Genomic DNA, 142,930 nt, shown 5'->3' on the forward strand with positions numbered 1-142,930 from the left:
CCAGAAGTTGATTGGAATGTCCCAGCTGAGGTTAAGCTTGCAAAGGTCCTACCACCAGAGGCAAGAAAGAGTTCCGATAGACCAGTAAAGAGAAGGTATGAAATAGTAGAAGACAAGATCAGATCTTCTCAAGGATCAAAAAAGAACAAAAAGCACAAGTGTAGCCGCTGTGGTACCGAAGGACACAAGAGAGGAACATGTGATTTACCTATTTAGTATGTTCTGTGTGTTCTATGTTGTCTTTATTTGCTTATTACTCTATTGGTATTCTTGAGACAAATCGAACTTGGTATTCGACAGTTTGGTTTTTTCAAAACTTTTTGGATTTTTTTTAAACGCTTTGTAACTTCTTCATGACATAAAACTGAAGCAAAAGTGAACGTGAAAACAGTAGAAGATGGTAGGTACCAAGAGGACCACAAACTCCATACTAAAAAACAACATCAAACGCAAGAAAAAAACACTGAAAGCAATCACCAAGAAAGAACAAGAAACATATTCTTACACTTATTTGAGAAACCAAAAACAACAGATTGAGTTACACAATGGCCATCATGCATAGGTAAGGTACATGAAGACCATCACCAAACAAAACACAAACACAGCTATTATGAACCTTAATTCCCTAATGCATTCGATGGTCTTCTCTTCACAACGTCCAATCACATCTTCCATTTCTTCAATTCTACTCTCCTGGCGTTTTAGCATGGTCTCACAAGCTGTCAATGAATTCTGAAACTGGGAATTGTCAATGAGTAGCACGTCAACCAGTTCCTGGAAGTCTTCAATTTCCTCAACAACTGACCGATCAGTCCATTTGAACATGTGGGTTTTTTCCTTCATCATTATCATCAAACAAACGGTTAGAGTGAAACAAAGGAAAGGTTATATGATTACACGACTAACGTTCTCAGATCCCATCAGACAAGAATGAAATAATCTTCCCGGATTTTTAACTGTTTTTGAAGTGAAAAGAGCCGCTGCCTCACCGCAATAACATCTTGTGGGAATTCCGCGTTGTTTGGTGATTCCATCTCTTGATCCGGACGAAGAATTGACCGAAGAAATGATTGATTTGGTCGCCAAGTTTTCTCCCCTGGGTTTCTCTCCGTCGTGAAAGAATGAGGAACAAAGGAGAGTAGGTCAAAACATAAACAAAAACGACGTTGTTTCAATAATTAGATTACATGTATTTTACATAAAGTAGATCGATAAAATGTGCCAAATAAGTAGGGATGTTCAATCCGGATATCGGTTCGGTTTCGGTTCGGTTTTTTTGGTTTTTCGGTATTTCGATTAGTAAAATATAACTACTATTCTAAATCCATATTTACTTCGGTTCGGTTCGGTTTATATACCGTCGGTTTTCGGTTTATTCGGTTTTATACCAAAAAACATAATTCTTTATTTTGGGATCATATTATATGAATTTTAGAGTCTTGTTGTCAACACATTCATTTATTATAAAATATTATAAGTTTAAATAAAAGAACAAAAATAAAAAATGTTTCTATCATCTAATAAAATAATCAAATCTATAATTAAAATCAAAGCTCAAAATTTTGATAATAAAAATAAAAAACAAAAAATAAAACAGAAGCACGAAGCACAAAAAATAAGTTATTATATTCTTTCATATTTAGCGTTCATCAAAGTCATGTTTCTTCTATTAAACACGAAACTCTATTCGTTTATAGATAAAAAAAATTGTGAAGAATTTCCACTAATTGTTATCATCAAATTTATATTCTTTATTTCAATTCAGTCAATGCTAAATTAAAGCAAAAAGATCAAAACAAGACTAAGAAAATAAGAAGCATGTTTGCGATGAATTGTTATATAATTATAGTTCAAGTGTTTTACAAATCAGGACTATTTTATTATTGTAAAAAATACGGTAATAGTTATTAGCAAAAAAATTAACTTATGATTTTCATACGTTGTTATAAAATATATACATATTTACATGTTTCTATTTTTTGATCAGTTTTATTCAGTTTATTCGGTTTTATAGGTTATATACCGAACCATATCCAAATCCTACGGTTTTTTAAAAATCATATCCATTCGGTTTGTATGGTATATACCAAATCTAAACCATATTATCTATTTCGGTTTGGTTCGGTTCGGTACGGTTTGGTTTGGTTTTGCCATATTGAACAGCCCTACAAATAAGCCACGGAAACCTACTACTAAACGTTGGTGCTTATCACCCCTAATCTTCTAAATTACTGTAAATACATAGATCAAAAAAAGAATAAAACTGTACTAATTGGTGAATCTCAATACATTGTCATCACCAATGATAAGAGTTTAGAGTATAAGGATCTTTTATGATGGCTTTCGTCAGGGTTCGTTTATGGTTTAGTGAGGTTTCGTTTAGGATTTAGTGAGGTTTCGTTTAGGGTTTAGTTAGGGTTCGTTTAGGGTTTAGTGAGGTTTCGTTTAGGGTTTAGGTAGGGTTGGTGTAAGGTTTAGTGAGGGTTCGTTATTTCTCAATTTGATTAAAGCAACTTTTTCATGCAAAAGAAAACCACAAATTGATAAAAAAATAACCAAGTGTTTTGTCACATAATTCCTAGAAAACCAATCAAGAGTTTTGTCACACAAATCCTAGTAAAACAAAGACAAACACACATAATCAGTATTCTTCAATGTCAAAGACATCAAAAGTCCCATACTCTGAAGGCACATGTTCTGCCATAAGCTGAATTAACATGGGATCTTGTGCAGCCTCCCATATATCCAGAGCAATCTTCTGGCGGCAACCCTGCATGATCTCATCATCTACTAAAGTGAGGCTGAGACCAAGCAGCAGACATTCCAAGTGTTTCAGTGCGTATACCCCACAATCGGCACAAGTCTTGTTCAATCTGGACTTCATAGGTACATCTACGATAGAATATGGTGAGAGGAGTAGTTGCTTCTTGCTTTCAGGTGGCGCAACGGCCTTCACTATCCTAGGAATCATAGCAGCAAACTTCTCTACGTATTGCCTATTCCTTCCCCGTTGGCAATCAAAGGCTTCCACTTTCTTTTCAATGATGTTGACACAGACAGAAATCCAATGATTACCTACGTGTGACATTACTAACTTTGTAAATAGAGATACATAACTGTGGAGATGTGTATAAGAAGTAAGGATTCTTACCATTTACAAACAGAGGAAAGTAGAGACGATCAATATCAACACCCCAGACTTTAACAGTTCGGCCATGAGACGGAAGCTCTCTTCTCCCGTAAGCAAGAAAAAGATCCGGCAAAAGATAAGAACCAAAATATACTTTCACTTCTACAATCTACGTACTTTAAAACACATGTTCCACCTATATCTAACTTTTCACAGAACAACAACCATTACATACAGACATCAACGAATCTAATTGTGTAACATTATAATCGAACGACAACTAGTATAATATTCCGAGACACAAAAATTTCCCCTTTCCAAAAACCTAAATCAATACTCTTTACAAATCAAAAACAGTAACATGCATGGCAAATCGGTTTTAAGATGATTAATCAACCCATAAAACTGAGGGAACTAACTTAGTTTAAGAAAGATGACAAATCGGTCTTACTCGAATCTAAGGTTTAGAGAAGGGATCTATTAAGAGAATAAATAAAAGAAATCACATACTTAGTGTGAAGAAACGTGAGATTTTGATGAAATTGACGGAAGAACACTTCGATTTTGCAAAGAACCGTCGGACAAAACTCATTGAGGAAGAAGACTTCGATTTTGTTGGATGTAGTGTTTGAGAACGAAGAGGAAATTGACGAAAACGAGGTTAGAGAGGAAAGGATTCACGGAACCATGATGAAGAACTCTTAACCCTAAATCGCCATGGAAGGAGTGAAGAGAAACGACGGAGAAGACGAGATAAAAAAAAGGGTTATTAGATTTACCCTAAACTCTTTAACCGTATTTCTTTTTTCCTTGTTTTTACTTGTTTTTTTTTACCTTTTTAATTAATATTAAATCAATTACGAAAATTATAATTTATATTTAAAATTAATATTATTTGGTTAATTGCCAAATATGACTCACAACTTGATTTCAAATGCAAAAGTAAACCCAAACTTGAATCAAATGGAAAAGTAACCTAAAAGTCTATTGAAATTACAACCAGCCCCTTGTGAACAAACCAAAAAACTGAATTTTTTTTACGTTTCTAACCCCCGTAAGTCGTCTGGACTAGTTCTACGTAGAAATAATTTAAAATTTTTGTAAAAATTTTTTTGATAAGTGAAAAATTGAAATCATGTAATTAACATATATTTTAAGAGATATAAATTAAGATATAACAAAAATTAATTGTTTTCAACATAGATGAGTGAAAGTAGTGAGTCATGATATTCTTTGGTTTAGGTTTTGCCAACATAAGTTGTAGTATTGTATGTGTTCTTAGGGTTAGATTTTGGAATGCATAAATATTTTTTTGAAAAATTTAAAATTTACCTAAGTGTATTTATTTATGTGTATAGTAAACACTACTTAGTATAACTACGGCTGTATAACGTGGTTAGTTAGTTAATTTAGTCAATTTAGTTTAGGGGTTAAATTTAGGGTCTGGGATGACTTATTAGTAAGTCGTCTGATGTATTGTATTCAACAGACGACTTACTAGTAAGTCGTCCAAACCGGACCGAACCTTTAATTTTTCAATCTACTTTTAAACCTAACCGGATTATTTACAGGACATATATAAGGTATTTTTTTTTTATTCACTGTTTTGCGAAATTCAGAAAACCTTTACGCTGTTTCTCTCAAAGGCGATTTCGAAGGCGATTTCCGTCGATTCTCTCTAATTCATCGTTCTCACCGCCGGTTATCTCTCCGCCGTTATCACCGTCGTTCTCAGCACCGTTCTCACAGCCGCTTCCTCTATTTAAGATCTGAGAGGAAACCCTAGCGCGCATTCTCTCAGAGGCGTCTCGTTGAACTCCGCCGCCGGTAAGTTATATCTCTTACGGTCGAGTGATTGATTGAGGAAAAGATGAACATATAACGTTGTCTCTATCAATTTATACACTTGTTCTTTTTTTCACGTCTATTTTTGCAGATATATAACCGCTATGTCGAAGGCGACTATATCTTCTCCTAATTTTCAGGTCGGCTTTAAAATGTTTTACTGTAAGTCTTGGAAGACTTATAATTAAGTCGTCTAGAAAGTCTTCCAGCTGGAAGCTTTCCAGACGACTTAATTATAAAGTCTTTGATTGTTTTGAGATGGTTGACTTAATTATAAGTCTTTGATTGTTTTGAGATGGTTGTCTTTGATTGTTTTGCAGGCAAAAAAATAGATATACCAGAACTCCCTCGTAGGATACATACATTAGGGGAAGAGCCCCCCGCAGTGCATAGCATTTCGTATCATACTTGTTGGACGTTGCATACTGCTTTAAAGAAAGCTCTTCATGATGACGAATATGAAGAGCTGAAGGAGTCGAAGTTGGGAGTCTTCATCAAGTTCCAAGAGCTGGGATTTGATTGGGCTTCAAGGCTGGTTCACTACATGCTCGGTTTCCAGCTGGACATAAAGTAGAAGTATGAGCTGTGGAGTCTCGTTGGTCCAGAACCTGTGAGGTTTTCACTGTTAGAGTTTGAAAACCTCACTGGTTTAAACTGCGAGTACATCGAGGACCTTGATAGACCTCACTGTGTTGTTACAAAGGAGTTGACTTCTTTCTGGGAGATGTTGGGAGTTCATGTCGAAGCTGGGCCATCTACTCAGGAGATAATAGCAGCATTTGAGAGATGCGAAGGGTGGTCTCGGGATGATCACAAGCGGCTCGCGTACCTTGCCATCTTCACTGGATACATTGAAGGGAGAAAGTATTCATCCCCTACACGGGTTAGTCTGGCAAGGCTAGTGATGGAGCTAGAAAGGTTAGAGAATTATCCATGGTGGAGAGTCGCGTTTAAGGTGCTTATGGACTTTGTGAAGGGCAGAGATATTTCGGGTTGTTACACTATTAATGGGTTTGCGCAAGCTCTCCAGGTCTGGGTGTACACAGCTCTGCCGGAATTGGGTGCTAATTATGGCAATCCTCTCCCAAACAATCCATCTCCACCGATACTGGCTTACAAGGGTCGCAAAGGACGCAGACAGTTTAAAGAAACTATCCTCAGTCATGTATTTACTTCAATCTGGATTGACTAGACAAAGTCTTAAGAATAAGAACTGAAAAGTTGCATTTGCTTTGTTTCTTGTATGTCAGAACATGTGTGCTTTGTTTATAGTGTATGAAATGGATCTTTGGACAAAGTCATTGGTTATTATTGTTTGAAATGGATCTTTGGTTATTATTGTATAAACTCATCTTGTATATTGCAGAATGAAAGTGTTAATGGGACGAACGCGGGAAGGAAGAGCTTGCCGGAGGATAAAGGTCCAGATGTGCCCGCAGATGCTAGTTCCTCGAAAGATAAAGCTCCAGGATCGAGCCTTGTTTTATTGGAAAAAAATCAATCCATTGTTTCGAATTTACAGAAGGAGGATGCTAGATATCTTGAAAAGAGGGATGCTGCTTTGGCACTTTGCCGTGCAAAGAGTGATCGAACAAGGAAACTTGCTGCCTCACAACAATCTCCTTATACATCAAATAGCACGGCCAAAGTGATCATTCCAAACAAAAAGCTTTATCCAGGCTATAATCCTTTTGCACCAATTGACAAGAAGAAGTTGAAGGAGCTCGCTGATTGGTTGAAAACTTGTCCGTAAGTGTTTGCTTTTCCCATAAGAGCTTGCTTTAGTCTACAAAAACTGATTGCTTTTCAACATTTTGTGTTTACAGTCATTATAGAACACCTCTCGATAAAAAAGCACGTACAAGTAGAACTTGGTGGTATCAAATCCTCCGGACCTCCTTAGAGTGGCTGGAGAACTGTGTAAGTCTTCTGCTATGACTTAGATCACTTACTGATAAGTCTTCTTTGTAGACGACTTACCAATAAGTCGTCTGGTAAGTCGTCTGATATCTTCTGACTTGTACCCTATTTTATATGCAGCATATTGATGCTAAGATTAATGTGCTGAGGAAGAGGTAGGACGCTAACCCACAACATTTCAGAAGCGAGAGAATGTGCTTCCTTGATCATCTCTTTGCTCAGCAATGGAGATTCAACTTCAAGGATTTTAAGGACTCGGAGCCCGATCAAAACGGTTTAGGAAGAAGACTCCCTGGTGGGGCGAGGAATTATTATGCAGGCACTATACCATTATTTTGCAAATCGAACAAGGCTTGGGGGAGGGATATTGATGATATCTATGCGTCAGTGAACTACACCGACACTCTTTGAATTGCTATGTGGATATCAATCCCTAAGAGGCAGATAGTCGTCTTTGACAGCATTTGTTCCAGTATCTCCCCAGAAGAACTCGATGTGGTAATGGAGCCTTTTCTCTACATGGTCCCTTATCTGCTTGTTGAGTGCGCTTCCTCAGACGAACAACATGCCCAATACAGCCTGGAGCCATTCACATATGAGAGACCGACCAATATACCTCCGGCCCGAGCTGGTGATTGTGGCATGTACGCTCTAAAGTACATTGAATGTCATGCTCTTGGGATAGAGTTTAGTAAAAAAGACTTTGCTAAGCCCAACGGGAAGACTATGAGGGATAAGATGGCGGTGGATATATTTCAAGAGCTTCCTGACGCGCATGAGTTCGAAAACAAGGACAATGATACCAACCTGGGTGCGTATGAGGGTTATAAACAGGCTATGTTAGATTATTTTGTATGATAGATTAGGCTGATGTGTGTATTTGAACTTGATCCCTATTTTGTAACCTATCTTATGCGCAGAAGACTTACAGTTAAGTCGTCTGGAATGTTGGACGACTTAACTATAAGTAGTCTGGAAAGTCTTCTGTGCAGTGACTTTTGTAACCTTTCGGATAATATAAAGGGCAAGACCTTCTTAAATTTGTTTGGTAGTCAAATTTGACAAAGAAGTTGACACATATAAGTTCATAACACAAATTTTTAATACATAGACAAAACACTGGACGACTAACTGGACGACCTTCTGGACGACTTACTTGAAGGTCTTCTGGAAGACTAAACACTGGACGACTAACTTGAAGGTCTTCTGGAAAAATAAACCCTGGACGACTAACTGGACGACTTAATTGAAGGTCTTCTGGAAGACTAAACACTGGACGGCTAACTTGAAGGTCATCTGGAAGAAAAAACCCTGGACGACTAACTTTAAGGTCTTCTGGACGACTTACTTGAAGGTCTTCTGGAAGACTAAACACTGGCCGACTAACTTGAAATTCTTCTGGGAGAAAAAACCCTGTACGACTAACTAGATGACAATCTAGACGACTTACTTGAAGGTCGTCCACGTCATTTCTTACATTGTGGTTTCATATGGCCAGTTTCCTTGCATTTTGAGCATCTATAAACCCTGTGTTGCTTACGGGGTTCTCACTTAGGTGAGTCCCATCCACCACAATGACCATTCTCTGATACTTAAAACCTTTGATAGAAGTTCCAAAAGAGAGAAATAAATACTTAAATCTACTGATAGAATCAATTTCTATAGCCGTGATAGAATCGAGATTTGCTAAGGAGATTTGCTTGAGATATGATGGCAGACGCGAATACCCATCTTCTGCTGATCCTCTCACCAATGTTTGTGTATATAAAAGTGCTATGTATGAAGTGGTGTAATCAAGCGTCATGCCAAACATGTTCTTCATTGCACCAGTGATATGTTGCGGATTCAACCCATCAATGATTCCAACACGATCAATGAAAAGCCTACCAACATACTTCGAAGTATAGTGTCTCTGCTGAGCGAGACGGTTTCCCACTGAGCATGTATGTTTTTTCACATACTTTGTTACCCAAAACGTGTTTGTCCCATGTTTCACACTCGCTCTGATCTTCCATTGACAACCACTAACCGGACATGTTGTCACAAGCAGAGTTTTCGTTGACTTGTATATTCTGAAGGAGAACCTAAACCTCACTGCTGTCAACCGCAGCTCTGAAAGCAGTGCATCCTTGCTAACAAAACTCTGGTTGACATAGATACACGTTACCATTCGATCTTCCTACTTCAATCTTTTTGAAATTTTCAAAACACATATCATCATCTTCTTCATCCTCATCTTCAACCTTTCCATAAACACTGTAATCTCACCATTCTCGTCCGCTTCAGCAATAATAGAGATATCAGCATCCTCCTCCCCATCATGATTTTCATCTTCAACCAAATCATCATCATCATCTTCAAAACATTCATCAGCTTCATCAGCTTCATCATCTTTTTCCCTGACTCTGAAACCGTTTCCACCTTGCTACGGCTTGATACACAAAGCCGTACTCCATGCGTTTTGGTTATCTCGAGCAAGTTTCGAACTTGTCTATCACTTGTAACATGAATAGGAGGGGTGTCTGGAGCCAGCATCATTTCTGCTGGTAATGAGTAGGTTATCTCCACAGATTATGTGCTCATGTCCAGGTTATAATCTTCTTGAGCCATTGCAAGAAGTTCAGCATGTGTCGAACCTTCCCCCAAAAAAATGATTCTCGCTCCTTTGACATTATCAACCACAAAATCCCAACGGCAATCTTTCAACAACCATTCTTCATACACTGCATGTAACTGACGCATCATCTACAAAAATTCAAAATAAAACACATTAGTAAACATAGTGAAAATGAAAGTTTACTAAACATTGACGCAGACGACATACCAGTAAGTCGTCTGGAAGACTTACCAGTAAGTCGTCTCTGGATAAATAAAATTTTTAATATTTTATTAAACTTAGACGACTTATTTGTAAGTCTTCTCAGGTTAGTTTGCATTTCGAAAAAGAAACTTAAATATTTAACTTTACCTAGACGACTTACTTTAGACGACTTACGAGAAAGTCGTCTGAGATAAGCAAGATTTGACCAGAATTTAGGAAATAAATCTAGACGACTTTCAAGTAAGTCGTCTTACTTGACGACTTCCGCGTAAGTCGTCTGAGAAAAGTTAAATATTTAAGTTTTATTTTCCAATTGCAAAAGTAATCTGATATGACTTACAGATAAGTCGTCTAGCTTCAATAAAATATTGAATTTTTTTTTCCCGGAGACGACTTACTGATAAGTCGTCCAGGAAAAGTTAAATATCTGACACAATTCAGTCAAATGCAAAACTAAGTCGTCTAGCGTATTCTCTAGATTTTTTTTAACAAACAAAGATAACGACTTACAAGTAAGTCATCCGTTTGACCAGAAGACTTACCCGTAAATCTTCTACAGTCAGACTACTTACGGGTAAGTCTTCTACGCGAACAGATCTGGAAAAAAATTCAATTTCATACCTTAAACTAGTGAGATGACTTCTTTAGCACACAGAGTCTTCTCCAACCACCCAGAACCTCAAACGAAAGTAACCCACCAAGAATAGTATGCTTGAATGGCTCTATCAACCATAAAAAAAATTGAATCAAAAGCTTGAGTTCTTTGGATGAATATGGAGGCAAAGTGAAAGAGATGTTGTTTTTAGTTCATAACAAGTAAGAAAGAGAGAGTGTAAATCGATTTGAGGTGCATTAAGAGCTTTAAATTGGTTGTTCATGGTGGTTGGTGTATTGATTGTAATGGCAATCATGTAAATACTTGAAGATGATGAGGTTGAGAGAGTAAAAATGTCATTTTCGAAAAAAAAGAAAAAAAAAACTAATAGCATTTTCGTGAATAATATGAACTTGTGGGGTGAATAGGACAAAAGAAAAAAAAAAGCATGGACTAATTTTATGTTTGACTTTGAGTTTTGAGTCAATTTTGCAAATAGCCCTAAAAAACATGTATTTTTTTGTTACAGTTTTGCATACAGTTAGTTATTAAGAAGTCCATTAAATATATATATACATACGTGGAATATATTTTTATTTGAAGCTGATTTCCAAATTTGTGATTTGCATGTAGACATGTTATAAATCAATTGATAGATGTCCACAACCGGCCCAGTCCATAACCGGCACATACGCTTAGAGAGAAAGACGGCCCAACCCTAGAGAGAGAGAGAGGAGGCCGCGAGACTTAGAGAGAGAGAGAGGCGGCTACATGGTTTAGGAGAAAAGAAAACTCAATTTTTTTTTCTTTGTATGATTAGGATTTCCCTTTTTCTTGATGTTTATGATTTGTAATCTTTCCTTTTATCTATCTCGTAATCCCCTATATAAAGGGAACACTTTATGATTAATGAAATAACATAAATAAAATAAAAACTTACAGCTCTAAATCCTAAGTTTCACAACACGTTATCAGCACAAAGCTCTAACACCCTGAGCCTAAAACCTAATCGATAAAACCCTAAACCTAAACGGCGATCGCATCTAACCCTATCCCCGATCGCGTCTCTTGTTCCTGCAAGGTGTTCCAGCTCGTGTCCACCTGATCAGCTCCAGCCCCAAGGCATTCCTGATCCTAGACGACCTCAGCTTCCCATTCACATTTGAGCCGCTCGCGATCCCGACTGTAACAGCTCGCGTTCCCCGATCAGCCGCTCGCAACCTCAGCACCGTTTGCGACCCGATAGGAAGCAGCCAGCTCGCGTCCGTTCCAGCTCGCTGTCCAGCTCGAGGTTCTCTCTTGGTGGTCCGGTTTCTACAATCTACTAACCTAAGGTAATTCGAGTTCTAAGAACATGAATCGAATCTGGTTGATTGTAAAGAATGAAACCCTAAAATATAATATCTAAGATAAAGCCCCTAGATGAGTAAATCGAAGCTCTAAAAGTTCGATAAGTAAATCGAAGCTCTATAAGTTCGATCCCCAAACCCTAAAAACGACATTGATCCATTGATCAATTAAAATCAGAACCTTAAAGGTTTTGAATCTCAAATCAAATCCCTTTGATCAAAGATCAAATTTTCGAAAATCCCTAAACCATAATTCGAAAAATATTGATTGATTAAAACTTATTGATTGATTGAAATTGAATTGATCATCCTGAATTTGAAATTGCTTTTTAATCAAATCGAAACCCTAAAACCCTAATTCTAAAAATCGATTTTGATTGTTTGAATTGAACATTGATTGGTTGATTTGATCACCTAGAACTATTGTTAGGAATGTTTAAACTCGAATCTAATTGTTTGGCTTGTTTAAACTAAAACCCTAATGATCTAGTCTAAGATTATTTTAAATCGAAATCTAAAACTACATATTAGGTTAAACTGTTCTAGACTTGATCATACTCGTGGCCGTGTGGCCTTGTTGCATTCATACCATAATAATCTGATCATATTGATTGATTGCAATTGCACTTAGAACTTATTCTAGGAATGGTATTGAACCAAACCAAATAGCTGTGTGGCTTGTTCTGTTTCTTGGCCGAGAGGTTTCTTGTTTTGTTTGCATCTCGTATGAACTGATAGAAACCATGTTAGGATTGCAATAACATGTTAAACTAAATGCATAAGAGTTAAACCGATTGCATCCATAGCCGTGAGGCTTGACTTGGCCGTGAGGCATAGATCTTGGCCATGAGGCATTGATTAATTGTTTAAACTTAAAACCCTATTCGTTTAAACCCTATTCCTAAAAGATCTAAAGATATTAATATATGATTTCAGATGTCGAAAATCAATAACCTGAATTTTGCTGCCCTAAATCTCTCTGGAGATAATTACCTTCAGTGGGTGCTTGATGCTAAGATCATCCTGAAATCCAAGGGTCTCGGTGAATGTATCACCGAGAACAATAATGCCAATGAAAAGGATCATTACAGAGCCATCTTGATCATTCGTCATCATCTAGCTGAGAGTCTCAAGGATCAATATCTAACCATTAAGAATCCACTAGATCTTTGGACTGAATTGAAATCGAGATATGATCACCAGAGAACGGTGATCTTACCAAAAGCTCGGTTTGATTGGACGAATCTCAGGATCCAAGACTATAAGTCTGTGGACGAGTAAAACTCTGCACTGTTTAAGACCGTTTCTAAAATGAAACTGTGTGGTGAAAGTATTGCGGATCAGGATATGCTTGAGAAAACCTTTTCCACTTTCCACACAAGCAATGTATTGTTACAACAACAGTACCGTGAGAAAGGTTTCAAAACCTATCCTGATCTTATTTCTTGTCTCTTGCTCACTGAGCAGAACAATGAATTACTAATGAGAAACAGTCAGATGAGACCTCTTGGATCGGCTCCACTACCTGAAGCACACACGACAGAGGACAATAAAGAATCCCATCACGTCCAAGGAAATGGCCATAATGGCCTTGGTCGAGGAAAATGGAACGGACGTGGACGTGGCCAAAACTCCTTTGGCCGTGGGCGAGGGAATCAACATGGTAGAGACCATGGGCGTGACCGTGGCTCATTTGGAAGAGGTCATGGTCGCGGCCGTGGATCTTCATTCAAACCTCAACACTCGACCAACTCAAGAAAATCAGTGTGTCATAGGTGTGGAATGGGAAATCATTGGGCTAAGACTTGTAGGACTCCCAAGCATCTAGTTGACCTCTATCAAGAGAGTTTGAAAGGGAAGAATCCTGAAGCCCATATGACTTATCAAGATGCTGAACATGACTTCGATCATGAAAAGGACGATCTTATGGATTATGAAATTTCAGATTGTCTTAAAGACTGAAAATTGATTTCGACATTTGTAATCTAAAAATTATATGTTTTGGTGTTTCTATGTTGTCATTTCTTTGAACTTGAAAACTTAATAAGAAATGAAATGATTTTATATATGAAGTCTCTAAGTAGCATCCTTTTGAATCTTGTTTTAGAAATGAACGAGAACAAGGATGTACTCGTTGTGGACAGTGGATCATGCCACACGAGTTTAAAAGACAAGAGATACGTCATAAACCTAACTCTGAAAAACGCCAACATCTCCACCATTGCGGGAATAGCTAGTCTCATAGAGGGTCACGGCCAGGCTAACATCCTGTTGCCTATGGGTATACATCTTGAGATATCAGATGCCTTGTACACACCCAAATCTAAGAGAAATCTATTAAGATTTAAAGACATTCGAATGAATGGCTTTCATATTGAAACCACAGGCGAAGGAAACAAAGAATCTCTTCAGATCATTGAAATCGTCCATGGCAATAAGAAAGTTTTAGAATCCATTCCCGCACTATCTACTGGTCTTTACCATGCTACTGCCAGTATGATCGAGGCCAATGCCATTTTTAATAAAGAGGCAATTGACAATTTCACCCTATGGCATGACCGGCTTGGTCATCCCGGTTCGACCATGATGCGTAAACTGATCCTGAACTCAAACGGCCATTCCCTTGAGAAACAAATTATCCCTAAGCACCTATCGTGTGTTGCTTGTTCCTAAGGGAAACTCATTTCTAGGCCATTACCAGTTAAAGTCACTTAAGAGACTATAAACTTTCTGGAAAGAATTCAAGGAGACATTTGTGGACCCATTCACCCACCTTGTGGGACATTTCGATATTTCATGGTCCTCATTGATGCGTCCACTAGATGGTCGCATGTTTGTCTCCTATCGACCAGAAACTTGGCATTTGCCAGGTTACTTGCTCAGATAATTAGATTACGAACTCATTTTCCAGATTTTTCTTTAGAGACTATACGCCTAGATAATGCTGGTGAGTTCACTTCCCAAGCGTTTAATGATTATTGTATGTCCATGGGGGTAAGTGTGGAACACTCTGTGGCATATGTACATACACAGAACGGCCTGGCCGAATCATTTATAAAACACATACAGCTCATAGCTCGACCATTACTCATGATGTCGAGACTTCCGGTCTCAGCGTGGGGACATGCCGTCCTACACACGGCCGAGCTCATACGCATCAGGCCATCTAGTGAACACAAATATTTCCCATCACAATTACTCACGGGTCACGTGCCAGACATTTCCCATCTTAAGACTTTTGGCTGTGCCGTTTATGTTCCAATAGCTCCACCACAGAGAACAAAGATGGGACCTCAAAGGAGGATTGGGATATATGTTGGATTTGATTCCCCCATGATTTTAAAGTATCTTGAGCCAACTACGGTGATTTGTTTAAGGCCAGATACGCGGATTGTCATTTCAATGAATCCGAACTTCGAACATTAGGGGGAGATAGTAGTAAAATGGTAAAAGAAATCTAATGGAATCAAACATCCATATCTTGGCAAGATCCTCGAACTCAAGAATGCAATCTAGAAGTTCAAAAGATCATTCATTTACAAAAGCTAGCTAGTCAATTGCCAGATTCCTTTGCTGACCCGAAAAGTGTGACTATGTCATACATACCAACTGCTAATGCACCAATAAGAATTGATGTTCAAGAGGGACACAATCAAGTTGTTACAGAGTCTAGAAAATGTGTGAAACGTGGTAGACCAATAGGTTCCAAAGATAAAAACCCTCGGAAAACAAAGAAAGATGCAGAAAATGAAACCGAGGTTCATAAGACACCAGACATGGCCGCGGCCGATCCAGCCCATGATGTGGCACCATCCAACCCTACGGCTTTAGACATGGCCGGACCTGATGCCACAGATGTGGCCGGCCCTGATGTGCCAAACAATGATTCTTGGGACGCCAAGATTCATGGTACTGATGGTGCAGATAATAATGAGATCTCAATAAACTATGTCTTGTCTGGAAAACAATGGAACAGAAAACATGTCGACATGGACGATATATTTGCTTATGAAGTATCACTTGAACTTATGGATAATGCATGCAACGACCAGATTGGCTTAAATGGAAAGAATCCATAAACGTGGAGTTAGAATCATTGAGAAAAAGAGGTGCATTTGGTCAAATAATCCGGACACCTCATGATCTCAAACCAGTTGGATACAAATGGGTCTTTGTGAGGAAAAGAAATGAGAATGGTAAAGTCGTGAGGTATAAAGCCCGACTTGTTGCACAAGGATTCTCACAGAGATCAGGAATAGACTATGAGGAGACATACTCCCCTGTTGTGGATGCTACGACCTTCAAATTTTTAATAAGTCTGGCCGTGAGAGAAGGTCTAGATTTACGGTTAATGGATGTTGTAACCTCATACCTATATGGTCCGCTGGATAATGAAATTTACATGAAAGTCCCATAAGGTATCGAATTGAAAAACAAAGAGAGTTCTCGAGAACAACATTGTATTAAGTTGAATAAATCTCTTTATGGACTGAAACAATCTTGACTGATGTGGTACAATAGACTAAGTGAGTACCTAGCGAAAGAGGGATATAGAAATGACCCTATCAATCCATGTATTTTCATTAAGAAATTCGAAAATAAAGGATTCGTGATCATAGCAGTGTACGTTGATGATCTGAATATCCTAGGAACCTCTGGAGAGATTTCCCAAACGGTTGAATACCTTAAGAAAGAATTCGAGATGAAAGATCTCAGGAAAACAAAATTCTGTTTGGGATTACAACTTGAGTACAGAAATGATGGTATCCTTGTGCATCAAATGGCTTATACAGAAAAGGCACTCAAGAGGTTTAATATGGCCGATTACCATCCACTGACCAGTCCCATGGTCGTGAGATCTCTCGGTCTGGACACTGATCCATTTCGTCCCAAAATGGATGATGAAGATGTCCTAGGTCCCGAAATGCCATATCTCAGTGCCATAGGAGCTTTAATGTACTTGGCAACTCACACACGGCCTGATATAGCCTTTGCTGTGAACCTACTATCTAGGTTTAGCTCATGTCTGACCCAAAGGCACTGGAACGAGATAAAACATGTTCTTCGTTACCTGCAAGGAACGAAAGACTTGGGTCTATATTATACTAACCATAACAAAAATGGTTTAGTTGGCTTTGCTGATGCAGGATATCTATCAGATCCACATCATGCTCGATCACAGACATGATATGTCTTTACACAAGGAGGTACGGCCATTTCATGGCGTTCCATGAAACAAACCATCGCGGCCACATCATCTAATCACTCGGAAATCTTGGCCATTCATGAGGCCAGCCGCGAGTGTGTTTGGTTGAGGTCGATGACCCAACATGTCCGAGCTGATTGCGGGATGTCCGAGGACAAAGAGCCAACCGTGATGTATGAGGACAATGTTGCATGCATTGCTCAGCTCAAAGACGGCTACATCAAAGGAGACATGACGAAGCACATATTACCTACGTTCTTTTTCACGCACGAGCTTCAGAAAGCCGGCGAAGTCCTGGTCATCCAAGTCTACACGACTCCAGCTCAACATCTTGACTCCACATGGTCTTCACCACTCAACATATGTCTGCTTCAGCAACTATGTCATCGACTACTTCAGGACGGACATCTTACATCAACAATCTCCCCCTTTTAGCTTTGTGTGCCAATCAAGCACAACATTCTTCTGGTTCAACAACCACGTTCCCCATCTGGAAACTTTCACGCTAATTGTGCTTTTCTCCGCCAAGAGATGTGCACCACACCATGCTCTTCTCCCCCATGAGATAAGCACCATCTACTTCAGGACGTCTATCACCATGCTCTTCTCCCCCATGAGATATGCACCCCTTGGACCAGAACGTCACCACTTCTCTCCCTGCTTGATTGCATACTAAGCTCAAACAAATGCTTAGATGTCAAGCCTTACAGACCCAGCCATTTGCTTCTTCATGTATAATCATGACACATCCCTTGCTGCAGCGGAATAACAAGTATTGCATCACGACCTGACGCACCTGTCGAACTACCCTTCGACCAGCTTCTGTTGAGGACCTGGCTTCTGTCATGTGTCGTCTTCTTGACCATGAGCCCTTCCCCATCCACACCGAGTACCCTCTGCACTCGTTGCTATTGTCTTGGAGTGATTTCACTATCACCCTCCTGAAGATCATCTCGAATCACTTCCTGGCGCACTTCGATCTCTTTCCCCTTTGTGCCACAAACAACTTCGTGTCCTGGCTCCAGACTTGATGCTTCTTGATCAACCTCAAGATCACTCCTAACAGATCTGCATCCATCTTCTGATGTCTCATCCTTGATCTCATTAAGTAAGCCACTCTTGGCTAAGGACACCTCTTCAACCCTCTTGGGTTTAGTGAACGTCTCGTTCACCTTCTTGACCATGTTTCTGCTCTTTTCACGAGCAAAACACTCCACCTTCTTGTGTCCAACCTTCCCACAGAACCAACAGCACATCCTATGTTGCTTCTTGGTTGGCCTGACACAGTTACTGATGCACCGATCAGTCTCCTTCCTTGTACCTGCTGCACAACCATGTTTCAGAACCTCCTGTCTGACCTTCTTGTTATTGCACTTATGTTCTACTTTCGGCTTGTTACTCACAGCTACACGCTGTAGAACTTCCTGCCTTACTCCCTGTCGTACGTCCCGACGCACTTCCTGAAAAGTTCCTTTGGCTCAACTTTTTGATGTGCTCCCATGCACGAAATGTGATAGCCCCTTCTGTTGTACTTCCTTAGTACTCTTAGCACCTCGATATCCCAGTCCCCAATTCGCCTTGGCTGGTTGTCCCATCGAGAGTATCTTATCCAAATTTTTGGATCCACTGTTGAGCATCCTGATCTGTTTGCGATTCTCAGCCAAATCACGTTCCAACATCATTGTTCTCTCACGCTCATCAATAGCAACCCCCCTCAGTTTGCTAACCTCCTTCTCCAAAGACTCATTCTTCTCATTTACAGCAGCAAGTTCTTCAGCAAGATCTTCATACTGCTCACGGCCCTGCACCAATTCGTGTTGCAACCTCATATTCTCATTCTTGAGATTCAACCACTTGTTGAGCATCACGTGATAATCCTCAGAGTCTGTACTGACATCTGAATCCGAGGATTCACTAGTTTTCTCCTTGTGTGCACCAAATGCAACCATATTCTTCATCACCTTTCCATCTTCTTCAGACTCTGAATCATCAGACGACTGCAATGGGACTCTTTTTCCCTTCTTTGAGTTTGGACATTCACGCCGTGTGTGTCCAACACCTCTGCACTCAGAACACTTAAGTTCTCTTTGTTGTGCTACAGGACAGTCAGCCCTTATATGACCAACGCCTCCACACTCATAACACCTGAGACTTTCTCTTCTTCTGCTATTGCCACGATCACCTCCCTGGCAACCATACTGTTTCCTCCCACCAGAAGAATTCCTCATCTTACCCAGATTTCTAGCCAACATCCCCATGGCATCTTCAACATTCGGAGATCTATCTCCATCTTTATCAGCAGCAAGAGCTATACTCCTTGATGCACCACCTTTCGTAGAGACTGAACTATTGTCTGTCTCCATCTCTTTTGCCTTCAGCATACCCATAAGCTTGTCAAACTTGAGCTCATCCGTGTTTGTGGTCATATTCAAGACCGCTTTGTGAGCTCCAAACTTCACTGGAAGCACTACAAGAAAAATGAGTTTTAATAGCGGACGAATAACGTTATTTAACTATACTATATCGGTTTTTGAAGCGCTGTATCATCGCCCGTCCTAATAGGTAAAAGACATTACATAGCGGTTTTATGCTCTACTTTCTTTTCTTCCGATACGATAGCGCTTTTTTGTATGCAATTAAATATTCTTTAATAGCGTGTTTTTATTGTTATTATTACATTATTGAAAAATTAAAAAAAAATAGAAAAAAATATTTTAAATATTTTAAATTGAATTATTCATAAACTAAAAACGGTTTACATATAAAAAAATAAACCAAAACTAAACCAAGCTTAGACCTAAACCAAGCTTAGACCTAAACATATTTGCTAACTAAACCTAATAACAAAACCACGCCGCTTTCAAGCTTCTTAGCTCCGCCGCCGTCAACCACCATTTGCTGTGACAACCAAGCCCTCGCGTCTCTCTCTTCTTTCCTTCGACGTTGGAGATGACGACGGAATCACCATGGCTCTTCCCACTCACTGTCGTCGAGCTCGTCTTCGGCTCACCACTGCCAAGCTCATCCCATACACCACCGTCAAGTTCGTCTCCGGCTTATCTATCCTCTCCGCGCACCTTTGTCTCAAGCTTCAAGATTTTCTATTCACTGACCATACTCCACCAACTATAGACAGCAAGCTCTCCAACTAATAAAGAAAAAATAAAACGATTTAATCAGTTCTAAACCCTAGAAATCGATTTCAGATCTATATTGATTTCTACCTGTTTCTGGATCGATGAAGCAGAAGCAATGGAGAAGCAACGTATTGAAGTTTCTGTGTGGATTGAAGACCTTCGCGACACTTCTTGAGCAAGCTCTCCTACACTTGGATTTCCAGATCTCGACCATGTTGTCTTCTCATCCTTCCTTCTTCGGAGTCCACCGCCATTCGAACAGGAGGAATAAGAAGAGACGGTGGTGGTGGTGGTTTAGAGAATAAGAAAGAAATATGTGCAGAGATACAGAAAAGAAGAAGAGATATGTTGAAGGCGTAGGGAAAGAACAAAATAGAAAGAAAAAAAAAAATCTTAGGCAGAAATAAATTAGAAAAATTGATTAATTAACTGTGGCCGTTGGATAAACATTTATCAAAGACTGAAAGTAGCGATCTTTGTCACCCCACACTGACCAATCAGAAAACGGTTAGTGGATCCCTAACTTTAGATCCAAAAGAAGATCGTGTGGTTCGTATATAACCATTAGTCCAAGTCCAAAATTTTTAAACTGTAATATGAAATTTGTTTAAAGGTTTAAAGTAAAAGGTTTAAAGTAAAAAAGTAAAAGTAAATGAAATTAGTTTAAAGGTTTAAATGTTTGAGTATAGGGTTTGAAAAGTTTGTCTTTAGATTTTAGATTTAAAGTTTGAGTTTGGAATAAAAGTTTGAGTATAGGGTTTGAGGATTAAAGGTTTAGAGTATTGATTTAATATTAATTTTTGAAAAAGAAATAATTTTTGAATTTTTATTTAGTGTTGATATTTTTTTTAATTACTTTATATTTAAAATTTTGAGTTTAGAATAACACTACAAAAAATATGTACATTGTTAGCGCTGAAAATATGTTATATTAGATGTTTAGCGAATTCATAAATACTATATATACGGCAGCCATCATAGGTACCCCTTCTACGATAGCATTTTTTTGGAATGCTATGAAATATGCACATATCATAGGAGTATATCATAGCAATACTCCTATGATGTTATTACCTTTTACCATAACATATATAGTTTGCTATTATAGAATGAAGATTATAATAGCATTTATCTATGAATCTTGATAATACATTTTCACCATTGAATTATATGTATATTTATATATATATAAATTATCCGGAATGTATGTTTAATTTCTTTTTAAAACATAAATTAAAACTAATTTATAATTAAATCGGTTAAGTTGACTAAAAATAATAAATTGGTATTTTTATAAATTGAATTTTGGTTTACAATTACATTGGTTTACAATTACATTGGTTTACAGTTACAAATTGGTTTAGTAATTAACCCTAACTAAACCTAATACACCCACCAAACTACAATCAGACGATCTTCTTCAGTCCCCGCCGCATCTCCACCGCACGACCACCACCCCACCACCGGCTTGCACCACTGCTGCATCACGCTTGACCGGAGTCGCCGCTATGTCACACCACTGATTTTACTTCCCTGCTCCTTAACAAATCTGTAAACAAAATAAAAATCAATCACAAATTTATAAGAATATAAGAGGAAGGTGAAGTGAGTTTACCTGTGGTGGTGGTGAGGAGGTGAAGCCAACGCAGATCTTGACCAGAGACATACCAGTCCTTGGTACCACCGTATTGTCTCCTCTGCTCACGACCACCAGCTCTGCCCACAAAGAAAAACATAATCAAAACAGAGAGAGAGAGACAGAGAGAGAGAAAGAGGTGACCATGGTGGTGGTGGTGAAGACTACGACAGAATCGAACGGAGTGCGACGGAATCGAGCCCCTTCCCATGTCTTCTCCGACACAACTCTACCATCTCGAACTCCATCTCTCTCTATCTCTTTGGCTTCTGTAACTCTCTCTCTCTTCTCAAACACGAGATCTCAGATCGCAAAAATAATTAAAAACAAATGTAAAAGTACAATTAATCTTGAGCGTTGATTCAATATTATCCAAGGGTGGAAAAGGTGATCCATGCCAAACCAATTGAGAAAAGGATGAGAATAGCTGAGAGAATGATTTTGGACTTTTGATCTAAATCAATCAATGGCTCAAAAAAAAATACATATTATCTTTTTATTTATTTATAGTTATTATTAAATTAGCTAAACTTTAATTGATTTGATATTATAATTTAAAATTTGAAATCTATATTTTTGTATTTGAGTTTTGATGTTGTGTGATTTACTAAATTTGAAAAGATTAAATTTATGACTTTGTATGTAGAGTTTAATTTTGGGGTTTAGAGATTAGATTTAGGGTGTAGATTTATGATTTAGTGTATAAAGTTTAGAATTTAAATTATATATTGTATTTTAAAATAATTAAATTTTGAATTTAAATTTAAGATTATAGCTATATTATGAAAAAATGAAGTTTTAAAGTTTATGTTTAGGGATTAGGGTTTAAACCCTAAAAACTAAAACTTAAACACAGTCCTCAAAACTTAAATATTTTCTTATTTTAATCTTAGATTTTAAGTTTCATTCAAAATTTATATTTTTATAAATTTAATTTCAAATATTAATTTTAAACCTCAAACCATAAACTATACTTATATATATCATATCCCAAATTTATCATATACCATAAACTATAACTAAAAATTTTAAAACTCTTTTTTCATTAGTTAATTTCAAATTTTAAATTTAATCTAAAAGTTTGGTCTTACGTCTTAAATCTAACTAAACCCCGAGACACTATACTCCAAACCCTATAATTATATGAAAATCTTTAATTTATTTAAATAGGAACTTTATAAATATAAAATATAATTTAATTTTTAAACATAAATATCACTCCTTTGTTAATCCTCCTTTTAATTGGTAAAAAATATATTCCATAATTTGTAAACTACAAATTGATTTATAAAAACATAGCAGTCTTAAAACAATGTTACAGGTAAGGATCAACAACGAATCAAAAACAATAGACAAAACTTTGCATTTTGATCATCTGATTTGCAAGTATTTTCTATTTGTCTTGAAGCTCAGTAGCCATTTTATCTTGTGAAGTTTTTGGAGCCTGCACATAACTCATCAGTTCAGTGCCAGACCTAGACAGATTGGGTGAGTTGGAGCAAGCTCTGCATTTGCAATATGGAGCGTCACGGGAGTGTCTGAAACCCCTTTACCAGATCCTGCAACACATGTCAACTACTTATCACAATCAAAACTTATTTTGGTTCACTCTTGATCATACAACACTAAAGTTCATCACAAAGCAAAACTAATCTATCATCATGAAGCAAAACTAATCCATCATCATGAAAAATATAATATCCCTAAAAGCCGAGAAAAGCTAGTCAAACACAAATTTACATTTACAGACAAGCTTCAAGTCTCCATGAATTAAATGAGTAATAGGACATCAACTGATACACTAAAAAAAGAAGGTTTAACATTTACCTTGAGGTCTTGACGATCTTGCAGTTTAGGAACAATGTCTCTGTGTTTCATGTCATCATAAACTTCATCAAATGCAAAAGCAGAAGGATCCTCCTCCAATGTTTTCTTATGCTTGCAACTATATCCACAAGTTGCTTCAGGTGGATAGTTTCCGTACCTGCAGAAAAATGACCACGATTAGCGCTCTTTATTTGTAACATATTCTTCTAAGTTCGAACCTTATATCGACGTTAGAAAATATCAAACGATAACCTTAGCTACACTTCTGTGACCCAACCCTTCAGCTAATCTATCCTGCTCCTTGCCTGAACATAGGATTATACCTAACACAAAGAACTGAAACATAAAACTTGAATCCTCATTACAGAAACAGAACAAAGAAGGGACGATTGGATGTTCAAAATCTCCATATAAGAATGATAGAGCTTAATCCGCCATTAGCATCGTCAAAAGGGATCTTTTTCTAGCTTATTGAGAACTCTACACCAATCCAAGATTATCCCAAACACCAAAAAAATTGCAGAGATTCATCAAAAGAGAATCTTTTTTCTCGACAATATGAAAGGATTTATGGGTCTTGTGTGGCTAAACACACACAATGAAATGTGACATCGTCCTAATGAATCTCCATACAAATCTTGTTTGATGCACCAAGAAGAGAGATGAGAAGATGAACAGAGACTAGCTAGAGATGAAAAGAGGATGGAACAGATAGAGAAGGATGCTTACCTAGAGTCGCGGTCTGGTGAGCTGTCGGAGTCGGATTTCAAATCGCCGGGAATGCCGGAGTCAGGGTTCCGATCTCTGTGGAGACAAAACGACTTTGAGTTCGTCGGTACAAATATTTTTTTATCAGATTTGGGTTACAAACCTGGAAAGAGGTTGACGTTTCTCTCTTATTCTTCCTGAGTTCATCTTCTTCTTTCTTCAATTGCTGATCCCATATTCCACCAGAAATTTCAGACCCGACGCAGCTGCTAAACCAAGAAATTGCAAACTAAGAGAAGAAGAAAAGCGAATCGTTGTCACTTTTCCAACATCAGCAGTTGAAATCAAAAACGAAGAAATAAATAAAACCTAGAGATAGAGTTTTAAGCCGTTTGGGTGAGAAAGCCAGAGAAGAGAAAAAGATATCCATTGTTTGGGGAAAGTAATTGAAAAAAAAAAGACCTTGGAAAGTAGTTTGTCAATTTTTTTTAAGAGTGTTTGCTCCAAACTGATTTTTAGTTCCCTCTTGTTGAAAAATAAGGTTCCAAAACTCAAATTTTGTTTTTTAAGCGAAATTTTACAATAACTTTTATTTAATGTTATTATATAGTACGAAAATTTTAAATTCATTTATGATAGCAGTTTAGTTTTACGTGCTATAACAATGTGCTATCAATGCGGACTTTTTTTGTAGTGTAAATGTATGAGTATATTGTTTAAAAGTTAAAGGTTTGGGATATTGATTTTAAGATTTGAGATAAATTTTTGGAAATGATTAATTTTTGAGTTTATATCTAACATTTGAAGTTAAATTTAAGATTTGATATTAAAATAGAGTTTAAAATTTGTATTTAGAGTTTAGAGTTTAAAAACTTGTTTAGGGTTTAAAGATTTAAAAACCAAACATAGCGTTTTTAATCATGTTTTGCTATCAAAACCCAAGTGATACATATAAAACCATATGTTATCATAGCGTTTCCAAATATACCACTCTATCATAGTGTTTCCAAATATACAAATGCTATCTAAAACTAACGGGTATGTCAACTATAGCACAATCGTAAAAAACGCTATTCCGGTCTGCTATTAAAACTCATTTTTCTTGTAGTGAAGACAACGTAGTAACTTCTTTACCAGCTTTTTCTCCTTGTACTTCTTCCCAAGTACACATGCTTCATGCGCCATAGCACTGAGTTTGGCACTGAAGCTCGCCACATAATCAGTATCAGACCACCTGAGATTCTCAAACTGCGACCCAAGATGATCCAGGTGTGTCCTCTTGACACTTTCATCTCCCTCAAACGAATTCAGCAGGATCTCCGACATCTCTTTAGCCGAAGTACTTCCGTGAATCAGCTGGAACTGTCCTGCTTCAACCGCTCCGAAAATCACCGATAACGCCTTTGCATTAAACTTGGATGCATTGCGTTCTGCCTCTGACCAATCCTCTTTTGGCTTGGGCTTCTTCTCATCTCCCGTGACTATGGTAGGCTCCTCCCAACCAATCTCCACAACTGTCCACACATCCTCATTAATTCCTCGAATCATCTGCTTCATGCGAGCCTTCCAATGACCATACTGGTCCGCATTCAACATGATCACCTTCTGCACCGAAACAATCGTGTCCATCTTCACCTTCAGGATTACACCGATAACTTAGGTGCCCCGCTCTGATACCACTTGTAACTGCAAGATGCAAACACAATAGTACTGCAGAAAGTAAACCGAGAGACAAAAAAATACAAGCAACCACTATGCTTTATTGGAATCTCCTTTAAACAATCTATTACAAGATCTGCTTAATTCAGCTTTTACACGTCTAGTGTTAACACCCTAACACACACTACTGAAAGATTCCTAAGCTACCCGCTAATGTCTCTCTACCGTCAAGTACTTCAGCCACTGCTTCAGCACGACCCAAAACACTTCCAAGAGCTTCTCTCTCTCTCTATAAGATCAGTCTATGTGTCTCTGTCTTGATACAAATGACCCCATAGCTATCTTATATTATTCTTCACATTCCCGAAACCCTAGTCTCCAAGGAATCCACAATATGCACATCTTCCATAACATTAAGTGCAAACTTTCTTTTTCTTGGAATGCACTTATTCCTCTTTCTTTAAGTCATAAACTTGCTTCTCAAGTTTATTCCTCTTTCCATATCTCCAAGATACTCTCTTGCTCTCCAAGTCTAAATGATTCTAACTCAGCATCTTGACTCCACATGGTCTTCACCACTCAACATACGTCTGCTTCAGCAACTACGTCATCGACTACTTCAGGGCAGACATCTTACATCAACAGTCTTGGTATTAAATTTTCCTTTAATATATTACTAGATTTTGACCTAAGCTAAAGCGCTTAATAATTTTTTCTCTGTGTATGGGAGTAAGCTGTTTAGTGATCATATATGTGGTTTTGTCTTGTGGTTGCTGAGAAAGAGTCCTGCATGGTAGAGTAGATATGCTAAAAGCAGGATTAATACAATGAGTTCGTTAAGTAGTTCGGCCGGACATTAGAATTGACTTGATTGGAATTCATTGAGCTCCTAAGTCTGTAGAGAAGTGATACTGCCCTGGCCCCGTTCTTGGTTTAGAGTGAGCTAACCTTTGACGGTGACAACTAATCGTCATTTCAAATGATCTTTAGCTTTGTTTAATGACTTGTATCCCAGTCTGGCTAACCTTTTGCAGAAGCTTTAAGTTTCATTTCTTTTAGTTTTTTAATAAATTTTGTGGATTGCAGTATCTAGTTTCTTGTTAGATTTTTTAGTATTGATCACCATTTTCTTGATTTTTATGCAGGAACATCCCTGAATACGATCAAAAGAACGGTGAAGTTTCTATTTCCGGCAGAGATCATCCCTCCATATATAGAAGTAAATCTCAGCCTACTGGACGTTGGACAGAAGCTAGTAGCGGGAGACCTCAAGGTTCATCTGGCGCTAAAGCTAATAAGGCCTAAAGACGAACCAATTGTTAAGATCGCCGGAGGACGTGTCTCTGACCAGCAAAAGAAGGACCAGCCAAAGAAGGACCAACCAAAGAAATAAACCAGTGGTGAGTCTTATTAACCGGTGCAAACCAAATGTTGCTCATTCTTGTCTTTCCAAATGTTGATGAAAATTTTATGGATCAATCGTCTTACAACTCCAGATCCTTTAGGATGAAGGTTTTTTTTTGTTGCTCATTCTTGTCTTTCCCAAATATTGTTCATTTTATGAATTTGTTTTTGTTACTCCACTAATACATTATTTTATAAAAGTTATTTGATTTTTTGGTCATATTTTCTAAATTTTTCTCGACAAATTTTGTTATAATTTTTTTAAAAAATTATAATTAAGATTTATTTTTCATTAATATTGTAAATGAATTATTAAAATTTCATAGTTTTTTAGTAACATTTTTTTAAATAGTATATGAACTAAAGGTTATTATATACTATTTTATTTTTTTATATAAATATATTTAAACAATATATATTTTTGAGAGTTTCAAAATAAATAAAAAATAATATATAATTATAGATATAAAAGTTTAACTATGTTAATAAATCTATTTTTGTATAAAAATGTTATATAGTTTATGAATTTTAATCTATTTTAATGATGAGTGAAAATTTATTTAAATGAAACAATGTAAAAAATAAATTTGTTAATTTACATATTTAAGATAATTTGTCATATTTAATTCATAAATCACTTCTGTTTTTTATATAATACAGAATATAATTATAAATTATAAAATATTGTATTTAATTATTATTCTCTTGTTTTAGAATAAAATTTTAATTAACATTGATTTATATTATTATTATATTATTAATTACGAAATTAATTAATGTGTTATTTTATTAAATTTTTAAATTTTTAGTAAGATTCTGTTAGATTCTTTTCCAATATATTTTGTTATAATTAAAAAATAAAATTCAAATTATAGTTGGTTTATTATTAATGTAAATAATCAAATATGTCATAATTACTAATTCTTTAATTGGTCTTACTATGACTTGTTAATAGTAGATAAGAATATGACTTTAAATTAATAGATTAGATACTGATTTATATTAATATTATGATTGTTGATTAGGTGATAGAATACGTTTTGACCAATGAATAAATTTTCGTAGAGTTTAAAAGTTACCATTATTCTCATTTGAGCCTTTAGTTCTACATCTTATTACCCAACCCTTTAATTTATTTTAGAAAAAAAACGATTATAATCTCTTATATATTAATTAAGAATTATTATGATTTGTGAACTATGATATATATCATTATTAGAATACTTCTTAGAGACTTTTAAAAATATAGTGGTTCATTTAAATATATATTATAATTCTTATTAAACTAACTGTAAAATTATATAGTAATCTAAAAAAATATTTTTCATTCTTTCATTAAAAAAAGCTATAAAAATTATCTAATATGATTAATATATATAATAATTAATAATTTTGAATAATAAAGGTTTGGTAACAATTTTTTTATTCACTATCATTTTTATTTATTTTTATTTATTTAAAGTAAATTAAACAATCATATTAGCCATATAATAAAATTTAAGAAATTCTCTAGGATGGTTTTAAGGTTTTTTCACCAAAAAAGCTTCTAAAGAGAAAAATGACCAAAAAAGTTTTATTAAATGGTAAATATACATTTATATCTATAGGGTTAACTAATATAAATTTAAGGATTAGATTTAAGAGATAGTTTTGAGGGTGAAGTTCAGAATTTTAAAAATAAAAATAAAAATTTTGAAAATCAAAAATTTTAAAATAGTTTTAAAAAAATCGAATTTCAGTTTTTTTTTTTTAAATTAACAAAGTGATATGAGTCTTTGCATTACTATTATTTAAAATCTCCATGATTTTTATTCTGATTAAAGAAACCTTACATTTTCTTCATAATGTTTATTTTTATTAAAGAAACTTTACATTTATTTAATATAATTATCACATCTTCTCAAAATGTCATTCCTTTAACAATTATATGTACAACGACAGTTAGAAGGTCCGGGAACGTTAGGATCGTCCAAACAATGTGCAACACCATTATAAAGCGCGTAGCAGTCTTCAACACAAGAGGATAGTGGACAATACCGTTCTTTGTCAATGGTTATTTCACATAGTTTTCCCTCAGCTCTTTCAACCATTAAACACACTACAAAAAAAAACAAGACATCACACCATATATATATATATATATATATATATATATATATATATATGTATTTATATATGATAATATTTAGCATTTTTAATTGGAAATGGCAAAATGAAATTACTTGAAAATACAATCATGAGTACAAGAAAGTAAGAACATGATAATTTCGCCATGATCAATATTTTTGTTTAATATTTTTTTCTTTTCAATGATTGTGGTGTAATAATGATTATATGTCTATATATATATACTGGTTGTAGATTACATGATGTTCTTTTTGTTAACTTTTAGCACATAAAGGAGAAATATTTTCTTAAATGGAAATATAATATACATAACACTATAAATTACATCACATTTTATTTAAAATAGAATTTTTATTTTTGACTTTTGAATTTGACTTTTGATTTTTGACTTTTGACTTCTAAAATAGAAGTATTTAATAAATGATCTAAGAGCTGAATCACTACAATAAATCAGTTGGTGATGATTGATTGTGCTTTAACTTAGGGTTTGATTGGTTGAAGGTGTAGCTTTTTATTTTTTCTCTAAGATTTAGGCTTTAAATTTTTAGTTTTAACTTTCATTTATTTTGCTGTAGAAATTTTTTCAGAGCACTAAATAAAAATTCTAGAGAAAGTGCTTTCTAAAGCTAACATATTTCCTATTTAAATGTTTTGGCTTTGGATTCAATTTTAAAAATAAAAGCATGATTACTTTAAAAAATGGTTGTAGAAATTAAAAGCCTATCTACAGCTTTTAAAATAAAAACATGATTACTTTAAAAGATGGTTCTAGAAATTAAAGAAGCTGTCCACAGCTTTTACCGTCATTACCAATCACCCCCTTAGTACTTTAGCTTTAATTTTTCTTAAAACACTAATTCTAACCAATCATGCTTTAACTTTATTTTCTAAATTAAAGTCTACAGTAAAATTTTACAGATTTTTACCAATCAAGTTGTAACTTTATTTTTTCAAGATACAAAAAAAAAAAAAACTTTAACTTTTCTATTTGTTTTAGACAAAAATCCTACGTCCTTATTATTTGGGCCGTAGAAAAAATAAATTCATAATTGAAAAAGAAGATCACGTTCTCTTTTTCATCAACATACAAAGTAAATTCAAATCATGATAATCCTTGATTATAAACTAATAATTTAAAGTTAGATAAACTTAAGAACATAAATTATCAACTAAAAAGAAAAAAAGAAAAATCAACAGATAACTTAAGAAAGGAAAACTCTAACGTAACACTTGTTTTATACTCCCTCCGTTTCATTATAAGTGTTATTTAGACATTTTTCACACATATTAAAAAAATGATTAAAATTTATTTATGTTTTCAAGTCTAATTGACCAATGATATTTAAGATAAATAAATTTATTTATTAGATCAATGTATTTTATAATTAATATTCAACTGAAAGTAAGTAAAAACTGCATTAGAAATCTAAAACGATTCTTTTTATGTAACAAAAAAAAACTAAAATTACACTATTTAAAAAATAGAGGGAGTAAATACTAGCTTTTCTTCTTCAAAGCATCAAATCTCGAAAACTAAATTTTCGAATACGTTTTCTAAATCACGTGAGAAAGAACAGCTGTTGTATGTTGGAGCTAAGACCATGATTATTGCAGTTTCTTAGGAGGGTTTTTAAACAAATAACAACATTTAATTAAATGAAAACTAAATGAAACTGTAATAATCGATCCTTAATGTGGGTCTTTGATAACCGATCCTTAAGTTTTTAAAGAGCAAACGTGTCACTCAACCCTTAATTTTTCTGTCATTCTTTTTCTTCTCTTGTCTTCTCTGATGGCTTTCGTAACCTGCAATTGTTTGTTCAATTGGTTTCTCTTAGATGGATCTCCATTTCTCTGTCTCTCTGTCTCTGTTGAATCTATTTTTTTTGTTTTTGGTAGACCGTGAGCAGAGATGCTGGTCCGTGGTCGTGAGCAGCCGTGAGCAGAATCGCCGGAAGTGAACCCATGACGAATCAGAGACTCCGCCGGTGAGGATCAGAAGAATAAGAAGACGCCGTGGCCATACCAGTCAATCTTCCTGTTTCGGGTGGTGAAGGAAGATGATGACGGCAGCGTGTCTTTTTTTTTTAGGTTTAGATTTTTTTTTGGTTTAGTGTATACCTAAAATTGGGATGGTTTGATTTTATTTTTTAATTTATGGTTTAGTTTTGTAACCAGAATGTATTTGTAAGCCACTTTTAATTAATAAATAAATAAATTTATTTTATTTTTACTAATAAAACAGTTTTCGATTTAATTTTAAATTATTTTATTTTAAACTATAATTATTTTGGTTTATTGTTGAAATACCTATAAATATCGCCAATATGATGTTTGTTCAAACAAAAATTCGTGATAGAAAATCAACAACTGAAAGCTGATTTGGTTGAATATATATGACGTAAATTTGGACGTGAAGAAGACAACAACTGAGCTCGGATTCTTCTTTCAAATTATTCTCGTTTATTTTACTAATCTTTGTTTTTATATTTTTTTTAAGATCTATGTTTAGAATGAGCAACTTTTATCCAATCTATTCCAATAACAGAAGATCCGAAAGCGACTTTGTTTGCTCAACATCAAGAAGCTGTCCGAAAAGATGTCGAGCGTGCTTTTGGAATCTTGCAAGCTCGATTTGCCATTGTTAAAAATCCAGCATTTTTTTAGGATAAAGTCAAAATTGAGAGGATTATGAGAGCATGTATCATACTCCATAATATGATAGTGGATACATTCATTTTGATGTTTCAGAGTTCCAACAAGGAGAAGACACCGGAACTACACATGTCGATCTCACGTATTCTACAGATATCCATTCAAATATCGCCAATATGATGGGTGTTCGAACTATAATTTGTGATAGACAAATGCATCAACAGCTCAAAGCTGATTTGGTTGAACATTTATGGAGTAATTTTGGATGTGATGAAGACAACAACTGAGTTCAGAATGTTTCTTTCAAATTATTCTCGATTATTCTACTAATATTTATTTTTATGTTTTTTTATATCAATGTTTTAAATGTTATATTTTAATATGTTTTATTTAATAAATAAATTTTATCTAAATATATATTTTTTTTTTTTTAAGAACTTCTAATTAAGAAACTCCCATTGGACCGCTCAAAATAGAAGTTTCTTAACTAGAGTTCTTAATCCCACTTAAGTACATTTAAAGTATTAAATAATCATTAAGAAATCCACTTAACGATTATGGGATAATTATGCTCTAAACCTGTCCATCGGTAAGAAAACCAAACATATGATTAAGTTAATGCTTTTCGTGGATCCCGAGAGGTCAAAGACCCACTATTCAGATTATATCCTTATTTCCAGCGTTTCAATTTCTAAAATCTAATAAAACAGAAGCAACTAATTTCAAAAAAATTTACAGCTACAATACATTTTATCCAATGATATTCTGTACAAAAGTACAAACAATAATTTACGATACAGTTATCATAACTACGAGAAAAATTTTCGAAGAAAAATATATTTTAGTAAATGTACATCTACAGCCAATACACTTACAGTACAATTTCTACAGTAAATTTTTTACAGTTACAGTCCAACCAATCACCTTTATAAAATAAAATATGATGATGTGAATTATTTGATGTTGAAAAGAATAAGAAAAAAGTGGAAACCACTAACTCCACATGTCACTTTCTAGTGATTTTTAATATTTTCATATCCCCATAATTATTTAAAATGAACAATCTTATAATAAATTAAATAAACTATTTTATTTTTATACAAAATTTAATAATTGAAATTCTCTATAAATATAGACTATGCTTATTAATTTAGATATATAAAAATAATTATTAATAATGTAGGGTGTTGATTTATTAAACAAAATCATTGTATTGTGTAAAATTTAAAGTAAGTTGAAGAATGAAGTTGGAGAAAGAAAAGATAATGTGGAGAATTAAAAATGAAAAGTAGAGGTCTTAAATCTTGGAATCAGTATGGATAGTCATGAAAAGGTCATTATCTAATTAAAGTAAAAGGTAAACAGTCGTAAATGGAGGTATGAGGTCAAAATTTTGTAAACTTTACAAAAAGTTTGAATGGGGAGTATGAAAAAGATGGAAGAAACGCATGAGGGTAACTTTCTTACAACTATGTAATTTTTTTGTCAACATGTTTTTACTAAAGGCAAAGCACAATGCAAAGAATTTCTAAGGCCGATCACAATCAAAATCATAACCCAACAAAAAAAATAACTACAAAGCTAAGCAGACACGTGAAATACACATGTTAACGATTGGAATGACTAATGAGTAGTTGGTGAGAAGGATCTCAAATCAACTCTTAATCTTCTCGTCAGAGATTCGATCATCCGATCATCCATTAGATCGATTTATTGGAGAAGACGCATAAATCTCCATCATTTCCTTAGAATATACTTTGAAACCCACATACAAAGTTTGACGGTTCTTCTAGTTTGACCTTAGAATGACCATCAATCATCAATTCCTAGAATAATCAGATTGGTTGAAGAACATATCATATGCCATGAAGTTTTCTATGAAACCCCAACTTTACTTAATCTGCTTCAAACTAGCCATCTAAATCCAACATCTTCGATTCTCAACCAAAAGGAGTCACTCTGAACTCATTTTCAGGAAGAAATTTTTTTACTCCCCCAGAGGAGATCCAGCACTCGACAAGCACATGAAAACAAACACTCGTTTTGGGATTTACAGATTAAAGTTCTCATGGGGGAGAGAACAAATCAACGTAAATCAAAGAGAGGAGATGAATGATGAACAGCTTTGACTTGGTTGAACATAAGCACATCAAAATCGCCTAGCGAAAGAAAAGATCTGAAAACCGGAACATAAGTTCGATCAACAAATCAAAATATTTACAAAAAAAAAATGAAAGATGGTAATCAGCAGCAAAAGCCACCAGCCATCAACGATCGTTTATGATTAAAAAAATTTAGATGGAAGTTGGAGAAAATTATTATCAGCGCCAATTTTGTAATCTAATGGCAATTTTTTTAATTTTTGTGTTGAAAAAAGATATTAATGTTAGGTTCTTAAAAGTTGACAAACAAAATAATAAACAATATAATTTTATTGGTCGAATATTGTGTAACTTTTTTGTGCCAGATTATAATATAATCCTTCACACATTCTTTTAAACAATTTATTGGTAATAACAAATTATTATCACTTAAAATTTAGTCTTGATATTAAATTTAAAGCAATATCTTAGAATACCCCTAAAAATGTTTTTGTAATGACCAAAATGACCAAGATGTTTTATTAAAGAAGTAAATCCACACTTATACCACTAAGATTAATTAATGAGAAATTTCATGATTACCATTTTCATGGTACTATTATTCATCTTTACCACCACTGAAAGAACATTTTCAAAAATATCTTATTCATTAAGTGGCAAAAGACTCTTATAACCTTGTTTTATATATATAATTTTCTTTTTGTGTCATCAACTTATACAGACTCATACTGACTCTGTAAACCAAACCGGGAGATCTTGATCCATGTGAACGAAGAAAGACGATTGCTTCCTGACACTGCGTGCTAGGCTATCCACCGTTGAATTTTGCGTCATTGGTACATAGATGATCTCTGATCGGAGGAAACTTTCTTTCAGGACCGTAATATCTTCCAAATAACTTGTAAAAGCTGGCTATTCTTCTGGTTCCGAAACCATCTTCTAGCCCGAACATTCCTCGCCCCCATTAGCCCATCAAATCCTTCTAAAGTGCTGAGCCAACCCTGTCCAGAGAAAATATCATTCTCTTTCCAGGAGTCATCTGTGAAACACCATCTTCTTGGAATTGACGGTAGAGTCGTAACCTCTACGTATGGTACTGTCCTCTGTTCGTTTAATATATGTGCCTCAGCCCAGAGTATTGATTCTGTTTCTGCCAATTTAAGCGTGTCTATGGGATCAATGTCCAGATTACTAAAAACTTTATTATTACTTCCTTTCCAAATGTACCATAGTATCCATGCAAACTGATGATCATTCATTTGCGGGAAAACTCTCCAGAAGAGATGATCCATGTTTGTGAAGAGAGAGCTTGTTGGGAAAATAGGTGGATTTGATGGTATCTTTGAGAGAGCCCAAACCTGAAGTGCTGGAGGACATTCAAAAAACACATGGTTTATTGATTCCTCATCGGCTCCGCATCTTGCACAACATATATCCACTTGTATCCCTTGCGCTTGCAGATTCTTCTTGACTGCTATACACTCTGTCACCAATTGCCATAGAAAATGTTTTATCTTTGGTGGGCACCGAATTTTCTAACAAAACGCCTTCAATACATCAACTGTGGGTCCAAACATTAATGGTGGTCTTTCCCTGTTTGGGTAAACCCGTTCTACCTGATTTCCTGATTTAACCGAATATTTCCCATTGTTTGTGAAATGCCATCCATCCCTATCTACCATCTGAGTTCTGCTCAGGTGTATGGTTTCTATAATTTTCACATCCTGTGGGTCCACCAAAGCCCGGAGTACATGCGAGTTCCAAGTTCGCGAAGTAGAATCAATGAGAGAATCCACTGTGAGGTCTAGGTAATAATTGGTTGGTTTTTATTAGCTGGTCTCGGGCGAGTGATTGAGAGCAATGAAGTTCTATATATATAATAAATAATTATTTAAATAAATAAAAATAAAAAAATAATTTTTTTTTATATTTTTAAATTATACTTTTTCAAATGCAAACTTTTTTATAAACTTTTTCTTGATTTTTTTTTCAAAATTTCTTTTTGAAAATCAAAAATTATGTTCGAAAATTTTAAAAAAAAAAAATTAAAATTTTTTAAGTATTTATTTATATATTTATTAGAATCCTAAATTTCACATTCCAAAAATCATACCCACCCCTCAACTCTAAACTTTAAGTCTATATTAGTTAACCCTATGGGTATAAATATCTTTTACCATTCATTAAAATTGAGGGAAAAAGTAGATCGTGTAAATAGTACTATGAATGTGGTATTAATATGCTTAGAGTTTAGAGTTATGGTGGAGTTTTGTGAATGAGGTTTAAAATTTAAAAAGATAAATAATTATTTTATTTTTTATTTTTTTTAAATAGTTTCAAAAAGCATTTTCGAATTTCAAAAATAAAATTTTAAATTTCCTTTGAAAAAAAGTTTGAATTTGAAAACATAAAATTTGAAACTATTAAAAAGATTATTATTTTTATTTATTTATTTGTATTTATATATGTAGGGTATGTGGATCTTTTGCTTCTTTAATCTGTTTTAGTCATTTTCTTCTTTAGAGTATATTTTAGAACTTAAAAATAGTGTATTTAAGAGAACTAGTGTTTGTAACACAACATATGATGCCCATTCACCCAGATCGGTTATGGAATATTTTGACTTTGTGTTTACATTGCAAATGCATGTCGAGATAAGAAAAACATAAATAATGGATAACAGTTAATGCTTTATTGAATTAGAGCATATAAAATCTTTCTCCTAGCTTCCAAGTTTTACTTTGTTAGTATTTGAAATGACATATAGATGTCCGACAAAGAAATATAAGACCGCATATAATATGAACATATAATCTTTCATGTGACAATGATTTAACCAAAGAATCACTTTAGCTTAATCTTAAGACAAAATTTCCTTCATGTCTTCTTTCTTAGTCCCTATACCTCTTTCTCGTCTGTAGACTATCATTTTCAAGTCTGCATGTCAGACCAAAATTAGCTGAGAAAATATATTTTCTATCCAAATGAGAAAAGGATAAGTTGTTTAAAAGAAACAAAAAGAGAGTTTCATCAGTTCAAGAATGATTTATTTGTTCATGGCTTGGCTCATGTCCTCAGCCGTACTATGGTATATATCATGGAAACCTTGCTCATAGACACATGCATCTTCATAGATCTTTTCATCCTTATCTTAAGCATTCAAAACCTCTGGAGCTATAAGAGGAACATACTTCTTTAGTTCAGCTTGTATAAGTCTTTTCCCAGCTTAGAAGATGAATACACTGATCTCTTCGAAACCACTACATATGAAAACTGAAAAGAGGACTAAATGAGAAGTGATAGCCTTGGCTTTGCTAGTGTAATTTAAGATTAGCTTTGGCTTAGAGTTAAGCAACTTCTTGATCTTTACACAAACTTAAAGTTCCCAAAGCGCAGCTGCAATCCACATTGCTAAGACTGTCATTACATGAAAATATTAGTCCAAGACAAAAGAAAACTTTGCAGTTTCAGGGTTTGAAATAAGCTGATGCCAAAAACTGGTTCCTGGTCACGGTTGGTTGATTTTGATCATGTTGGTTTCTAACAAAGCTTGAAGAGCTAATAAAATTTTTAAAAGGATAATAGCAATGATACCGGAGAAAGGCGGCACACCGAAATCAGGCCCTGAGCCAGGTAGCCAAAACTCTGTTCTTCTTACATGTGAATCAAATACAAAGACACAAAATCAGTAAAAATAAACAATAAAATAGAAAGCATTGCAGGTTAAGGGGAAATAATAATCCGAGTGGTGGTACCGCAACATGACAATGTTGGGAGAATATGGGATAATCAATAATATTTATAACGATTAGCAAGAAACTCAGAAATACTAAGAAAATAGCTTACATAAAGAGAATCGGAGTACTGGAAGGAATTTTTTGATGAGCAAGAGTAAAGACAGAGTCAGTGTTGAAGTGTTCTTGTAGCTCAACATCTGTTCTTGCAATCTATGTCAAAATGTATCTCATGTCTTTAAGAAAAAGGTTACTAAAAAGTTGGACACGCACCTTCCTTGCTACTTTGGGTTCTTCATTTTTCTATCATCTAGGATTGAGAAGTACACAGTTTGACTCATAAGGTCAAAGATGTAGCCTATGAAATTTTTTTTTCTCTATATGAATGAATAAATGGGCTTCCTTGGTGGAAGTTACCTTTGCAATACAACCATCTCCGGCTGCAGAAAGAGAGACTCTTTTCATCTATCTTGCTCAGATTCTCATGCACCCAGTGTAGAACCGTTGATGCAGAACCCATCCGGTCAACCGATCATTTGTTTTTTTTTTCACGAGGTAAACAAACTCTTTCCCTGCAGAGAAAAATATATATCTTATTTCATTAAATTTGCATCCAGCCTGAGCTCAAACTTCCACTGCAAGTGACTTCTTTTAAAGCACATATTGCTATACACAATTAGGGCATGAAACAAAATATCCAGTTAGGTTAAACAATGAGGATCGAAAAGATAGAGATCATTGATCGTTACCCGAACACTCCTACATCGGACAATTTTACCAAAGGGAACCTAAAACAGTAGCATATGTTGTCAATAAACATATACAGCCATGCTATTCTTCAATAGAGGAACAAAAAACTATCTAACGAATCCATATATTTTCAGGAAAGCTAACCCTAAATTTCAATTCACAGCTTATATCATCAATCCAGGAATCAAGCAAAAATTAACCAAAATGAGATTTTCTGACTCTTAAACTTAAAAATAAACAAAAGATGAAGAAAAAACAAAAGGAAGACCGACTCCGACCATAACAGCCGAGACAAAAGATCCAACATCAGTGAGAAAAAGCACAAAGATCCGATTGTGACAGTTTCTGAAACTCGGTTGATGAAGGCGAGAACACATGGGTTACGATGTGGTTGAGATTCTACGAAAGAAGGAGCGGCGGAGGGAACGGTTTGGGAAGTGGAGATTGGGAGGATATGAGAGTCCGTGGAATCCATTGTTGCAGAGTTTGCAGGTCTGAGAGAGAAAATATAGAAGATGAAGACATTTACATTAATTAAAGGAAATACAAAACGACGCAATAGAAATTTAACTCAGAGATTTTCCATGACGATTCGTTTCACTCCACATCGTGAAAGTCAATTGACCATCGATCGTTTGTTTGTGAAGAACAAATCGATCATCGGTGCAGAGCATGGAACCCAAACTACAAAACCAAAGACCACAAAAGCCCAAACCGCGATTCTATTGTCTGACGTGGAGGAAATGCTGCAACGTGATTGGCTGAATTTTCAGTCTGACGTGGAGGCCTTAAGAGGGCTTTATTTGCTCCTTTTAGTATAGGATAGATTGCTCTTAAATTTATCTTTAATTGATAGATTAAATTTATAATATTATAAATACTGTTACATATTTTGTTGGAAAATTTAAAATTTAAAAGAAAACCTTTTTTCTAATTTAATATAATAGATTTATCGAATAATAAGTTTAGTAACATTGAATCACAAATAAATAGCTATGGATTTGTCATATTTCTTGTATTAATACAAGTCACAAACCATTAATTTTGAAGGCCAACACTTGTGATATATTGGACGAAGGCGGCCCAATAATGTTAAAGCCCATAAGCAGAGTATAAGGCTTTTATAGTACTATTTATTTACATATTTTAAAGCTGGAGTTAGTCAGTAGTGTTGGGAGCGGAGATCAGATCAGAGGGCTTCCCTTTCTTCATCAACAATGGAATATCGCAAAATCAAAGGTGACGACGATGAGGTTCCTTCCTTTTTGCTTCTCATATCTTTCTTTCGCTTTCAATTAGGGTTTCTTGCACACTCTTTGATTCCCAATTGTTTACTGAGCTTCAGGACGATCACGACGCCGCTTCTGATCTCGAGAGCTTGAAAGGAAAATCTCACACCGGTGAGAGCTTATTTCTCAATCTCCTCCTTCTCTTGTTCGTTTTTTAATGATGCTCATTGGGAGATTCGATTTAACAGTTGCTTCGAGTAACATCGCTCTGGCTACTCTGGGTGGTGAGCGTACAAACTGGAAACGAAAGTAAGTTTCTTTTTTTTTTTTTTTTATGGAGAAAATAGGAAAGTTATTTTCTTTTTGTGATTAAAAGTTTAATTGTGGTTGTGGCAAGGGGTGTAGTAACGTGTGCACTGACTATTCTCACGAGCTCTCAAGCGATACTCATCGTTTGGTCCAAGCGAGCAGGCAAGTATGAGTACAGTGTCACAACCGCCAACTTCTTGGTCAGTTTCTACTGACATCATTGAGTGATGCCATTGTATGTTACAAGCTATAGCAACGTTTTATGTAATATCTCTCGTTTTTTCTGGATCAGGTTGAGACTCTGAAATGTGCGTTATCTCTGCTTGCATTAACAAGAATATGGAAAAACGATGGTGTTACTGACGACAACAGGTTATCTATTCTCACTTCTGCTACGTGAAATTGTACTCATTGGTTTGCCACTAGCATCAGCTTCAATTAGTTTCCTTTATGTTCTGAGTTTCTGAATCTATCCTTTTATAATAAGGTTCTGGTTGGTTAGAATCATGTAGATGACTGACCATGCGTTTTCTCATTGATATTTGGCGTTATTAATGTTTCTGAATCAGGTTGAGCACAACATATGACGAAGTTAAAGTCTTTCCTATTCCTGCAGCTTTGTATCTTTTCAAGAATCTCTTACAGGTTTGGCTTTCTTGAGTTATTTTTTTTGGCTTAGGTCAATGTTTGTAATTTCTATGTTAATCAGTTACTAACTACTTAGTGGTGTATAACCTTTTATGTGGCAGTATTATATTTTTGCATACGTGGACGCCCCAGGCTATCAGATATTGAAGAACCTGAACATTATAAGTACTGGTGTCTTGTACAGAATTATACTTAAGAAAAAGTAGGTTGTTTATTTATCCAGATGGATTTCATTACTCTTTCTCTTCTTGATTTTAACTACGAACAGGCTCTGCTAATTCCTGTCTTCTTTAACAGGTTGAGCGAGATTCAGTGGGCGGGCTTCATCCTATTGTGTTGTGGATGCACCACTGCTCAACTGAATTCAAAGTACATTTCCCCCTTTGATTTTATTACTGCTATCGACATGGGTTTCATTGACTTATTCATATGATGCATGTGCAGTCTCTACTGATTGTTATATTACATAGTCTCTCATATTGGATATTGTTTTTGCAGTTCTGATCGTGTACTTCAGACATCTCTTCCCGGTTGGATTATGGCGATTGTAAGTTTGTTACTCACCTTATCATGCTAATACCTACGAAGAGTTGTGAAACTTCTTCCACGTTCACACTAGTTGATATGATTGTTTATCGTCGTTTCTAGATCATGGCTCTTTTAAGTGGTTTCGCCGGAGTGTACACAGAGGTGAGCTTATCAGGAAGTCTCACTCAGAAGCTAGCGCTGACTTACTTCCTTTTATTTTGATTTCCAAAAGCTTATAACTTATAAGGGTTTTGCTTTCCATTTTGGCAGGCTATTATAAAGAAGCGGCCTTCAAGGAATATAAATGTACAGAACTTCTGGCTATATGTCTTTGGGATGGCTTTCAATGCTGTTGCTATAGTGATCCAAGATTTCGATGCAGTTACCAATAAGTAATTCTAAAACCCCTTTATTAGTTTTGTCCTTTCATATTGGCTACAAATTAGTTCATCTGCTCTGGTATTGAATGGGCTGGTTTTCCAATTTCAGGGGATTCTTCCATGGTTACTCATTCATCACAGTCGTCATGATTCTTAACCATGCTCTCAGGTAAAAAAAAAAACTACTTTAGAGGCTAGACTCTTCTCTTAACTCTAGTTTCAGTTAGTGAAGTTCAAAACATTGTTCTCCTGTTGGTTTTTGCAGTGGCATTGCTGTGTCAATGGTGATGAAATATGCAGACAATATCGTAAAGGTAGTATTTTTTTCATTCGCCATCAGTCACTGCAGACTGGTTTTAACTATATAGCCGTTATGTAGGTTTATTCAACATCAGTGGCAATGCTTCTCACGGCGGTTGTCTCTGTATTCCTCTTCAACTTTCATCTTTCCCTTGCCTTCTTTTTGGGCTCAACGTAAGTTAACCACATTTTGTTTCTACCATAACAATCAATCATCTCAATTTTTCATATCAAAAGTAGTCAACATTTATGGAGTGAAGAGCTGATGCGTCACTGTGCTTATGCTTTTACAGGGTTGTCTCTGTTTCAGTATATTTGCATTCAGCCGGGAAGCTACGATAGTAAAAGAAAAATCTCTGAACTTTGTCTGGCAAAAAAAGGATCCGCTACTTATTCTCTAGTACAGAGTTAAAGCTTTTGAATGGTTGCTATTTTGTATTTCGTGTATATTTGATATACATTACTGTCTGAAAGTGAAAGCTATACTTTTGAAACATTGCCTTTTATATATAATCATTAATTCTTTTACCTTTGTCTACACGTTTATTATGAAGCGACATTATGTGTTCTTGAGTCTAAACAGTTAAGAAACTACATGAGATAAATGGCCTTGCTCGACAAATGAGGCAATGCAGTCATCGAACATCTCTTCAAGAGTCTTGAACTTGAGTCCGAGACTCTCTATCTTCGAAGTGTCAAACTCGTAATGCAGCCTATTCAGTTTCTCAAACCTGATTGTTTTTCCAAAGATTAGATTGTTTCATTGTATTCAAAGGATAATAAGGTTTGAGAAAAGGGTTTTAAAGATCAGTGTCTCAAAACCTCTTGGGGATAGGGAGTGATGGGTAACGTGTGGATAGGAAGGAAACCAGTTCCTCTAGACTGGCAACTTTAGAGCTGCAAATGTATCTGCCTTGAACTGCCTCGTGTTCGAAAACGAGGATATGGGTTCTTGCCACGTCATCTATATGAACATACCCCATCTGTCCATGCCATTGAAACTTCTCTGTTTCTCCTGTTGTGTTGAGTAATAACAAGTTACAAGTATCTGCTACTATTCTGGTGATGTTGCCAAGAGAGTACAGTACCTTTCAGTAACCCGAGGACATCGGATGCTGTAGAACACAGATCAGGAGGCAGGCTTGGTCCAACGAGGAAGGATGGTAGAACAGTGACAAGGTCAATACCATTCTCTTCACAGAACTTCCATGCAGCTTGCTCGGCTAATGTCTTTGATAAAGCATACCAGACCTTTTGTTTTATTTTGCCATGTCCCCATCACAAACTGTTAGCTGATATGATTCTTGTGTTTGAGCAAAAAAAAGACTATTCAAATGATTATACCTGGAAACGCTTGCAGAGTTCCACAGAGGTCCAAACAGATTCATCAAGAGGGATATTTGGATCAAAATCATCTCTGATCCTGACTGTTGAAGAGGATGAGGTGAGAACCACACGCTTCAAAGACTGATTCTTCCTGCATGATCTCATTACATTCAGTGTGCCCTCTATAGCTGGTTTCAAAATCTCCTCCTATGATCAGATCACATTATGTTAAAATGTTTCACAAAGCATACTGTGTGACCAGAAGTAAAAAAAAAGTTATAGTGGGATCATGCCTCTGGATTAGAGGTAGGTTTGAGGACAGGAGAAGCAGTATGGAAAACTCCATGGCATCCCATTATAGCATTATCAAAACTTCCATCTTCCATTAAATCAGCCTTCACCAACCTTAGTCTCTCCTTTGCCCCTTCCAGTTTCCAAAGGTGTGCAGCCTTCTTCTCATTCCCTGTCCAAACAGGAACACTTCACTGAGACTCAGTGTGGCTAGCTTTTATAGCAAGCAATGACAGACAAGAAAAAGAAAACCTGGATCTCTGACTGTTCCTGTAACTTCATAACCCTCAATGAGAAGCCTCTTCACAAGCCAAGAAGCTAAGAAGCCTGAAGCTCCGGTAACACAAACTTTTCCTTTGGTTTGATCCATTCTCCGATAACCGATGGAATCACACCAGACTAGTTATATAGCAATACCATGCTAAAAGGTAAGTATGGAGTAGGTGTGTCATTTAACTCGTGTGTGGTTTTGCTTATTTATCACCTAAAGATTGTTTTTATGACGGTTGTTGAACAAACACAATGGCCTATAACTACCAATTTCTCTATGAAACAAGTTCTCCCTGTTCCATGACTCTCCTGTATTCCCTTTGGCTTGCTTAACACCTTAAGCGGTATACTGGAGCTTCCACCATTTCAACCAACAGGTGGACAAGATGAACTTCTAAACATACTGCAAAATAGCCAATTCTCTTCTCCCCACAAAATCTCTTAATACAAGGAACAAAAACTAGTGCCTCGCTGGAGAAAAATATTGAAATCATCTTGGTCAGCTCAAAAAAAAAAATTACAAGGCAAACCCGTTTCGGAACAGGTCTTAGTGATTTTAGGAACCATAAACATTTACAGTAAATGTTCATTTACCGAAGACATTACTATTTTTTTTTTTTTGAACAACAAGACGTTACTATTTTTTCTTTAACAATTTGAAAGTTTATAGTTAATTAGTACCGACTCTGGACCATGCTAAATGAAACATTTGTCATAAATCTCTATTTTTTTTTGTTTTGAAAAAAATCTACATAGACATAGGTTCCTAAAAAAGTTTTATGCCCCGAAAATCTAACAAAAAAAAATTTACATAGACAAACCAGCCCCCAAAATCGGACAAGAGAGGATGTACGCCCTAAATACATTACTTCCAGAAGTTTTAGAGGCCATCGCCTGTTTCATTAAGACTGTGTCTAGAACCAGTCGAGGATGGAGAATTGACTCAGCAGAGGAACCTGACAAGTGACACGGGTTTATCCATTAACTGATAGTCTGATCTTAACGGATCATAAATCCTGACGTAGCTCAAGCTCCCCCCACACTACAAGTCAGCTCAGTAATTCTGGTTTATATTGGTTTAGTTCCTTTTGTTCGGTTGGTTATGTAGAAGGCTGGGCCTAAATAGCGTAGATTTTTGGGCCTACACTAATAAAAAACGCGTCTTATGCTAAGTTCAAACTTGAAATAAACAAAATATGTTTCAGGCAGCTCAAAAACTAAAACGATCAAAATAGCATTTTATCTTTTGAAAAATTTAATTTTTTTTTTATTTTTCAAAATTTGAAATTTTATCCCTAAACTCCACTCCCTAACTCTAAACCCTAAACCCCAAACTCTAAACTCTAAACCCTAAACCTTAAATCCTAAACCCTAATGTCTAAATTAATTTACGATTGGATTATAAGTGTATATTTATCTATTTTGATAAAACATTAAGTGTTATTTTGGTCATTTTTATTCTTATACGCTATATTTGTGACAAAATTTTTTTTAGTGCTATTCTAATTATTATTTCAAAAAAAAAGAAACAAAAAACAAAATATCTTTATTGAAATAGAAAAAAATAAAAATAGATTTTATCTGTTGTTTTGGTCTTTGTCTTGCCACCACAACGCTGTCACTCATCATATCTCTTTGATTGGTCTCGCCTCCGTCTCTTCATCGTCTTTCTACGATTTATTGCATGCTTGTTTCTGACTCTTATCGTGTTTTTCTTCTTCTTATAGGGTTTAAGTTTTACTTTATCTAAATGGCTTCCAATCCAGACAAGAATCTGTCTCCTTCAGGTAACATTTTGCTGTCACAATCTGATCTGGTGCTGTTTTATGTTGTATTGAATCGTTTCTGAGTTTAAAGAGAATTGTATTTGGATAATTGGATTCACTGTAGATGATAAACCGGAATCAACAGCCTCAGGGAGTTCACCTTCATCAGCTAACCCTCCTGCCATGAATTTAAATGCTTTTGATTTCTCTAATATGGCTGGTATCCTCAACGTAAGTGTTGCACTTTCTTGTAGTAAAGTTATCTTCTTTGGAGCTTTCTACTGATGGGGGTTTTTTTTTTTGTTTCAGGATCCAAGCATCAGAGAATTGGCTGAGCAGATTGCTAAAGATCCTGCCTTTAACCAGTTAGCTGAGCAGCTTCAGAGATCTATCCCAAACGCAGCTCAAGGAGGAGGAGCAGCAGGTGGTTTCCCTAACATTGATCCACAACAGTATGTCAGCACTATGCAGCAGGTTATGCATAACCCTGAGTTTCAGACCATGGCTGAGCGTCTTGGTAAAGCTTTAGTGCAGGTGAGACAGAATATTAGGACAATGAATGTTCTGTTTTTATTTCTTTCCGGTACTTTGGTTATAAATCTGTTTCTGTTTTTGCCTCTCAGGATCCACAAATGTCTCCATTTTTGGAGGCTTTCTCAAACCCTGAAACAGCGGAGCATTTGACTGAGCGTATGGCGCGGATGAAAGAAGATCCTGAGTTGAAACCTATACTTGATGAGATTGGTGCCGGTGGCCCTTCTGCTATGAGGAAGTCAGTGACATACAATCTTTTTTTCTCTCTAAATGTTTTTTTGCTTATGGAGGAATGATTTTTATATGGTATTATCAGGTATTGGAATGATAAGGACGTGCTGAAAAAGCTTGGTGAAGCAATGGGTATGCCTATTGCTGGCTTGCCACACCAGGCTGCTTCAGCTGAGCCCGAGGTAGCGGAAGAAGAAGGTGAGGAAGGGGAAGAAGAAGAAGAAGAAGAAGAGTCTATTGTTCATCACACTGCTAGTCGTGGAGATGTTGAGGTTAGACTGCTTCCTAACTTTGTTAAAATCTCATTTGCTTGATTTATCATTTATGTGTTGCTTAAAGACTATTCCACATTCAAGATTTTGTCTTGTTGATTGAATTAGGGTTTGAAAAATGCTTTGGCATCTGGTGGCAACAAAGATGAAGAAGATTCTGAGGGAAGGACTGCATTGCATTTTGCTTGTGGATACGGCGAGGTATGCAACTCTCCTCTTTATCAATCTAGGCCAATTTAATATTCGGATTTTTGATAGTCCTCTTTTGTGTTACTAGCTCTTGAAGTTAAGTATCTTTATCATCATTAACTTGGTAGACAAGTAACCAGTTTACTCCACTTGGTAGTTTTCATGACACAATTACTTGTAGCATGATTAATATTTAATCAAAGAACAATGATATAGAAATATAATTAGCTAATGGATTATATTGAGATTAACCTCATTGATCTCTTTCCGCCTGCAGTTGAAATGTGCTCAAGTTCTTATTGATGCTGGAGCAAGTGTAAACGCCGTTGACAAAAACAAGAACACGCCTCTGCATTACGCTGCCGGTTACGGGAGAAAAGAGTGTGTAAGCCTTCTCCTTGAGAATGGTGCTGCTGTGTAAGTCTCACAACACAACACATATAGAGAAACGACTCCATTGAAACACTTTATCACGACCTAAATTATATATATCCTCTTTGTGGTTCGCAGGACTCTGCAAAACCTAGATGAGAAGACACCCATTGATGTGGCCAAGCTCAACAACCAGCTCGAGGTGGTGAAGCTTCTCGAGAAGGATGCTTTCCTTTGAGCGTGGCCGCTTTCATATTGCCTTTGAGGGATCTGTCTTGTGTTGCGTCTCTTGAACCACCAATTTCACAGACCTTTATAGACCTTTTTTTTTTCTTATTTAATTGTGTTTTATTAGTTACTACTCTCTCTCCTTCTAAACTTGTCTTTTTAATGGTGTCTTTGATTTCATCAAAAGTCAATAAAGAATGAAAGAGCACTCAACTTTTAACCAAACATATTTGTTCTATTTTTGCTTTAAAATTTCAAGAATAATTTTGGTTTATTAAGACCAAACTACTTCATACCAAAGTGATTCTATTCTTTTGTGTACTGTTGTCTGAAATTCCCTATGTCGGAAACTTTCCACATTTATACACAAGCTTCAAAATCAAATACTATAGTTTATTATTAAATACATCCGAAAGTCTTGTCTCTTGTTCTCTGATACGTATACGTTCGCAATGAACTGCATGCATCGTTCACGGTTTTTGATAAAGTCTTTGTTAAGCAGAGCAAGAACCATTGCACGTCTTGGATCCAGTACTCTCTCTCAGCCGCAACCACCGTCTCTCTCCTCCACCGTCATGAGTAGACTTGAAACTCACAACACAAAGCTCTGCATCGTCGGTAGTGGTCCGGCGGCTCACACGGCGGCTATTTACGCAGCTAGAGCTGAACTTAAGCCTCTTCTCTTCGAAGGATGGATGGCTAACGACATAGCTCCCGGTGGTCAACTAACAACCACCACCGACGTCGAGAACTTCCCTGGCTTTCCAGAAGGTATATATCCTGAGCATATGACCGGTCCTGGTTATAGACTAGTAAAATATTGACCTATAATTTTCAAAATTTTAGAAAAAATTCACATACATATCTCCAAATTTCTATTAAAAAGTTTATATATTTTTTTACTAAATTGATTATTGCTCACAAAATCTCATAAAAATATCGTTAAATAAAACTAGTTTGACCAATTAAAAATACAGTGTTTATCAAATGATATAATATTTTTCTAAAATGGTGAGACCATCAATTATTTTGTAACCAAAAAAAATTTAAACGCCACTTATATTGAAACGGATGGAATATATATTGTATGAATTAAACATATTTGATTTTATTTTTATATATGTTTTTTCAATTAGTGTTAATTTGTAAACATAATTCATATTTTTTTTTAATAAAATGTACAAAATTAGCTAATTGTTCTTAATTTTTTGAAGGTATTCTCGGAGCAGAGCTCACGGACAAATTCCGGAAGCAGTCGGAGAGGTTCGGTACGACTATTTTCACGGAGACAGTGACTAAAGTCGACTTAACGTCGAAGCCGTTTAAGCTGTTCACAGACTCTAGAGCCGTTCTCGCAGACGCTGTGATTCTTGCTACGGGAGCTGTGGCTAAGCGGCTTAGCTTCCCTGGCTCTGGTGAAGGCTCGGGAGGTTTCTGGAACCGTGGAATCTCGGCTTGTGCTGTCTGCGACGGAGCTGCTCCTATATTCCGTGATAAACCTCTTGCGGTTATCGGTGGAGGCGACTCGGCGATGGAAGAGGCGAACTTCCTCACCAAGTATGGATCCAAGGTGTATATAATCCATAGGAGAGACGCTTTTAGAGCCTCTAAGATTATGCAGCAGAGAGCTCTGGCTAATCCTAAGATCAACGTGATTTGGAACTCGACGGTTGTGGAGGCTTATGGGGAAGGGGAGGGAGGGGTTCTTGGAGGAGTGAAGGTGATGAATGTGGTTACTGGAGAGGTTTTGGATTTGAAGGTTTCTGGATTGTTCTTTGCTATTGGTCATGATCCAGCAACGAAGTTTCTTGATGGTGCGGTTAAGCTTGATTCAGATGGGTATGTGGTGACGAAGCCTGGTTCTACACAGACTAGTGTTGCCGGAGTTTTTGCCGCCGGGGATGTCCAGGACAAGAAGTACAGGCAGGCGGTAACAGCTGCGGGAACTGGTTAGTTCTCTATTTTTCCATTGTTTTGTAATGTTAGAGTTGTGTTTCTATAAGAACGGTTGTAACAAATGTCGTTAGCTCTTAGAAATGGATCAAAATGTCGTTTGAGACGAAACTAATATTATATGCTGTGGGCTCGTATTACATGTTTTGGTTTAGAACCTCCTGGTAATCTAAAATAAATGGTTGTTGTTGTTAGTTATTTTAGTGAAGTGAGTAACTGTTTTAAAATGCTTAGGTATTGAATTTGTGTTTAATGTGTGTTTTAGTTTCCTCTGTAACCTTGTGGCTTCCATTGCAAGGAATAAACTTGTGTTCTTGAACTTAATATTTTTATATCATCTAGTTCAATTAAAAATTTATGCAAGCTAAGGTTTTGTGTTTAGAGTTAGTCTTATCTGAGTGTGTTGTGTTGCATTGCTTAGTAGTTAGTAAAGAATTCTAATTACATTCTTTGTTCAAAAAAAAAAAATTACATTCTCTCTTTGTTTAGCTATATGTAGAAAATTAATTTTCATCACAAGTTATTTGATTGGTTGTGTAGGATGCATGGCAGCTTTGGATGCGGAGCATTACTTACAGGAGACTGGATCTCAGCAAGGCAAGAGTGACTAAAAAATACTCCCATCAAGCCTTGGTCATAGAGCTAACTATTGATCCCTCATTCTGCTAGACATGGACAAGAACGAGATTTGATCTTTAGCATAATAGTTCACAGACATTGATTTGCTTACTTCTTAATACTGCAGTTTGAGTTGAGTACGGATATTCTTCAAAGCTGTAGCTCTAATTAATGGTAAACTAGCTACGAATAAATTCCTTAAGATATGATTCGCAGATGATGACTTTACATTCACAAATTCAGTAAATGATTTGTCCAAACTAATTAAAATATTATTGTTCGTCTTATAATAAATACAAAGATGTGTTTCTAGAGATGGTTAATGTACACATAGCTTAACTGTAACGCTTAACTAACTATACCAGAAAACTCTGATTGTTCACAAGTCTCTGAAATGAAATTAACTCCACTCGGTGACGTTAAAATAAAGTCTCTGAAACCTCTTGTTTAGGATGCAAGCTTCCGACAACATGCCAAACGTGATATTATAATCTCTCAGTAAAAGCAGTCCTACTGCGTCGAGGTTAGAGTGTCTAATTTGTTCAGCTTAAAAGATCTAAATTTAATGTGCTTTCTTTAATGAAGCTTGTGTGTATTCTCCAATACATTACAAGAGATTTGCCATGACGAGGCTGGTAAAAAGTTAAGATGGAATAGTAAATTAAAAGGGACATGTATAATGTGAACACCGAAAATAAGTAGGAAAAAGGCTAGGAAAAATTAAGACATTTGAGAGATGAAGTAAATCTTTGAACTATACATCACTTTATTTACTATGACAAAAGATAGTTAGGAGGAAAGTACATTATATATAATTTATTTTCCAATGTACTTTATAAACCTCGGACCATCCCCTTTATCTGAACTTTATTTTATTCTTCTTAGTTTATTAGTTGATTGGATGTATATATTCGTGAAATCATCTCCATCTAAGAAGAAAATATTCGTGAAAGCAAACCTCCACTTTACACTAGACACATTATACGCTAAAAACTAAATGGGCATCGAAGAAAGTGAAAAATCAAACCCACCCCTTAGATACTAAACATTAAAAAATAATCGCTAAAACCTAAACCCAAATGTTAAGGTATTTTTGATTAAGCATATTTTAAAAATTGGTAACTAACTTAAGATATTTTAAGCAATTTCTCAAATATTTTTTAGTACTTTAAACTATAAAATATTTCTTTGAGAATATTTATCAAAGAAAGTAGAAAATAAGTTCTGTCTTAGACAAGAAAATACAGAAAAAGTCGGATAACATTGAGCTATTTGTAGAAGAAAAAAGAACACTAAAAAGCGTAGTTGAATGATGAAATGTGTTATAGTTTGGAGAAAATGAAAGAAAAGAGATAAGGCATAAGATTCCATTAAGTGAAACTGAAAGGTTGGATAACATTGGAGCTTGTCATGCGTTTCTAGTGTCTATAAGTTGGGTGGTACGTTTATCGTTTCGTTTACCTTTTCCCATTTATCACTTTAATTTATTCCCACATATTTATCGTCTGCATCTAGGCTAAACGCATGTACAAGATAAAAATACAAAAATGAATGAAGGGATGTGGAACTTATAATCCACAAATACAAACTAATTTTTTTTTTGAACGACTACTTCATTAATTTAATAGAAAAAAAACATTACAATGATAGGGGATTAGAAGCAGAAGCTGAAAGAGCACCTTTAGCAAGGGCATCTGCAGCTGAGTTGTTCGAACGAGAAATGTAAACAAAAGAAATCACAGAGAACTCTAGAGACAAATGTAGAATATCGTGGACGATTCCAAACAGCTCTTTAAGAAGTTTCCTGTCGTTGATGGCTCTGACTAATGTCTGACATCCGAATACACTGTCAGGGTGGAGAAACCCTTCTAGCGGGCTTGGAGAACAGCTTCACGCATGGCCAGACTCTCCGCCATGAGGGGGAAAGACACGAAGGTCTCCGATCTGCTTTATGTGAGGATGGTGCGTCCTAAGTGATCTTTGAATAGCCAGCCAAGACCTGCCTTATTTACTCCTTCTTTCCACGACGCATCCGTGTAAACCGAGACTCCGCCCGTGTTGTTCCTTGCGTTGATACCATGATTCAGCTTCTGAGTAGATAAGAACTGCGTGTTACCCTTTAGCTGAGCCTCCTGCCATTCTCGTGATAAGCAAATAGCTTTAGTCAATGTTTCCAGTGGTGAGAAAACTTTATTTTCGAAGATTAGTTGGTTTCTAGATGTCCATATCGTCAAACAAATCCAGGGACACAGAGGGCTAGATATCAATCCTGATGGTGGGAGATTTAAGGTCTTCTTTGATTCTTTTAGCGATGTTGCGAAGGTTGTAGCTGAAGTGATGCGTTCCACATGGAGTAGAGGTGCCATTTCCCAGATGCTTGCAGCAAAACGACAATGTAGGAACATGTGAATTGCAGTCTCACGAAGTCCGCAGTGTATACATTTTGAATTTGACAAAATGCTTCTCTTTTCAAGGTTCTCTCCTAGCGGTAAGGCTCCCTTGACAATTTCCCATAGGAAAACTCTAAGTTTCGGTGAGAAATCTCCTCTCCAGATGTCAGTGTTCCAGCTGCAAGGGTGTTGTGGTGCCGGTTGTAGTTGTGTTGCCTCCTTCATTGATATACCGGTGTAGTAACCTGTTTTTGTGCTGTAGACGCCATCTTTTGTTGGGAGCCATACCAGTGCCTCGGGTTTGCCTAACTTTCTTGGTTTTATGCTTAGAATTTTGGTAGCAGCAGTAGGCAGAACGCGTCCTATCAGTTCTCTATTCCATTCACCAGAATCACCAATCATGAGCTCAGATACTCGCCAATCATTTGTCTCGCTCGGGGGTGGTCCCATTGGGCGAGATGGTGTTTCTGAAGAGAGCCAAGGTTCCTCCCATATCAAGGTGTCTCTGCCATTGCCTATAGCTTTGCCAGTGTTTGCCATCAGTAGGTCACGTCCACAGAGAATGCTTCGCCACCCATGAGATATGGAGGATGTAGCTGAGACTTGGGAAAATGGTTGAAATTTGCAGTATTTGCCGAGTAGGACTCTTGCAAGAAGGCAGTCAGGTCTTGTGTAAATTCTCCAGCTAAGTTTTGCTAGCATCGCCATGTTAAACGTCTCTATATCGCGAAGCCCTATCCCTCCATCACCATTTGATATCGCTAGTTCCGAAAATGCTATCCAACATTTTTTTCTTTTATCAGAATTGGCATCCCAGAAGAACCTTGTGAGCGCAGATTGAATTCGTTTAACGCATATGTCGGTTTGACTGAAATCACAGACTTGAGCATGACAATATTCCCCGTGCTAGACAACTTCTTAGTGTTCCAACTCGCAGCCTTCTGTCTTATGCTGTCAACAATAAACGTGAACATATCTTTCTTCCTTCTGCCGAATTGTTCAGGGAGACCGAGATACTTGCCCACACCTCCTTCCTTAGTGATACCTAGGCTGGTCTGTACTCTAATCTTCACTTCCATGGGAGTCTTCTTCGAGAACGTGATGGATGATTTTGGAGCACTTATCATCTGTCCTGAAGTAGTCTCGTACTTGTCCAGAATGGTTTTAGAGTGTCTACACTTCGCTGCGATGTCTTAATGAAGAACATAGTGTCGTCTGCGAAGAGAAGATGGTTAACTCGGGGACTACCCCGAGCCACTCTGATCCCAGCCAATGTGCCTCGATTCTGTGCAACCGTGCACAACCCGGATAAGACTTGGCTGCACATAATGAAGATGTAAAGAGATAACGGGTCGCCTTGCCTTATCCCTCTTTCCGGAACTATATGACTCTGAGCTTCACCGTTAAACAAGATCGAGTAAGAAACTGAGGTTATACAACTCATTACTCGATTGCAAAAGATCTTGCTGAATCCAAATCTTAGCAAGACATCTTCAATAAACCTCCATTCTAGTCGATTGTATGCTTTGCTCATGTCAGTTTTCACCGCCATAGAAAAATGTTTGACAGCTCCCGATCTCTTCAAGAAATGGAGAGTTTCATGTGTAATCATAACATTATCAGCAATAGCTCGACCCAATACAAATGCCGACTGGTTTTCAGAGATTATCAACTCCAATATCGGTTGTAGGCGCTTGGTGATGATCTTAGAAATGATTTTGTAGTACACACTTGTCAAGGCAATGGGTCGATAGTCCGCTACTGCTCGTGGGGAATGTATCTTCGGGATGAGTCGAATGTGAGTATGATTGATGTTGTTTGGCAATATACCAGAGCTAAAGAATAGTTTGATTTCTCGAGAAACTGCAGGCCCCACTGTACTCCAGTTTATCCGGAAGAACCCTGCAGAGAACCCGTCAGGTCCCGGGGCCTTGTCGGGATGGATAGAGAATATGACAGGTTTGATCTCCTCGTCTGAAGGTACGGCCGAGACGTCATCGTTCAGTTCTTCCGAAATGGATGGGAAAATTGCTTCCTCCACTATCCATGTGGCTTCGGAATTGTTGGATTTGAACAGGGAAGCAAATTAATCAGAGATCACTTCCATGATCTCGTGTTCCTCAAACACAGCAGTCCGTGAGCGTCTTCCAGGACTGAAAACTTATTTATCGTCCATTGTTGTCAGGTAGAAGCATGGAAGAACCCTGAGTTCCTGTCTCCTAACGCAAGCCATAGTGTTCTACTTCTTTGGCGCCAATACTCCTCTTCCTCGCTGTAAGCTTTCCTGTGTAGTAAGTTAATCTCAGATATCAAACTTTCATTTGGTTTCGAACTGATCATGGCTTCTTCGAGCCGAGCTTTCTCCAAATTTATTTGTACTTGGCTATTGATATGATGAGTTCGGTTCCATTTGGAAATCGCGCTCCTGCACGCTGATATCTTGCTTTCTACTGAGTCTCCGTTCTCAAGCCAAGCTTTGGCAATGAGTTTTCTAACCTCCTCATTTTTGCAGAGTTTCCTGTCGTACCGGAATAGTCCTTTCTTTTTCCTTGGGTCTGGCTCTAGAAAGGCGATGATTGGTCTGTGGACTGAACCGCCAAAGTTTAGGTATGAGCATCTTCCGGAAGGGAATAACTCAGCCCATAAGCTATTTTACATGGCTCTGTCCAATCTGCATACAGGTCACATTGAGACATGAAGGTTCTGAAATCAATGAAAGTGCCTTCCGCTCTAGCTGGACCGCCATCTTTCTCCGAATTATCAATGATGTCGTTGAAGTCCCCGGTAAGGAACCAAGGCCCTATTCTGCTCAGGGAGATCTCCGTGATACGTTGTAGTATTTCTCTGCGTCGTGCCTGCTCTGGTGCTCTGTATGTGAAGGTTGCAAAGAATTTTCCGTTCTTGTATTCTATCTCAGCATCAATAAAATTATCGCACAAGTAGAGAACATGAAGTTTGATAGATGTGTTCCATAACAGAGTAAAGCCACCTCCTCCAGGACTATGAGGCGGTACATGAATTTGCGATACAAATCGTAAATCAACCAGCTTTTCAGTCACAAATTCCGGGGGATTTTTTGTCTCCATGAAAAATATGATGTCGGGATCAAAATCTTTCTTCAGTTCCCGCAATCTCTGGACTTTTGTGGGATTCCCCAACCCACAACAGTTCCAGCTCAATATCTTTAAGGAAGAGAGTTGGGCGGGTTGTGAAAATCTGCCGTTGTTGGTGTTGGCTTAGCTCCTCTACCATGGGTTGTCTTTCTTGCCTTTGGGACTCTTGAAGTCTCACTAGCCACACTTGTGTCTGGTGCATTTGATATAGGAGGTCTTGGAACTTGCGGATTCCTTCTTTGTGTAGCTCGTTTCACCCCCTTCTGCCCTTCTGTGTTTTGTTAAGAGTAGGATTTACGTACTCAAGGTGAGTTTTGGATCACCACTTTCCTTTTCTTGGATCCCGCTCCTCGTAAAAATTTCTGCTTAGCGTTTGTGGAGCTTTTCCCTGGGGGGACGTCTTCTTTTCTGTGGTTGGATTGGTTGCATTGAGACCATTAAATCAGGGCTAGGTACCTTAGCAACCTCCTGTGACTTAGTATGTGGTGAGGGTTCGTCATTTAATTCCAGTTCTGCGTAGAATGCTTGGTTGCTTGCATTTTGGTTCACTCTATTGATAGCGCCCTCCAGTAGCGAGGCCTCCAGTAGCGAGGCTGCTGTTTTCGCCATTAAACCTTGGATTTCGCATTCAAGAACCCTTTGTCTTCTTGCAGCACTCTCCACTGGATCAGAGACATTGACATACTAGAGCGTCACTTCATGTAGCTCAAACATGATGTCATTATGCATCTATTGGACGTCTTGTTCTGTATTAGGCGGTTGCTGTATTGGGGTGGTAAAGGGAGTGTTGATGTGATCTTCCATACCCGGGGGGGGGGGGGGGGGGGGGGGGGGGGGCTCTTTTGTTTCCAGACGAGTTGACCCCTTTTAGACTGGTTGCCAAAAGATAGGGACCGTCAGCGTGAATCGTCTCTTAGGAGGGTGGTTTGTGTCATGTGATCCTTAGATTTACTGCGCAGTGGGGGGGGGGGGGAGCTCCTTCGGTCTCTTCGGTAAGAGTGAGAGTCACTGGGTGATTGAGCTTTCTCTGGCTGTTTTCCTTTCTCTTGGTTGCGTTTTTGTGGACTGTTTGTAGCCTTCCTATTGTAGGTAGTAGTTGACGTTTTAGATGAAGGTCTTGCTCCAAAGGGTCTTCCATATCTATCCAAACGTTCACTATAATTCCTCTGATTCCTCATATCTTTGTAACTGTTCTGTTCTGGGATAGTGATGTTATGGCTGATAGGAGGATTCCTTTAGTGTCTTGGCGGTTCAGGTAGCTGATGTCTGATCTCCCTGGCTGTGTTGTCCGTAGTCCCCGGTGCCTGATGATAGGACTCTTGGTCGCTTTGGTTTTGACATTGGTGTTCTTCATGATATAGACTGTAGCACAATTGACAATGGTTTGCAAGTTTTTCATACCCCAATGAGACAATAGTTTCCTCACCCGAATCAAACTCAACAATGGTTTCCTTGATCAGCGGTTTCAGACCATCAATCGTAACCCTGATTCTTGCTACCAGAGGAGTCACTTCGTAGTCATCAAGATGGCCAAGCTCTCCTCCGATTTTGTAGAGCATTTCTTTCCTCCAGTAGTGAAGGGGTAGGCTTTTTAGCTCTATCCAAAAAGGAATCTGCGAGGGGTAGTTTGGAGATATGATAGGTTCCCATTGCTGAATAATCACCATCCATCGAGCGTAGTGGTATGGTCTGTGAGCCAAGACGTAGTCGAGGTCTTCTTTGCTTTCAAATCTCACTTGGAAGCAACTCTGGCCAAGGTCGGAGCAGGAGACAGCCCCCTTTGCGCTCCACCGACGAGTTAAGAATGAGATTAAATGCCAGATCTTCTGTTCCTTTGGGTTTGTGAGTCTACCGATGAGAGTGAGTTCATTGTCGAGAATAGCTTGGGTCGTGTCGATCTCTGGGGCCCTAATACGGAGCGGAGGCGCCTTGGCTGGTTGAGAGTCGATTGCTTTCCCTTTTTCTGCGTATGTTAAGTGTCGTGCCATGGTTGAAGGTGTTGAGAAGTCTAGAGTGTAGTTTAGCAGTAATTCCGACTGATTGTCTATTTTGACGACGATTCAATGAGGGAATTTTTGGTTGCTTTCAGAGTGTGTAGTAGCTTCGGTGAGGGGCGCAGAGCGTGATGTCGTTGGGCTTCGTCGATATTGGGAGGCGGCTCCGGCGGGAGGATGGGCCCTCCGACGGAAAGTCGAGGGCTGAACCCGGGAAAATTACGCAAGTGATTTCAGATTTGAAAAACTATCCCAAAGGGGAAGTGGAACCGGGTTGGTGAGAGGTGTCAGTCTTGGTCAGAGATTCAGAATTGAGCTAAATTGGGTAAAACCAATCAGGAAAAAACCGCAGAATGTGAAAAGCTGGTTTAGTTTTACTGTTTAGTAAAACGTGCCTGGAAGAGAATTTTTTTTTATAAATTTCAAACCTCGAGAGAAGCTCACCTTCCTCCTATCTATACAAACTAATTAGTCTGTATGTTTTAACTTAGATATTGCCCACACAAGTAACCATTTAAAAAAAAACTGCGAATATAACTATCTCACGAATCTATAAGTATCGTCGAATTACTATGATCGTGAATGGGATGTTGTGTCATGTGTGTACCGTCAACTTTATGTTTGTTCCATATGGAGTATTTTCAGATATTTGAGATATTTTGTTAAATCAATAAATGCTTGTTGCATTAATTTATCCTCATCAACTTGCAATCTTGCGATACCAAAAATTTCTATAAACCGTCAATAATAAGTTCGTCAATCGATAAAAGGAAAAGCTTGAACTGCTATAATGGCGAAAGAACCTAACAAATTAATTGCAACTAATTTATGTTTTTTGTCAACTTCCTAATTTATGTTTTATGTTGATATTTTGGAGATATTTTGTTAGATATTTTGAGAAAACATTGTTAGTTATGAACAATTCTGTGGGATTGTATGATGAAGTTTATTTCACTTTGAAAATAAATAACAAAATACATTTGTGACACGTTATCTAATCAATTTGTATAATTTTTCTATACTTCTTTCACGTTATAGAATCAAATACCATAAGTCTGTAACTTCGTATATTTATGGTCATTGAAAGAAAACCAACTTGTAAATTTCTCTGCTCGTCTGAATTGACCGAGAGTGAGTCATCCTTATTTGGGGGGAAAGGAGAGGAGACCATACATCTTTCTTTGACTTATGACTAAAATGTTGAAGATTTTTAAATTTACTTGCACTTTTTTTTTTAATTTGCATATTCTTCCTGACTATTTAAGAGTGTGATTGTTTGGCACTTTTAGCGAGAACTTTTCAGTTGAAAATACGATTGCTCTCATTTCCACTAAAACTATATCAATAAGGTAAAAAAGTATTGGGAAAATTGCCAAAACAGAATAAAAAAACAGAATGGTTGTCCCTATGATATAAATTCAACTTTGTCCATTTTATCTCTCTTTTACCCTTTTATTTCTGAAACTTAATAAAATAAATAGTTTTATGAATCAAAAAAATTATTAAAAATATAAACTATTAATGGAACACCAATATACAGAAGGACATATTTTTTATTTTTTCAAAAACTTAATAAATAAAATTTCCAATTTACGTTCTACTAAAAGTAGAAATCGTCTTCTACGGAAATTGGGTTAGTAGAATGCAAAATCTAGAATAAACACGTACATCTACTTGTTTTGGAACGTAAAATCTACTTTTGATTCAATATCTAAATATGGGGAATGCGAATTCTACTAATTGTAAAGATATCTACGTTTCTGAAAAATGCAGTTTCTACTTTTAACAAGTATTCTAACATTTATCGAACGTGAAATCTGAAAACTACACAAACGTCTAAAGAAGGTAGAAATTACATTCCTTATTATTTTCATGGTTCTACGCATTGTAGAAGGTGTCTTCTACTAATAAAATCACCTGTTTTTGGCGAAAATAAAGGAAAGTCAGTTAACAAAATATTCTAAAAATATTCTAACTTCCTAAAATGGTTCTGCTCGATTTTCTTTGTCAATTTTTTTTTAAAAAAATGATTTTGCCTTTCTTCTTCATGAATCTATGATTTTTTCATAGTTTCTCTTTTGATTTTCAGAAACTTTTGTTCTAGATTAGATGCATATCTATACAACATGTGGTCTTTGGGAATTAGGTGCAACTACGGGATGGATTTTTGAGGCTGATGGCAAAGGGGGTAGGCTATTGTTAGTGGAATCAAATTGTACTTTAGATGAATTAAAAAGGATGATTTTGGAGGATTTTGGTATGGAAGAAGAAATCATAGCCGATTTGGAGTTAAGTTATCTACCTGCTGAGTTGATCAATACTTCAGGATGTCCACCTGTGATCATTGCAAACGATCGTCAGCTTCATAATTTTGTTCGATTTGTTCAAAAGAGTGCTTCTACTCGATTGTGTGTAACATGTAAAGCCAAGGCTGAGAATCCGAATAAAGAAGCCTTTGATCTTAACAAACCGCCAGCTGATCCATGTACTCATGAAGAGAAAGGAAACTCGTTTGACAATGGGGACGAATCAGCTCCTGTGTATGCTGAGAGGCAGGGGAATAAGAAGAATGAAAAGCGGAAAGGAGTCGCAGTTGATGAGGATGGGGACTATGATGCTGATACCATGATCTCTGAAAAAGAGAACATACATAAAATGTCAAAGTTTTCTCTGCTCCATGTTGTTAAGGTCGGACAATTTTTTGAGAACAAAACTTTGTTGAAGGCGACTTTCGAGATGTGTGCAATGAAGCATAACTTTGACTACCAGGTTATCAAAACGGATAGACAACTTTGGTATGTTAGATGTGCAGATAATGCATGCAATTGGGGTGTTCGAGCAGAGTGTCTGAAGGATTCATCATATTTCATGATCAAGAAGTATGTCGGTAAACATACATGCGCACCTTCAAGCAAAACCAAAGCGGGTAAGACTGCTTCAGCAAAAACAATAGGCAGTCTGATTATGCATAAGTATGTAGGCGTCAAGGAAGGGCCGAAATGTAATGATATCATACAGATTATGCGTAGTGATCATGGATGCGAGATATCAAAATCTTTAGCATGGGATGCGCGTGAATATGCGATCAGTGCAGTTAGAGGTATTCCAGAGAGAAGTTATGGGAAAATACCAAAATACTTGCACATGCTGAGAGAGGCTAATCCAGGTACACACACATCCTATGAGATTGACGGAAATGAGAACTTTCGTTACCTATTTATTGCATTTGGGCAATCGATAAGAGGATTTAACAGAGTCATGAGGCGGGTTATTGTGATCGATGGGACCTTTTTGAAGAATAAATACAAAGGAGTTTTACTGGTTGCTACGGCTTTAGACGGAAATTCAAATTTGTATCCTATTGCGTTTGGAATAGTCGACTCAGAGAATGAGCGTTCTTGGGAATGGTTTATGAGACAACTTAAGGTTGTCATTGCAGATGATCATGATTTGGCTTTTATTTCAGACAGACATGGGTCTATCGCTAAGGCAATTGAAAACGTGTATCCATCAGCCAGACACGGGATTTGTATTCATCATTTGTTGAATAATGTGGTCACATATTTCCATGGGAAAGGACTTGCTGGGTTGGTTTCAAAGGCGTCCAAGGCTTATCGAGTTTCTGAGTTTGAGAAGACATTTGCTACTGTGTGTAATATCAGTCCGGCAATTGGAGATTATCTTAGGGAAGCTGATGTGCAAAAATGGGCTAGATGTCAATTCCCTGGATACAGATACGACATAAGGACAACCAATCCTGCTGAATCTATCAACTCTGCTTTGCGTTCACCGAGAGAGTATCCAGTCATCCCTTTGTTAGACAGTATCAGGGAAATGTTAACACAATGGTTTTATGAGCGTAAGAAACTGATTTCAAAGCATAAACATCCTCTGACTAAAGATGTAGAGAAAAAAATAGAGAGGAGAATCGGGAAAGGCGCCACATTTGTAGTTTACCCTGTCAGTGCTGGTCGATTGCTTGTTAGAGGTGATAAATTCGACTGCTTAGTTGATTTGGATAGAAGGACTTGTTCATGTGGAAAGTACACCCTTATGAAGATCCCTTGTAGGCACGCAATTAAAGCTGGTTTTCATGTTGGAAGAGAGCCACACACATTGACTGATTTGATGTATACTACAGGAGCTTGGAGAGAAGCTTATGAAGAAAGCATAAATCCTATTGATGTTCCTGAGGATGCTTGGTCTATACCAGAAGATGTTAAGAAAGTCATTGTTTTACCACCACAGACAAGAAGATCAGTTGGAAGAAAAAGAAAACGCAGATATGAAACTGCGGAAGACAAAATTCGGTCATCGCAAATATCACGAAGAAAGCAGCCTCGGAAGTGTAGTAGATGTGGTATTAGTGGGCACAACAGAGCAACTTGTCAAGTACCAATATAGTCAGTCACAAATGGTAAGGGGTGAGGTTATATAGGCGGTAAATTTATGTGTTTTTATAGCTTGGTTTATGTGTTTGATGTATGGTTCTTTGTGTCACAGGTTGCTCTGTTCAAGTTTGCAAGTGGCGGTAGATGGCGAGCTAGGCGAGCTTATTTCAAAGTGCATTCTCATCATTTGGATAAATTTCACAGGTTGCTTTGTACGGTTTTTTTCTTCTAAACACTATAGGTTCTCTTTTCAATTGGATAAATTTCGTTTGGATTTTTTCTCATTTTCATTGTTAAGCATTGGCATCATTCTTCTAAGTTTCATTGTTATACATTGCCATCATCATTCTTTCTCAGTTTCATTGTACTCGATTTGAGAAAACCCCTCGAAAATGAACCAAAACAAAGCCATAGTAAGAACCATAAAATGTGACATAGTCATTGTAAGAACAAAAGAGATTGAAGCAAAATACTAAGAACCAGTAGACTGGTTTCATTCATTCTTGACTTTACCAAAACACAGTAGAATGATTCCTAAACAACCTAATTCAAGGGAATTTTTTTGCTTCCTTACTTCTTCTTCAACTGTCTCTTTCATACTCGTTTTCAGATCTTCAATTGCTTCTGTTATTCTCCCTTGCTCTGCATCTAGCTTTTGAAACTCATCAACCAAAGCTTCATCAACCCACTTAAATAAATGGGTTTCATTTTTTCGCTACATAGAAGAAAAATAAAGTCAGGACAGCGTGTTCGTCTCTCTTAATCAAAAATCGATTCAGACAAAAGATATCAAAGCCATGACCAACGCCTTTAACAAAACAGAGTTTCGATATGAACAGATAACTATTATGTATTTGAATCCTTAAACAAATCGAAACCATGAACCTGTGACCCAATTTCGCATCTATAGAACCGTCGGTAAGGATTCTCATCTGTTCTCGAATAGAAAATCACAACCCCCTTCCCACACCAGCACCTAGATGGCACCCCGTACGAATATCGCCTTGGAGTATTCATGTTTTAGGAAAATTGATTCAGAGAGAAAAATGTTCTCGACAGAGAAGAGAATTCTGAAAAAATGGGGAAAACTCGGGTTTTTGGTTTAAATATGTCGGGTATTAGGTTATTTGTGGATCTAATTCGGGTCGGGTTTTATTGCTGATTTGGATCAAAAGTCGAGTTTACAAGAAACCAAGTTTAGTGTATTGGATTTGATTCGTTTATATACTCTTATCGGTTGATTTCTTCTACAACGGCTATTAGAATGCATGATTAATGTTGTTTTGGTTTCTCGTTAGGGTATGTTTAGGGTTTCGTTATGTAGGGCATGTTTAGGATCTCGTTATGTAGGGCATGTTTAGGGTCTCGTTATGTGTTTTTAGACTCTCGATTGAATGACTGGTTTCTGTTTAGGGTATGTTTAGGGTATCGTTATGTTTTCGAACGTTGTCTCATTTAGGGTATTGTTTAGGGTCTCGTTACGGTTGATTGTTGTCGCCGACATGACTTTTTTGGGTCTCATTAAACACATTGTCAAAAACTTAGAATAATAAACCCAAAAGCAATTCATTAGAGGGATTAAGCATTCATGTTCCTAATAAAACACACATTAGATTAAGCATTTTTATCCTAAAAGTTAGAATAAAAGCCGAACTAGTTACATTTAAAAATCGATTCTCACAGAATCTCTTCTACGGTTGAAGTGAGACACTCTGGAGGTTCATAATTTGACATCCTCTCAACCAATTCCGGGTCGTTTGCCGCTTCCCATAGATCCCACAAAATTCTGTGGCGAGCTTCTTTGATGTTACCATCATTCACCATCGACAACTTCAATCCAAGCGAGTGGCACTCGATGAACTTTATTGTATAGACACCACAATCACATGCACTTTTATTCAGCTTACCCATGGGGACATAGTGAACCGTATATGCAGCGAACGTAAAGTCCTTCTGGTAACTCGGTGGCTGAACTGCCTTGACAATACGAGGAACAAGATTTGCGAACCCATCCAATTCCTTGTACCTTTTTCTGCCCGAGCAATCAAACACATCAATGCTCCTCGTCACGAAACTGATACACAATGCGATCCAATGATTCCCGCTAACATGAACAGGGACATACAGTCGATCCACATCTACATTCCATATCTCTTGTGTCTGTCCATGTGGTGGAAGGACCCCTTTGCCGTACTGCACTAGCAAATCATGAAGCTTGTATTTTCTTATACCCGCCTTGAAACTCTCATACTCCTTTTTAATCATGTTGCTGAAGACAACAGACATGAAGGCGACACGGTGAAGTTTCCATCGTTTCAGAGATGTTCTCTCCCTGTATACGTACATCATGGCGTCAATCTCCTGCATATTACGATGATGTTAACACACACCATGTATGGAAAACACACATGAAAGCTAAAAGTATAAAGGTTTTACCGAGTTGTGAAGCCACTCGGTTCTATCCATAAGACGAGTACCAATCTCAGCATCTAACAATGAAGGTCCAATCCGTAGAGGTCTGTAACCAAAACAATGATAAAAGTTCAAAACAATGATATGGTTTGATTAAATTTTAAAAACACATGATATAAAAATGAGAATTTACTTACTTGGATTTAATTAACCAAGTGCTAACTTTTTCCCAATCCTCTTTACGAAGATACACCAATGCCGCATCTGCTGAGGCTTCTCCGGCTCGATCTATTTCCTCATCATTTAACTTCGGTGGGGACATGTTGAAGGGTTTTGAGTTTTCGACTTTCACTTGAGAAAGATCAAACCCATCAACATATGTATCTTGGGACAATTCCCTTAATTCTTGTGTGCTCAATCCAAAATCAAACTCGTTAGTTTCTATACCATTCTTTAACCAATCCTATTCATTAAAACCAAAAAAAAATATATGTAAGAAGTCTTTCAATCAAAACACAAAGAAAGCATTACATTCATGGAGTTATCATTACACAAACATTCAAGCATATTACACATTTATAAACCTATTACAATATCCGAAAGTTTTACATAATATTACACTGTGAAAATGTTTAGTTCCAAAAACAACCTAACTCCAAAAGACTAGTTCCAGCACCCTTACGCGGCATCCTAGATACAAGAACATCAAGTTCTACACTTTCTTTTAGGAAGTACCTTTTCCTTTGCTGGAGCTTGAGCTTGAGCTTGATTGACCTTTTTCTTTGCAGGAGCTTGAGCGGTTTTGGTCTTAGGCGCAGCTTCATCGGTTTTGCTCTTAGGAACGCTTCCTTCTGCCCTCAAACTGATTGCTTCCCTGAGCTGTGAAACCTCGATCTCCATGTTGCCGATCCTCTCTTTGAACATGCTCTCCATACTCGCCATTTGCGCTCTGAGTATATCGCCCAAGGAACTGATAGATGAGTGGACCAAACCCTCAATGAAACTCTTAGTTTCTTGATCAATACTCTGTTTTTTTTCTGCTGTTCGCTTACACAACAACTTCTTCTTTCTTGACTCGGCTCCTTCATCCTGAATCTTTCTCTTGCCTCTTCCAGCAACATGGACCGAAGATGTCTCCACATCTGCTGCAATATCAGTAGCATCCACACTCTTATCAGCTTCTGACTCTGTATCGGCTTCCTCCATCTCAGTCTCTTCATCCTCTATAACTGGCCATTCTGTGTTGCTCCAATCAAAGTTCTTTTTAATCCTATCGAGAAGAAGCTCCACACGCTCATCTTCCATCTCATCCTTCCTTGTATAATCAGCATCCCTCAACACATCACCATTGCCACTTACTGAAATTACCGAGAACAAATCTCCCTACAAAACAATTATTACATTATAAGCTTTAAAAAATATGCAACAGCCATATAAAAGAATACAATAAATATTCATACCTTCTCAGTAAACGATTCCTCAAGTTGAATGATGTCTTCATAAGAAACTTTTGCAACTCCTTTCCAATTTCCACACCTTGGACCGCAGAAACTGTCCGAGACTTTGCTGCCACATATTTCTCCAAAATCCGGAATTGCTTCCATAATCCAAATCTGGAACGCATAGGAGAACCCCTCGAAAATGTAGCTGTTCTTCTTACCCAACTTCTTCCTAACCTTCTCAATGGAACTCAGTAAGAAGTCGTAGGAGTGAAGACCCCAATGGAAGTTCCGAAGCTTCTCGAGATCCATCACCAGCTTGATGTACATATGAGGGATGTTCACCTTCTCATCTCTCCCCATCACCACACCCATTATCACACACAAGTAGATCAACCTCATCCTATCACGCCGAGACCAGCTGTGAACTTCTTGTAGATGCACCTTTTTGATCGACTGCAAGGTGATCTTACCACCTGTCCTTAGTAGTTCACTCCAAAATCCGCCATCACTTTTCCATTTAATTACGTCACAGCTACTTTCCCGCGAGATCTTGAGGCCTGTCACAGTGTGGTACTCCTGAAGCGAAAACCGGAGAGGCTTCCTTGCAAATATAAACCACTTCTCATGCATCTTCGAGGTAATCAGCTGCTTACACAAGAAGCTATCCACCAATTTCCCCGAAAACTTGAGGTTATTTTCCGCAATCGCCATGATATGTTTGAAAACAGGATCTATCTTGACATCATCGTACTCCGCAGGCATAGCTTTCTTCAGATCTCTGATAAGTTCCATGCGGCAGCAGTTATTGATCTTCTTCACCTGAGGTTCTAAACCCTCTGCATACACTCGCTTAGGTAGCTCTAACTCCATATCTAGAAAAGACAAAAAAAATTGATTCTAGTTAAAGACTGAAATTGATTGAAGCAGAGACAAACACAAGAAATCTGTTAATCAAAGTAAGCCAATTCACAATCAATAAACCAGCCCATGATAAACGAAATCAATTCACAAACGAAATCAGTTAATCAAAGTAAGCCAATTCACAATCGAAATCTGTTCATATAATCAGTTAACAACACTTAAAATCCTAAGAAACGAATATAAAAAGAGTAACCCAAATGAAGAACTCAAACACAGAGAAATGCAATAAAGAACCGGATAAAGAAAGAGAGAAATGCTAGCTTCAAACCCGAATGAAGAACTCAAACCACTTGACATATGAAGTATTGAGAACATACCTTATGCGCTAGCAATGTCGGAGAAAGAGAGAGGCGGGGAGGTTGAAGACAAACTCGATTTCACCAATGACCAAGAGAAGTTCCGAAATCGCCTTTGTTTGTCGAGATATCCAGAGATCCAGAGAAAAGTATTAGAACAAGAAGGAGAAAGAAACAAACTTTATGATTGAAATTGGATGGAGAACGTTGGTGTTTACCTTCAATATGTAGGAGAAGACAAAGGGTTCCACCGGTAGGGGAAAAGAAACGGGTTCCACCGGTGGCGTCTGCAGTCGCCGTTGATTTCACCGGAGAAGACAGAATCGCCTTCGTCGTCGCCGTATAGAGAGGCGGAGAGATTGTTTTCTTTATTAGGGTTACGGGAAAAAAAAACAGAATGGTTTTAATCCATTTTCCAATTTTCCCTTTGTTTTTCTTTTTTTATTCGGCAACCATTTTTACAAATTGATTTCCATATTTTTTAAATACAATTTGGGATTAGTTTAAGGTTAGTTTAGGTATTATGAAGAAAGTTATACTATAGGGACAACTTTAGATTGAATTTATACCATAGGGACAACCATTCTGTTTTTTTATTCTGTTTTGGCAATTTTCCCAAAAGTATTTTACTCATTTTACTCTAATTACTGTACATTCAAAGATAAAATCATTTATTTTGTTCCTTACGGTCTGGATAAAAATTGTTGAGTTGGTTTCCCTTTTCTTACTTTACAACTTTTTACTCTCGTTTCTTTTACTTTTAGTTACTCTAGGTTCAGCTATAAGCAGTAGAAGCATCTCCAATGTAAAACTCCATTTTTTCTTTTAAAATAGAATAAAAGTGAAAATAAAGTAAAATTGCTCGAACTCTACTCCATTTCCAACTCCATAATAGAGTGATGAACAAACAAAAAATAGAATACTCCATTTATAGAGTAAATTTCATTATGGAATAAAATACATAGTTGGATTGGAGCATTCATTGCTTTATATTCACTTTTACACTTTTTTTTTTTGGAGATGCAGTAAGGACTGGTCACACCCCAAATATTACAGTCAGTAAGTATACTGTCTACCCACTAAATTTTGCTCACACTAGATTGGACTTACAGTTTTGCTAACCATCAAACAAAATAATAGCTAGTTTATTACTTGTGCCGTTACTTTTTCATAAAGGAAATAACTTTGTTAACAAAAATTAATTTGTAGTTTAAGCCATTTGTCGGAAAAAGATAAACGACCAATCACTTGCTAGATATTTTGAAAAACATTACACCGAAATTAAGGAAATAGTACATACTGTCCAGTTCCAAAATAACCTTTTGAGTCTTTATTCTTTTTTGGTTCTGTGCTCACACGGATTCACATGACCAACTCTTTTGTCAGTGCTCATGTTGTCTAAATCAATTAAATCATGGAGTATATTTTAAAATTAATCTTATGCAAATTGTGAGTTTCTGGGAAAGAAATTAACATGTCGTACTTGTAAACACGCATCGGACTGATTCAGATTTCAGAACAGTGTTACAGTCTACAGAGGATAAAAATCGAAGTAACTAAAAGACCCCTAGTTAATTAATACTTTACTTTTCTTAATTATTGCCGATAATTTTTCACAAATTTGTAAAATAGAGAAAGTAAAAAGAACGTTTTAAGGAAGAAAAGCAGGAATATTGGCGGAACTGAACTGTGAAGGATGTTGATGACGAGGAGGCTGATCTTTGCCATGAGCCTCCGCCGTTGAATCGTGGTGGCCACACCGATCACACTTCACCGGAACCAAAATTCTACGACAAGAAGGACACGACGACCGAGAAGTCAACCACTTATCTATGCACGCCACGTGGAAGGCGTGTCTGCATAAGGGTAATATCCTGATCTCTTCTCCGTCTGAAAACTCCATTAAGCATATGGCGCACTCGGTGGATGATTCTCCCTCTCCGGAGGGAGGAGCTCGGCGAGTCTGCGGCGGTGAAGGTTGACTTAGGGAGGGACTGGAGAGCTTTTTTCTTGAGACCTTTGTTCGGGGGCGGAGATTCTCCTACGGCGGAGGAGTTAGCGCCGGCCAGACGGCGGATCCAGGCGCAGCGAGCTACCGCGGCTAAGCCGGCTACGCATATGACAGCGCAGAGAAGAGCTGAGAGTATCACAACCATGTCAGTTTCGGCGGCTAGTATTTCTTCCGGCGGTGGCGGCGCCGACTCAGTTCCAAGGAATCTAGAGGAACGTGTCATGTTGTTTGAGCTGGAGTGTTTGGAAGGAAAGATGAAACGTGAAAGTGGTGAAGATAAAGAGGAAGAAATAATCTGTTGTTGTTTAGAGAGGAAGAAAGAATCTGATCCAATTAGTAATAATAGAGACACACACATACACATCTATACTTATATACATATATGCCTAATTTGCAGATAATTAAACAGTATAAATAGATAATTGTTAAATCCATGTCATATCGATAGAAAAGTTGTATGAAAAGAAAAAAAGTAGTTTTACAACTTCTACAAAAGAATTAAAAAAGGAGACTGAAGTATCCATAAAGCTAAACATATTTGCATCTTTACTCAAGAGTAAAAGATTGATTTATCCAGCCTCGATGTTTTAAAATCTTTCCTAATTTGTATAACGTTATTGTAGTATATTATTTTAACTGAGAATATTTAGGTGTGTTTTTTCATCTGGAGGTTTTTCATTGACAGTATTGTTGGATTAAAAAAACAGAACTAATTCATGGTTATCAGAAAGTACACTATTTTTACAAAATGATAAATAATTATTAGAATCTCTAATAAAAGTTACATGATATGACCAAAAATATCTAAAACATCCAATGTAAGTAACATGAGATCTTAGAAAGTTAGGAACATGTGTCAACATAAATACGGTGGTTCAAATTAACAAATACTATCAACTAAAACTCATTTTAGATATTAATAGATTTGGAAATATCGTAATCGTGTACCAAATCATCCCCATAATTATAAATAAGAATCAAATTGCCGTATACTATTAAGAAACAAAGCAGAGAAAAGATGGGTAGGTGTGGGCACTCTTTATAGGTTTAGTTTGACGAACTCATCATGAAAAGGTATAAGTCACTTTTTTACCTAAACCTACGTCGACTAGACTCTTTATTCACTTATTCTCTATTTTCAATTCACTTCTTTTCTTTGGCATCGAGAAGAATACCAAAAGATATGAATACGTGTTTGACCAAGATGGATTGGAACTTACGAGACTAATAACAAGTTTCAAATGAATTGTACACTTGCAATGGAATAACCCTTGGTGTGTGAATACGTGTGATGTGAGTCTTAACGTCTTTTATTGAACCACTAAAACTGAAAAAAGCAAACCGAGTTAATAAACCAATGATTAAAATAACCATACATTCACACACAGGAACAAAAAGAAAACAAACAATAATGGAGGAGGCTGGAAACATTAACTATAACATTTTAAAAGGGAAAACAACAGATAGTGGAAAAATATCAATTATATTGAAGATATGAGCATCAACGAATGATCCATATTTTCTGATAATGCCTATTTTTTTAAAGCTGAATAATGATGATATTACAAACTATGAAAAATATTATTGATTCTATAATCGACAAATCTATCAGCTTTTTGAGAAATAATGTCTGGTTACACCACCTAAGCCGTCCTATAAAATCTTTGCTTGATGATATTTTTTACACCATCTTTTGTAAACATTTTATCCATTAATTCGCATATTCATTTTTTTTTTAATTTTGAAATTCATACATTCTGGTGTAGAAACATTAATGAACTTTTAACTAGAAGAAATTTATCATTATCTGTTGTTTGTTTTACACATGTAGATATGCTAAAGATGTTGTCCTTTTAATCAGAGTGTCATCTTTGTTTAAAATTCGCATTAATTAGGATTTTGTGTTTTGTTTAAAGTACGTGTTTCTATAAGTAAACATGTATCTTTTTTGTGTATGGACAAGGATCAATACAACGAGTAGATTGATCTTACATATAAAATGATAAAGTCCATGCAATTACAGCTAAACCAAGATATAACTCAATGCATATATCAAATATAAAAAAATGATAAGAGGAATCGGGTGGCTGGTCCTTTTGGACTCTGTTGATGTACCAAAGGCTGACAAAACATAAATGCCCATAAAACGCAGTTTGAGACTTCAAAGGGTTGAGTTGAAAAAAAAAAAAGACTTCAAAGAGTTGAACATGCAAAGCCATAAACGAGTCAAAGTCATGACCTCATGCTTGTTACGTGTACTATATGTACCCATGTTCGTAACGCAAGCTTCATGTCATTGTCCGCGCGCAAACTTGTGTTGACTTTTGAGTCGTGAAACGTTAATGTCGATATAAATACATGGCGTCACATAACGATCGATGCAACTGCCATGCTGTTATTATAGAATAGATCGAGTACGAGTTTTCTTTTTCCATTAGTGAGCCCAAGTAATAGCCCAAATTTAAAAGCTTTCACCATCTTATTGCTACTGTTTCATTGAGCTCCAAAGTTCAAACTTCAAAGCTTTGCAGCCATCATTAGGAGTAATGTAGAGATTGTATCTGTGGATGAAAGTGGAAACCAAGATTCGGTTTGCTTGTTTCAATCAGCTCTAAAGCTTATTTTGATTGTTCGAAGAACTTGTGAAAGGTGTGGTATTAGAATTTAGATAGCTAGAGTAAGCAAAGCAATACAGAGTTCGTTCCTTAGCTAACCTACCAGATTCTATTTTCATGGAGGAGAGGTTAGATTGTTGAATCGAAGATGTTTTTTTTTTTCTTACTGTTGTTCTCGTCGGTAAAGTCAATGTTCCAGAGAGCATGTGTTTCCAAAGTTTACTAATTTGTCACAGGGGATATCAGGATATGTTGTTTGCTCCTAAGGAGGGGAATGGTTATGGAGAAGACGAGGTGAAGATCTATATCTAAGCCCAAGAGTTCTTCTTCTTCTTCTTGATGTAATGTTTTTTGGACTTAGGAGTTAGGAGTTAGGACCATCTTGCTCTTATGACGGAACTACTAGGGAAAATGCCTCGAAAGCTATGTTATTGTTTTGCTTTATGTTTTGTCTCTATTGCTTGTGTTTTTTACGTTCTTGTCTGAGCAGATTGCTATTAGAGGAGCGAGTCAAAATATTATTTTGACAGAATCAGGAGGTTGAAGTATTGGCCAATGGATTGGTTACTGGTTGATAAGGACAAGCTTCCAGAAGCAAAAGAGTTTGCAGAGTTAGAAACGACCTACTGCTCAACAGTGCTTGGAACATCAATGGATGAATGTAGTAAGTACACAGAATAATGCACGTAATGTAGAATCACAGATGAGAAGCTTGCAGATCAAAGGGTGAAAGATACTCAACTTTATCTTTGTATTTTCTTTTTCCTTCATACCTAATTATTCTTGTTTTATTTTTCTACAACTTCGATATTCTCATTGTTTTTTCTCTTCGGAAAATATGGATATTAGTGGGTTCATAAAAATTGTTATCTGAGACGAACTGAAAAGCAAAATAATTTAACCGAAACTGAACCAAATTTTATAAATAACCAAATGTTTTCTCTATTTTTACAACCGGAAAACCGTAAACACCGAATGGAACCGAATCAAAAACGCCCTAATGAGTGCATTATAAATCTGCCCTACAGAAAAACTAAACAGCCTGCCGTTTTTACTTGCTTATATTTAACGCCTTGCCGTTTTTGGAGTTTCCTAAAAAGTATACAACCTAATCTATTTTTTTTTCGTTACATAGATCTCTCCCGGTTCTTGTCTAATCGCCGTCGCGTTTCTCCGTCGTCGCCTCAACCATACGATGCAATAAATGCAACTGCAGCAACTTTCAACGGGAAGAAGACACAGGAAACTCGTATTGCTGTGGATGCGGGACATTACAAGAGTACGGCAACTACGAGGCACAACTCGGCGGCATACGTGGACCTCAAGGTACGTATATATGAGTAGGCACCACAGGTACAGGCTCTGTTCTCGCTTACAAAGATAAGAAAATCTTCGACGCCAACAGTCTGATTGAGAACGTAACACAGAGGTTCCATCTAAGTTACAAAGACGAAGAGATTAAACGTATGATTAACAAAATCACTGATGGTGAGTTCGGATAAGGACCATAAGGTGAGTAGTTCTTGGTTTTGATCAGTGCGTGTTGTTACGTTGTTGTAAGAAGAGAAGGGAAAGGTGTTTTGTCTATGGGAGAGATTAGTGAGGAAGTTGGAATTGATTTGCATCAGTTAGGGAGTATGGTTAAGCGTGTTGTGGAGTATTTAGGGTTTGAGTTGGAAGAGTATGATCTTGTGGGTTTGTTCGTGAAGACAGTGAATGATTCATCGAGGTTGAGAGGTGTTGATGTTAAGAAGAAGGAGAGGGTAATGACGCAAGGAGTGTTTCTGATGAACTGTTCGTTGAAGGGGTTCTTGTCTACTGGGAGGAGACCAATGCCTTTGGTTGTGGCGGTTTTGGCTTTTGTTTGTGGGGTGAACGGTGGTGAAGTTAAAGGTTGCGGATTTGGCTAAAGATTGTAAAGTTTCGTTGGTTACTTGTAAGACATGGTATAAAGAGTTGTCGGAGAAGCTAGTGAAGGTTGCTAGAGAGGTTGGTTTGCCTTGGGCGAGAGATGTTACTGTGAAGAATGTTGTGAGACATTCAGGGGTTTTGTTTGGTTTAATGGAAGAAAAGTCCATGAGAAAGAGAAGAGATGAATCGGTTAGAAGCGATGGAGTTTGTTTAAAGGAGATAGTGAGGGACTGCTTAAACAAAAAAGTTAAGTATAGTTATGATGATGATGGAGGTGTAAGAAGATCAGGTTTTGAGATGGTTTCTAGTGAAGATTGGTGGAAGGGCAGGTCTAAGATGAGTCAAAGGCTTACACTCAAGGAAGTGTTGGAGAAAGATGTAGGGCTTGATGATTTGCCTCCTTCTTACATAAAAGGTTGTGCTTCGGTTGAAAGAAGAAGAGAAAAGATTAAGGCGGCCAAGTTAAGGATCAATGCGATACAACATCCTTGTGACAAAATTAGTGGAAGTGAGTTGTGTTTGGAGATTGAACATATGAAGAAGAAAAGGAAGATAGGGTCTGAAATTAATCAGGAGGATTTGGTTATAGAGACTTTGCTCTTGCACAATGTGAGTGATGAAGAAATTGAGAAGGGGTATTACAAAGCTTTGCTAGGTTTGCATTGCATGTTTTCAACTAAACTAAATCAGTTATTATTATTATTATTATTATTATTATTATTATTATTATTGTTAATAGTATTATAATTAACAATATCAAAGCATGCATTAAAAGCTCTAAGAATTCAACATTCCATGAAAAAAAGACTATTAAAAACCTTATAAAATAAAATAAAGTCTAAAACTGCTCAAGGCTGACTATGAAATCTGTTTCCTTAATCTCTGAAAAATGGAAGTTTCTTCAGCTTGCATTAATCAGCCTGACATGTCATAATCTTCAACATGATCATAAAGGTTGTAGCTTTCAACAAGATGCTCATCCCCTGCAAACACACAAATCACAACAACTTCATTGATTGTTGCACAGACACAACTCACAAGCTTTCTTGACCATTCATTTTTTTTTTAAAACTTACTTGGGTTTGATTGGACTCCTAGCAAGTGAAGATCTGAGCTCATCTCAGGGCTCTGGAAGCAAAGATCTTCAGGCCTAGGACTAGTGGTAGTTGTTGTCCCAATGACATTGTTGTTATTTCCATCAGGAAGAACAACAAAAAGACTCTGGTCTCTTTCTCTTCTCATTCAATGTCTCAGTTTCAGTCTCTACCTCACCCTCACCATTTTTGTTGTTAGAAGAACCAACACCACAATGCTGCTTCCTCTTGGAACGAGCACGCCGGTTCTGGAACCAATTGCAGATGTTTTGTTCAGCAATCTGACCGTGTTGGCTAAGCTCTTCGGTTAGGTCTTTGATCTTTTGCTTGCTCGGTGTTCCTGTGTCTTGATCGAATAAACGCTCCAGAATCTGAAGCTGCATTGGCGTCGGAGTCCACCTCTGCCTAGCTGTCATCTTGTGACCAATACTTGGGTCTGCATATAGACTTACCATTCTCCCTCCTTTGTCAACACCAGACCAAAGAGACAAATGAAAAGAGAGTTGCTTAAGTACAAGGGTCAAGCAGAAACTCAAAAAACCTAAGCTAAACCGGTTCTGGAGTTCTACAAGAACCTAAGCTAAACCGATTCTTGAATTTCAGATTTAAACCGGTAACTACGCCAAGAATAAGGAAGAGAACCTCCTGCAAGATCTTGTTGAGAAGTGAGGGTTTTGTGCATCTCAACGAGACGTTCACAAATGGTGGCGTAGATAGCAATCTGTTTCCTCAGAGTTTCAAGCTGCTCGTCGGTCATCACCTTCATTGGGTTGGGTTGCTGCTGATTATCCAACTCCATCATCTCTTTGTCAAAGTTTCGTCTCCTCTTCACGCTCTTTTTTTCTCTGTGTGAATGAAGGAAACAGAGGAAGTACTGAATTTTTATATGAAGTTTTAATATCAGTGCCAAGAACAAAAACGATAAAGATATTTTAAATAAAACGGTAATATGAAACTTAAGGAAACTATCTGAATCAAATGGTTATTTAGTTTCCTAAATTAGAAGTTGACCGTTTGAGTATTTGATTCGTAGTATGTATAACAGTTAAAATGCTACTTCCATAACTGGATATTTACAGTATTTCAGTGAAATATTACATTGATAACCAAACATTTTGATACAGAGATTAGGAAAGGGAGCCAAGTTTACAAGAACGATAATGCGGTTTGTCACGATGGAATCATAGCATCGGTGGCTGCGTGCGTTTTCTCCAAAGGAAAATAAGGTGAACAACATTGACTCTATAGGTTTATGTAACACACAAAAGAGTACTCTTTTCTGTTGCACTCGATTAATCTTCACCGTCCGTATATTCAACAGTGTCCAGATTAATTAATTATTGTAATTGTGTTAATAATCTGATTTCACTTTCGTGGTGGCTGCATGATAATTGGCGCCAATTATTTAATCTTGCAGTATTATTTTCTGGCTAATTAATTTTTAAATATTATTCTTTCACCCTTTAAGAAATTTAATTTCCTTTAAAAAGTAATTTTAAAAATATATTTAAAAAATCATTCAACCAATTATAGAAATGACTGCAAAATCTAATTGATTACATACAGTTTTCAGTAAAGTTAAAGATAATATAAAAATTTCAAAACATCATCTATTTTGAAAAACAAAATATCTTCTAAAACATCATCTACTATGAAACGAAGGGAGTACTAAGTCGGTATGTACTTGCTTTGCACGGAGTAAGATGATGTATAAAATATTATCCCGAATGACGACGGCGGAATTAGTAATAAAAGGGGTGCGGAACTAAAGTACGGGACGGTGCAATTGCGGTTTGTGCGGAATTAGAGTGCGGGACGGGACAAGTGCGGTTTTAAGTAAAAAATAGTGCGGGATATTGTTTGATTGGTGACAATACATATTTGCGGTATGGAATTATTATTTAATAAATAAAATAATAATAGTATTGAACATAAAATATATCAAAACAATATAAATAATATATTAACATAATAAATATATTTTAAAATAAAAATGTCTTAAAGTGGAAATAAGTGCAGTTTTTATAAAATAATCGATACAAAATAATGTTTGATTATTGGAAAAATATTTTGTCAGTTTTGTCAGAAAATATTAAAAATAATGTTAAATATAAAATTTGATTCTGATTAGTATGAATCTGCATATAATTTTGTATATAATTTAATATCTTAATTATTTAGGATTTATGTTTATTAGATTTTTAAAAGTAATAACCATTCAGATATTTTAAAAATCCAATTCAAATATTCTACATATACATATATAATACTGAAAGACATACATATATATATATATATATATAACTAATACTAAAAGGTATATATGAGGAGTAGCCAGATTGTCCACATCATCATTTTAAATCAGCCAATAGGGTGTCTGAAATTCGCCACGTCAGATACTCGCCTACGAGGTGTTTTGATTTTAGGGTTGAACCCGTCTTCCATCTCCGCCATTCGATAGCGTTGTTTCATCTCCTTCCCAACAATCCCAAAAGCTCCCGTTACAGATTCATCGTTTTTTGCACCTGCGTTTGACGATTCAAAATCAGAATCCTATTTCAATTCATGGATCTGAAAATTAATGAAGCTCTGGCGATGGAAATTTGTCTTGATCAGAAGTGGGAGTCTTGGTGACATTTATGGCTGCAGGTTAGCGTTTCATATGATTCCTCATATGTTTTTATTGTTCGTTGATTTGGATTGGGTTGGTGATTTACATGTGAAGTTGTGGCTGATGCTGAGAACCGGTAGAAGCGGACAAAGTCTCCTTTCACTGGTTTCATATGTTGTTTGCCTGTTTGGCATAGGGTGTGGCATGGTGTCCTGTAAATTGAGCTTCTATGGAGCTAAATGGTGAACTCATGAAGGTAAACCGACTATTAGATCTGGTTGTGTCGTTTTGTTTGCTAAGATTGGTCATTTGGATATTCATAGCTTTGTTTATATTAGTAAGAATCTGAAATTATTTGTATTTTTGTTTAATTGGTTTAAACAGAATCTGAGACTGTAGATAACGAGATGCCGTCCGGCATCATTATTGAGCATAATGAAGAAATTTTGGGAATCAATTCATAAGAAATGACCTCAGATGGAGAAAGTCGTGAAGGCGTTTGAAAGAGTCAACACTTCTAAAGGCGGCCGAGCGATTCCGGAAGATCAGAGACCTGACTGTTTCTTCTTTGTTGCCGGTAGTGGTCCTTGGATTTACATTTTTACTGCTCTCTACCCACCGTTTTTAGAACACTGACTAAATGTTGTTTTGGTTTGGTGCAGTGCAGTGCAATTTCAGATACATGTGTAGCCATGAAGGAATGAGTAGACGACCCTCACACAGAGACAACACTAAAAAGCATCCTCCCATGCGTAGACGAGCAAACAACAAACCAAACTCTTGCTCAAATCAAAGTTGTCATCAACATCATCGTCACCGTAGTGAACACCTTCGTCTACGCCTTGGCGAACACAAACCCATCTCCAGGCCAAAACTTCTACTACAACCAGTCCAGACCGCCAATGCCTCCTCTCTGCAGCTCCTTCGACTCAAACATGGAAGATCGCGAGTGCAGCACCTGGGAACTGTCAATAGGAAACGCATCATCGGTATATACTTATCTTTGTAATGTATTAAACTAAACACCAAAGGTCCAAGGCATGTCTTAATGATTTTAGGTGTGGGAGAGCTACATATGCGAGGTAACAAAATCCGATGTCTGCACGACGGTGGGGAGAGTGACGCCTGAGATATACAAGCAGCTGGTGGTGGCTGTGAACGAGAGCTACGCGTTGGAGCATTACACGCCGCCACTGCTTGCTTTCGGGATTGCAACTTTGTGAGGGATACGTTTGAGAGTATTACATCGGACTACTGTCCGCCCTTGGAGCGTAATCTGAGGGTTGTGAACGCGGGGCTGGGGATGATCTCTGTTAGAGACTTAGAGTGTTGCTTTGTCTGGTGCTGTGGGTATTCTATGCGAACCGCCCCCAAAGGGAGGAAGTGTTTGCGGATCCTCACCGGCCTCAAGTAAAAGATCTTAGCTCTGGTAACTGGTTTGATAATGGTCGCTCAAATGATGAAACTAAGCGTTATGCGGAGGTCGTGTAGTATACAGAGGTATAGATATGTAGAATCATATGTTGTATTTTCATATATAAAAAAGAATAGTAATAAAAGTCATTTGTGTAGCGTTCATGTAACATTAGTAAGTAAGACCACCTCCACTGGGGTGACTTACGCGGAGTGACTTAGAAAAAATAGGTGAAAAATAAATCAAAAATAAAAAGAAAAGAGAGGAGCGCTACTTAAATTGGCATTTTTGGGTTTGGTAAGGATCTCTACGTGGTGCGCTGCTAGTGGACCACAACTAAATGTATCTCTCTCCTTGGTCGGTCTTTCTCCCAAATCTCTTATGTTTAGCCCTGTTCGTTACGTAAACGCAGCGGTAGAGACTAGCGACCAGAAAAAAACACGGAGAACAAAGAAATTAATAAAAAATATCACGGTGGTGAGAGTGGAATAGGAACAGAAGTTGCCGCTGGCGACTCAAATAATTACGGAGTCTGACGCTGTTTTATCTGGCGTTCCACAATTTCTCTCGGTTTCTCCGCTTCTTAACGTCATAGTGATCGTTGCGGCTTTCACAAGCAAAACAATTTCACCATTTCTTCTGTATTTTTGATCGCTGTCGCTGCCGCAACGTTCAAGCGCCGAACAGGGCTTTTCTCTTCATCCTCCAAAAGGTGATCTCTCCATCTCTCCATTTTCTCCATCGAAGATCTGTCGATGTCTGTTTCCGTCGAACGCCCATCTTCTCAATCGTTTCTCTCCCATGCTTTTTATGTCATTTTTAATAAAAACAATTATGTATCATTTTTTTTTCAAAAAATATAACTATTAAGAAAATAAAAATAAAAATATTTTTTAAGTACCTCAAGGTACTACCAATGGAAGATGAAAAAATTATTTAGATTAACAGAAGTTCTAAAGCTTTCACATCACAAAATTAAACATTAATTTAATCTTAAGTATCCATTAGGGGTCTTAATGGATGGAGGTGGTCTAAGAGGAGATAGAAATGGAGCGAAGTTTCACTTTATGACTTTTGTTTCAGGAATATGATTTTGGAGTCTTGATTCGCAAAAAGTAATTACTGATCAACTCAAAGAGACTGAACATTGTTTTTACTTCACCGACACTTAATTGTTTCCGCTGTGAATATGATTATTGACGTCTACTTTCAGTATAGAACAGAAATGTCAGTTATTAACACTTTTTTATAACACGTGTGATCACTTTTCTTTGCTCCAATATACATTGGATTAATAAAAATAACAATGTAAGATTTAAATGTGGGTGCTTATTTCTTTGTTTTTTATGAAGAATCATTTAGGTACATTCTATTGTATTAAAGACGATTTTACAAATGTATTTTCATTAAAAAAAACAAGGTTCCTATGACAAGGATGTGTATATGATTTTTTTCTTTTGGTTCAAATCTGGGTTTACGATATAATATAATAATGTTATATAAAGGAAAGACTGTGGTTGGTCAAAAGACCATAGATAAATATAGTAAAAAAACCATAGACAAAACAAAACAAAATAGGCCAATTGTTAGAAGGGCATCAAGCAATCGGTACAATTTCCAAAACCGGTATAACACATGTTACTACTACAGATGATGAAGTTTGTTTTCATAAATTGAGCAAAAGATATTTTAGCTCATGGTCTTAGAATAAAACCAAACGATTTGAAGTTCTTTAACAAATCAACACCGGATTACAACTTAAGTGTTGTCAAAGAAAATAAATCGAAACTTAGGTATTAACGGTTGTGAAGTTTGTATGAAGACAATAAACTCACACAACTATCCTACATCAAAAATAAACAATACCATATGCATATGTTAATATCCGTCTTGCAAATTAGAAATTACACCACTCACAAAATACATATTGTGAAACAACCCGATGAATTTAGAAACAAACTTAAAATATATATTGGCCAAAATACCAAATCCCGCGCGAAGCGTTTAAGTCTAAATGACTAAAGAGCTCAGAATTTTTAGTATATAATCAAAATTAAAACTTAAACAAAAAGTAAATAAAAATAGGATATAAACCTTAGATAGAGTGTCTACGTAGGCAAAAATAATCGGCCAATGAGAAACTATATTTTTGCCATATCACCTCCTCTATTTGTTTTTACAAAATGATCTTTTAACTTTTTACTTAAACAATTATAACTGCAAATATTTTTTTTAGTGAAATATATTATTTATATAAATATAATTATATTTTTTATTTACATAATAGTTTGTAAAGAAATATTTAGTGTAAATAATATCATAATTTTATAAAAAATTAAAATAAATTTGGTTGGTTTTTAACTTTCACAAATAAAAAATATTATTTGTAAACTTAGAAAAAAATATATCAAGAATATTCTTTTTTAGGAGAAAAAATAGGAAAATACACCGGAGACAAATCAATCTCTATTATGAAATTCTTCAATTTTAGGGAAAAAAATAGAGGAATACATTGGAGATGGTCTAGGGCATGGCCAACGTAAATGATCTACGTTGAGATTTTAGCTTTTCTGATTCTAACTATTCTAATGTTTCAATATAATTTGAATATTCCCTTTGCTTTACAATATAATGGTTTAAAAGTATTTTTTTTGTTTCACTATATAAATTGTTTTATATTTCAATGTAACTTTATACTTATTGAATATTGTATGACCAATTAAATTATGTAAATTACTGTGTAATTTTAATTATGTAAATTAGTGTGTAATTAATTAAATTTATATATTAAATGACATTTTTCTAAAGTAATAACTTTTAAATATTACAAACTTTAATTAAAACTGGAAGATGTAAGCCTCAGATAGAGTGTCCACGTAGGCAAAAATAATCGGCCAATGAGAAACTATATTTTGCCATGTCACCTCCTCTATTTGTTTTTACAAAATGATCATTACTTTTTACTTAAATAATTATAACCGAAAATATTTTTTAATGAAATATATTAGTTATACAAATATAATTATATTTTTTTATTTACATAATATTTTGTAAGGAAATATTTAGTATAAATAATATCATAATTTTATAAAATACTAAAATAAATTGGGATGGTTTTCAACTTTCTAAAATAAAAAATATTATTTGTAAACTTAGAAAAGAATATATCAAGAATATTCCTTTTTAGGAGAAAAAATAGAAAAATACATCGCAGATAAATCCATCTCTATTATGAAATTCCTCTATAATAAATGAATTAAAAATAGATTTTAGATTTTAAAGAATAAAAAATAAAAAATAGGTAAAATATATTATGTTAATAAAATAGATTTTAGATTTTAAAGACTTCTAATTCATGTAATATTACAAAATCCAAAAAAAAATTATTACAATTAATATTTTACCATTAGATATATTAAAATTATATTCTAGATCGACATTCAATTGTCGGTTTTCAACTATTACACGTAAAAAAATATTATTAAGTACGCTTTTTTTTTGAAAAATGATTTTTATTTAAATTAGGTTATTGGAGTACCTTTTTCGAGATTTATTCGAGATGAGATTCCGATATTTTAAACTAAGATAATTTATGTTCTATACATAATTATATTTTTTTACTTAACTCTAAAATCTCGGACTGGATTCTTCATATTTTATTAGTTAATTGTGTTACATATAATAGAAATTCTTACTTCAAACTAAAAATATAAAAAAAAAATTAAAAATTAGTTATATATAATTTAATATATAAAAATTCACATACAAATAAAAATAATAAATATAACAAATTTAAATATATTATCCGCGCGTAGCGCGGAGAAAGGATCTAGTATACATAAAACCGCACTTAGATTGTCATAACTCCCCTAGTTTGATGCGGGTAAATACGCACCGCTTTTGTAGTGAAAAGTAGACAAAATAATATATATTTTGTTGTCGTTTTGTTGTTTTGCTGTGGAGTGCGGTTTTCATTTAAATACGCACCACGTTTGACATTATTACATGATTGGTGAATTGTTTAGATACGTCCCCGCATATCTTATATCTTCTCTTACAAACGCGAAAGATTCGAACCTGCGGGAAAATAAGACACGATGACTGGAGCTCTCGGAGATTTTGATTTGATTTTTGGTTTCTCCAAGGACAAGACTTTCGAGTTACTATCATTGGTTGAGCTAATCTTTGCCCTGGATTTTGGAACGAAGCAACCAAAGAAAGACGCCAAGGGAGACATGTTTAGAGTTTTTTATGATGTTTAGATTTAGTTTCATGATATGTATTTATAAGACAAAATCAGGGTTGAATATTCTTGGACAAGTTTCTTGGAAGTGACCTCTTTATCTTTCTCGCCAAGCTTTGCCCTTTTTTTATTATATCTTTGACAATTCATGCATTACGTTTGACTCTTAATAGTTAAAATATATGGCAAAAATGGACCAACTATTCAGACCATTATCATGATGTTTTGTAGCCTTATTTTACAGAATTTTTTAAGATTAAAATTAGGGGCCATCTTCTTCATATCGCTATTCGGTCACGTTTTTATTGAAACAAGCCAAAACAACTTCAAATGTACAGCTTCCAGAGCCAAGAAGAATCAATAATCTCTTGCCACTTTCGTCGTCCAATTAAAAAGTGTCTCCTTTAACAGAACATCGAATACATTAGTAAGTTAGGAGTTCCCTGAAGTGTTTTGGTATCTAGAAATGTTAGTCACGACTCACAAGTCTAACAGATCCTAAGCCAACTTGGTTTGATTTTTTTTTTTTTTTGTATCATGACTTCTTGTTGTACAAAGATCATATTTCTATACCAAATATTAAATAATTCAAATCAATCTGTAGTTAAGAGTCTCCAGGCTCAATACCTTCAAAAGTGACATGACAATTTTTCCTTTTTATGGAGAAGAATCAGATGTTGGTGAGCTTATAATAATAATAATAATAATTTGTAGCTACACTAGTTAATAAAGTTATAAGTAGTCTAGTAGTTGGGCTTTACTTCGATTGAGGCTTTGGTCATGGGTTCAAACCTTTGAGGAACATTTTTTTTTTAATTTCAAAACGTAGTAGAAATTTGACAAAGATTAACACTGTTAACTCAATCTATTAACCATTTTAATGGCGTCTTAAAATGGTTTAGTCAAAATATGTTTAAAGTTAAAACGGTTTGTCAAAATAAGTTGAGTCTTTGAATTGTCAACGAGAAAGTTTATGCATTTTTCAACTAAATTTAAAAATTGGTGATTTAGACGACATTTTCACTTGAAATTAGTGTATGTATACACGTTCTTCTTCTTGAATGGTCCTGTTTGTAATTAGCTCGTGCTTTGAAAATCTACAGCGACTCCGTCGGGCTACAGAGATGCACAAAGATGCTCATCTCCTGCAAACACACAATTCACAACAACTTATCTGATTGTTTGTATAGACACAACTCACAAGAATGTAAGGAAACAGAGGAAGAGAAAGGTAAAGGCAGAAACAAGAAAAAAAGATTTATTTTTATATCTGAAATTTTATATTAGTGCCAAGAACAAAAACGATAAAAGATTTTTTTTTTTTTTTTTTTTAACGATAAAAGATTTTAATATAACGGTAACATGAAACTTAAGATCATACCAAAAAAACATGAAACTTAAGGAAACTATAAGAATCAGATGGTTATTTATTTTCCAAATATGAAATTGACCGTTTGTAATATGTGTATTTACAGTTAAAACGACTACTACCATAACCAGAGTTTTACGGTATCTTACCAACCAATAGGATTTCATTATTTCAAATTTGATATTTAAAAAAAAAAAGAAAATTGTCAATTTATATTATGTTTTAAAAAAAAGTAAAAAAAAAATAATAATTACAGAAAAAAGAATTAAAAATTTTTTTTTAACGTCGTCAACAAAACACTAAACTCTAAATCCTAATCCCTAAATCCTAAATCCTAATCCCTAAACCCTAGAGTAAACCCTAAATCTTTGGATAAATCCTAAACTCTGAATCAAAATCACTAAATACTAAAACACTCAAGTGTTTAGTATTTAGGGTTTAGGGTTTTAATGTATAATGTTTTTTATTTAGAGTTTATGATTTATCCAAGGGTTTAGGGTTTACCCAAAAATTTAGGGTTTAGGATTTAGGGTTTAGTGTTTTGCTGACGACATTAAAAATATATTATTTAAAATTTTTTTTTATTGTAACTACTAACATTTTTTACTTTAAAAAAAAACATAATATAACTTGACAACATTTTGTTTTTTTTTTTATTTTTTAAAAGATATCGAATTTGAAATAATGAAATCCTATTGGTTGAAATCCTATTGGTTGAAATCCTAGGGGTGAACTTAAGAATAACGCAAATAACTTAGTGTATGTGATGCAAAGCTATCTAAGAAACTGAAAAAAAAAATCAGATAAAATTGATGATGTGATCTTTGATGATAGTAATTAATGACAATACAGTGGAAGATTGGCGTGTCGGATGTGTAAAAGGCATAGATAATGATCTTAACTTGATGTTTGTTGCCCAAGCTCCAAAGGATAAGAAATCTATATGACGATGAATTGAATCTGTAGAAAAGAGGAAGAGGATCAATATGTTCCTCTCTTCACTGAATTATAAACTAACCATACGGGGTGTGATCGTATGGCGAATGGCGTCTCAGTGTCTCTAAGTTATCCATAGAATATATTTAGATATATTTCAAATATTATGTTTATTTAATTTATTATTTGCTTAAGTATTTTTTTTCAATTAGTTGGAATTATCTTAAATTTGTTTAATAAGTTATAGGTCATTTGATTTTCATATAAATATGTTTTTTATGTCTAGAGTTGCATTCAATTTTATGATAATTTAATAAGAAATTAGATTTTGACACGCGCTTAAAAATGCAGTTTTTTAGATTATAAAAATGTTTTATATGAATTAATGTTTTGAGATTGTTATACATTATTATTTCAGATTTTATCTGTATATTTTTATATAACTTTTTCATACGATTCGACAGTTTGTCGGATCTGAAAAAATAAATCTGAAACCAACCCGAAAATATAGGTGCAGTTCGGGTCTGAGTCATGGACAAAGTACATATTCAATATCTTTTTGGACCGCGAATCTCTATTCCAGTTTGGGTCCTATCCGAGACTCGATCGGGTACCCAAAGTGCCTGGAATGATTTGTGTATATTAGGTATGTTTGGGTATTTCATATATGTTTTCGGTATTACAGATATTTTTAAGTTTCTGGTTCAGGTTTTCGGTTATAGTTTGGGGTTATGGGTAAAATTTCAATCTTAGAAAAATATATTTTGGGTTGGTAAAATTTTGGGTGTTTCGGTGATCCGGATTAGGTTTATGGGTAAAATTTTGGATCTTTTGAGTGTATGAATATTTTCAGGTATTTGTTTAGATTTTGGGTATTTTTGTGTGTTTAAGTCTTTTTTTGTGTTTTGGGTACTTCGTTTTTTTTAGATTCTAATACCCAAACCAATCTGAACCTGCTATGTATTCAAAAATTAAATTTATTTTACAGATATTTGAATTATGAGTCCGGACCAATTTGGAACCAAAAAGAACCGACCCTAACTTAAACTATAGATTTTAAAATATTTAGTTATGTCAAACGTTTAGGATCCGAAGAACCCATACCCGCAGATCCAAACATAAACTCTATGTTTCGAAACATTTTATCTCCTTTGATATAATGTAAAAATATTAAAGGATGTTGTTATAACTAAACTAATATATGAAACATCTAATATATATTTTAAATCAAATTTTCAAAAGTCAAGAGTTTAAATTAAATGTTATTTGTTGATATAATAAATGCATGTTATGATATTTGGTTTTATATTATACGTTGAATTAAAAAATGAAAAAGTCCAAACAATTTTCATAGGTAGATTTTTTAAAAAAATTTTCTTTTAATAGTATTGATTGATATCTAAACGAGCTTTATAACATGGATAAGAGTATTTTCAAACTGTAAAAATCTTTTGATAAAGTGTCATAGTAAGATATTGTTGTCTAGGTTGTCGTTGGGTCTTTGGTCTCGGCTGTTGTATGGCTTTGTATTTGTCATCGTTTTAGTTTCCAACTTGATCGTCTGTGTCAAATTGATTTGTTTTTCTTTTATGTTTCATTGTAGGTGTATGTTACAAGAGGTAACTCCTTACACATTTTTTCTCAACTTATGGTGATTATTTGATTTTTGATGGCGAAAATGACGAAGACTGCAATCTTTTTATTATTTTTCAGGATTAAAATAATATTTTTTGTTTATCTCGTAAATTCAAAGTTATCTTGTTGTTTTTGAATCAGATGTTCTTTTGGAAAAAAATCACCGCCCATCTATAAATATTTACATTTTTTTTCTAATTTTCTATTCTTATATTTTATAGAAGAATATGTTTACATTAAATCGTATAAAAAGTAAAAACTAAGTAATTGCCCAGCATACATGATTCCACACAGAACAATTAATATTACTTTTTGTGGAATTAATAATATTACGGGTTCACCATTAGCATTAACGTATAAATAATTGGTTTATGGTGAATTCATTCATAATCTCCTATATATTAATTGAATATCCTTTAAAAAGTTATAACCTGAATTTTGTAAAAGTTAAAAAGATTTCATCCTATGTGGCATTTGTGTATGTCTTCAAAATCATATTTCAAAGAATTTTAGGGCACTTTAAATAAACTATAGTCTAAAAATTATAATCTCTAGCAAAATAATATTTCGCAGGCTATAGTTGGTCGCATATATCAAATCTTTATTGTTTCGCAGGCTTTCCTTAAATAAAACCTACGAAATTACCTAATGTGATTAAAACGTATATATAGAAATTAATGATTTTAAACAATAAAGATTTGATAACAATTTGTATACTTTTTATCATTTTTTTTATTTCTTTAGTATTAAAATAATTGCATAATTACATTAATCATATAATAAAAATCGAGATTTTTTTGTATATGTTGTATTTTAAATTTTTCAAAACGAGTATAAATTACTAAAACTGTTAAAAGTCTCACATAAACTTTTATTATCAAGGTTTAAATTTTTTTTCTATATTAATATACAATGATTATAAGACCATATGAAGAAATAATTTTATTTTAATAGGTTTTTATATTAATATATATATATATACATATATATATATATATATATATATATATATATATTTCATATCGTTTAAATTAAACAATATATCGTATGAAAATGTATACTTATATTTTGATATTTGCATTGAACATATATTGAAAAGTTAATATTTTAATTTTGAAATCTTCATTGTTTTTTAAATGATTATAAATTATTTAAATTATCCCACATTAAAAACAAATTCGTTGGTGTAAACTTTTGTTACACAAATATGAAAATAATCATAAAATCATATGAGTAGGAAATTTATTTAATAAATAATCATATTAAAAGTGTACTATATATATGTTAATATCATTTAAATTTAATTATATATCATATATAATAGATAAGATTGATTGTTTTGATTTATTTACCCTAAAATGATTGCGAATAAACAAGAGTGATGGTTTGATTTATATGCACACGCCAATTTATTACATAATAGTAACTGATTTCTTAGTTATTTAATATATATACTTATTAATATGCAGAAAAACATAAAATAAATAATAAATATAAAATATTTATTCTGCAAAAAGTGCAGATTTTAACTTAAGTATGTATCACTTTAATTATTTTAAATCATAGGCATTTTGTAAATCCCAGGTAAAAACAAACAAACGAAATGAGAATAAACTTCAAAATCAATATATATATCGAACAATAACCAAAATAAAAAAGAGAAAAATATTGAAGATATATAGGATTGACAATGTGAACGTAAACTTCTCATAACCATAATTAATTTTTAAATTACAAAATCATGATATAATACTGAGCTGACATAGTTTCATTACCCGAGATTTTTCGACCTAAACGTTAGGTTCTTATGCGGTAAGTGATTTTTTTACCTAATTTTTTTTTAATGGGATCAGCTCATCAATAAACAAATTATGTAATTAACAAAAAGTTTAAAAAAATTGTTTAAAGACCAAAATATTAATTCAATCAAGAATATAAATTTATTTTTCCGTATAATATTTTTTAAATAATTTTTATATAAATTTATTATGTGCAAGGCGCAATTCTTATCCTACTAACATAATACTGCTGTATATCTTAAGAACTATTCATGCCCAGGACCATTCTAAAAGTCCCCTCTAGAAAACTTATCTCTGGATTCACACTCTTGATCCTCCTAAGATTGATTAAATTATACAAAATATGTAAACGTTATTAATTTTTATTTGGATTGAATACAAAGCATATAATTTTGTTGCCAGACCTAAATATGATGTTATCAAACCTAGGTAGGTGGTCCATTACAATTTGCAAATAACCAAACAAAAGGAATAAAACAAAAAGTCTCACATGACAACCAGTACCGGTCCGTAGAAAATGTGGGCTGCAAGCAAATCATAATTATGGGCCTGTTAATTAAAAATAAAACACACATAAACTAATTATTATCTAAAGGGCTTCGAACCTCTCACCTTTGATAAGCAGAATTTCAAAGTTTACCAACTCCGCTACTGAAACTTTTATGCTCAACACGGCCGAAATTTTACTTATTATAAACCGGGCCGGAAGCCTATGCTTCTCCCGCTTCTACCCAGGGCCGGTACTGATGACAACAAATATGCCAATGACCTTCCCACACTTCTTACAAACGCGAAAGCATTGAAGCCACGGGCACAGGGAAATAAGATACAATGATTGGAGCTCTAAGAGATTCAGATTTGCTTTTTGGCTTCTCCAACGACAAGCCTTTCGGGATACTACCATTGATTGAACTAATCCTTGAGCTGGATTTTGGAACAAAGCAACTTAAGAAAGACGTGAAGAGAGACATGATTGGAGTTTAAAGAGAAACGTATGTGGAATCGTTGAGACAAATACTAATTAGTATTTGTATATTAATTAAATGAATGAATAATTTTTTAATTTCTTAGATCTATCTAACAATATTAAAAACAGGATATCAAACCCTCTAAGCGTGTCCACGTCAGCTGAAAAAATCAGCCAATGAAAACAACAAAATATGCCACCTCAGCTTAGTCGCAATGAAATCTTTCTTTTTCATTATGTCACTGAAATAAAGCAACACGAGTGTGTGTATCATTCTCGGCAATAAATTTCCTAAAAAGTCCATTCAGATTCCTTCTCAAGACGATACCGATTCCATTTACCGTAACGATACAAAATGATTTTCTTTCTTATAGGCCATAAAAAGGCTCAAGGCCTTACGGAATCACAATCTCCTCTCCTCCAAAGCTTACGCCATGATCGCCTCTTCTCTTTCATATCCATCTCGTCCTCACCGGCGAAGAAGAAGATCCTTTTATCTTCCAAGTCCTCTGTATGTGGATTCTCTACTCGAGTCCTACTCTACCATCAACATCTTCGCCAGCGACAATAACCATCTCTGGATATATCGGAAAAAGCTATCGGTGCGCCGTCGAAGGATCATTAAAAGTCTTTAGGCCTAAAGATTGTTGGGAGTAAGCGTTCAATGGTGTATCTTCCTTCTCTTATCTCTATTAACCTGATTACATAGCCTTCTAGATCTTTTCCTTTGGTTGTGATGAAATTTAGGGATTCCTTGTGAAGATCTCTGATAATAACAAGATTTATCGGCCGGAGACGCTGCTTCTATATTTGAGGTCATACTATGTTGTTAAGGCCTGAAAGATCATTTTTATCTGGCCGTTTTCGAATTCCCAAAATCTGATTGAGCTTTGTTTTGTTTTTTTTTTCCGTCATCAGGTGAGATTACAAGTTTGGATCAGACAAGGTCATAATTGATGGGCTACAGATCTTCAAAATGGTCTAATTCATTTTTTAGTTCGAAATCTAATGGCTCTATCTCCCCACTTCCCCTAATTCGATTGTATGTTTGTATTTTCTTTAATGGAAGTCTCCATTTTCTTGCCAGGGATAACGTTTACATGCTATCTTCTCATTTACACAAATAACCATTCCACAAGAAACTTTTAATCTTTCCAAAGATTGCTGTAACATTCTACAAATTGATTACTATGAAACATGAGGATTCAACGCATCTATCATGGACTATACTTCACGGAGCAATCGTTTGTGTAGGAGACAAGCAAAGGAGGCTGAATTCTTCTTCCATCTAATCAGGAACCAAAGGCTTCCGAGCTCCAGAGGTACATCAAGTGTAACTATATCTTTCTTCCTTTAAAAGTTTGCTTATATGAATCTCTACCTTGAGGCTAAAGATGCACTGCTGAACTACTCATTAGAATTTTCAGGATGGAAAATCTAATTATTTGGGGCTGTTCTTTGCTGAAATAACTTGTGCAGGATTCCTTCAGACGTGTGGTCAGCATGAGTAAGTTTAACTTTGTCTCATTTATTTGTTAAGATTGCAGAGCCTGGTTTGTTAATCCTCGCTCCTTTATACCTAAGTTTCTGCTCTATTGAACATAATTACATTTTCTTTTCCTGGACACTTAGAGATCATGAAGAATTCAAGGTTAAGATCAATGTTTTAGTTGAGACTGCACCAACATTTCCTGAAGAAGTCTAGAATATCCACTACGGTACTCCTTGGCCTGTTAATAATGTGTGCGATCATCCTGCCATTCATATTCTTGCATTTTAACTTATATTTTAATTTAAAATTAAAATACATTAATTATAATTTAAAAATAATCTTTTAAATAATTAAATAATCAGTAACATCATTTAAAAAAATAGAGAAGGAGTAGTATTTTCCTTGCTAAATATCTAATGAATTTAAATTTGAATAAATTAATGAGTCATAAGTTACTGAAAATGATACTCTAAGAACACATTATTTCACAAGTTGTTTTAATATTAGTCAGAAATGTTATAATATTAGTTAGTACTCTTGCAACTAATTGTTACTACCATTTTATCGAGGTATGTAGGTTTGGTCGGGTCGGTTAGTTCGGAATACGGTTATTTCGGGTCGACCAAAATCTTATCGAAGTGAATCGACAAAAAAATTTGTTTCGGATTGTGATTAGTTCGGTTACAAAATTTTTACCAAAGTTTTTATTTTTGCGGTTAGTTTGGTTATTTCGGTTCATATTTTGGTTAGATTGGTTCATAATTTTGATCAAAGTTGCTATTGTTTGGTAAAAAATTCTTTAAAAAACAAACTAACCAATTACTGAACTGAACCGAAAGCCATTTTTTTAAGTTGCCGAATTGAGCCAAACCTTCTAACCGCACTAACCTAAAACCAATATTTTCAATTATATTCGGCAGATTCAGTTCGGGTAACAACCGAAGCCTAATTTTATCTTTAAAGGCCAACATAAGGAAATTTTGATGGAGGGAAAATTGATGAAGTCTAACATTTTATAGTACTTAGGAAATGCATTTTAGTTTTACACACTTATAAAAATGAATATTTGAAAAATAAATTATTTGGTTACTAATATTGACACAAAAACATATAAAAGTTAAAAACACTGTTGGACTATCAAGTATGATACGTTGTCATTTTCTTCTAAAAATGCATGAAAGTTATTATTAGAATATCCAGAAGGAAAAACATTGTGTAGTCAGCTTTTAGAAATGCATTCTAAACACATAAGCTAACTTTGAAGAGCAGTTCACAGAATCAAGAATTTATACAACAACACATCAAACTCTCGCCGTGTATTATTTTTTGTCACACATTCTATAATTTTGGTTGAATAATATGTATAACTATTTATCATTTTAACACGATCCAAAATTATCAAAACTTAAACTTAATAATACACAATCCGCGTGTATCGCGGATAAAAGAGCTAGTATTTATAATAGTTTCAAAACACGGTTTCCTTTTCCTTTCAGTAAAACAACTCCCTATCCTATTAAAAATACTTTTACTTTTCTTTATCTTAAAGGGATACGTATTTTATTGTGGGATGCAGCCTTTTTCCTATCTAAAAAGGTATAACACGATGGATGACGTTTATAGGTTTAGTTTCATGTATTACTCTGTGAAGGATATGTATTTTTTTTTTTGTTAATAAAAAGGATATTGTTGTGAAACTAGAGAATATAATTTATGTTTGTGTATTATTCATAAACATAAGGAGCCTTTTATATTTAGGGAATTACACCGTCATAGAATAATGGAAACACTAAAAAAAAACAAATATGGAAAGAGTACAAATCATAATCTAATAAGAAAAGACAATATGCCGATTCTCTCTCTCTCTCTCTCTAGCATTGGACCGGTTATGAACCGGGCCGGTTATGGACATCCACAATATGATTTATACCACTCCCCTTGGATGCCATAACCATACAAGGATTGTAATACGCTTTAGATGTTGCCTCATTAAAACCTTACCAGGAAAACCCAGTGGGACAAAACCATGGTGAAGAAAAAAGAGTACAACACGCCTCATGAACAGCCAAGATCTCCGAATGGTTTGAAGATGTGGCCGCAATCGTCTGCTTCATGGAACGCCATGATATGACCGTTCCACCATGTGTGAAAACATCGCATGTCTGTGATCGAGCATTGTGTGGATCCGAAAGATAACCTGCATACAAAATCAATTAAATCTTCTTTGTTTTGGTTAGTATAAAATAAACCCAAGTCTTTCGTTCCTTGCAGGTAACGAAGAACATGTTTAATCCCGTTCCAGTGCCTTTGGGTTGGACAAGAGCTTAATCTAGACAATAGATTCACGGCAAAACATATATCTGGTCGTGTGTAGCCAGATACATCAAAGCTCCTATAGCACTTAGATATGGCACTTCGGGACCAAGGACATCTTTATCGTCCATCTTAGGACGAAATGGATCAGTGTCCAGGCTGAGAGACCTCACGACCATGGGGCTAGATAAGGGGTGAGACTCAGCCATGTTAAATCTCTTGAGTATTTTTTTCTGTATATGCCATTTGATGCACAGGAATTCCATCTCTTATGTACTCAAGCTGTAATCCCAAACAGAATTTCGTTTTTTCTAGATCTTTCATCTCGAATTCTTTCTTAAGATATTCAACTGTTTGAGAAATCTCTCCAGAGGTTCCTAGGATATTTAAATCATCAACATACACTGCTATAATCACAAAGCCCTGGCCGGATTTCTTTATAAAGATACAAGGGCTGATCGGATCATTCTTGTATCCTTCTCTCTCTAGGCACTCACTTAACCTATTGTACCACATTCGGCCTGATTGTTTCAATCCATAAAGTGACTTATTCAACTTTATACAGTGTTGTTCTCGAGTACTTGATTTTTTTTTCAACTCTATACCCTCTGGTACTTTCATATAAATCTCATTATCCAGTGGCCCATATAAGTATGCAGTTACAACATCCATTAACCGCAAGTCTAATTTTTCTCTTATAGTCAGACTTATCAGGAATCTAAAAGTAGTAGCATCCACCACAGGGGAGTATGTCTCCTCAAAATCTATTCCTGGTCTTTGTGAGAATCCTTGTGCAACAAGCTGTGCTTTATATCTAACGACATTACCATGTTCGTTTCTCTTTCTCACAAAGACCCACTTATGGCCGACTGGTTTAACATCATAAGGTGTCCGGACTATTGGTCCAAAGACATCTCTCTTCTTTAAAGAGTTTAACTCCACGTTTATAGCTTCTTTCCATTTGATCCAATCTGATCGTGGAGTGCACTCATAAATAGACGTGGGTTCGGTTCATGATCCTCATTCAAATCCATAAGTTCAAGTGCTACCTTGTATGCAAATATATCATCGATGTTGACATTCTTTCTGTTCCATTATATCCCAGACAAGACATAATTTATCGAGATCTCATTATTATCCATGAAATAAACGCATAAAGTGCCATTTTTTTTAAAGCTAGGTGGTCCAGTACAATTTACATATAATGAAATAAACGCATAAAGTCTTTACATTTACATATGTCAACATCAAAAGAAAAAGTCAACACCCGTCCCACACTTGATCTTATATCTTCTCTTACAAACGCGAAAGATTCGAACCTGCGGGAAAATAAGACACGATGACTGGAGCTCTCGGAGATTTTGATTTGATTTTTGGTTTCTCCAAGGACAAGACTTTCGAGTTACTATCATTGGTTGAGCTAATCTTTGCCCTGGATTTTGGAACGAAGCAACCAAAGAAAGACGCCAAGGGAGACATGTTTAGAGTTTTTTATGATGTTTAGATTTAGTTTCATGATATGTATTTATAAGACAAAATCAGGGTTGAATATTCTTGGACAAGTTTCTTGGAAGTGACCTCTTTATCTTTCTCGCCAAGCTTTGCCCTTTTTTTATTATATCTTTGACAATTCATGCACTACGTTTGACTCTTAATAGTTAAAATATATGGCAAAAATGGACCAACTATTCAGACCATTATCATGATGTTTTGTAGCCTTATTTTACAGAATTTTAAGATTAAAATTAGGGGCCATCTTCTTCATATCGCTATTCGGTCACATTTTTATTGAAACGAGCCAAAACAACTTCAAATGGACAGCTTCCAGAGCCAAGAAGAATCAATAATCTCTTGCCACTTTCGTCGTCCAATTAAAAAGTGTCTCCTTCAACAGAACATCGAATACATTAGTAAGTTAGGAGTTCCCTGAAGTGTTTTGGTATCTAGAAATGTTAGTCACGACTCACAAGTCTAACAGATCCTAAGCCAACTTGGTTTGATTTTTTTTTTTTTTTGTATCATGACTTCTTGTTGTACAAAGATCATATTTCTATACCAAATATTAAATAATTCAAATCAATCTGTAGTTAAGAGTCTCCAGGCTCAATACCTTCAAAAGTGACATGACAATTTTTCCTTTTTATGGAGAAGAATCAGATGTTGGTGAGCTTATAATAATAATAATTTGTAGCTACACTAGTTAATAAAGTTATAAGTAGTCTAGTAGCTGGGCTTTACTTCGATTGAGGCTTTGGTCATGGGTTCAAACCTTCGAGGAACATTTTTTTTTTAATTTCAAAACGTAGTAGAAATTTGACAAAGATTAACACTGTTAACTCAATCTATTAACCATTTTAATGGCGTCTTAAAATGGTTTAGTCAAAATATGTTTAAAGTTAAAACGGTTTGTCAAAATAAGTTGAGTCTTTGAATTGTCAACGAGAAAGTTTATGCATTTTTCAACTAAATTTAAAAATTGGTGATTTAGACGAAATTTTCACTTGAAATTAGTGTATGTATACACGTTCTTCTTCTTGAATGGTCCTGTTTGTAATTAGCTCGTGCTTTGAAAATCTACAGCGACTCTGTCGGGCTACAGAGATGCACAAAGATGCTCATCTCCTGCAAACACACAATTCACAACAACTTATCTGATTGTTTGTATAGACACAACTCACAAGAATGTAAGGAAACAGAGGAAGAGAAAGGTAAAGGCAGAAACAAGAAAAAAAGATTTATTTTTATATCTGAAATTTTATATTAGTGCCAAGAACAAAAACGATAAAAGATTTTTTTTTTTTTTTTTTTTTAACGATAAAAGATTTTAATATAACGGTAACATGAAACTTAAGATCATACCAAAAAAACATGAAACTTAAGGAAACTATAAGAATCAGATGGTTATTTATTTTCCAAATATGAAATTGACCGTTTGTAATATGTGTATTTACAGTTAAAACGACTACTACCATAACCAGAGTTTTACGGTATCTTACCAACCAATAGGATTTCATTATTTCAAATTTGATATTTTAAAAAAAGAAAATTGTCAATTTATATTATGTTTTAAAAAAAAGTAAAAAAAAAATAATAATTACAGAAAAAAGAATTAAAAAAAATATTTTTAACGTCGTCAGCAAAACACTAAACTCTAAATCCTAATCCCTAAATCCTAAATCCTAATCCCTAAACCCTAGAGTAAACCCTAAATCTTTGGATAAATCCTAAACTCTAAATCAAAATCACTAAACACTAAAACACTCAAGTGTTTAGTATTTAGGGTTTAGGGTTTTAATGTATAATGTTTCTTATTTAGAGTTTATGATTTATCCAAGGGTTTAGGGTTTACCCAAAAATTTAGGGTTTAGGATTTAGGGTTTAGTGTTTTGCTGACGACATTAAAAATATATTATTTAAAATTCTTTTTTATTGTAACTACTAACATTTTTTTACTTTAAAAAAAACATAATATAACTTGACAACATTTTGTTTTTTTAAAATTTTTTTAAAAGATATCGAATTTGAAATAATGAAATCCTATTGGTTGAAATCCTAGGGGTGAACTTAAGAATAACGCAAATAACTTAGTGTATGTGATGCAAAGCTATCTAAGAAACTGAAAAAAAAATCAGATAAAATTGATGATGTGATCTTTGATGATAGTAATTAATGACAATACAGTGGAAGATTGGCGTGTCGGATGTGTAAAAGGCATAGATAATGATCTTAACTTGATGTTTGTTGCCCAAGCTCCAAAGGATAAGAAATCTATATGACGATGAATTGAATCTGTAGAAAAGAGGAAGAGGATCAATATGTTCCTCTCTTCACTGAATTATAAACTAACCATACGGGGTGTGATCGTATGGCGAATGGCGTCTCAGTGTCTCTAAGTTATCCATAGAATATATTTAGATATATTTCAAATATTATGTTTATTTAATTTATTATTTGCTTAAGTATTTTTTTTCAATTAGTTGGAATTATCTTAAATTTGTTTAATAAGTTATAGGTCATTTGATTTTCATATAAATATGTTTTTTATGTCTAGAGTTGCATTCAATTTTATGATAATTTAATAAGAAATTAGATTTTGACACGCGCTTAAAAATGCAGTTTTTTAGATTATAAAAATGTTTTATATGAATTAATGTTTTGAGATTGTTATACATTATTATTTCAGATTTTATCTGTATATTTTTATATAACTTTTTCATACGATTCGACAGTTTGTCGGATCTGAAAAAATAAATCTGAAACCAACCCGAAAATATAGGTGCAGTTCGGGTCTGAGTCATGGACAAAGTACATATTCAATATCTTTTTGGACCGCGAATCTCTATTCCAGTTTGGGTCCTATCCGAGACTCGATCGGGTACCCAAAATGCCTGGAATGATTTGTGTATATTAGGTATGTTTGGGTATTTCATATATGTTTTCGGTATTACAGATATTTTAAGTTTCTGGTTCAGGTTTTCGGTTATAGTTTGGGGTTATGGGTAAAATTTCAATCTTAGAAAAATATATTTGGGTTGGTAAAATTTTGGGTGTTTCGGTGATCCGGATTAGGTTTATGGGTAAAATTTTGGATCTTTTGAGTGTATGAATATTTTCAGGTATTTGTTTAGATTTTGGGTATTTTTGTGTGTTTAAGTCTTTTTTTTGTGTTTTGGGTACTTCGTTTTTTTTAGATTCTAATACCCAAACCAATCTGAACCTGCTATGTATTCAAAAATTAAATTTATTTTACAGATATTTGAATTATGAGTCCGGACCAATTTGGAACCAAAAAGAACCGACCCTAACTTAAACTATAGATTTTAAAATATTTAGTTATGTCAAACGTTTAGGATCCGAAGAACCCATACCCGCAGATCCAAACATAAACTCTATGTTTCGAAACATTTTATCTCCTTTGATATAATGTAAAAATATTAAAGGATGTTGTTATAACTAAACTAATATAGGAAACATCTAATATATATTTTAAATCAAATTTTCAAAAGTCAAGAGTTTAAATTAAATGTTATTTGTTGATATAATAAATGCATGTTATGATATTTGGTTTTATATTATACGTTGAACTAAAAAATGAAAAAGTCCAAACAATTTTCATAGGTAGATTTTTTTAAAAAAATTTCTTTTAATAGTATTGATTGATATCTAAACGAGCTTTATAACATGGATAAGAGTATTTTCAAACTGTAAAAATCTTTTGATAAAGTGTCATAGTAAGATATTGTTGTCTAGGTTGTCGTTGGGTCTTTGGTCTCGGCTGTTGTATGGCTTTGTATTTGTCATCGTTTTAGTTTCCAACTTGATCGTCTGTGTCAAATTGATTTGTTTTTCTTTTATGTTTCATTGTAGGTGTATGTTACAAGAGGTAACTCCTTACACATTTTTTCTCAACTTATGGTGATTATTTGATTTTTGATGGCGAAAATGACGAAGACTGCAATCTTTTTATTATTTTTCAGGATTAAAATAATATTTTTTGTTTATCTCGTAAATTCAAAGTTATCTTGTTGTTTTTGAATCAGATGTTCTTTTGGAAAAAAATCACCGCCCATCTATAAATATTTACATTTTTTTCTAATTTTCTATTCTTATATTTTATAGAAGAATATGTTTACATTAAATCGTATAAAAAGTAAAAACTAAGTAATTGCCCAGCATACATGATTCCACACAGAACAATTAATATTACTTTTTGTGGAATTAATTATATTACGGGTTCACCATTAGCATTAACGTATAAATAATTGGTTTATGGTGAATTCATTCATAATCTCCTATATATTCTATATATTAATTGAAGATCCTTTAAAAAGTTATAACCTGAATTTTGTAAAAGTTAAAAAGATTTCATCCTATGTGGCATTTGTGTATGTCTTCAAAATCATATTTCAAAGAATTTTAGGGCACTTTAAATAAACTATAGTCTAAAAATTATAATCTCTAGCAAAATAATATTTCGCAGGCTATAGTTGGTCGCATATATCAAATCTTTATTGTTTCGCAGGCTTTCCTTAAATAAAACCTACGAAATTACCTAATGTGATTAAAACGTATATATAGAAATTAATGATTTTAAACAATAAAGATTTGATAACAATTTGTATACTTTTTATCATTTTTGTTTATTTCTTTAGTATTAAAATAATTGCATAATTACATTAATCATATAATAAAAATCGAGATTTTTTTGTATATGTTGTATTTTAAATTTTTCAAAACGAGTATAAATTACTAAAACTGTTAAAAGTCTCACATAAACTTTTATTATCAAGGTTTAAATTTTTTTTCTATATTAATATACAATGATTATAAGACCATATGAAGAAATAATTTTATTTTAATAGGTTTTTATATTAATATATATATATATATACATATATATATATATATATATATATCATATCGTTTAAATTAAACAATATATCGTATGAAAATGTATACTTATATTTTGATATTTGCATTGAACATATATTGAAAAGTTAATATTTTTATTTTGAAATCTTCATTGTTTTTTAAATAATTATAAATTATTTAAATTATCCCACATTAAAAACAAATTCGTTGGTGTAAACTTTTGTTACACAAATATGAAAATAATCATAAAATCATATGAGTAGAAAATTTATTTAATAAATAATCATATTAAAAGTGTACTATATATATGTTAATATCATTTAAATTTAATTATATATCATATATAATAGATAAGATTGATTGTTTTGATTTATTTACCCTAAAATAATTGCGAATAAACAAGAGTGATGGTTTGATTTATATGCACACGCCAATTTATTACATAATAGTAACTGATTTCTTAGTTATTTAATATATATACTTATTAATATGCAGAAAAACATAAAATAAATAATAAATATAAAATATTTATTCTGCAAAAAGTGCAGATTTTAACTTAAGTATGTATCACTTTAATTATTTTAAATCATAGGCATTTTGTAAATCCCAGGTAAAAACAAACAAACGAAATGAGAATAAACTTCAAAATCAATATATATATCGAACAATAACCAAAATAAAAAAGAAAAAAATATTGAAGATATATAGGATTGACAATGTGAACGTAAACTTCTCATAACCATAATTAATTTTTAAATTACAAAATCATGATATAATACTGAGCTGACATAGTTTCATTACCCGAGATTTTTCGACCTAAACGTTAGTTTCTTATGCGGTAAGTGATTTTTTTACCTAATTTTTTTTAATGGGATCAGCTCATCAATAAACAAATTATGTAATTAACAAAAAGTTTTAAAAAATTGTTTAAAGACCAAAATATTAATTCAATCAAGAATATAAATTTATTTTTCCGTATAATATTTTTTAAATAATTTTTATATAAATTTATTATGTGCAAGGCGCAATTCTTATCCTACTAACATAATACTGCTGTATATCTTAAGAACTATTCATGCCCAGGACCATTCTAAAAGTCCCCTCTAGAAAACTTATCTCTGGATTCACACTCTTGATCCTCCTAAGATTGATTAAATTATACAAAATATGTAAACGTTATTAATTTTTATTTGGATTGAATACAAAGCATATAATTTTGTTGCCAGACCTAAATATGATGTTATCAAACCTAGGTAGGTGGTCCATTACAATTTGCAAATAACCAAACAAAAGGAATAAAACAAAAAGTCTCACATGACAAATTGACAACAAATATGCCAATGACCTTCCCACACTTCTTACAAACGCGAAAGCATTGAAGCCACGGGCACGGGGAAATAAGATACAATGATTGGAGCTCTAAGAGATTCAGATTTGCTTTTTGGCTTCTCCAACGACAAGCCTTTCGGGATACTACCATTGATTGAACTAATCCTTGAGCTGGATTTTGGAACAAAGCAACTTAAGAAAGACGTGAAGAGAGACATGATTGGAGTTTAAAGAGAAACGTATGTGGAATCGTTGAGACAAATACTAATTAGTATTTGTATATTAATTAAATGAATGAATAAATTTTTAATTTCTTAGATCTATCTAACAATATTAAAAACAGGATATCAAACCCTCTAAGCGTGTCCACGTCAGCTGAAAAAATCAGCCAATGAAAACAACAAAATATGCCACCTCAGCTTAGTCGCAATGAAATCTTTCTTTTTCATTATGTCACTGAAATAAAGCAACACGAGTGTGTGTATCATTCTCGGCAATAAATTTCCTAAAAAGTCCATTCAGATTCCTTCTCAAGACGATACCGATTCCATTTACCGTAACGATACAAAATGATTTTCTTTCTTATAGGCCATAAAAAGGCTCAAGGCCTTACGGAATCACAATCTCCTCTCCTCCAAAGCTTACGCCATGATCGCCTCTTCTCTTTCATATCCATCTCGTCCTCACCGGCGAAGAAGAAGATCCTTTTATCTTCCAAGTCCTCTGTATGTGGATTCTCTACTCGAGTCCTACTCTACCATCAACATCTTCGCCAGCGACAATAACCATCTCTGGATATATCGGAAAAAGCTATCGGTGCGCCGTCGAAGGATCATTAAAAGTCTTTAGGCCTAAAGATTGTTGGGAGTAAGCGTTCAATGGTGTATCTTCCTTCTCTTATCTCTATTAACCTGATTACATAGCCTTCTAGATCTTTTCCTTTGGTTGTGATGAAATTTAGGGATTCCTTGTGAAGATCTCTGATAATAACAAGATTTATCGGCCGGAGACGCTGCTTCTATATTTGAGGTCATACTATGTTGTTAAGGCCTGAAAGATCATTTTTATCTGGCCGTTTTCGAATTCCCAAAATCTGATTGAGCTTTGTTTTGTTTTTTTTTCCGTCATCAGGTGAGATTACAAGTTTGGATCAGACAAGGTCATAATTGATGGGCTACAGATCTTCAAAATGGTCTAATTCATTTTTTAGTTCGAAATCTAATGGCTCTATCTCCCCACTTCCCCTAATTCGATTGTATGTTTGTATTTTCTTTAATGGAAGTCTCCATTTTCTTGCCAGGGATAACGTTTACATGCTATCTTCTCATTTACACAAATAACCATTCCACAAGAAACTTTTAATCTTTCCAAAGATTGCTGTAACATTCTACAAATTGATTACTATGAAACATGAGGATTCAACGCATCTATCATGGACTATACTTCACGGAGCAATCGTTTGTGTAGGAGACAAGCAAAGGAGGCTGAATTCTTCTTCCATCTAATCAGGAACCAAAGGCTTCCGAGCTCCAGAGGTACATCAAGTGTAACTATATCTTTCTTCCTTTAAAAGTTTGCTTATATGAATCTCTACCTTGAGGCTAAAGATGCACTGCTGAACTACTCATTAGAATTTTCAGGATGGAAAATCTAATTATTTGGGGCTGTTCTTTGCTGAAATAACTTGTGCAGGATTCCTTCAGACGTGTGGTCAGCATGAGTAAGTTTAACTTTGTCTCATTTATTTGTTAAGATTGCAGAGCCTGGTTTGTTAATCCTCGCTCCTTTATACCTAAGTTTCTGCTCTATTGAACATAATTACATTTTCTTTTCCTGGACACTTAGAGATCATGAAGAATTCAAGGTTAAGATCAATGTTTTAGTTGAGACTGCACCAACATTTCCTGAAGAAGTCTAGAATATCCACTACGGTACTCCTTGGCCTGTTAATAATGTGTGCGATCATCCTGCCATTCATATTCTTGCATTTTAACTTATATTTTAATTTAAAATTAAAATACATTAATTATAATTTAAAAATAATCTTTTAAATAATTAAATAATCAGTAACATCATTTAAAAAAATAGAGAAGGAGTAGTATTTTCCTTGCTAAATATCTAATGAATTTAAATTTGAATAAATTAATGAGTCATAAGTTACTGAAAATGATACTCTAAGAACACATTATTTCACAAGTTGTTTTAATATTAGTCAGAAATGTTATAATATTAGTTAGTACTCTTGCAACTAATTGTTACTACCATTTTATCGAGGTATGTAGGTTTGGTCGGGTCGGTTAGTTCGGAATACGGTTATTTCGGGTCGACCAAAATCTTATCGAAGTGAATCGACAAAAAAATTTGTTTCGGATTGTGATTAGTTCGGTTACAAAATTTTTACCAAAGTTTTTATTTTTGCGGTTAGTTTGGTTATTTCGGTTCATATTTTGGTTAGATTGGTTCATAATTTTGATCAAAGTTGCTATTGTTTGGTAAAAAATTCTTTAAAAAACAAACTAACCAATTACTGAACTGAACCGAAAGCCATTTTTTAAGTTGCCGAATTTAGCCAAACCTTCTAACCGCACTAACCTAAAACCAATATTTTCAATTATATTCGGCAGATTCAGTTCGGGTAACAACCGAAGCCTAATTTTATCTTTAAAGGCCAACATAAGGAAATTTTGATGGAGGGAAAATTGATGAAGTCTAACATTTTATAGTACTTAGGAAATGCATTTTAGTTTTACACACTTATAAAAATGAATATTTGAAAAATAAATTATTTGGTTACTAATATTGACACAAAAACATATAAAAGTTAAAAACACTGTTGGACTATCAAGTATGATACGTTGTCATTTTCTTCTAAAAAATGCATGAAAGTTATTATTAGAATATCCAGAAGGAAAAACATTGTGTAGTCAGCTTTTAGAAATGCATTCTAAACACATAAGCTAACTTTGAAGAGCAGTTTACAGAATCAAGAATTTATAAAACAACACATCAAACTCTCGCCGTGTATTATTTTTTGTCACACATTCTATAATTTTGGTTGAATAATATGTATTACTATTTATCATTTTAACACGATCCAAAATTATCAAAACTTAAACTTAATAATACACAATCCGCGTGTATCGCGGATAAAATAGCTAGTATTTATAATAGTTTCAAAACACGGTTTCCTTTTCCTTTCAGTGAAACAACTCCCTATCCTATTAAAAATACTTTTACTTTTCTTTATCTTAAAAGGGATACGTATTTTATTGTGGGATGCAGCCTTTTTCCTATCTAAAAAGGTATAACACGATGGATGACGTTTATAGGTTTAGTTTCATGTATTACTCTGTGAAGGATATGTATTTTTTTTTTTTGTTAATAAAAAGGATATTGTTGTGAAACTAGAGAATATAATTTATGTTTGTGTATTATTCATAAACATAAGAAGCCTTTTATATTTAGGGAATTACACCGTCATAGAATAATGGAAACACTAAAAAAAAAACAAATATGGAAAGAGTACAAATCATAATCTAATAAGAAAAGACAATATGCCGATTCTCTCTCTCTCTCTCTAGCATTGGACCGGTTATGAACCGGGCCGGTTATGGACATCCACAATATGATTTATACCACTCCCCTTGGATGCCATAACCATACAAGGATTGTAATACGCTTTAGATGTTGCCTCATTAAAACCTTACCAGGAAAACCCAGTGGGACAAAACCATGGTGAAGAAAAAAGAGTACAACACGCCTCATGAACAGCCAAGATCTCCGAATGGTTTGAAGATGTGGCCGCAATCGTCTGCTTCATGGAACGCCATGATATGACCGTTCCACCATGTGTGAAAACATCGCATGTCTGTGATCGAGCATTGTGTGGATCCGAAAGATAACCTGCATACAAAATCAATTAAATCTTCTTTGTTTTGGTTAGTATAAAATAAACCCAAGTCTTTCGTTCCTTGCAGGTAACGAAGAACATGTTTAATCCCGTTCCAGTGCCTTTAGGTTGGACAAGAGCTTAATCTAGACAATAGATTCACGGCAAAACATATATCTGGTCGTGTGTAGCCATATACATCAAAGCTCCTATAGCACTTAGATATGGCACTTCGGGACCAAGGACATCTTTATCGTCCATCTTAGGACGAAATGGATCAGTGTCCAGGCTGAGAGACCTCACGACCATGGGGCTAGATAAGGGGTGAGACTCAGCCATGTTAAATCTCTTGAGTATTTTTTTCTGTATATGCCATTTGATGCACAGGAATTCCATCTCTTATGTACTCAAGCTGTAATCCCAAACAGAATTTCGTTTTTTCTAGATCTTTCATCTCGAATTCTTTCTTAAGATATTCAACTGTTTGAGAAATCTCTCCAGAGGTTCCTAGGATATTTAAATCATCAACATACACTGCTATAATCACAAAGCCCTGGCCGGATTTCTTTATAAAGATACAAGGCTGATCGGATCATTCTTGTATCCTTCTCTCTCTAGGCACTCACTTAACCTATTGTACCACATTCGGCCTGATTGTTTCAATCCATAAAGTGACTTATTCAACTTTATACAGTGTTGTTCTCGAGTACTCGATTTTTTTTTCAACTCTATACCCTCTGGTACTTTCATATAAATCTCATTATCCAGTGGCCCATATAAGTATGCAGTTACAACATCCATTAACCGCAAGTCTAATTTTTCTCTTATAGTCAGACTTATCAGGAATCTAAAAGTAGTAGCATCCACCACAGGGGAGTATGTCTCCTCAAAATCTATTCCTGGTCTTTGTGAGAATCCTTGTGCAACAAGCTGTGCTTTATATCTAACGACATTACCATGTTCGTTTCTCTTTCTCACAAAGACCCACTTATGGCCGACTGGTTTAACATCATAAGGTGTCCGGACTATTGGTCCAAAGACATCTCTCGTCGTTAAAGAGTTTAACTCCACGTTTATAGCTTCTTTCCATTTGATCCAATCTGATCGTGAAGTGCACTCATAAATAGACGTGGGTTCGGTTCATGATCCTCATTCAAATCCATAAGTTCAAGTGCTACCTTGTATGCAAATATATCATCGATGTTGACATTCTTTCTGTTCCATTGTATCCCAGACAAGACATAATTTATCGAGATATCATTATTATCATGAAATAAACGCATAAAGTGCCATTTTTTTTAAAGCTAGGTGGTCCAGTACAATTTACATATAATGAAATAAACGCATAAAGTCTTTACATTTACATATGTCAACATCAAAAGAAAAAGTCAACACCCGTCCCACACTTGATCTTATATCTTCTCTTACAAACGCGAAAGATTCGAACCTGCGGGAAAATAAGACACGATGACTGGAGCTCTCGGAGATTTTGATTTGATTTTTGGTTTCTCCAAGGACAAGACTTTCGAGTTACTATCATTGGTTGAGCTAATCTTTGCCCTGGATTTTGGAACGAAGCAACCAAAGAAAGACGCCAAGGGAGACATGTTTAGAGTTTTTTATGATGTTTAGATTTAGTTTCATGATATGTATTTATAAGACAAAATCAGGGTTGAATATTCTTGGACAAGTTTCTTGGAAGTGACCTCTTTATCTTTCTCGCCAAGCTTTGCCCTTTTTTTATTATATCTTTGACAATTCATGCATTACGTTTGACTCTTAATAGTTAAAATATATGGCAAAAATGGACCAACTATTCAGACCATTATCATGATGTTTTGTAGCCTTATTTTACAGAATTTTAAGATTAAAATTAGGGGCCATCTTCTTCATATCGCTATTCGGTCACATTTTTATTGAAACGAGCCAAAACAACTTCAAATGGACAGCTTCCAGAGCCAAGAAGAATCAATAATCTCTTGCCACTTTCGTCGTCCAATTAAAAAGTGTCTCCTTTAACAGAACATCGAATACATTAGTAAGTTAGGAGTTCCCTGAAGTGTTTTGGTATCTAGAAATGTTAGTCACGACTCACAAGTCTAACAGATCCTAAGCCAACTTGGTTTGATTTTTTTTTTTTTGTATCATGACTTCTTGTTGTACAAAGATCATATTTCTATACCAAATATTAAATAATTCAAATCAATCTGTAGTTAAGAGTCTCCAGACTCAATACCTTCAAAAGTGACATGACAATTTTTCCTTTTTATGGAGAAGAATCAGATGTTGGTGAGCTTATAATAATAATTATTAGTAGCTACACTAGTTAGTAAAGTTATAAGTAGTCCACTACAAGAAAACATATTTTTTACGAGAGCAATATTTATTGTAAATTCGTCGTAAACAGGGTTTTACGACGAATTAATCTCGAAATACGTTTCGTTGTAAAACGTCCGTCGTAACAGAGATTTCGTCGTAAACGACTTGTTACGTTTACGACGAAATAAATTCCTCGTAAAGCGCAGGGCAAGGTTTCTTCGTAAACGAGACGTAACTTTTCGTGGTAAACTCCACGTAACTGTTTCGATGTAAAGCAGACGTAAATAATTTCGTTGTAAAGAACACGTAAACCTTTCGATGTAAAACCCTCGTAAATCTTTCGACGTTAATCACTCGTAAACATTTACGTGAAGTTTACATCGATTCTTATTATTAATATATATATTGAATTTATTTTGAATTTATTTAATATTCGGAATTTAAAATAATTTAAATTTTAAAACGAAATATGAAAATGAAAAACATATTTAAAAAAAGCATTTAAAAGTCATACAGTAATATTTAAATTCATAATACAAATAGAAATATAAAAAAGCTACATATTCTCGAAGTAGTCGGTGGGGTTGCTCGGCTGTTGAAGGGTTGGATCGGACTCTTGGGGATCTCGTACTGGCAACCCAAGAGCGGCTCGTCTCTCACTCAACATTCTCTACATAATCGGGTTTCTCACGGCCATCACGTCTAGCAAATCCTCAAGAGAGTCTAAACGAACCTGATGGCTATCCATTCGAGCTTTCATCTGAGCAGTCTCTTCATCCTGTCTCGAAGTGTATGACGAAGTTACCCTTGCAACTTCGTTAATAAAGTCTATACCTACTATTTGTCCCTTCTTTTTAGGAGCCACCTATAAAATCAAAACGTATAATAATATAGTTAATTATGTTAAAATATTAAAAATAATGTAAACAAAAATTTTAAGTTGTACCTCTTCGAAGATTCTGTCAGCTTCTTCGGTGGACAATGTGACGGGTAATCCATCGGGAGACTCCTGGGTTAGTTGCGTCTCCCGTTCTTCAATCCGAGCAGCCACTGCTTGGAAGAGTTTCTCAGATGCAGGATCCACAAAAACTCCGTCGGATGTGGCGTGGGTCATCTTGAATAGATCAGACAGAGATGGTAAGACTTCCATCTTCGCGAACTACAAAAAAAAATTAAATTAAACATTAAAAGTTATATTAATTGAATATTTTAAAATATATATTTAAAACAAAACTTACAGCTTCTAGACGGATCCCTGCATGAAGTTTTTGTCCAGTTCTGTGAAGCATGGGCAAATGACCATCTTTATCCTTCGTCCTTCGAGAAGCCGAGCACGAATTGGTCTTTTTGATCGAAGAGGGGTGCTCCCAATAGGCAATGAGGCCATCCCACACATCCTTCGTGAGCTCAGTGGGGTTTCCTTCATACCCGTAGATCTCCCACTTATCGTTCCAATCGGAGACTGTGTTGCAGAGGCGGATCTTTGCCTTTGCAACGAATTCCACCTTCACCCTCTCGGTGATTCCCAAAGACCAATGCCACTTTTGCTGAAACACAAAAATTTTGAAAAAATTACAATTAATAATAAATATTAAAAAGAGATATATATATATATATATATTTAAAAGTGAAAATTTAATTAAATTAAAATTTTTTACCGCAAAACATTTAAACCAAGCAATCTTAACGTGATTTGGTGTCTTGCTCCAGTTCGGATATGCCCCGGCGTAGTAACCCTTAATCGTCGCCGAAACGCTCCGGCTAACACGGTTGTTAGCCCCAAACCTGAAAAAAAACAATTTAACCGTTAGAAAATAAAAATAATTTAAATTTTAATATAATAAAAATTAATAACTTACCAATAAGTTCCTCGGGGTCTATCGGGGTCTAGAACATCCAAACCCTCCCGTCCAGGCTGGACAAGCAAATCCTCCACCGTATATCTCGCGAATGGAGCATATGAAGGCACACGCAAATCCGGATGAACTACACATTCTGGGACAGGCTGAGGTGCAGCCGCTGGAGGAGGAGGTGGAGGCATCTGCGGTGGAAGAGGAGGACTCGAAAAAACTCTCTGAGAAGTCTGAGAGTCTGGAACTGCATCGGAAGACAATGGACCGGAAAAAGATGTACCAGAACCATAGCCAAACAACTGGGCATAAGTATGTGCTGCTGGTTTCCTTCTAGGAACCATCTAAAAAAAATAAAAGAAATTTAATCAATTACGACGACATAATTAAAAAATTATTCCGTTACCTAACTAATCACCTAAACTATAGTATTCCGTCACTTAACTAATCACCTAAAATAATTACCTAACTATTTAATCACCTAAACTAACTTAAAAAAAAATAGAAGAGGAAAGGGAGTGTACCTTAGAGGGAGAGAAAAGGAGTTTGGGAGGAATGAACGAGGCAGCCTCGTTCTCGGCGTCTCAATATATAGAAAACGTTTCGTCATAAACGCGACGTAATATTACGACGAAGTTACCAGGCCCGCGTTTTTCCATTTACGACGAAGTTACCCGACCCGAGTTTTTCTGTTTACGACGAAATTACGTCGAGTCGATTTACCAGGTTTTTCCGTTTACGACGAAGTTACCAGGCCCGCATTTTTCCATTTACGACGAAGTTACCAGGCCCGCGTTTTTCTGTTTACGACGAAATTACGTCGAATCGATTTACCAGGCTTTTCTGTATACGACGAAGTTAGCAGGCCTGCATTTTTCCATTTACGACGAAGTTACCAGGCCAGCGTTTTTTTATTTACGACGAAATTACATCGAATCGATTTACCAGGCTTTTCTGTTTACGACGAAGTTACCATTCCCGTGTTATTTTTACAACGATTTTACAACGCTTAACCCTAAACACCGAGAATGAAATCCCTAAACCCCAAAGTCACATATCATCTAACATCATATCTTCTTCTCTACTAGTTCTTGCTCTTTCTCCAACTTAAACTCTAAAACCCTAAAACTCCAAATAAATTTTTAAAAACTAAGAAATACATATTATATACGACAAAATTTGTTACACATACATTAAGATGGTAAAAAAACAATATTTCTTTAAACATATTTTATAATAGAGAAATACAACATTTGTTACATATATTACATCACTCTAAATCGTTTTCGTTCTCATCAATATTACATCACTCTAAATCGTTTTCGTTCTCATCACTATCATTACAATCATCATCGTCACTTCTCTCGAACTCGGCTTCACGTGCTTCATCTATCGCATCTTCGGGAATATCTTCATATTGAAAGTTTTGCGGGTCGATCAAAAAGATTTCATCAGTTGGTTGTTCTGGTACCTCAACTTCATTGATAGCGTCTTCTTCTTGCAAGGGCGGTTCTTCTTCAGTGACAATGCTTCCACGAGGTGTAATTTTGATAGCAGCTAACCAGTTTATCTTGGAAGTTCGAAGCCGAGGATAAGGAAGGAAGCTAACTTGCTCGGCTTGTGAAGCGAGGATATGGAGGAGGACTGTCTCTGACAATTTTTTTTGCGCCGAAACAATGTCTTATTTCCTCTGTACGGATGGGCAAGTGGAAGAAAGCGACGATGACAATCAAACCAACAACTCTTCCTACCATTCTTCAGTTGAAAAGCATCCGTCGATCCAAGACAATATGGACAAGATAATCTTCCATGTGTTGTCCTACTAGACAACATCCCATTAGCAGGGAAATCACTTATCGTCCACAGCAGAACTGCTCTCATCATAAAATTGTTTTTCAAGGAACAATCATACGTCCTCACCCCTTCTGACCACAATTGCTTTAGCTCTTCTATCAACGGTTGAAGAAAAAAAAATCAAGAGACCGTTTTGGATGCTTCGGCCCAAGGATTAATATGGTCAAAAATAGAAATTCTTGTTACATGCACATATCCGGCGGTAAATTGTACGGCGTAAGAATGACTGGCCACAAAGAATATTGTCTACCAGGCATTCCAAATGGACTAAATCCATCGGTGCATAACCCAAGATAGACATTCCGAATATTTGTAGCAAAATCTGCGTGTACATTGTTGAAATATTTCCACGCTCTTGCGTCTGACGGATGTGCAACCTCACCATCTCTCTGGACATGTTCCGCATGCCACCTCATCGACGCAGCAGTCCTCTCAGATTGATATAATCTTTTCAATCTGTCTGTAATTGGTAGGTACCACATCCTTTGGTACGGTACCCTATTCCTCCCACGGCCTTGCGGTTTGAATCGTGGTTTTTTTGCAGAATCGACACTCTTCTAACTTGTCATCTTCTTTCCAGTATATCATGCAGTTGTCGAGGCAAACATCAATCATCTCCGAAGGCAACCCAAGATTATGAACCAATTTCTGAATCTCATAATAAGATTCAGCAGACACGTTGTCTTATGGCAAATACTCTTTAAACAACTCCGCCCATGCATCCATGCAATTCTCAGGTAAATTATGATCCGTTTTAATATTCATCATCCTAGCTGCTAGAGACAATTTAGAGAGACCTTCTCTACAACCAGTGTAGATTGGTTGATTTGCAGTATCTAGCATTTCATAAAACCTTTTTGCATCCAAATTAGGTTCTTCTACATTTCCAGTTCCATCAGCTATTGTTGTAGTTGTTTCTAAAAATGCATCACTAATCATATCTTGAACCCTATCATGATCTACCATGTGCTCCTGATCTTGATGAGAATTATATTCATTATGCAAATGATTCAGTTCTTCACTATGATGAGCATCCTCAAACTATTATTACTATTACTAGCTTCATTTCCCCCATAACCCTCTCCATGTTGATACCAAATGTAGTACTGTGGTGTAAATCCTTTGTTTACTAAATGCTTCCATACAGTTTCACTACGTGCAAATTTTGAATTCTTGCATTTCCGACAGGGGCAGAACATCTTACCGCTTTCCTGCGTGATCGGTGTACAGCCAGCCTGGTGCATGAATGTCTCTAGCCCGCTCAGAAATGCGTTCGTCACCCTCCCGTCAGAATCTTTGTGCAAATACATCCAACTCCGTAACTCGTAAATACTACCGCCACCGGCCATTTTTTTCTTAGATATTTTTTTGAAATTTTTTTTTTCCGTTTGTATGTTGCGAGGAAGAGAGTTGTGGGAAATGACATATATATAGAGAAATTTTCGAGTTGGGTAGTTGAAATATAACAACGATTTTACAAGGAATGTTTTGCATAGATTTTACATGGTTTTAACATAATATTTACAACGACTTTACGACGAAACCAGGTAAGTTAAAGCACATTGAATACAGGTTTTCACCTAAATATAACGGTAACATGTTTCGTTGTAATGTCGATGTAACGATTACGACGTATTTCTCATTCCACGTATTTTCGTCGTAAACTTACATGAATTTTACGACGAAAATATTTCTTCGTAAATTTACACGGAGTTTACGACGAAATTTGGTCTCCTCGTAACTGCGTTGTAAACACCATGTAAATTTACGAGGAAATATTTTCGTCGTAAATCTTCGTTGTTATGGAAACGTTTTCTTGTAGTGGTCTAGTAGTTTGGCTTTACTTCGATTGAGGCTTTGGTCATGGGTTCAAACCTTTGAGGAACATTTTTTTTTTAATTTCAAAACGTCGTAAGGATTTGACAAAGATTAATACTGTTAACTCAATCTATTAACCATTTTAACGGCGTCTTAAATAAGTTGAGTCTTTGAATTGTCTACTAAAAAGTTCATGCATTTTTTAACTAAATTTAAAAGTCGGTGATATAGACGACATTTTCACTTGAAATTAGTGTAAACTGTATACACGTTCTTCTTCTTGATTGGTCCTGTTTGTAATTAGCTCGTGCTTTGAAAATCTACAGCGACTCTGTCGGGCTACAGAGATGAACAAAGATGCTCATCTCCTGCAAACACACAATTCACAGCAACTTATCTGATTGTTTGTATAGACACAACTCACAAGAATGTAAGGAAACAGAGGAAGAGAAAGGTAAAGGCAGAAACAAGAAAAAAAGATTTATTTTTATATCTGAAATTTTATATTAGTGCCAAGAACAAAAACGATAAAATATATATATATAATTTTTAACGGTAACATGAAACTTAAGATCATACCAAAAAAACATGAAACTTAAGGAAACTATAAGAATCAGATGGTTATTTATTTTCCAAATATGAAATTGACCGTATGTAATATGTGTATTACCAGTTAAAACGACTACTTCCATAACCAGAGTTTTATGGTATTTTACCAACCAATGGGATTTTATTATTTCAAATTTGTTTTTTTTAAAAAAGAAAATTGTCAATTTATTTTATGTTTTTTTTAAACAAAAAAGTAAAAAAGAAATGTTAGTCACTACTCACAAGTCTAACAGATCCTAAGCCAACTTGGTTTGATTTTTTTTTTTTGTATCATGACTTCTTGTTGTACAAAGATCATATTTCTATACCAAATATTAAATAATTCAAATCAATCTGTAGTTAAGAGTCTCCAGGCTCAATACCTTCAAAAGTGACATGACAATTTTTCCTTTTTATGGAGAAGAATCAGACGTTGGTGAGCTTATAATAATAATAATTTGTAGCTACAATAGTTAATAAAGTTATAAGTAGTCTAGTAGTTAGGCTTTACTTCGATTGAGGCTTTGGTCATGGGTTCAAACCTTTGAGGAACATTTTTTTTTTAATTTCAAAACGTCATATGGATTTGACAAAGATTAACACTGTTAACTCAATCTATTAACCATTTTAACGGCGTCTTAAAATGGTTTAGTCAAAATATGTTTAAAGTTAAAATGGCTTATCAAAATAAGTTGAGTCTTTGAATTGTCTACGAGAAAGTTTATGTATTTTTCAACTAAATTTAAAAGTTGGTGATTTAGATGACATTTTCACTTCAAATTAGTGTATGTATACACGTTCTTCTTCTTGAATGGTCCTGTTTGTAATTAGCTCGTGCTTTGAAAATCTACAGCGACTCTGTCGGGCTACAGAGATGAACAAAGATGCTCATCTCCTGCAAACACACAATTCACAACAACTTATCTGATTGTTTGTATAGACACAACTCACAAGAATGTAAGGAAACAGAGGAAGAGAAAGGTAAAGACAGAAACAAGAAAAAAAGATTTATTTTTATATCTGAAATTTTTATATTAGTGCCAAGAACAAAAACGATAAAATATATATATATATATATATATATATATATAAATTTTAACGGTAACATGAAACTTAAGATCATACCAAAAAAACATGAAACTTAAGGAAACTATAAGAATCAGATGGTTATTTATTTTCCAAATATGAAATTGACCTTATGTAATATGTGTATTTACAGTTAAAACGACTACTTCCATAACCAGAGTTTTACGGTATCTTACCAACCAATGAGATTTTATTATTTCAAATTTGATTTTTTAAAAAAGAAAATTGTCAATTTATTTTATGTTTTTTTTTAAAAAGTAAAAAAGAAATAATAGTTACAGAAAAAAGAATTAAAAAAAATATTTTTAACGTCGTCAGCAAAACACTAAACTCTAAATCCTAATCCCTAAACCCTAAATCCTAAACCCTAGAGTAAACCCTAAATCTTTGGATAAATCCTAAACTCTGAATCAAAATCATTAAACACTAAAACACTCAAGAGTTTAGTATTTAGGGTTTAGGGTCTTAGTGTTTAATGTTTTTAATTTAGAGTTTAGGATTTATCCAAGGGTTTAGGGTTTACCCAAAAGTTTAGGGTTTAGGATTTAGGGTTTAGTGTTTTGCTGACGACATTAAAAATATATTTTTTAAAATTCTTTTTTTTTTTGCAACTACTGATTTTTTTTTACTTTTAAAAAAAACATAATATAACTTGACAACATTTTGTTTTTTAAATTTTTTTAAAAAGATATCGAATTTGAAATAATGAAATCCTATTGGTTGAAATCTTAGGTGTGAACTTAAGAATAACGCAAATTAGTGTATGTGATGCAAAGCTATTTAAGAAACTGAAAAAAAATCAGATAAAAATGATGATGTGATCTTTGATGATAGTAATGACAATACAATGGAAGATTGGCATGTCGGATGTGTAAAAGGCATAGATAATGATCTTAACTTGATGTTTGTTACCCAAGCTCCAAAGGATAAGAAATCTATATGACGATGAATTGAATCTGAAGAAAAGAGGAAGAGGATCAATATATTCCTCTCTTCACTGAATTATAAACTAACCATACGGGGTGTGATCGTATGGCGAATGGCGTCTCAGTGTCTCTAAGTTATGCATAGAATATATTTAGATATATTTCAAATATTATGTTTATTTAATTTATTATTTGCTTAAGTATTTTTTTCAATTAGTTGGAATTATCTTAAATTTGTTTAATAAGTTATAGGTCATTTGGTTTTCATATAAATATGTTTTTTTTATGTCTAGAGTTGTATTCAAATTTATGATAATTTAATAAGAAACACTACAAGAAAACATATTTTTTACTAGGGCAGTATTCGTTGTAAATTCGTCGTAAACGGGGTGTTACGACGAATTAACGTTGAAAGACGTTTCGTTGTTAAACGTCCGTCGTAACGGAGGTTTCGTCGTAAACGACTCGTTACGTTTACGACGAAATATATTCCTCGTAAAGCGCATGGAAAGGATTCGTCGTAAACGCCACGTAAGACTTCGTCGTAAAGCCAACGTAATTATTTCGATGTAAAGCAAACGTAAATACTTTCGTTGTAAATCACTCGTAAACATTTCGATGTAAAATCCTCGTAAATATTTCGATGTTAATCACTCGTAAACATTCGATGTAAACTCCATGTAATGTTTACGAGGAGTTTACATCGTTTCTTATTATATTATTATTAATTAGTATATAATAGATTTTAATTTATATTTAATATTCAGAATTTAAAATAATTTAAATTTTAAAACAAAATATGAAATTGGAAAACATATTTTTAAAAAGTCATACAATAATATTTAAATTCATAATACAAAAAAAAAAAAAACTACATATTGTCGAAGTAGTTGGTGGGGTTGCTCGGCTGTTGACGGGTTGGATCGGACTCTTGGGGATCTCGTGGTGGCATTCCAAGAGCGGCTCGTCTCTCACTCAACATTCTCTGCATAACCGGGTTTCCCACGGCCATCACGTCTAGCAAATCCTCAAGAGAGTCTAAACGAACCTGCTGGCTATCCATTTGAGCCTTCTGGCTATCCATTTGAGCTTCATCTGAGCAGTCTCTTCATCCCGTCTCGAAGTGTATGACGAAGTTGCCCTTGCAACTTCGTTAACAGAGCCTATACCGACTATCCGTCCCTTCTTTTTAGGAGCCACCTATAAAATCAAAACATATATTAATATAGTTAATTATGTTAAAATATTTAAAATAATGTAAACTAAAATTTTAAGTTACCTCTTCGAAGATTCTGTCGACCTCTTGGGTGGACAATGTGACTGGTAATCCATCGGGAGACTCCTGGGTTAGTTGCGTCTCCCGTTCTTCAATCCGACCAGCCACTGTTTGGAAGAGTTTCTCAGATGCAGGATCCACAAAAACTCCGTCGGATGTGGCGTGAGTCATCTTGAATAGGTCAGACAGAGAAGGTAAGACTCCCGTCTTCTCGAACTACAAAAAAAAAATTAAATTAAATATTATAAATTATATTAATTGAATATTTTAAAATATATATTTAAAACAAAACTTACAGCTTCTAGACGGACTCCTGCATGAGGTTTTTGTCCGGTTCTGTGAAGCATGGGCAAATGACCATCTTTATCCTTCGTCCTTCGAGAAGCCGAGCACGAATTGGCCTTTTTGATCGAAGAGGGGTGCTCCCAATAGGCGATGAGGCCATCCCACACATCCGTCGTGAGCTCAGTGGGCTTTCCCTCATACCCGTAGATCTCCCACTTGTCCTTCCAATCAGAGACTGTGTTGCAGAGGCGTATCTTTGCCTTTGCAACGAATTCCGCCTTCACCCTCTCGGTGATTCCCAAAGACCAATGCCACTTTTGCTGAAACATAAAAATTTTGAAAAAATTACAATTAATAAATATTAAAAATATATATATATATATATATATATTTAAAAGTGAAAATTTAATTAAATTTAAAAATCTTACCGCAAAACATTTAAACCACGTGATCTTAACGTGATTTGTTGTCTTGCTCCAGTTCGGGTATGCCCCGTCGTAGTAACCCTTAATCGTCGCCGAAACGCTCCGGCTAACACGGTTGTTAGCCCCAAACCTGAAAAAAAAACAATTTAACCGTTACAAAATAAAATTAATTAAATTTTAAAGTAATAAAAATTAATAACTTACCAATAAGTTCCTCGGGGTCTATCGGGGTCTAGAACATCCAAACCCTCCCGTCCAGGCTGGGCAAGCAAATCCTCCCCGTATATCTCGCGAAGGGAGCATATGAAGGCACACGCAAATCCGGATGAACTGCACCTTCTGGGACAGGCTCAGGTGCAGCCGCTGGAGGAGGAGGTGGAGGCATCTGCGGTGGAAGAGGAGGACTCGAAAAAACTCTCTGAGAAGTCTGAGAGTCTGGAACTGCATCGGAAGACGATGGACCGGAAGAAGATGTACCGGAACCATCGCCAAACAACTGGGCATAAGTAGGTGCTGCTGGTTTCCTTCTAGGAGTCATCTAAAAAAAATTTAAATAAATTTAATCAATTATGACGACATAATTAAAAAATTATTCCGTTACCTAACTAATCACCTAAACTATAGGATTCCGTCATCTAACTAATCACCTAAACTAATTATCTAAATAATCACCTAAACTAATTACCTAACTAATTAATAACCTAAACTAACTTTTAAAAAAAAAAAAAGGAGGGAAGAGAATGTACCTTAGGGAGAGGAGAGGAGTTTAGGAGGAATGGAGAGGAGTTTAGGAGGAATGGACGAGGCAGCCTCGTCTCGGCGTCCCAATATATAAAAATGTTTCGTCGTAAACGCGACGTAACATTACGACGAAGTTACCAGGCCCGCGTTTTTTCATTTACGACGAAGTTACCAGGCCCGCGTTTTTCGATTTACGACGAAATTACGTCGAAACATCGGTTTACGACGAATTTACAAGGCCCACGTTTACGACGAAGTTACCAGGCCCGCGTTTTTCCATTTACGACGAAATTACGTGGAAACATCGGTTTACGACGATTTTACAACGCTTAACCCTAAACACCGAGAATGAAATCCCTAAACCCCAAAGTCACATATCATCTAACATCATATCTCTTCTTCTCTACTACTTTGTGCTCTTTCTCCAACTTAAACTCTAAAACCCTAAAACTCCAAATATTTTTTTTAAAATTAACACAAATACATATTATATAAAACAACATTTGTTACACATACATTAGGATGGTAAAAAAACAATATTTCTTTAAACATACGTTACAATAGAGAAATACAACATCAGAGACATATATTACATCACTCTAAATCGTTTTCGTTCTCATCAATATTACATCACTCTAAATCGTTTTCGTTCTCATCACTATCATTACAATCATCATCGTCGCTTCTCTCGAACTCGTCTTCACGTGCTTCATCTGTCGCATCTTCGGGAATATCTTCATATTGAAAGTTTTGCGGGTCGATCAAAAGGATTTCATCAGTTGGTTGTTCTGGTACCTCAACTTCATTGATAGCGTCTTCTTCTTGCAAGGGCGGTTCTTCTCCAGCGACAATGCGTCCACGAGGTGTAATTTTGATAGCAGCTAACCAGTTTATCCCGGAAGTTCGAAGCCGAGGATAAGGAAGGAAGCTTACTTGCTCGGCTTGTGAAGCTAAAATGAAAGGCTCAAATTTGTTGTATCTTCTCCCAAAATTGACATCCACAACACCAAATTTGTTATACCGAATCCCTCGGTTCACAACAGGATCGAACCATTCACATTTGAAGAGGACGCATTTTAGCTTCAATAACCCCGGAAATTCCACTTCAATAATCTCCTGCAAGATCCCGTAAAAGTCCGTTTCACCTTTCACACATATTCCGTAGTTACTCGTTGCCCGATGTCTCCCATACTCGTATGTGTGAAAGGTAAATCCTCGTGTGAAATACATAGGTGATGTGGTGACCTTTGCAACTGGACCTTGAACCAATTCGTGAAACCATACGGGATAATAAGGATCGTCATAATCAACCTGCCAAAAGCAGTTATTCTTAATTAATATTGAAGTATCAAAACACTTACTTAATTAATCAATGTATGAGATATATTACGTACCTGTGATTTTAACCACTTGACAAAGTGCTTATCTTTACGTGTGTCCACATCAGTTGCAGATATTCCTGGTATTGCTTCTTCAACTTGAGATACAAACATGCTGCAAATTAAACAAATAATCAAGTCATACATAATTAACTGCAATTCATATAATTAACATTCACAAAAATATTTACCTTTCAAAGTAACGGGTCACTGCATCCTCGCAGTTGAGCAGAATATAAGTGTGGGCACTATGTTTATCCTCTTCACATGACCACCATACTTCTTTCGTTTTACCACCAAACCGTGCAATTTCGCAGAAAATGTCAGGAACACCATCAATTGGATATGATGTCGGTACTCCACCATCATCATATCTTCTAGGAACTCTTTTCCTCGTACGAACAGTTGGAGCAAAGTAGTATGATGTGAAGTTAGATGTTTCGGCTGTCAAACTTCCCGCAACTATTGAACCTTCCACCTTTGCAAGATTTCTTGCTTTCCCCTTCAAATGTTTCATCTGTCGCTCATACGGATACATCCATCCGTTGTGAACAGGTCCACGAAGCAATGCTTCATACGGTAGGTGGACAACTAGATGCTCCATGACGTCAAAAAATGAAGGAGGAAATATCTTCTCCAGGTTGCACAATATGATCGGAATGTTATGATGAAGTTGTTCGATGACTTCTTCCTTGAACGTACGTGTGCTGAGATCTCTGAAAAAAGCGCCGATGGCTGTATATTGCAAAAGTAATCAAATTAATAACATTTCATAACATATGTATATATATTAACGTTTTATAATTACCTGCAAGTGCTTCATGGACATTTGCTGGAAGGAGCTCGGCAAAAGCAAATGGAAGTAGTCGTTGCATAAACACATGACAATCATGACTCTTCATTCCGGAGAACTTTTGACCTCGTTCAACACATCTTGACAGATTTGAAACATAACCATCAGGAAACTTAACTTCTGATGCAACCCAGTCAAACAAGGTTGTTTTGGCTTCTGATGACAACCGGAAGATGGGAACAGGAACGTTTCCATTGCTCTTGATATGTAACTCACTTCTTGAGCAAATATCAGGTAAGTCCATCCTTGACTTTTTGTTATCTTTTGTCTTCCCAGGGACGTTAAGTAATGTATTCATGATGTTCTCAAAAAAGTTCTTCTCAATATGCATGACATCCAGATTGTGGCGTAAGAGAAGATCCTTCCAATAGGGTAGCTCCCAAAATATACTCTTCTTATGCCAATTGTGAGACACACCATATCCATCAGGCATATTTCCAGGAACATGCCAATTTCCTCCAACTTTAACTGTTTCCTGAGCTCCGTAATAATCAATGTCTGCTTCGATCTGCTGGCCGGTGAGATATGGAGGAGGACCGTCTCTGACAATTTTTTTGTGCCGAAACAATGTCTTATTTCTTCTGTACGGATGGGCAAGTGGAAGAAAGCGACGATGACAGTCAAACCAACAACTCTTCCTACCATTCTTCAGTTGAAAAGCATCCGTCGATCCAAGACAATATGGACAAGATAATCTTCCATGTGTTGTCCAGCCAGACAACATCCCATAAGCAGGGAAATCACTTATCGTCCACAGCAGAACTGCTCGCATCGTAAAATTGTTTTTCAAGGAACAATCGTACGTCCTCACCCCTTCTGACCACAATTGCTTTAGCTCTTCTATCAACGGTTGAAGAAAAACATCAAGAGACCGTTTTGGATGCTTCGGCCCAGGGATTAATATGGTCAAAAATAGAAATTCTTGTTCCATGCACATATCCGGCGGTAAATTGTACGGCGTAAGAATGACTGGCCACAAAGAATATTGTCTACCAGACATTCCAAATGGACTAAATCCATCGGTGCATAACCCAAGATAGACATTCCGAATATTTGTAGCAAAATCTGCGTGTACCTTGTTGAAATGTTTCCACGCTCTTGCGTCTGATGGATGTGCAACCTCACCATCTCTCTGGACATGTTCCGCATGCCACCTCATCGATGCAGCAGTCCTCTCAGATTGATATAATCTTTTCAATCTGTCTGTAATTGGTAGGTACCACATCCTTTGGTACGGTACCCTATTCCTCCCACGGCCTTGCGGTTTGAATCGTGGTTTTTTGCAGAATCGACACTCTTCTAACTTGTCATCTTCTTTCCAGTAGATCATGCAGTTGTCGATGCAAACATCAATCATCTCCGAAGGCAACCCAAGACTATAAACCAATTTCTGAATCTCATAATAAGATTCAGCAGACACGTTGTCTTCTGGCAAATACTCTTTAAACAACTCCGCCCATGCATCCATGCAATTCTCAGGTAAATTATGATCCGTTTTAATATTCATCATCCTAGCTGCTAGAGACAATTTAGAGAGACCTTCTCTACAACCAGTGTAGATTGGTTGATTTGCAGCATCTAGCATTTCATAAAACCTTTTTGCATCCAAATTAGGTTCTTCTACATTTCCAGTTCCATCAGCTATTGTTGTAGTTGTTTCTAAAAATGCATCACTAATCATATCTTGAACCCTATCATGATCTACCATCTGCTCATGATCTTGATGATAATTATATTCATTATGCAAATGATTCGGTTCTTCACTATGATGACCATCCTCAAAATTATTATTACTACTACTAGCTTCATTTCCCCCATAACCCTCTCCATGTTGATACCAAATGTAGTACTGTGGTGTAAATCCTCTGTTTACTAAATGCTTCCATACAGTTTCACTACGTGCAAATTTTGAATTCTTGCATTTCCGACAGGGGCAGAACATCTTACCGCTTTCCTGTGTGATCGGTGTACAGCCCGCCTGGTGCATGAATGTCTCTAGCCCGCTCAGAAATGCGTTCGTCACCCTCCCGTCGGAATCTTTGTGCAAATACATCCAACTCCGTAACTCGTAAATACTACCGCCACCGGCCATTTTTTTTCTTAGATTTTTTTTGAAATCTTTTTTTTCTGATTTTTTTTTCTCCCGTTTGTGTGTTGTGAGGAAGAGAGTTGTGGGAAATGACATATATATAGAGAAATTTTCGAGTTGGGTAGTTGAAATATAACAACGATTTTACAAGGAATATTTTACATGGATTTTACATGGTTTTAACGTATTATTTACAACGACTTTACGACGAAATTAGGTAAGTTAAAGCACATTGAATACACGTTTTCACCTAAATATAACGGTAACATGCTTCGTTGTAATGTCGATGTAATGATTACAACGTATTTCTCATTCCACGTACATTCGTCGTAAACTTACATGGAGTTTACGACGACATCAGTTCGTCATAAATTTACATGGCGTTTACGACGAAAGTTATATTCCTCGTAATTTCGTTGTAAAGACCATGTAAATTTACGACGAAATATTTTCGTCGTAAATGTTCGTTGTTACGGGCACGTTTTCTTGTAGTGAAATTAGATTTTGTCCCGCGTTTAAAAGGGCAGTTTTTTTTATTATAAAAATGTTTTATATGAATTAATGTTTTTGAGATTGTTATACATTATTATTTCAGATTTTATCTGTATATTTTTATATAACTTTTTCATACGATTCGACAATTTGTCGGATCTGAAAAATAAATCTGAAACCAACCCGAAAATACAGGTGCAGTTCGGGTCTGAGTCATGGACAAAGTACATATTCAATATCTTTTTGGACCGCGAATCTCTATTCCAGTTTGGGTCCTATCCGAGACTCGATCGGGTACCCAAAGTGCCTGGAATGATTTGTGTATAATAGGTATGTTTGGGTATTTCATATATGTTTTCGGCATTACAGATATTTTTAAGTTTCTGGTTTTGGTTTTCAGTTATAGTTTGGGGTTATGGGTAAAATTTCAATTTTAAAAAAATATATTTTGGGTTGGTAAAATATTGGGTGTTTCGGTTCTCCGGATTAGGTTTATGAGTAAAATTTTGGATCTTTTGAGTATATGAATATTTTAAGGTATTTGTTTAGATTTCAGGTATTTTTGTGTTTCAAGTCTTTTTTTGTGTTTTGAGTACTTCATGTTTTTTGGTTTCTAATACCCAAACCAATCCGAACCTGCTATGTATTCAAAAATTAAATTTATTTTACAGATATTTGAATTAGGAGTCCGGACCAATCTGGAACAAAAAAGAACCGACCCTAACTTAAACTATAGATTTTAAAATATTTAGTTATGTCAAACGTTTAGGATCGAAGAACCCAGACCCGCAGATCCAAACATGAACTCTATGTTTCGAAACATTTTATCTCCTTTGATATAATGTAGAAATATTAAATGATGTTGTTATAACTAAACTAATATATGAAACATCTGATATATTTTAAATCAAATTTTCAAAAGTCAAGAGTTTAAATTAAATGTTTTAAAAGTCAAGATATCTTGTACACTCGTGTGATTGAAATAATGTGGGCTGCTAAAATGTAAACGGATAGCAATTGTAGTTATAATAATTGTTGAAAATCGTTGGTTATTTATTAAAATGTAATAAGTTTTAAGTTGTTGCTATAATAAATGCATATTATGATATTTAATTTTATATTATATGTTGAACTAAAAAATGAAAAATTCTAAACAATTTTCATAGGTAGATTTTTTAGAACTTTTTTCTCTTAATAGTATTGATTGATATCTAAACGAGCTTTATAGCATGGATAAGAGTATTTTAAAACTGTAAAAATCTTTTGATAAAGTGTCATAGTAAGATATTGTTGTCTTGGTTGTCGTTGGGTCTTTGGTCTCGGCTGTTGTATGGCTTTGTATTTGTCATCGTTTTAGTTTCCAACTTGATCGTCTGTGTCAAAATGATTTGTTTTTCTTTTATGTTTCATTGTAGGTGTGTTTTTTTTTTTTTTTTTTTTTTTTTGTAAAACATTGTAGGTGTATGGTACAAGAGGTAACTCCTTACACATTTTTTCTCAACTTATGGTGATTATTTGATTTTTGATGGCGAAAATGACGAAGACTGCAATCTTTTTATTATTTTTTCAGGATTAAAATAATATTTTTTGTTTTTCTCGTAAATTCAAAGTTATCTTGTTGTTTTTGAATCAGATGTTCTTTTGGGAAAAAATCACCGCCCATCTATAAATATTTACATTTTTTTTCTAATTTTCTATTCTTATATTTTATAGAAGAATATGTTTACATTAAATCGTATAAAAAGTAAAAACTAAGTAATTGCCCAGCATACATGATTCCACAATGAACAATTAATCTTACTTTTTGTGGAATTAATTATAATATTACGGGTTCACCCATTAGCATTAACGTATAAATAATTGGTTTCTGGTGAACTCATTCCTAATGTCCTATATATTAATTGAGTATATTTTAACAGTTATAACCTGAATTTTGTAAAAGTTAAAAAGATTCAATCCTATGTGGCACTTGTCTATGTCTTTAAAATCATATTTTAAAGAATTTTAGGGCACTTTATATAAACTATAGTCTAAAATTATAATCATTAGCAAAATAATATTTCGTATGCTATAGTTGGTCGCGTATATCAAATCTTTATTGTTTCGCAGGCTTTTCTTAAATAAAACCTACGAAATTACCTAATGTGATTAAAATATATATATAAAAATTAATGATTTTAAACAATAAAGATTTGATAACAATTTGTATACTTTTTATCATTTTTCTTTATTACTTTAGTATTAAAATAATTACATTAATCATATGATAAAAATCTAGATTTTTTTTGTATATGTTGTATTTTGAATTTTTCAAAACAAGTATAAATTACTAAAACTGTTAAAAGTCTCACATAAACTTTTATTATCAAGGTTTAAATTTTTTTTCTATATTAAGATACAATGATTATACGACCATATGAAGAAATAATTTTATTTTAATAGGTTTTTATGTTAATATATATATATACACACACACACATATATATATATATATATATATCATATCGTTTAAATTAAACAATATATCGTATGAAAATGTATACTTATATTTTGATATTTGCATTGAACATATGTTGAAAAGTTAATATTTTAATTTTGAAATTTTTAAATGATTATAAATTATTTAAATTATCCCACATTAAAAACAAATTCGCTGGTGTAAACTTTTGTTACACAAATATGAAAATAATCATAAAATCATATGAGTAGAAAATTCATTTAATAAATATTCATATTAAAAGTGTACTATATATATGTTAATATCATTTAAATTAAATTATATATCATATACAATAGATAAAATTGATTGTTTTGATATATTTACCCTAAAATGATTGCGAATAAACAAGAGTGATAGTTTGATTTAAATGCACACGCCAATTTATTACATAATAGTAACTGATTTCTTAGTTATTTAATATATATACTTATTAATATGCAGAAAAACATAAAATAAATATAAAATATTTATTCTGCAAAAAGTGCAGATCTTAACCTAAGTATGTATCACTTTAATTATTTTAGATCATAGGCATTTTCTAAATCTCAGGTAAAAACAAACAAACGAAATGAGAATAAACTTCAAAATCAATATTTATATCGAACAATAACCAAAATGAAAAAGAGAAAAATATTGAAGATAGATAGGATTGACAATGTGAACGTAAACTTCTTATAACAATAATTAATTTTTAAATTGCTAAATCATGATATAATACTGAGTTGACATAGTTTCATTGTAATCAAATAGACCCGAGATTTTTCGACCTAAACGTTAGGTTCTTATGCGGTAAGTGGTTTTTTGACCTAATTTTTTTTTAAATAGGATCAGGTCATCGGTAAACAAATTATGTAATTAACAAAAGGTTAAAAAAATTGTTTAAAGACCAAAATATTAATTCAATCAAGAATATAAATTTATTTTTCCGTATAATATTTTTTAAATAATTTTTATATAAATTTATTATGAGCAACGCGCAAATCTTATCCTACAACATAATACTGCTGTATAAGCACTATTCATGCCCAGGACCATTCTAAAAGTCCCCTCTAGAAAACATATCTCTGGATTCACACTCTTGATCCTCCTAAGATTGATTAAATTATACAAAATATCTAAACGTTATTAATTTTTATTTGGATTGAATACAAAGCATATAATTTTGTTGCCAGACCTAAATATGATGTTATCAAACCTAGGTAGGTGGTCCATTACAATTTGCAAATAACCGAACAAAAGGAACAAAACAAAAAGTCTCACATGACAACAAATATGCCAATGACCTTCCCACACTTCTTAGTTCTTACAAACGCGAAAGCCTTGAAGCCACGGGCACGGGGAAATAAGATACAATGATTGGAGCTCTAAGAGATTCAGATTTGCTTTTTGGCTTCTCCAACGACAAGCCTTTCGGGATACTACCATCGATTGAACTAATCCTTGAGCTGGATTTTGGAACAAAGCAACTTAAGAAAGACGTGAAGAGAGACATGATTGGAGTTTAAAGCGAAACGTATGTGGAATCGTTGAGAATTAGTATGTGTATAATAATTATATGAATGAATAATTTTTAAATTTCTTAGACCTATATTTATAATAGTTTCAAAACACGATTTCCTTTTCCTTTCAGTAAAACAACTCCCTATCCTATTAAAAATACTTTTACTTTTCTTTACCTTGATACGTATTTTATTGTGGGACGAAGCCTTTTTCCTATCTAAAAGGGTATAACACGATGGATGATGTTTATACGTTTAGTTTCATGTATTACTCTATGAAGGATATGTATTTTTTTTTTGTTAATAAAAAGGATATTGTTGTGAAACTAGAGAATAAAATTTATGTTTCTGTATTATTCATAAACATAAGGAACCCTTTATATATATGAAATCACACTGTCATAGAATAATGAAAACACTAAAGAAAAGAAATACAAATATGGAAAGAGTACAAATTATAATGTAATAAGGAAATTGCAAGATGCTGATTCTCTCTCTCTCTAGCATTGGGCCGGTTATGAACCGGACCGGTTATGGACATCCACAATATGATTTATAATACTCCCTTTGGATGCCATAACCATACAAGGATTGTAATACGCTTTAGATGTTGCCTCATTAAAACCTTACCAGGAAAACCTAGTGGGACAAAACCATGGTGAAGGAAAAAGAGTACAACACGTATTACTCCCATGTTCTGAACAACTCGCGGCTGGCCTCATAAACAGCCAAGATCTCCGAATGGTTTGAAGATGTGGCCGCAATCGTCTGCTTCATGGAACGCCATGATATGGCTGTTCCACCATGTGTGAAAACATAGTTTGTCTGTGATCGAGCATTGTGTGGATCCGAAAGATAACCTGCATCAGCAAAATCAACTAAATCTTCTTTGTTTTGGTTTGTATAAAATAAACCCAAGTCTTTCGTTCCTTGCAAGTAACGAAGAACATGTTTAATCCCGTTCCAGTGCCTTTGGATTGGACAAGAGCTTAATCTAGACAATAGATTCACGGCAAAACATATATCTGGTCGTGTGACTAGCCAAATACATCAAAGCTCCTATGGCACTTAGATATGGCACTTTTGGACCAAAGACATCTTTATCGTCCATCTTAGGACAAAATAGATCAGTGTCCAGGCCGAGAGACCTCACGACCAAGGGGCTAGATAAGGGGTGAGACTCAGCCATGTTAAATCTCTAGAGTATTTTTTCTGTATATGCCATTTGATGCATAAGGATTCCATCTCTTATGTACTCAAGCTGTAATCCCAAACAGAATTTCGTTTTTCCTAGATCTTTCATCTCGAATTCTTTCTTAAGATATTCAACTGTTTGGGAAATCTCTCCAGAAGTTCCTAGGATATTTAAATCATCAACATACACTACTATAATCACAAAGCCCTGGCCGAATTTCTTTATAAAGATATAAGGGCTGATCTGATCATTCTTGTATCCTTCTCTCTCTAGGTACTCACTTAACCTATTGTACCACATTCGGCCTGATTGTTTCAATCCATAAAGTAACTTATTCAACTTTATACAGTGTTGTTCTCGAGTACTCGATTTTTTCTTCAACTCTATACCCTCTGGTACTTTCATATAAATCTCATTATCCAATGGCCCATATAAGTATGCAGTTACAACATCCATTAACCGCAAGTCTAATTTTTCTCTTATAGCCAGACTTATCAGGAATCTAAAACTAGTAGCATCCACCACAGGGGAGTATGTCTCCTCATAATCTATTCCTGGTCTTTGTGAGAATCCTAGTGCAACAAGTTGTGTTTTTATATCTAACGACATTACCATGTTCGTTTCTCTTTCTCACAAAGACCCACTTATGGCCGACTGGTTTAACATCATAAGGTGTCCAGACTTTTGGTCCAAAGACATCTCTCTTCTTTAAAGAGTTTAACTCCACGTTTATACCTTCTTTCCATTTTATCCAATCTGATCGTTGAGTGCACTCATAAATAGACGTGGGTTCATGATCCTCATTCAAATCCATAATTTCAAGTGCTACCTTGTATGCAAATATATCATCAATGTCGACATTCTTTCTGTTCCATTGTATCCCAGACAAGACATAGTTTATTGAGATCTCATTATTATCAGGACCTTCAGCACCTTGAATCTTGGCGTCCCAAGAATCAGTATTAGATACATCAGGGCCGGCCGCACCTAAGCAATGATGATCGGTCGCGATCGCTATTAGGGTTTTGGGATCGGCCGCGGCTAAGTCTCGGGATTTAGGAATGGCCGCGGTCGTGTCTAGGGTTTTAACAACCTCAGTTTCAATCTCTGCACCTTTCTTAGTTTTCCGAGGGTTCTTATCTTTGGAACCTATTGGTCTACCACGTCTCAAAGGTTGTCTAGACTCTGTAGCAACTTGATTGTGTCTCTCTTGAACATCAATTACTATTGGTGCATTAGCAGCTGGTATATGTGACTTAGTCACTCTTTTCGGGTCAACAAAGGAATCTGGCAATTGATTAGCTAGCTTTTGTAAATGTATAATCTTTTGGACTTCTAAATCACACTCTTGGGTCCGAGGATCTTGCCAACATAAGGATGTTTGATTCCATGTAATTTCTTTTACCAGTTTACTGCTATCTCCCCCTAATGTTGGATGTTCGGATTCATCAAAGTGACAATCCGCATACCTGGCCTTAAATAAATCACCAGTAGTTGGCTCAATTATTTTATAATCGTGAGAGAATCATATCCAACATATATCCCCATCCTCCTTTGAGGCTCCATCTTTGTTCTCTGTGGTGGTGCAATTGGCACATAGACGGCACAACCAAATGTCTTAAGATGGGATATGTCTGGCTCATGACCCGTAAGCAATTGTAATGGGGAATATCTATGTTCACTAGACGGTCTTATACGAATCAGTTCGGCCGCGTGCAAGACCGCGTGTCCTCAAACTGTGTCCGGAAGCTTAGACCTCATAAGCAATGGTCTAGCTATTAGCTGAATTTATTTTATGAATGGTTCGGCCAAGTCGTTATGTGTATGTACTTGCGCCACGGAGTATTCCACACTTACCGCCATGGACATACAGTAATCATTAAACGCTTGGGACGTGAACTCACCAGCATTGGTCTCTATCATTCCGACCTTAGCATAGTAAAAGGCCAGTAGAGAGCGCATGTATAGACTCTAGGACTTTCTTATAGCCTTGGCCGATCTCTATGATCTGAAGGAACTCATTGTTTCCTTCGCCCTTAGTCTCAATATGAAAGCCATTCATTTGAATGTCTTTAAAGCTCAATAGGCTTCTCTTAAAGCTGAGTGAATACAATGCATCAGACATCTCTAGATGCGTACCCTCTATGAGACTTTAGAGACTTTTATATCAAAAACTTTTATTCATTACTAAAATAAGTTCAAAGCAATCAAAACATAGAAAACACAAAGTAAAGAACACAAAACATAGATGTCGAATTCAACTTCATTCTTTTAAGCAATCAGACGTTTCCTTTTAGGAAATTACACCGTCATAGAATAATGAAAAGACTAAAGAAAGGAAATACAAATATGGAAAAAGTACAAATCATATTTTAATAAGAAAAATGCAAGATGCCGATTCTCTCTCTAGCATTAGACCGGTTATGGACATCCACGATTTATAAGAGATATGTATTTATAAGACAAAATGAGCGTTACATATTCTTAGACACAATTCTTGGAAGTGACCTCTTATCTTGCTCGCCAAGCTTTGCCCTTTTCTTTTCTTATATTCATGCATACTTCGTTAAAATATATGGTAAAAATGGACCAACTATTGATATCATTATGTGTACCCTCGTCTTGTCTCTCTTCATCAGTCTAATACGTGAATTCACTGTGTAAGACAAGTGATGAAGAAGAACAAAGAAGCAGCAGCAATGGCGGTAGCTTAAAAAACCGAAGAAACTGGAGAACGGAGACGAGGAACATAGTGAAGATACCATCCATGGATATGCAGATAGAAACCAAAAGAAGAAGACAAAGAGCTTTCAGAACCAAGAAGAATCAAGAATCTCTTGTCACTACTTCGTCTTCCAATTAAAAATTCTGGCTATTTTAACAGAACATGGAACATATAGTAAGTTAGGACCTCCATGAAGGTTTTGGTATCTAGAAAAATATTAGTCACAAGTCTTACATATCCTAAGCATCTTGGTTTGATTATTTTGTTTTTGGTATCATGACTTCTTGTGGTACAAAGATGAAATTTCTTTACCAAATATTTATTGATCCAAATCAATATTAGTCAAGAGTCTCAATACTCAAAACCTTCAAAAGTGCAATGACAATTTAAATTAATGCAATTAGTGTATGTGTGTTCTTATTCTTGAATGGTCCTGTTTGTTAGCTCGTGCTTTGAAAATTTACAACTACTCTGACTACAAAACAAAGACTATTGATTAACGTCTACCGTACAAAGAGGTTCGCAACTTCTTGAGTGTGAATGCCACACGTCTTTAATGACGAAAAATGAAAATGTGATGTGATATTGTTAAAGGTGCTCTGTATACATCCGTAGATTGATATTTCGCTTTTGACCTAATCCCTTATATATTAAAAGAGAAGCATTGGCTTTAATACGTTCACACAACATTGTCCACGTGTCAGCTTCACAGTCATTTGAAATTAATTATGGTGACGTGTCGACTTGGTAACACTTCTCACGAGAATTCGCTTTTGTTTAAGAAAATTAGTTTCCTAATCTGGTTTAAGTACACATAACCACGTCGTATCATTGTAAAACTTACATAAACAAAACGTGAACGTAAGACAATTTCGTCAGTAAAAGCCAACTATTTATAAGCAAATTTGGTGATAACTATCAAGTTTGAATCATGATATACTTGAAGATAAAACGATAACAGTTTTCACACAAACGATCTATGTACACAAACTATAATAGCTTTTACAACAGTTTCACATTGTCAAGCATTCTATACACGTCACTCTCACGTTGTAGCGTGGGCAATTCTCTACAAGACACTCAGTCATAGCGTACACAATGTTTGGGTCACGGCGAGAACATGTGTCCGGTCCGAGAGTATCATTGCTTTTCTGATGCGGGATAATAGGGAGATCGTTGAAGCCAGTGTAACTCTTTTGCCGAGTGACGAGAGATGATCAATCATCCCTCTCAGTTTCCTCCTTTGGATGTTACAATGGCTTAATAACATAAGATATAGAGATCTAACTGAGCTAAAATGTAATCGATCAGCAGTTAGAGAGCGTGAGCCTTGATGATATGCTTACTTTGCAGCGTACTTGGCTGAGACGTTTATTAGGAAAAAAACAGAGCGGAGAAGAGAAGCAGAGGAGAACATTCGAGCATCAACGGTCTATAAGGAAGAAGCAAACTATTGCATTGTTAATAGTAGAAAGATAAGGCAAACCCAAATTTTTTTACACAAACAATGAGAATTATTACTGCAAGCATCATCTATTGTAGTAGCCATGGCATTGTCTATAAGGAAGAATGAAACAATGGCCTGGTTTTACTATCGCAAAGCTTCATCTACTTTTTATGCAGTTTTTACATCAGTCTCACACTGTCAACCATTCTCTACAAGACACTCTTCCTTTGTATCGTGGACAGTCTCAAATCAGAATGACATTGTAGCATTTTTTTCACAAACGATAACAGTTTTGACACAAATGAAAACAAGTTGTATACAAACTATAAGAGTTTTTACTACAGTCTCCCATTGTCAAGCATGCTCTACGAGTCACTGTCACGTAGTACACGTGAATTTTAAAGCGAATGAAATACTACAATTTTATTACACGTGAATTTTAATAATATGGTTAAGAATTTTAAACCGATATCAATGAATTGTACCCATCCCGAATTAAACCGGCTAGCATTAAGGTTTGGATACTATTTATATTTTTTGAGTTATTGGCAAGGTAAATTAATGATATTAAATGACATATTTTTTTTGTTATGGCAATTTATATATCTAAGAGTGATTGGCTAGGTAAAAATATTTGCCATTTAATACGATATTATACCGATATATCAAGTTTATTGAATCCCTTTTATATTAAAAGAGGAACATTTTTTAAGACTAACCTTATGCTCATGTGTTATTAACCAAAATGTCATTTCCTATGTGGCAACACTATATTCACGCTCACACTCTCTAATTAAAAATCCTCTCTTTACTAGATTTATTACATTCTTTGCCACTATTTATTAATTATAGCTTAGCATAATGTTTTAATAGTATATATTGGTAACGTACAATCTCAATGTAGACGAAGGAAGTAACCGGTTATTTGGTAATGTGTTTTATATCATTTTAAAACCGGTTGACATATATTATATTACATATGACTACTATACTCGAAATGTTGTTTAAATGTATACTCGAGATCACACTATATCAAATGAGATTATAACTTGAAATCGGTTTAATGTATTTTTCTTAATGAAGATTATAATTTATAATTTGAAATCGGTTTAATGTATCTTTACATGTGATCTTAATGAAGATGATATCAAAACCGAGTGTTGCTTTTGTTGTGTTACTTTTCGATTTTATGTTAATGTGTTTTATATCATTTTAAAACCGGTTACCATATATTATATTACATAAAAATACTAAGGAATCTCATTTTCATGTATCGAATATATCACACTATATATTATATCACATATGAAAATAATCAATGATAATTCAATGTATACTCGAGATCTTTGGCAATGTTGATAACCATCTATCAATGCAATAAATCAGGAAATATGGCAATTATGGTATTGATTGCCATAATATAATTTTCAAAGATCATAAAGACATTGTCAACCACACAATATTTACGTGACAATGCATGATTGCCGTATGAATATTTCAAATTAGGAAATATGAAGCTAAATATAACACTAATTCCGGTTATATATGTACTCATTAATATTGGCCGAATTTGGTAATGGAAATTCATCGTCGAAACCGAATCATATAATCATATTTTTGATCTTCACTTACTAATTTTGAATTTAATTTAGTTGACTAGAATCTCAGTTTGTTTCCTATACTATTCCAATAAATTCGCATAGCAACGATCAAGGCAAATTTTCAAAATTCAGTATTTTGAATATAAAGGGGATGTGAATATTTTGTCTTGGACATAATTTAATTGATTTTACGGAAATATTTATGGCAAATAGCTATAATTGCCTTCGGCCCGCGTCTTGCATATATAAATACAAGGCCGTATGATTTACATCTCCTCATCCGTAAAATAGTATCCTATATTATATTTTGTTTCTTTCATATTTTAGTATTATTTTGCTTATGTTTCGTTTTATTTTATATTTATAATTTAATTTATGAAAACAATAATTTTATTGCTTTTGTTTTGTTTTTATCTTTACTTCATAATTTATTTTATATAAGTTTTTTGCTTACTCTTATGGATTTATTTCCACGAAATATACTTCAATTAAACAAAACAAATACACAAGTTTTTTTTTTAAAATCCAAGCTTAATTTATATAGACATACCCAATTTCGTTGAATCCCCCTTATTATATGTAATATTTCTTTCTAAGACTATTAACTTTCTAATACTTATTGATTCAAAAATCTCTTTAAATCTTCTCATCCCGCGCAGGGCGCGGATTATCATCTAGTCGTCATTATTTACGTGGGCAAGTTGCATTTTGTCGTCATTTTCATTATTATTCTAAATTTTCATTCTACAATTCTCCGAGAAAATTTATGGAAAAATAAAAGTCTAATTTATCCGAAGGAAGTAAATTAATAATATTATGACATGCTCTCTGATCTAAAACTGTTATTAAATAATTTGAAGCTTTTTAATGTAAAAATTGATGATCGAACATGTTTTCAAGGAGGTTATTATGTGGACAAAATGAAGAAAATAATTCACATTCACGTTGGTAAACAGATTCATATCTTTAACTTTCGTCATTGTAGAATTTGATGCATCCTTGTTTTAGAAACCACTTTTATAAAAAAAAAGTAATATAAACTAAATGGTCACTCAATTGTGGTTTAACCACTTCCTCCTTCCCCCGCCTTGTCTAAGCTCTGGTGGTCTCTACCGCTGGAGGGAAGACGCGGTCGCAGGAGGAGTGGGTGTGGTGGGCCTGTCGTATGGTCAGTTGTGATCCGGTTCCCGGGAGACAGAGGCTTGCACAGATCTGTCGACGCCGGTTTTATCTCCGAGGGGTGGAGGCTTCGACAGCTCCGCCGTCGTCGGTCAAGTTTCCGGGATGTGAAGGTATGTTCTTCCTTACGTTGCCGGCTGTGGTGGTCCGTTACTTTGGACTTTGGTTCCTTTATGTGTGTGAGCTGTTTGGCTCGCGGTTAAGTGGGTATAATTGGATCTTGGATCTCAATCGGATGAGGTATCGTTGACATCGGTATACTCTCTCCGAGTAGAAGAAGGAAAAGCTTCGATGATAGCTGTGCTTCTAGTCGGGAGCTCTGCATGTTTTGAGTTCCGAAGAAGCTAAGGGCAAAAGTGTGGTGTTTCTCTGCCGCCTGTCCAAAGTGTTTGGTGGTGCAAAGTCGGAGATGATCTCACGTGGTCGATGAACTCTCCGGCGTGAAGACTTGGCTGCGGAGAAAAACTACGGAGGTGTGGAGGCTCTGCAGGTTAGGAGCTCCGCCGAAAAATGGTGTCGGTGGCCGTCTCGATTCGGCGCGACTAGGGCGATCTGCCCGAGTTTGTGTATTGGGCCGGTTGGGCCGTGCTTTCCCTTTTAGCCTCGGTCTGTTCGTTGTAATTGCTCGGTTTGTATTATGGGCCTTTGTTGCAGTACGCTTGCACTTGGGCTTCGGCCATGAGCTTGGCCCGTTTCTTTTTTTTTTTTTTTTTTTTTTTAATAAAATTATCGACGGAAAAAAAAAAACTAAATGGTCACTGAGGTATGTGGAAAATAAATGAATAAATTCCACAAACACACTTACGTCCAAGCCGTGTGAGTGACTCACAGGCTGACTTTTAAGCATTTTTCTTGCACAAGGTAATGACCATTTTGTAAGATTCACATCACTGTATTTCATTTTTATTTTTTTAATATATAAAATTATATCTACAATAACGAAAAGTTGACTCCATTTCATGTTTTTATTATTAGTCAGTAGAAAGTTTAAAATAATTTTAAAAAATTTAGACACTTTTAAAAAAGTGTTCGAACATGTGTATTTTAGTAGAACTCATACTATTTCAACTAAAACAATGTCTCGTCTCAATTGGTGTATTTTGAGACCATTCAAAGTGAATAGTACATAACGTCACAAGTCTATATACAAATGGCAAGGGCTAAGTAAGTAGATTAATTGTATGGTCTGGTCTCCGTGACGAAAAATATTGCGGATTATAATCCAGAGTTCCGGAATTGATTTTTTCCAACTCTCCTAGAAAGAAAAGAATCAAATTATAAGTTTATAATTATGATGTGCACATCAGTTCAAGAATTTGGGGAGGCCATAAGACCGGCTCGTCTCCCTGGTTTTCCTTTGATGCTAGTCCCCATTGTCTTCACCCCTCTGTTCGGATGAGTCTTGGTTGTCTTTGGTGTAAGTCTCTGTCCAGCTTCTTTATTGGTATTTCGGGTTTTATCAGGTGTTGTGTTTTCCGTTTTGTATTTTGTTGTTGTTTAACTTGCTTTCAATTTGTCTGTTTTTTTGTGATATCTGTAATTTCTGTAAAAAATAACTCAAAATGGTATAACATTTAACATTTTACCCAAAAAAAAAATTCTAAGAATTTATAAATTTCAAAAGTAAAACCAACTTCTCAAATACTTTTTTCAGACCGCACGATGATAGATTTGGCTAAGATGTTTTATTTGGTTGATAGCTTGTTGGCATTTTCGTATAAATATTTTATTAATTCATTTGAATTCAAAAAAAAAAAGGAACGCATAAAAAATGACACATAAGACCAAAACATGGTTGGGTCCTCAGACTCCTCTCCTTGAATAATTGAGTTATCTCTTCCACAATCTGCAGAAGAACTCAATCCTAATATATATATCCCCTACAAACCCCACATAGTTCCTCCCTCTTTTTTGGTTTTCTTCTCATAAATGAAAACTCTCAAGTAGGTACTTGATCATCCACTAGCTCTTGTCTGAACTGGTAAAAAAGAAAGAAGAAGAAGAAGACAACTATTGAAATGGGTCATTGCATTTCATCCCTTTCATCTTCCTCCTCTTCCAAAACAGGTCTCCATAGTCATGGTAATTAACTATTAATCTCTCTTGAAATTCTTCTGCAAGTTCTTGTTCTTTTTTTTTATTCTTTTTTATTTCTTTCAGGAACCTCTCAAAAGATTTTCAAGAACATAAAAATACGTTCACTTTCTCTTATCTCTTTGCTTTTGTGATTACTCAGCCTCTACGAACAACCACAGTGATGGAACAGAGTTCTCATCGTCAACGACCACCACCCTTGCTACGACAAACAGCAGCGTCGGGCTGAGAAGCCAATTCTCCCAGGCGGCTAGCGAATATTCAGGCGGGATTATTGGTGATTCTGGTCTAATATTGGAATCACCAGCTCTCAGAGTCTACAGCTTCCAGGATCTAACGACGGCGACCAGGAACTTCAGATCAGATTCTATGTTGGGTCAAGGAGGTTTTGGTAAAGTTTACAGAGGTTGGATCGACACCAAGACTCTTGCTCCTTCTAAAGCCGGTTCCGGTATGATCGCCGCCGTCAAAAGATTGAACTCCGAGAGTGTTCAAGGATTTGCAGAGTGGCGAGTAAGATCTAATCTCTCTAGATTCCAACCCAATTATTTTTGCCATCTTGATTACTTCTTTGAGGGAATAGAAAACGACATTGACTTTCTGTTGCAGCAACCTTGCTGAATGATTAAAAGAAATATTAATTTATACCAATAAATAAAACATGTTTGTACTAACGAACATAAAAAAACTATATAAAAAACCTGTATAGTTAAAAGTTAAGAGACGGTTCTTATATTGTGCTAATAGCTCCATTCCAAGAACGCTCCAATAATCATACGCTCCAATAATCATGCTTTAAGATTTATGACATAAAAAATTTAGACATTTATGATTCTTAGACCATAATTCATGTAGAGTTCTTATATGGGTCTCAAAGTTTTTTTTTTTTTTTTAACTTCAAGTATATTGACGCATACATATAGATAAAAGTATTTTTTTGGAGATCTCAAAACCATGAGAACCCTTTTTATAGCTTTGAAATCCCCGTAATAAAATATAAATATTTATATATACGTATATTTGAGAAACTTTGTTGGAGAACCTCTTATTGGGATTGATATTACTTCTGAGTTGTGAGTTGTCATTGTTAGTTTTTTTTACAACTCATTGCTAGTTAATTGTTATTAGCTACATAATATAATATCATAAAAGCTTTATTCATATGTAACATTATAATTTAAGGTTGTTAAAAGTAATGGAAATCTGGATTCTTTGGCACCGTCAGATAGTACTATTTAGCATTTACTAGTTCTGATCTTTCTCGTTTACTAATATGGATGGATTCTTTGGCACGGTAATGTTTAAATTAAGTAAATAGTGATTTTGTTTTGATTTTGGACAGTCGGAAGTTAACTTCTTGGGGATGCTTTCACACCCAAATCTGGTGAAGTTATTAGGATACTGTCGTGAAGACAAGGAGCTTCTGCTTGTCTACGAGTTCATGCCCAAAGGAAGCCTTGAGAGTCATCTTTTTCGACGTAATTAACATCTCTTAATCATTGTAACAAAGACTATTTTTTATTTCTTTCTTTTATACTTTCCGTGATCTTTATTTGGTTCAGGAAACGAGCCATTTCCTTGGGACCTAAGGATCAAGATTGTGCTCAGTGCAGCTCGCGGCCTTGCATTTCTACACGGCTTACAAAGAGAAGTCATATATAGAGACTTCAAAGCCTCCAATATACTTCTCGACTCGGTTAGTCTTGTCAAAACATCCCATTTTATATGATAGAATTATGACAATTAGTAGAATCTTTAATCGTTTTTTTTCTAATGAGGTTTTGTTTTAAAATGTTCATTTTCCCATGCAGAATTTTGATGCAAAGCTTTCAGATTTCGGTTTAGCAAAGCTAGGGCCATCGCAAGAGAAGTCACACGTTACGACTAGGATCATGGGCACGTTTGGTTACGCTGCTCCTGAATACATGGCAACAGGTACGTTTAGAAGAAAAAACATATATCAACCATAGTAATATTAGGTATGATTAGAGTGACCGCTGAAACGAAACTAATGTTAGATGATTTGGTTTCGGACCTAAGAGATTACGAGCTTCGAGGCCCCGAACCTGATGGTATTCAGAAAAATAAAGTATAATATAAGAAGACTTTTAAATCTATAATCAAACTCGTGATTTTCAAGATTTCTCTTCTGAATGCTTAGATTGCTGTTGATAAAATACTTAACCGTTTTAGTTTATTTTCTTCATCTTCAGGCCATTTATACGTTAAGAGTGATGTATATGCCTTCGGTGTAGTACTACTAGAAGTAATGACCGGAGAAAGGGCATACAACCCAAGACGTCCCAAGGGACAAGAAAATCTAGTCGAATGGTTAAGACCAGAACTCTTAAGAAAACACAGAGTGAAACATATAATGGACCAAGGAATCAAAGGTCAATATTCATCCAAAGTCGTAGCAGAAATGGGACGCATCACACTCTCTTGTGTGTCGCCAGACCCGAAAAACCGACCACACATGAAGGAAGTAGTGGATGTACTCGAACGTATCCAATGCATTAACGTAGTCACAGATCGTTCTTCGACTAAACCGACTGTTGCTAGCTCTTCTCGTTCCTCACCACATCACTATCAGTATGGCTATAGAGCTGGCGCAGCGGGGGCTGAACGGAGGAGGCCGGCGGCTAGAACTTGATGTTATTTTTTCAACGATATATATTTTAGAGTCCTATCGGTTATATTTCATTTAAAAGTGGGAGTATTTATGATTTGTTCTGCAACCATATTCTTGAAGTGCTTTGTGTAGAATATAGTATTCTTGTGTTTTTTTGTGTGACATGAGTTGCTCAACCGTTGCAAATATCAAAGTATGTGAAATTTGATCAAATATATATAGATAAATGAATTGACTAAAATAGAGGAACTACATACATACTGTATTTGTTACTACAATTCTGAAAATCTTTAAAGTATTCATTTTGCCACGTTTTAAGCTAATCTTAGAGTAAGATGAGAACGTATAATACTATCTACGATGGTTGATTTATTCAACGCCCTTTTTTTTTTAACACTCCACATCATCTTCTCTCTCTTCCACCTAATCATTCAACATCCACTTCATTTTTAACCTCTACAATAGTTTTGTTTAATAAAATTCAACACCCTACCCCACCATTTTTAAATCATCCTATTATTCTTTACAATTTACGTATGTAATAATTTCGAGTGTAATTAACATAAATACAAATACACACGATGTAATACAACAAATAAAAACACACAATTTAATTGGTACAATAAACTCAATTCAACTGATAGTTATTGAGATTATGATAGTTAAAAGGAAAATTACTCGAATTTTGAGTGTTAAAGGATCATTATTTTGATCTATTTAACCAAAAAAAGAAGTTTAAACATAAAAAAAAAATTGATTGGAGATTAATAGGAATTTATGTGAAATTGACGGATTTTTTTGTATCCAAATGAAGTGAAACTAGTATCTATTTATAGACCACAAAAATTATGAATTTTGATATAAATTTTATTTTTTTTAAAAAGTTATTGTTACAAAATAATTGAGTTCTAATAATTTGAGGAGATAGAAAATCTCCTAGATTTAAAGCAACCAATGAAGTGTCAGCATTATTTTAAAGGATAATATTTTTCCGTAAACCGACTCTCTCTCACCTATCTCTTCTTCTCATCTGTTGACAGCTGTTTTGATGGACCCCATTTTCGCAGTATTCAACTTGTTGAATGATTTCAACTCGTTTGAATCCACGTTTGATTCATAAAAATTCAACATCCCCACCATGAACTTTCAACAGTTGAATTTGAAATTCAACATCCCCATTGCTGCTAGTGGAATAAAAGAAATTAGAAATATTCATCTGTAAATTTTTAAGATGTTGTATGTTTATTTTACAGGTTAAGTTGTGGAATTTGTTGGTTTTGAGAAGAATTTCTCATTTGTAGATTTTGAGAAACAGTAGGGCTGATGAAGTGATGGGTGATGACGTTGAAAATATTTAATTTCAGTTATGGGTTGGATGTGGACAAATTATCACATTTCAACACCAGACCCCATCATTATTTAAGTTTAAATTTTGTTTGTTGAGATTAAATCCACGTCAAACTCTACGTTGTTTGATTAGTAAGATATTATTCACTCTGGGTCTAAAAAACTGATTCATATGGTTTTACTTTTGAGTTGGACATCTCTTTATATATTAGACATTTTTTGTTTAATTCTCTAATGTGAGACTTAGTTTGATATCTCACATTTTCCCATCAAACTAAGGACCTCATTTATCTCGTGTCGCACAACCGAACTTCCAGGATTTCCTGACTTGATCTCTGCCACACACCTCTCATTCCTAACCCATAGAATACCATTCATCTCTCAAAAGGTATTTCGGTCTTCTTGCAGATTTTTCGTCAACCACGCTCTAATACCAATTGTTGGAATTTATTAAATCCATGTCTAACTCTATATTGTTTGATTAGTACGATATTGTCCATTTTAGACCTAAAAGACAGGCCCACATAGTTTTATTTTTGGTCTTCTTTCCAAAAAGTCTCGTACTAATTAGAATTGAACATCTGTTTATATATTAGACACTCTTTGTCTAATTCTCCAATGTAAGACCTAGTTTGATATCTCACATTGGTTACATTTTCACTCATATTTAACTCCATATTTTATTTGCCAATGGAAAAAAAATATTTTCACTCATATTTAACTCCATATTTTATTTGCCAATGGAAAAAAAAATCAAACTTGGGAAATATCCATATTCAGTTACTTCCTGATCATCTTCCTCTGCAAGATTCACATTCAATTAAATCCCTACACATCTCCGGTATTCAAATTATACCTACTGTTCCTAAATGCAGCGGAACGAGCGCATATACAATTTTATAGGAAAAAACTTACGTTCACCCCCTAATGTGAATTTTTAGATTCACCATCTCTCTTACCACCAATCAAAATGTCAATTAGATAATTAATAAAAAATATTAAATTGTATTTAAAAAATTTAAAATAGTTGAAAAAAGAACGATGTAAACAAAACCCAAATCCTAAATTTTAAACCCTAAATCTAAATCTAACCCCTAAATACTAAACCTAAACGCTATACCCTAAACCCAATAGTAAACCCTAAACCCAAACTCTATACTATAAACTCAAATCCTAAACGCTAAACCCAAACTGTAAACTCAAATCCTAGACCCTAAACCCAAACCATAAACTCTAAACCCAAACTCAAATCCTAGATCCTAAACCAAACTGCAAACCTTAAATCCAAATTCAAATCTTTTGGGTTTAGGGTTTATGGTTTGAGTTTAGGGTCTAGTATTCAGGTTTAGGATATATGGTTTAGGGTTTAGGTTTAAGATTTGGGTTTAGGGTATAGGGTTTGGGTTTATGATCTAGAGTTTGGGTTTAGGATTTAGGGTTTAGAGTTTGGGTTTAGGGTTTAGAGTTTAGGTTTAGGATTTAGGTTTAGAGTTTGGGTTTAGGATTTATGGTTTAAAATTTAGGATTTAGAATTTAAGATTTAGGGTTTTGTTAGTGGCATCATTTTCATTCTTCAATTATTATTATTATTTTTTAAATATAATATTTGTATAGGTGGCACTTTAATTGGTTATAAGAGGGTGGTGAATTTAAATTATCTCTATATTGGTTGTCTATCCTTAGATTATTTCTAAATTATCTCTATATTGCTTAGAAAAAACT

The 142,930-nt window shown here is 35.0% G+C and overlaps 15 protein-coding genes, 2 long non-coding RNA genes and 2 pseudogenes across 28 annotated transcripts; 7 read left to right on the forward strand and 12 right to left on the reverse strand.

Annotated features, from left to right (window-relative positions):
- Window positions 1-21,276: 21,276 nt before the first annotated feature.
- On the reverse strand, window positions 21,277-24,743 carry LOC111198045. 11 transcript variants are annotated; one of them, XR_007320998.1, is made up of 7 exons: window positions 24,544-24,674; window positions 24,338-24,443; window positions 24,196-24,270; window positions 23,719-23,789; window positions 23,467-23,623; window positions 21,619-23,198; window positions 21,277-21,552 (listed from the first exon to the last, which is right to left on the reverse strand). XR_007320998.1 is itself a non-coding variant. In XM_048751664.1 (7 exons), the coding sequence occupies exons 2-6, from the start codon at window positions 24,379-24,381 to the stop codon at window positions 23,098-23,100; spliced, it is 363 nt and encodes a 120-aa protein (XP_048607621.1). In that variant the 5' UTR covers window positions 24,382-24,443; window positions 24,544-24,743; the 3' UTR covers window positions 21,277-21,552; window positions 21,619-23,097. The 11 variants fall into 11 exon arrangements, 7 of the variants coding, with proteins under 7 accessions (XP_048607621.1, XP_048607622.1, XP_048607620.1 ...); XR_007320999.1 differs by having other exon boundaries at window positions 24,338-24,440; window positions 24,544-24,669; XM_048751664.1 differs by lacking the exon at window positions 23,719-23,789 and having other exon boundaries at window positions 21,619-23,214; window positions 24,196-24,227; window positions 24,258-24,270; window positions 24,544-24,743.
- A 4,327-nt stretch (window positions 24,744-29,070) lies between these two features.
- LOC125583954 (defensin-like protein 159) lies at window positions 29,071-29,592 on the reverse strand. Its single transcript, XM_048751583.1, has 2 exons — window positions 29,460-29,592; window positions 29,071-29,335 (listed from the first exon to the last, which is right to left on the reverse strand). The coding sequence occupies exons 1-2, from the start codon at window positions 29,509-29,511 to the stop codon at window positions 29,154-29,156; spliced, it is 234 nt and encodes a 77-aa protein (XP_048607540.1). The 5' UTR covers window positions 29,512-29,592; the 3' UTR covers window positions 29,071-29,153.
- A 7,182-nt stretch (window positions 29,593-36,774) lies between these two features.
- LOC125584571 lies at window positions 36,775-38,766 on the reverse strand. 2 transcript variants are annotated; one of them, XR_007321485.1, is made up of 2 exons: window positions 37,968-38,766; window positions 36,775-37,771 (listed from the first exon to the last, which is right to left on the reverse strand). It is a non-coding gene; the product is annotated as an uncharacterized LOC125584571 (long non-coding RNA). The 2 variants fall into 2 exon arrangements; XR_007321486.1 differs by having other exon boundaries at window positions 36,775-37,774.
- Window positions 38,767-39,739: 973 nt separating this feature from the next.
- On the forward strand, window positions 39,740-42,527 carry LOC125583991 (CMP-sialic acid transporter 4-like). Its single transcript, XM_048751684.1, has 15 exons — window positions 39,740-39,858; window positions 39,951-40,005; window positions 40,083-40,143; window positions 40,232-40,343; window positions 40,436-40,515; window positions 40,713-40,788; window positions 40,893-40,993; window positions 41,089-41,160; window positions 41,290-41,338; window positions 41,440-41,481; window positions 41,590-41,711; window positions 41,809-41,868; window positions 41,965-42,013; window positions 42,079-42,173; window positions 42,293-42,527. Exons 1-15 carry the CDS (start codon window positions 39,823-39,825, stop codon window positions 42,339-42,341), a joined length of 1,059 nt encoding a protein of 352 aa, XP_048607641.1. The 5' UTR covers window positions 39,740-39,822; the 3' UTR covers window positions 42,342-42,527.
- LOC111204720 (tetraketide alpha-pyrone reductase 1) lies at window positions 42,486-44,026 on the reverse strand. The gene is made up of 6 exons (XM_022700038.2): window positions 43,869-44,026; window positions 43,619-43,788; window positions 43,344-43,532; window positions 43,088-43,250; window positions 42,822-43,014; window positions 42,486-42,730 (listed from the first exon to the last, which is right to left on the reverse strand). The coding sequence occupies exons 1-6, from the start codon at window positions 43,984-43,986 to the stop codon at window positions 42,583-42,585; spliced, it is 981 nt and encodes a 326-aa protein (XP_022555759.1). The 5' UTR covers window positions 43,987-44,026; the 3' UTR covers window positions 42,486-42,582.
- Window positions 44,027-45,406: 1,380 nt separating this feature from the next.
- On the forward strand, window positions 45,407-47,778 carry LOC125583622 (ankyrin repeat domain-containing protein 2A-like). The gene is made up of 9 exons (XM_048750895.1): window positions 45,407-45,528; window positions 45,614-45,673; window positions 45,777-45,883; window positions 45,962-46,186; window positions 46,276-46,424; window positions 46,503-46,689; window positions 46,798-46,890; window positions 47,156-47,295; window positions 47,389-47,778. The coding sequence occupies exons 2-9, from the start codon at window positions 45,637-45,639 to the stop codon at window positions 47,486-47,488; spliced, it is 1,038 nt and encodes a 345-aa protein (XP_048606852.1). The 5' UTR covers window positions 45,407-45,528; window positions 45,614-45,636; the 3' UTR covers window positions 47,489-47,778.
- Window positions 47,779-47,917: 139 nt separating this feature from the next.
- LOC125583621 (thioredoxin reductase 1, mitochondrial-like) lies at window positions 47,918-50,960 on the forward strand. The gene is made up of 3 exons (XM_048750894.1): window positions 47,918-48,249; window positions 48,693-49,427; window positions 49,972-50,960. The coding sequence occupies exons 1-3, from the start codon at window positions 47,931-47,933 to the stop codon at window positions 50,040-50,042; spliced, it is 1,125 nt and encodes a 374-aa protein (XP_048606851.1). The 5' UTR covers window positions 47,918-47,930; the 3' UTR covers window positions 50,043-50,960.
- A 7,999-nt stretch (window positions 50,961-58,959) lies between these two features.
- Window positions 58,960-62,217, forward strand: LOC106360251. The gene is made up of 2 exons (XM_048750896.1): window positions 58,960-61,963; window positions 62,050-62,217. Exon 1 carries the CDS (start codon window positions 59,656-59,658, stop codon window positions 61,948-61,950), a length of 2,295 nt encoding a protein of 764 aa, XP_048606853.1. The 5' UTR covers window positions 58,960-59,655; the 3' UTR covers window positions 61,951-61,963; window positions 62,050-62,217.
- A 1,267-nt stretch (window positions 62,218-63,484) lies between these two features.
- Window positions 63,485-64,767, reverse strand: LOC106444031. The gene is made up of 3 exons (XM_013885568.3): window positions 64,547-64,767; window positions 64,374-64,455; window positions 63,485-64,298 (listed from the first exon to the last, which is right to left on the reverse strand). The coding sequence occupies exons 1-3, from the start codon at window positions 64,669-64,671 to the stop codon at window positions 63,615-63,617; spliced, it is 891 nt and encodes a 296-aa protein (XP_013741022.1). The 5' UTR covers window positions 64,672-64,767; the 3' UTR covers window positions 63,485-63,614.
- Window positions 64,768-64,840: 73 nt separating this feature from the next.
- On the reverse strand, window positions 64,841-67,577 carry LOC111204723. The gene is made up of 4 exons (XM_022700041.2): window positions 67,227-67,577; window positions 67,030-67,121; window positions 65,810-66,663; window positions 64,841-65,732 (listed from the first exon to the last, which is right to left on the reverse strand). The coding sequence occupies exons 3-4, from the start codon at window positions 66,659-66,661 to the stop codon at window positions 65,055-65,057; spliced, it is 1,530 nt and encodes a 509-aa protein (XP_022555762.2). The 5' UTR covers window positions 66,662-66,663; window positions 67,030-67,121; window positions 67,227-67,577; the 3' UTR covers window positions 64,841-65,054.
- Window positions 67,578-68,485: 908 nt separating this feature from the next.
- On the reverse strand, window positions 68,486-69,367 carry LOC111204724 (probable E3 ubiquitin-protein ligase ATL45). Its single transcript, XM_022700042.2, is given in 2 exon segments — window positions 68,486-68,950; window positions 68,952-69,367. Coding segments are annotated over 2 exon segments (582 nt in total). The 5' UTR covers window positions 69,243-69,367; the 3' UTR covers window positions 68,486-68,659.
- Window positions 69,368-72,791: 3,424 nt separating this feature from the next.
- LOC111203827 lies at window positions 72,792-74,292 on the forward strand (annotated as a pseudogene).
- Window positions 74,293-74,584: 292 nt separating this feature from the next.
- On the reverse strand, window positions 74,585-75,398 carry LOC111204105 (annotated as a pseudogene).
- Window positions 75,399-76,885: 1,487 nt separating this feature from the next.
- Window positions 76,886-78,828, forward strand: LOC125583623. Its single transcript, XR_007320665.1, has 3 exons — window positions 76,886-77,506; window positions 77,635-78,239; window positions 78,309-78,828. It is a non-coding gene; the product is annotated as an uncharacterized LOC125583623 (long non-coding RNA).
- A 3,542-nt stretch (window positions 78,829-82,370) lies between these two features.
- On the reverse strand, window positions 82,371-83,027 carry LOC125583624. The gene has a single exon (XM_048750897.1). The coding sequence runs from the start codon at window positions 82,899-82,901 to the stop codon at window positions 82,719-82,721; it is 183 nt and encodes a 60-aa protein (XP_048606854.1). The 5' UTR covers window positions 82,902-83,027; the 3' UTR covers window positions 82,371-82,718.
- Window positions 83,028-88,755: 5,728 nt separating this feature from the next.
- Window positions 88,756-90,511, reverse strand: LOC125583625. Its single transcript, XM_048750898.1, has 2 exons — window positions 89,259-90,511; window positions 88,756-89,170 (listed from the first exon to the last, which is right to left on the reverse strand). Exon 1 carries the CDS (start codon window positions 89,615-89,617, stop codon window positions 89,429-89,431), a length of 189 nt encoding a protein of 62 aa, XP_048606855.1. The 5' UTR covers window positions 89,618-90,511; the 3' UTR covers window positions 88,756-89,170; window positions 89,259-89,428.
- A 9,710-nt stretch (window positions 90,512-100,221) lies between these two features.
- LOC125583626 lies at window positions 100,222-101,349 on the reverse strand. Its single transcript, XM_048750899.1, has one exon. It carries the CDS (start codon window positions 101,335-101,337, stop codon window positions 101,149-101,151), a length of 189 nt encoding a protein of 62 aa, XP_048606856.1. The 5' UTR covers window positions 101,338-101,349; the 3' UTR covers window positions 100,222-101,148.
- Window positions 101,350-126,284: 24,935 nt separating this feature from the next.
- On the reverse strand, window positions 126,285-127,408 carry LOC111204106. The gene has a single exon (XM_048749334.1). The coding sequence runs from the start codon at window positions 126,979-126,981 to the stop codon at window positions 126,793-126,795; it is 189 nt and encodes a 62-aa protein (XP_048605291.1). The 5' UTR covers window positions 126,982-127,408; the 3' UTR covers window positions 126,285-126,792.
- A 9,488-nt stretch (window positions 127,409-136,896) lies between these two features.
- Window positions 136,897-140,023, forward strand: LOC111204726 (probable serine/threonine-protein kinase CST). Its single transcript, XM_022700043.2, has 6 exons — window positions 136,897-137,217; window positions 137,372-137,742; window positions 138,572-138,707; window positions 138,792-138,925; window positions 139,041-139,164; window positions 139,443-140,023. The coding sequence occupies exons 1-6, from the start codon at window positions 137,154-137,156 to the stop codon at window positions 139,880-139,882; spliced, it is 1,269 nt and encodes a 422-aa protein (XP_022555764.1). The 5' UTR covers window positions 136,897-137,153; the 3' UTR covers window positions 139,883-140,023.
- The last annotated feature ends 2,907 nt before the right edge of the window (window positions 140,024-142,930 follow it).

This window comes from Brassica napus, chromosome C3 (genome assembly GCF_020379485.1).
Source record: "Brassica napus cultivar Da-Ae chromosome C3, Da-Ae, whole genome shotgun sequence".
NCBI lineage: Eukaryota > Viridiplantae > Streptophyta > Magnoliopsida > Brassicales > Brassicaceae > Brassica > Brassica napus.

Bases quoted from the DNA above. Each gene is read 5' to 3' on its own strand.
- LOC111198045 (XM_048751663.1), bottom strand. From the start codon at position 24,381: ATGAACTCAGGAAGAATAAGAGAGAAACGTCAACCTCTTTCCAG. The intron at 24,271-24,337 runs GTTTGTAACCCA...TTGTCTCCACAG, and splicing joins AAACGTCAACCTCTTTCCAG to AGATCGGAACCCTGACTCCG. The intron at 23,624-24,195 runs GTAAGCATCCTT...ATTTTTCTGCAG, and splicing joins TCACCAGACCGCGACTCTAG to GTACGGAAACTATCCACCTG.
- LOC125583954 (XM_048751583.1), bottom strand. From the start codon at position 29,511: ATGGCGAAATTATCATGTTCTTACTTTCTTGTACTCATGATTGTATTT. The intron at 29,336-29,459 runs GTAATTTCATTT...TTTTTTTTGTAG, and splicing joins ACTCATGATTGTATTTTCAA to TGTGTTTAATGGTTGAAAGA.
- LOC125583991 (XM_048751684.1), top strand. From the start codon at position 39,823: ATGGAATATCGCAAAATCAAAGGTGACGACGATGAG. The intron at 40,006-40,082 runs GTGAGAGCTTAT...TCGATTTAACAG, and splicing joins GAAAGGAAAATCTCACACCG to TTGCTTCGAGTAACATCGCT. The intron at 40,344-40,435 runs GTCAGTTTCTAC...TTTCTGGATCAG, and splicing joins TCACAACCGCCAACTTCTTG to GTTGAGACTCTGAAATGTGC.
- LOC111204720 (XM_022700038.2), bottom strand. From the start codon at position 43,986: ATGGATCAAACCAAAGGAAAAGTTTGTGTTACCGGAGCTTCAGGCTTC. The intron at 43,789-43,868 runs GTTTTCTTTTTC...CTGTTTGGACAG, and splicing joins AGGAACAGTCAGAGATCCAG to GGAATGAGAAGAAGGCTGCA. The intron at 43,015-43,087 runs GTACTGTACTCT...TCAACACAACAG, and splicing joins TGTCCTCGGGTTACTGAAAG to GAGAAACAGAGAAGTTTCAA.
- LOC125583622 (XM_048750895.1), top strand. From the start codon at position 45,637: ATGGCTTCCAATCCAGACAAGAATCTGTCTCCTTCAG. The intron at 46,690-46,797 runs GTTAGACTGCTT...TGATTGAATTAG, and splicing joins CTAGTCGTGGAGATGTTGAG to GGTTTGAAAAATGCTTTGGC. The intron at 47,296-47,388 runs GTAAGTCTCACA...TGTGGTTCGCAG, and splicing joins CTTGAGAATGGTGCTGCTGT to GACTCTGCAAAACCTAGATG.
- LOC125583621 (XM_048750894.1), top strand. From the start codon at position 47,931: ATGAACTGCATGCATCGTTCACGGTTTTTGATAAAGTCTTTGTTAAGC. The intron at 48,250-48,692 runs GTATATATCCTG...AATTTTTTGAAG, and splicing joins CTTCCCTGGCTTTCCAGAAG to GTATTCTCGGAGCAGAGCTC. The intron at 49,428-49,971 runs GTTAGTTCTCTA...TTGGTTGTGTAG, and splicing joins GGTAACAGCTGCGGGAACTG to GATGCATGGCAGCTTTGGAT.
- LOC106360251 (XM_048750896.1), top strand. From the start codon at position 59,656: ATGCATATCTATACAACATGTGGTCTTTGGGAATTAGGTGCAACTACG.
- LOC106444031 (XM_013885568.3), bottom strand. From the start codon at position 64,671: ATGTCCCCACCGAAGTTAAATGATGAGGAAATAGATCGAGCCGGAGAA. The intron at 64,456-64,546 runs GTAAGTAAATTC...TTTTGGTTACAG, and splicing joins ACTTGGTTAATTAAATCCAA to ACCTCTACGGATTGGACCTT. The intron at 64,299-64,373 runs GTAAAACCTTTA...CGTAATATGCAG, and splicing joins CCGAGTGGCTTCACAACTCG to GAGATTGACGCCATGATGTA.
- LOC111204723 (XM_022700041.2), bottom strand. From the start codon at position 66,661: ATGGAGTTAGAGCTACCTAAGCGAGTGTATGCAGAGGGTTTAGAACCT. The intron at 65,733-65,809 runs GTATGAATATTT...ATTGTTTTGTAG, and splicing joins AGGAATCGTTTACTGAGAAG to GGAGATTTGTTCTCGGTAAT.
- LOC125583624 (XM_048750897.1), bottom strand. From the start codon at position 82,901: ATGTCTCCCTTGGCGTCTTTCTTTGGTTGCTTCGTTCCAAAATCCAGG.
- LOC125583625 (XM_048750898.1), bottom strand. From the start codon at position 89,617: ATGTCTCTCTTCACGTCTTTCTTAAGTTGCTTTGTTCCAAAATCCAGC.
- LOC125583626 (XM_048750899.1), bottom strand. From the start codon at position 101,337: ATGTCTCTCTTCACGTCTTTCTTAAGTTGCTTTGTTCCAAAATCCAGC.
- LOC111204106 (XM_048749334.1), bottom strand. From the start codon at position 126,981: ATGTCTCTCTTCACGTCTTTCTTAAGTTGCTTTGTTCCAAAATCCAGC.
- LOC111204726 (XM_022700043.2), top strand. From the start codon at position 137,154: ATGGGTCATTGCATTTCATCCCTTTCATCTTCCTCCTCTTCCAAAACA. The intron at 138,708-138,791 runs GTAATTAACATC...TATTTGGTTCAG, and splicing joins TGAGAGTCATCTTTTTCGAC to GAAACGAGCCATTTCCTTGG. The intron at 139,165-139,442 runs GTACGTTTAGAA...CTTCATCTTCAG, and splicing joins TCCTGAATACATGGCAACAG to GCCATTTATACGTTAAGAGT.